The sequence below is a fragment of the Chanos chanos genome, chromosome 2 (genome assembly GCF_902362185.1).
Source record: "Chanos chanos chromosome 2, fChaCha1.1, whole genome shotgun sequence".
Taxonomy (NCBI): Eukaryota; Metazoa; Chordata; class Actinopteri; order Gonorynchiformes; family Chanidae; genus Chanos; species Chanos chanos.
The window spans coordinates 51,975,072-52,102,722 of NC_044496.1; the positions used below are offsets into that span (position 1 = coordinate 51,975,072).

The 127,651-nt window shown below is 41.5% G+C and overlaps 1 protein-coding gene and 2 pseudogenes across 1 annotated transcript; all 3 read left to right on the top strand.

Annotated features, from left to right (window-relative positions):
• The first annotated feature begins 19,874 nt into the window (after positions 1–19,874).
• LOC115805055 (copper-transporting ATPase 1-like) lies at positions 19,875–49,395 on the top strand. Its single transcript, XM_030765540.1, has 22 exons — positions 19,875–19,994; positions 21,655–22,135; positions 22,474–23,202; positions 23,862–24,104; positions 24,385–24,548; positions 24,646–24,807; positions 24,923–24,999; positions 25,104–25,326; positions 25,749–25,982; positions 26,262–26,353; positions 26,526–26,653; positions 26,849–27,003; positions 41,775–41,909; positions 42,177–42,371; positions 46,489–46,671; positions 46,866–47,076; positions 47,366–47,512; positions 47,830–47,972; positions 48,128–48,331; positions 48,547–48,664; positions 48,765–48,867; positions 49,113–49,395. Exons 1-22 carry the CDS (start codon positions 19,875–19,877, stop codon positions 49,393–49,395), a joined length of 4,530 nt encoding a protein of 1,509 aa, XP_030621400.1.
• Positions 49,396–61,292: 11,897 nt separating this feature from the next.
• Positions 61,293–101,309, top strand: LOC115805056 (uncharacterized; annotated as a pseudogene).
• Positions 85,086–96,382, top strand: LOC115806198 (copper-transporting ATPase 1-like; annotated as a pseudogene).
• Positions 101,310–127,651: the final 26,342 nt, after the last annotated feature.

Sequence of the window (127,651 nt, forward strand, 5' to 3'; positions counted from 1 at the left end):
GTTTAGTTCAGCGACTAATGGAATAACCTTTTCAGTATAACTAAAGCAATTAGTCCAGCATGGTCAGTATGGCACGGTGTGTTTTAGACTATCACCCAACTCTGCTGTGATCTAGAGTTAATCCTGCTTACTTGTTTTCTGATACTCAAAATCCTTGTAACAACTGAAATTAGTAACTTCAAAAGAGGCAATACTACAAATGAACAAGAAACAATTTATTATACACACAAGGATATGTGTGGGAGTTCTGCATACAGAAAAAGCTCAGTAGACAAATTTGACTCTTTCCCTTAAATACCCATCAAGAACAAAGAAATTACTGGCCAAATGGAAATTTGCAGGTAAAGTGAATTAACACATCTCAGGACCTTAGGAAGGAGATAAGATCCTGGAGCCGCCTTTTGAGTCTTCAGGCTGATGTAGCTCTCAGGTTTCTTGAACCTTATAAAAATCTATCCTATTGCTTCACCACTGGGACACTTGTACTCCTCACACTGAGACTATTAAAATGATACTAAACTCCAATGTGTTGACATTTTCCATTCATTAAATACATTTTTCCCCTAAACCCCAATATGCTGACATCCACAACTGTGACAGCAGGATGTCTTGTGTCCTGGAAACAGGGAGGGGGAATATCAAGCAAATGGTAGACAAACACCAGGAGACAGAGGTACATTTGAATATGCAATGACTTTTACTCAGGTAACACCAGATGTGTATTGCTCACTCCTACGGTTCAACCAGTTCTCAGGAACAAATGGCCTTACACTAACTCACAGCTCAAAATAGTTAGTTAGCTAGTTAGCATTTTAATACAACAGTTTGTGTTCATTTAGTGTATATTGTTGGGTGGCAACAGTTTTATTATTCTGTTTAACTGAGTTAAGAGGTAGTGCTATTGATGATGTATTTCTTAATGTTAGCACTTTGTGTGACGGCTAGTTTTCAGCATTTAGTCTGGTGCTGGGCGGCATGACCAAAAATTTGTATCACGGTATTTTTTAAGGTTCTGGTGATTTCACGGTATTTCATGTTTTTTTTTGTTTTTTGTTTTTTTGGCATGACTGGGCCTTTATATATGTTTGTGGTGGCTTGTTCTGCTGTCAGGAGTACATAGAATATCAAAACATTTTAGTTTCATCATGTATATAATCAAGGCTTTGATTACTATCAGGTTTGCCTGGCCCCAAAAATGATACAATCTACTAAGGAATCAGTATGCATGAAACAGTTGCAGAATGTAAACATTTTTTATTGTGCAAACTACAACATAGTAAAAACTAAGTTTAAAAATAAATAGATATGCCAACAAATTTAACATTGCATCCTTTTTAAAACAAAATATTTTAAGAGTGTTCTATAAACACTATAAACTGACCTAAAATACTCAAAATGTTCAAGTATTCAAGGAGATATTTCTCAAACGTTCTATTGCACAAGGAAGAAACAAGTTTAATATTAATTTACAATATGTTATCCTTCAAGCTAAGGCATTCAAGTATTAAGATGGATGTTGATCAGTCACAAGTCCCATACACGCAGTATGCTATTTGGCAGTGTACTTTTGTAAACATACAATTATTAGTGTCACAAATCATTTGTGTCACAAATTGTTTTTGCTGTGTTTTGCTCTGTTAAAGAGAGTAAGTTGTGGGTAATTAATTAGAATTAGGGATAGGTCATGATTTTTGAATTTTCTAATAGTCATAAAATGATCAAATAGTTTATGCGACTATCGTCTTGTCTTGAAAAAATATATTTAGGGCCAGAGCACCAAGTGGTGCGAAGGCCCTATTGGAACTGTAGTGTTTATTATTATTCTTCTTAGTCCAAATGAATCACATTTTTAAGGGGCTAAAGGTGCCCAAAAACTCATGAAACTTTGCACATGCATCAGACCTGGTGAAAATTTACGTATTATATGGGTCTTGTGCATGGGTGTGTCAAAATGGTTCGATGGAGCCCCCTACATAAAACAAAGGGTTACCATTGGCTTTATTTTCACCTACATCTATGAAATTCGGAAGGCACATGTAACATACCAAGAAGTATAAAAAAGTCTCTTGGGGCCCTATCCTAAACCTAACAGGAAATCTGCCATTTTGAATGAACAGCTCAATTTTGGCACAATTTTTGCCACTTCCAGGCCGTGTACTTCAACAAACTCCTCCTACATAATTGATCAGATTGACTTCAAAGTTGGACAGTGCAGTCTTAAGACATATGCGATGAAAAGTTATCAAACGTCTGCGGTTTCATTTCATGGCATGTCCGTGGCGGGCTGGTGAATTTTGATGTTTCGCCATGAACGAGGAAGTTGCTGTAACTCAAGCATACATTGTCGTATCTGCCCCAAACCTCACAGGTTTGACAAGTGTCCTTGCCTGAAGACATCTACAGGCCAATAGTCAGATATAGTTATAGCGTCACCTACTGGCAACAAGAAATGACATGTTTTATACTTTGATGCACTACTCCCAGCAGGTTGACCAGATCCACATCCAATTTGGTCAGAAAAGCCTTAAGACCTTGATGATGCATTATTGTGAAAATAGTGAGTTTTCATCAAACTGGGTTGCCATGGCAGCACAGTGAATTTCAATGATTCGCCATGGAACATTAGGTTGCTGTAACTCGAGTATACCTTGTCCAATCTGCCCCAAACTTTACATGATTTATAAAAGTCCTGGCCTGAAGACATCTACATGCAAATATTCAGTCTTAGATGTAGTGCCCCCTACTGGCAACAGGAAATGACATGTTTTATTTTGATGTACTCCTCCTCGTGAGTTGACATGATCCACTTCAGATTTGGTCAGAAAAGCCGTAAGACCTCAATATTTGTGTTTGTTTGCCAACACAAATATTATTTGGGTATATTACGTGGTTTTGTAGTTTTAAGCTCGAATTCTTTTAGCTGTTGCTATGACCATGTAATTTGGCACACATATCAGATGTGAGTGCATTGTTGGATGACTAAATGTACGGGTCGCGAATCATTGGAGGTGTGAGGGCCCATCATCGCCACTTGTGGCCATATTTTCACTTGTTTCTACCGTTGCCTGGTAGTAAGTAACGTGTTAATTATGTGGGAGAGACTGCCAGGTCAGGGCCACATGTGACCGAGTCCCAACAACACACTTTAAGCCTTTCTTCAATGTTACATCTTCAATAAAATTCTAAGTCCTAAAAACAGTCAAAGTCTTGATGAGTCTGATTCAGCGCAAGTTTATTGCATTCAGTAGTGAGCAGAATACATCAAACTGAGTCAGGTCCTAGGAGTGACTTAATCAAACCTCTAAGATCACCTACTTTTATCCTAATTTCTTGTCAGAGTACTTACTTACTTAATCCTCTTCATTCCCTGTGGAACATAAGGCTGCGATTATCTGTCTCCACCTAGTCCTATCCTGTGCAACATGTTGTGCCTCGCCCCAAGTTAAGTTAGCCGTTTTCAGTTCCAAAGTCACAGTTTTCCGCCAGGTTGTTTTTGGCCTCCCTGGTTTCCTCTTTCCAGGTGGGGTCCATCTTAGGGCTACTTTGGGAATGCGGTTGTGATCCATTCTAAGGACATGTCCAAGACATTGGAGCCATCGGTCTTTAATTTCCAGCACAACATTGTGACAGTTTGTGTTTTTACACAGGTCTTCATTGGATATCTTTTGTGGCCAGAAGATGCAACATATCTTCCGAAGGCATTGATTGTGGAATGCATTGATCTTTTTCATGTCATTCTCTACCACTTGCCAGCATTCTGAGCCATACAGCAAAACTGATTTGACATTACTGTTGTACAGTCAGATCTTGGTTTTTAGGCTGTACTGCTTTGACTTCCAGATAGTTGGGAGCCTTCCGAATGCACTGCGAGCTTTCCCGAGCCTTATACTGATGTCCTTGCTGCATGCATTGTCTTTACTTAGGAGACTTTCCAAATACGTAAACTCCTCAACATATTCAAGAGGGTTACCGTCCACAGTGATTGGTGCATGTGGTGTTGAGTTTATGCACATCACTTGAGTTTTGAAGATACTAATATTCAAACCCAGCTGTTTGGCAAATCTGTTAGTCCTGTCGGTTTTCTCTTGCAGGTAAGTGTGATTTGTGGAGAGAATAGTCAGGTCATCAGCATAATCAAGGTCTTCTAGGTAAAGAGAGTCCACTGGATGCCTCTGGGCTTGTCTGAAGTGGTCTTTCGCATGGTCCAGTCAATGGCAATCAGGAAGAGTATCGGGGAGATGATACATCCCTGGCACACACCAGATTCCACGGGGAACCAATCAGTAAGGTTGCCATTTACGATGACACTGCACTCAAATTGATTGTAAAACATATTCATCAATGTGATCATCTTTGGGGGAACTCCATATGATTGCACGATCTTCCACAGGGTGTCACGGTGTAAGCTGTCAAAAGCTTTCTGGAAGTCAATGAAGTTGATGAGTACTGGATTGTTCCACTCCAGGCATTGCTCAATGATGTTCCTTAGAGCAAAAATCTGGTCTGTGCACCCTCTTCTTCTCCTGAAGCTTGCCTGTTCCTGCCTCAGTTTGGTGTCAATTGCCATGTCAATTCTGCCCAGCAAAACTCTGCAAGAGACCTTGGATGGTATGGACAGCAATGTGATGCCTCGCCAGTTGTTGCAATTTTGTAGATTGCCTTTCTTTGGAATTTTGGCAATCAGACCTTTGGCCCAGTCAACAGGAATGATATTTCTGTCCCAGATGTTCCTGAACAGGTCTGTGAGAACCTTGACCGAGGTGTTGAGGTCAGCCTTCAGCATCTCAACATGAATGGAGTCAATGCCTGCAGCTTTTCCATTCATTGTTGCTTTAATGGCACTCTTGACTTCTGTTTCAGTTGGGGGGCTGGTGTTGATGTTGAGTATGTTATCTGCAGGTGTGGGGTTAGCAGGATGTTCTGGTTCAAGGCAGTTGAGGATTTCACAAAAGTGCTACGCCCATCTCGCTGCCTGTTCAACCTCTGTTAAGAGAGTCTTACCATCCTTATCTTTTACAGGAGCAGACTGGCTTGTGTTCTTGCCACAGAGCTGTTTGGTGAGTTTGTGTACAACGCTCATTTCGCCTTTAGCAGCGGCCTGTTCTGCTTTGCAGGCAAGCATCTCAACAAAGGCCATTTTGTCATTACTAGCACTCTTTTTGACCTGCTTATCTTTGGTCTTATAGGCTTCCTGGACTTGTTTCTGGAGCCTCAGTGACTTGGTGTTCAGCATCTTGCCCTTGAGTTGTTTTCTTTGTTCTATTTTCTGCCAAGTGCCAGGTGTCAGCCACTCCTTGTTCTTCTTTTCTCTGTAGCGCAGGACCTTGGTTGCTGTCTCAACATAGGTGTTCTTGATGGTTTCCCATTTGGTGTGAATATCAGGGGCCTCATCAGCTGAATCAGCCAAAGCACCAAGAGCACCAAAGCGATTTCTCAGCTCCAACACAAACTGTTTGCTGATATTCTGGCATTTCAGTTTGCTGATGTCAAGTTGTCTCCTGTGTTGACCCTGCTGTTTTGCTTTCCTGAGTTTCAGCTTAATGTTAGCTGTCACCAGATAGTGGTCACTGTTGACATCCGCACCACGACAAGCTCTAACATCTCGGAGAGACCTTCGCCACTTCCTGTTGATTAAGATGTGGTCAATCTGGTTAGTTGTAAGACCATCAGGTGACCTCCAAGTGAGTTTGTGGATGTTCTGTTGGAAGATGGTGCCACCAACTACGCAGTTATTTTCAAGGCAAAAGTCAACAAGACGCTCACCATTGTTGTTTCTCACACCACAGCCGTGGCTCCCTATAGCTCTGTCACAGTTGTCATTATTGGTTCCAACCTTGGCGTTCATGTCACCCATGATCAGCAACATATCGTGTTGAGGGACCTTGGAGACAGTTCGTTATAACTCCTCATACCAGTCATCCTTGTCCTCTTTCTCAGCTTCATTTGTTGGAGCACAGCATTGTATGATTGTCAGTTTACAATGTTTGGAACTGAAGTGAGCTCTGATCGTTGTGTCACTTACAGGTTCCCATTCTACAAAGGTTTTTGCCTTTTCTTTAGACTATAAGAGCCACGCCGTGTATGTGCTTGTCCTCATGCCCTGAGTCGAGGATAACTGATCCGTCACTGGTTGTTTGGCGTCCAGAACCAGTCCATCGGCATTCGCTAATTCCTAAAATATCCAGCCTGTACCTTTTCATCTCACTGATGACCTGGGCTAGTTTGGGCAGCCGTGGTCTAAAAGGTAGCGAACCGGGCTTGTGACTGGAGGGTTGCCGGTTCAATTCCCAGGCCCAACATCCACGGCTGTGTGCCCTTGAGCAAGGCACTTAACCCCAATGCTCCCCAGGTGCTCACCAAGGAAGGCTGCCCACTGCTCCTGCGTCTGGTGTGTGTTCACTACTGGTGTATTGGATGGGTTAAATGCAGAGGACAAATACACTGTGAACAGCGAGCAGTGAGTGTGTGCAATCACTGAAACTTAACTTAACTTTAGATGTCTCATACATGGTGTAGACATTCCATGTACCTAGGCGGATTTTCGTTTTGGGCCCTAGTAGACTGTCCATCACACTCCTGACTTCCAGGAGTGGTCATATTGCCAATGGCCATGGGTTGGCTTGAGTCTACTATGGGGCCCGTTGTTTTAGCATTTATCGCAGTTCCTGTAACATGATGGTATTTTACGGGGTGGAGTTGTTAGCCCCACGCCCAACCCCCAACCTGGAAACCTGCCCAACTTGGTTGGACCTGCTGGGGGTATGACCCCCACCGGTATAGCCTTCAGAGTCATCAAGGCATCCAAGCCTCCCCACAGCGGCAAGGTAACAACACAAGGGGAAAAGTACCAAAGGTAAACATCCAGTGAACATGTAGGATAATCATTAGCCACACCTTACATTCTTCACCCTCCTGGTCAGACACCATTATTTCCAGGACTTTCCAGAATTCGCTCTTTTATACACCAGTATTTCTCAGGTTTCGCCTTTCTTAACAATAAAAAATGACTTGACCTTGGCCTCAGCTTACCTGAGATAACTCATGTATGAAACACAGTTTTGCTTAAGCAATGGAGCCAGGCCATGCTAGGCCGATACTGGTGCATCCTAGTCAAGCCTGGTACATCCTGTTCATCATTACGTCTGTACTTTTTCCCTGCTACTACACAGAGGCCCATCTTTATTTCTCCAACACTTACCAATAAAACCAACAAAAACAAATATCACCAACTGGCAAAATTAGCAAGGGCATACTTGTGTGTACCCACAACATCTGGGCCATCAGAGAAGGTGTTTTTCACAGCAGGATGTATTGTAAACAGACTGCGCTCCCATTTTCATCCCGACCACGTGGACATGCTCATTTTACTAAACAGATATATAAAATAGGCCATAGGTGTCAGGACACAGGCAGGGACTCAAATGCAGATCCAGACAGTTTTCTCTGTAAACAGTGGTTTATTACAAAACACTAAACACAGAAGGCAAAAGGCCAAAATCAGGCAGAGGTCGTTACCAGGGTTCAATAAGGAGAAGGCAGACAATCCAAAGGGCAGACAGAGGCCAGATCCAAGAACAGGCAAAAAGTCAGAACACAGGTATAGGCAGTCAGGCAGGCAGAAAATCAGAAATCTATAGGGCAATAATCAGGGTCAAAAAGGTCAGGCAGGAGTCAAAAAACCACACAAAACAGAGCACTGGCAAGAACGAAACACAGAAAATGGTGAGACGAACTGACAAACACTAGAGAAAACCTGGCACACTTAAATAGGCAGAGGGCAATCAGGAAACATTGAACAGGTAAGGTAATGGGTATTAACTGAAGGGTGGAGTCAGGAGCACATGACAAAAATAAACAAACTGGACATGGTAAAGAAAACCAAAACAAACTTACAAGTGTCAACACTGGCAGACAGGGGGAGACAAAACACAAAGTTCATGAGGAAGTGCTGACAATAGGCCTGAACAGTTGCTCAGATTAGGGCCCTATTCTTTTTGCAAGGATTATTATTATTAGGGCCCGAGCACTGGAAGAGCTGCACCCTCCGGTGGACACTAGGGGAGTATTTCAGAAAGCGGGTTTAACAAACTCTGAGTTTAATCCTGAACTCTGAGTTGATGAACCCTGAGATGGGAAACTCTGAGTTTTCGGTTCCAGAAAAGCTGATCTGAGTTGGTTCGATCAACTCTGAGTATGTTAACTCCGAATTAAGCGTGTGCATGACAGTTATAAAAAGCCATCATCAATGGAGCTCCGATACTACGATTCACCATGGCAACTGGCGAAAACAAAAGTTGTTTTACTTCACCCCGCTGCAGTTAGAAATTCTGATACGTGTTTATGGCGAGTATGGGCACATTTTCCAAAAAAAAAGGGGGCGACACAACTGCATCAGCAAAGGCGAGACAATTGGCGTGGGAGAGAATTGCTGCCAATGCGTCAATGCGTAAGTTTGAATGCAGAAGTCTATTCATTTAACATGTAAGCACACTTTCATTTAATATTACAGGTGGAAGTGGTGGAATGTAATTGAATAAAATTCTATTTTCATTTAGGAGCAATCCCATGGGCACAAAGTGCACTTGGCAGCTGCTGAAAATGAAATATAAAAACAAACAGGTTCAAACAGGTAAGACATTTTGCTTAGGCCTATAGGCTCATGATTGTACCTCATTTTGGTTTTAATCATATTTGACATATTAAACAAAGTAAATGTCATTCAGTGGCTATTTCAACTTGGAGTAGCTTTAACCCCCAACAGAATGCTGTTTTAAGACACACAAATGTCCTCTCGCCTAATATCCTGCTTTCACATTTGGGCTGTAAATACTCCCAGAGATTTTGCCAATTATAGTAGTTTAAAGTATACTGAAACAGAAAGCTCTTCTTCATCACAGGATGATGATGAAGACACGTTGTCTGCTGCCACAGAGAGGGATTCAGAAAGGCCTACTGTGGTTTACATTAATATTATGCATGGCAGCTACTGATATTTCTCTCCTCATTCAAATGTTTTTACGTTCTTGTGTGGAATTTTGAGTTTAAAATGCACATTGAAGGGATGACACGTTCTTATCCTTTTTAACAGAGCATGACTGAGAATTACCAGGAGGAGAGTCCATCAACCTCCACAGCACAGATTGACACAGTGAGATGTTCAATAAATGCCAGGTTAATTCTGTAGATCTGTAGAATTTAATGTCATCCTTATGTTTTCTCAGTTATGAATTAAGGAGGAAAATGGCGAAAACTGACTGAAAAATGATGCACTTGCAGTGGCAGATTAAATGGCCTATCCTGAAATTCAATTACTGGAACACCAGTTAGAGGTGGGTGCATGGTCACAGGTGAATTGTTAATTGTTGGAGCAATCTAAATATAGTAATTGTTGCATTTATAGGAAATAAAGACCAAATAAAATGTGACAGATTTTTCTTTGACTGCTGGGGGTGGTGGTATCTTAATCTGTGAAATGTTTTTGGAAAATTCTTTCGGATGGCTCCTCCATCCAGGACATCTGCAGGGTGGATGGGATTGTCTTCCTCAGGATTGTTCATTTGTGCAGCAGGGTGCTGCTCTCCTCTAATTGTGGCAATATTATGGAGAACACCACATGGCAAAATAGTGTCACATGCCATCTCTGGGGTTACTCTGACTTTACGCAGACGCTGGAGCCGGGCTTTGAGCATGTCTATTGTCATCTCAACCCGGGCTCTAGTTCTGCAGTGGGCCACACCGGAACGTTGTTGGGGGCCCAGGTCAGGGTAAGGGCTCAACAGAGAGGGCTGGCATGGGTACTCTCTGTCACCAAGCAGGTGGCCATCAAACCCTCCTGTAATTATACAATGGATACATTTTAATGGTGTTAAGAGGGAGACAAGGCAATGATATTTGTGCAAAGCTTTACTTACCATGTGCAAATTTGTTGCTCAGGGTACATTAATGATACATTCGTATATCATGCACAGAGCCGGGCCACTTGGCTTCAACATTTGTGATCAAGTGCATTTGTGATCAGGCTTTGTTACTGTAAGACAATAGTCAGTGTACCTGCACATTAATGCTGTGGAAAGACTTCCTATTCACATATTCTACTTCATTAACTGAAGGAGCAGTGATAGGGATCTGTGTGCCATCGATGAAGCCCATGACACTGGGAAACCCTGCAACATAAAAACTAACGACTGATCCCAGTCTGAGGTTGCAGCAGAATGTCATGAACACAATATAATTTAAAATATCATTACCTTTAATTGAATGATTCTACATCAGTCACCTGCAATCCTATTTAATTCCTCCTCGATGGTCCTTAGAGGTCTGACACTACGAAAATGTTCAGTAGCTGTTTAAGTGCAAGGGACACTTTTTTACGGCTCTACAAACAGTTGCTTTCCCGATATACTCGGCATCGCCAGTGTTGTGAAGTGTAAGATTATAGTGACATCTGAACAAACATGGTTCATGATAGGAGAACTGTTTAACCTGATGGTCTTATTACCGTAGATACAAAGAAAGCTTCACACCTTTGGCGCCACGTTACTGTTTATAGCCAAGAGCAAGTGATTAAGGCAAAACACAACTGGTAATGAGCAAATGGCAGCCATCACAGACAAAAGGGGAATTTAGCATTAACACCTAGATTCTGATTTGCATCAAGCAACATTGTAAACCTATTGTCTGTCTGCTTCATGGTATAAAAGGCCGATCACAGTAACAGTTCTCTGAGTTAAGCTTTGCAGGCAGACACGCTGCCGGATTCCACTACCACCAAATAAAGCTTTTCTTCAAGCGCGCTTTTGCTCCGGTTCATTTACTTGTAAAATCACAAGAAAATCCAACAGAAGGAAACTCCCGTCGGCAAAAAAATGAAGAGCAAAGAATTTGCTCCGATCTGAGAGCAAGAAGTCCACGGTGTCCAATATTAGAGATGTAGGCTGGAGTTGTTGATAAATGATAGATTGTGATGAAAACGGTAACGCTCGATTACGTAATCAGGGAATGATAATACATTTAATTGGGGTTTCATAAACCTCTCCCGACATAAGGCTATGCGAATTAATTTGGCTTCAACACCGATCGGGTTAGCGACAAAAGGAGACGCCATGTTTGACAGCTGCTTCAGGTTCAGCCGGAGGGAGGAGCTAGGGAGAAACTCAGGGTTTGTTGAAGAAAACCTGCCAGCGAGCAGGTTAGGTTCACAGAGCCAGTTACCACGGTCACTGAGCCAGAGTTTGAGTTACCTCGCTTTCTGGAACGGAAAACCAAGAGTTTCCTTCATCTCAGGGTTAACAAACTCAGAGTTTTCACTAAACCTGCTTTCTGAAATACCCCCCAGAGGTGCAATGCCATAATGTTTTTGTGAGGATTATCAGGGCCGGAGCACCGGAGGTGCTGGGCCTCTGGTGTCCACTGAAGGGTGCATGCATCGGAGGTGCAAGGCTCCATTGCTTTCATTAGGGCCCGAGCACCGGAGGTTAGTGGGAAGGCCCGGGGTGAGGTGACGGAAAATCTCACTTATTTTGGAAGCCCAGTGTTGACAGGTATGGTTTTGACACGTGTTAAATTTTGACATACTCCTCCTAGATGGTTCATCGGATTCATGTCAGATTTGCCAAAAAGGCTGGATACAAGTTCAGGTCAGTGGATTATATATTTGCAGCCAGCATAACAAAAGAGTTTCAGACTTACAGAGTGAAGGTCTCAGCAAATAAGGCAAGTAGATAAAGCGGCATTACTTGGGGGTGAACTCCAAACAAAGCTAGACAAAGAAACAGGGGAAACCAAGAAGTATTTATACAAGATGAAATGAGGCAAAACTAATTGAAAACAGGTTGAGTCAATAATTGAATGGGACTGAACCAAAATACAGGAAGTTAGAGCTTAATCAAAACAAGACTCAACCAAGCAACCGGGAGGTAAAAAGACTCAAACCAACACTGACTACTAGAGGGGAGAAAAACTAGATAAACAAAGGACACAGGAGCAGAGAGGGATAGGAAAGAGCAGGGTATGACACAGATTTTCAGTTGCGAAGGGATTTTTGATATCTTGCAAGGTGTTGAAACGGCGAAAAAATGAATTTGTATTTCTCGCCACTCAAACAGGAACGTGTCATAAATTCTCCATGCCTTGCTTGATACGGCTCAAACTTCAAAGGTTATTGGTTATGATGGTTATGATGATATCCACATACCCAGAGTGACACCCTGGTATAGCACCACCATCTGGCAACAGAAAGAGTGGCTTTTTCAGCGATTTCGACTATAGTACCCCTGGACGGTTCATCAGATTCCTTTCAGATTTGGTGCACAGTTGTCCTGATTTTATATTGTGAATGGATTTTTGATATGTTGAACAGTGTAGCCATGGGGAAAGGATGAATTTGGGTACCACTGAACAGATTTTTGGGTTGTTTCACCAGTCTGATGAGTGACAGGATGTTAAACCAATCAAATGAATGAGTTGTAGCGTGGGAGTTGGTCTAGAGGTGCCTACATCATGACGTACCCCATGAGACACATTCGGATAAGTGTCACCACCATGTTTGTTTATATGTTTAAAGCATGCTAGCAGTGTTGCTAATTCACTGATGTCGGGAGGCATTCCGCATGCTCGGTACAAAACGAACTCTTTAATTGTGGTGTTGTGTTAACTTGGTGATTTAGTCAGGGATAACGGTTGACAAGCTGTCCCAATTTGAGAATACTGGACAAGACTTCGGCAAACTCACCTTCGGGTCGCGGTGTTGCGAACCCACTCATGTCGGTAGGCATTTCACATGCTCAGTACCAAACGAGCTCCAAATGACCTTTTAAAAGACACACACATCGTATTTTGTTGCCCCAGACAACTGTCGTGTTGTGCTAATTTGGTGATTGTCAGGGATGAAGGTTGAGGAACTGTTCTGATGTGGAAATATTGGATGTGGCGCAGGGAGATTCCGCTTCAAGTTGTGGAGTTTGCCCCGCCAATGCATTTGACTATGCATTTGAGCCTATGCTTTTACACCCGCGTGTGTACAAAAGAAGTGTTTCGGTTAATCTAAAAAAGCCCAGCTATTCGAGGTACCGCCTTTTGTCAGATTGCTTGGTTGACGTAAAAACGATTCTGTTGATAAGCCCGAATTCTGTTAATAAGCCCGAAGACCATGTAATTTGCCAAACACATCAGATGCGAGTGCACTGTCGGATGACGAAGCGTCGCGGGTTGTGAATCGCCGGAAGTGCGAGGGCCTGCCATCGCCACTTGTGGCTATATTTCGTTTTATAAGTAGCCAACCAAATGGGAGCTATACTGTGCAGATGAAACACATATCGTACATTTTTGGAATGTGTAACCGGAATGAGAATACACTGCATACCTGGTAATATTGTTTCTACTTGCATAAGAAAGCGTTCACCCGTGCACTCAAAGATTAGGTGGTACTTTTCTGCATTCCCTGAAAGCAGAGGTGGCTAAAGTAAAAGTAGAAGTACTCTTGCTTCTACTTCTACTTTTACTGTTGCCATGTCTGCCTGAAAGCTGCCGTACCGCATTCTTTTGACATGACGAAGTGACACGCACTAACATTCCAGATGACGCAAAAGCTCCTTTGTGTGTTGTCAGAACCATTGATACACCCTAACTGAAAGTAAGCATTCCTGTTTGCTATCATGCGCATGTGCACTCAAGAATGCAGTTTCACATAGTGAGTTTCGACAGTGCTGTCTTATGTTAGAGTCACACTTCCAGACCAGAAGCTGTCAGCCTCTTTCCAAAAGGTACTGTGAGAAATTGATGTTTTTTCTCTTAAAAGTCACATTTAGCCTTTGTCGATTTCGGTGATTTGTTAGTCATTTCTCTTTAAGAGTAGATTACCCAGTGGTCTGAAGAGCTGTATGTTCAAAGGGGCCAAGATCAAGTTGTCTGCAAACCACATCTTAACTACATCCATGGCTTCATTGGTCTGCCGCACTCATCGAAAATGTAAAAATGTATTTTGATAGCTTTTTGGAAGAAGTGTTAAGTAACAACGAGTGTGAATGAGGCAAGCGCATGACATAAATATTTGGTCATCTTGTGTATCACATGCCTATTGATGTATCAGCATACTTGGGTGGAGATTCGAGGTGGCTAGGAGATATAGCCTACTTGTAAGCAAAATTTTTGAGACTCGTTTTACCATTTTTTAGGGCCGAATATGTCAGTAGGTACTTCAACATTACGATTCGCTCGCAAGTGTACAGTGATTGTTTTATTTCATTGAATCTATATCTCCGATGCTCGGCATTAGCATATGAGACACAAAGCGGATTGTGATTGGTAAAAAAAGCCGGGCCTTGAACACTCCTGTTGCCGACGAAAGTTGGTTTGATGCTGACATATGGTCCTCGATGGAGTAGGCCTAAGTGTAGTTCTGCATCTGTAAGATGAACTGTGCAGAATAAGTGGTGTCTTTATATAAACTCACTTTGTACAACTTAAGATTGTCTGAGGCTCAGACAGATTTTCAAGTATCCTGAAAAAACTATTGGCACGTATATACAGATTGTGAAAGAGGCAAGATCAAGCATGCAAGGCACGTCTGACTGAGGTCCATGGTAATTATCTGCAGAATGTTCTGACCCATCAGATGGGACAGAGTAGTAATGAAAATGAGTACATTTTATGTAAAACTGCAGTGAAGTTGATTTCATTTTGGCCATATGTAAGAAAACCACAAAACATCTGTCTCGCTTCTGAATTACTTTGCTTTTGGGAAATACAGACGCTGTTTGATGTGCATCACACTTGAAGAAAGTGGGATTTCTTTTGTAATTTTCCTCACTCATAGCACAGATTGCAGTTCAAAATGTCAAGATCAAAACTTGATCCTGCTATTAATAGTTAGCTGTATAGCTGTATAGTTATAGTTAGCTGCTATTAATAGTTAGCTGTTTCTTAATGCATTGAACATGCAACAAAAGACACAGAACTGTGATCTCTCAGCAGATCAAGGATTTCAAACAGCTCATCAAGGCTCTGCACTGATAGGTGAACAAAACACTGCAAAGAGCAGCAAAGTATTACCAAAAGTGACACTGAGCCCTGAGCCTGAACATACATGCAAGTTTGGAGTGTCTTGTAACTCATTAGTCGTCTTTAAGTTTGATAGCTAGGGCCCGAGCACCGGAGGTGCTGCACCTCCGGTGTCAACCAGAGGGCATGTACACCGGAGGTGCAGGGCCCTTTCCTAAGGCTTATTGTTAGGGCCCAAGCACCAGAGGCCGCATGCACCAAAGGTGCAAGGCCATATTGCTTTCCAAAAGGATTATTAGTAGGGCCTGAGCACTGGAGGGCCTGAGCACCGCCCCCGTATGACATTGAGTCTTGTGACTGGTATATATTTTCACCTACACACACCAAATTTGGTAAGCATGTGGGTCTCCCCAAGACGAAGAAAAAAGCACTTACATTGTAATAGCCATGCCCAACAGGAGGTGACTCATTTTGACACGTTAGATTTTGACATACTCCTCCTAGACGGTTCCTTGGATTCATGTCAGATTTGCTATATATGATGTGAGGCGGTGTTGCTAATTCACCGCTGTCAGGAGGCATTCCGCATGCTCGGTACAAAACGAGCTTTTTAATTGTGGTGTGGTGTTAACTTGGTGATTTAGTCAGGAATAACAGTTGACAAGCTGTCCCGATTTGAAAATACTGGACAAGACTTCGGCAAACTCACCTTCGGGTCGCGGTGTTGCGAACCCACTCATGTCGTAGGCATTTCACATGCTCAGTAACAAACGAGCTCCAAATGACCTTTTAAAAGACACACATCGTATTTTTGTACCCTGGACAACTGTCGCGCTGTGCTAATTTGGTGATTGTCAGGGATGAAGGTTGAGGAACTGTTCTGATGTGGAAATACTGGATGTGGCGCAGGGAGATTCCGCTTCAAGTTGTGGAGTTTGCCCCGCCAATGCATTTGATTATGCATTTGAGCCTATGCTTTTACACCCGCGTGTGTACAAAAGAAGTGTTTCGGTTAATCTAAAAAAGCCCAGCTATTCGAGGTACTGCTTTTTGTCAGATTGCTTGGTTGACGTAAAAAAGACAGTTCAAGTCATGGAGTTTGCTACACCAATGCATTTCACTATGCGTTTAAGCCTACCCTTGCTGAAATTTCAGTTCAAATCCAACAGAAAATCCCAGTAGACATCCAGTTCAAATCCAGAAAACATTGAGTAGAACACCAGTAGAAAACCACTTTAAAATCAATAGAAATTTCAACTGGTTTCTTCACAATTTTCGTCGACGAAATTAACACTGGTATGAATAATCCTTTTAATAGCAAAGGAAAAGCTACCCTATGGGTTCTCTGAGAGGCCTGAGCGGAGGTAGCCATGGGTGTGGAAAGTGGTTCATTTAGCTCCTCCTGAAAGACAATAATGTGATTGCCAACTGACCAAAGCTTTGTTCTCTTGAAGGTTATTCTCATTCAACACATATATGACTGGAAATATCAGCTCATGACAATTTGCCATACATAGCCTAGTATTAGCCAATGTTAGTCACTGTTAAATAGACATAAAAGTGCAAGTGATGAAATGGATCAACCTGGATGTGTGTGTCAGACATGGCTGACTTGGTCTCCTCACCTAAGTCCTGAAAAAAATAAAGAAAGAAAATAAAGAGAACAGCTGTTGTGTCAACATATCAGCATTGATGAATCCACAGAAATCCTCAATTATTTCCACACTTACCTCTACCTGAGAATCAGATGAGGGGCATTCTGGTGGCTGGAGCAGATCAGTAGTATCCCCCTCAGCTGTACATAAGACAGACATGTGAACTACATAAAATTATTTGAAACTAGGAAATCAAAACAATTGATATGATATTACCCTGTACATAAAGGGTGGACATTGAGCTGCTACTGGGTCAGAACTGACTGCCCCCTCCATTATGGGTCCTCCTCTGTTGTTCGCCATAGCCAACTCCTCTGCCTGTGAAAATGTTGCAGGAGGTGGCCTTCCTTTTTTCTGTTTGCTGTGAACACATTAGTAGGCTATTACAAGTGTAACCCATATACCACATTTGTACTCAGTATTAATGATAAGAACCATTACCACTTACACTTACATTTCATCCTAACTTGTTGCCAGGTGCGCTTTCCACTGGGGTTGCACCTGAAATGGTTGCTAGAATTAAGTTATTCTTAACACAACAGTATTACACTCATACAGGTAGCCCTACAGCCTAGGTGCTTTAGGGAATAGATCTCAATTCATTAAGAGTGAGTAATGGATCAATTTCAGAGATGTGGCCCATGTGTAGGCTATAACTGAATTATCCTAATTGTTTTCACATATTTAGACAGACTATTTTACATGTCCTTACATCTCAATCATATTACAAATAAAAGAAGAGTCTGTGAGACAAAATAGAGAACATACAACAAGATCACTATTCTTACGAATTTACTCTGTCAACAATATGCTTCCAGCAAGCTTCCCTGGCTTTGTTGGCCACCACATTGTTAGATTTAGCCATTAATGTTTATTTAAACTCCTAACATTGTCAACGTGCATTCTTTCAGGGAAAAATACGGAGCACAAGCCATTATACAAAAACTCTACTTGCATTGCATCAATTCTCTTTCTGGCCCACTTCAGCTCTGATGGGGCCTCAGTCCTCTTTCTGTTCACTATAGTTCTTGCTGTTGTTACCTATGGAAGCCCTAAGATGCCATGAATTCCATTTTCTCATAAGAACATGTTATTTTTCTTTGTTTTCTTGAGATCTCGACTTATGCATGTCATTATCACGAAATAACGAAACTTTGTTTTCCCGTGATAATGACATACGTAGGAGCCTAAATGCAGTTTATTGATAAAATATAAATATTTTATTAATTAGTGTACAATAATTTAAGTTAATATGTAAGATAGTAGTCATTTATTTAGTTCATTGATTTAGTAGAAATTGGAAGGGCTATTTACAATATTTGCATTATTTACAAGCTGATTTATTTACATTTCATATTTACAGTAATCCAATAAGTTAATGGTTTGATTTTTTTGCACTTAAAAGGTATGTGATTGATTTAAAATGCACAAGACTTCATTTGTAATATTTGGGATTATAGGTGATATGTAGGTGTATACAGGGGACTGAACGTTTGTTCTGGTAATCACATGCAACTTTAATTGCCTCTTGTTATTCTCGTAAGAGGGGGGAGTCAGGCAAGAGTAGAGTGGAGCCACACAGTTTTTTGACCTCTCTCGCTCTCTCATTTATCTTGGTCTCTTTTCCTCATTAATTATGCTGTCTTGAATCTTGTCCATTGATTTGATAACTTTGGAATGAACAACATTCTGTATAAAATATTTTTTGTTTCGAAGTAAACAGTTAAACTTGACTGAGTGGTCCTGTGGATAATTTTCTGGATGTGCACTTGGATGAAGGGAGATGGTAGAGCATCAAACTAAGGCTTCATTCATTGGAACCTACAACATAATTAATTTGTTATCGTGGGAACAGTTGTTTTCTTGAGATCTCAAACTAATTATGTCGTTTCTTGAGAAAACTACATTTCATTATTCCGTGATAATGACATGAATAAGTCAAGATCTTGAGAAAACAAAGAAAAATAACACATTATCATGAGAAAATGTAATCTAAATTAAATGTAAATTCATGGCATCTTAGGGTTTCCATAGTTACCAGCGGTCATGGTCCCTCTGTGTTTTTGAGTGTCTCAGTGCAACTGCATGTTATCTGTCTATGGCAAACATAGAGGGCTAAAGTACAATGGTATAAGGCAAAGCGAACCTGAAGCGCTTTGGGTTCACAATGCACAGGTTAAGTGAACCGCAACGAGGACTTGAAGTGAACCAAACTGAGACCACCTCCTGCGCATGTGAATAAAAATAATTTAATAAATTAAATAAAAGTAGCAAGAAGTGTGTAGTCTAATGTAAAGGAGTTGTTAGGGGCCGAGAATACCGGACACCCAACTAGCACTTAACCCGGACGAATCAGCGCTCGTAGTCTAGGGACACAGAATGAGTAATCTAGTTAAGACCGGTCCCCTAACCTAATACCACCCTATGTGCTGCGTATAGCGTGGGAGTGTACCTGTACATGTGTGTATATTTAGCTAAAGAGATGCGTGGAGGGCTATACGGCCTAACCTGGGGGGGAGGCAGGTGGTGTCTCCACGAAGCGGTTCCAAGGTGCCGTGAGATCTGTGCGACGCTTGACGAGCACAAGCTGTTCCTGGGCAGTTCAGGTGTGGTGATGGCAATCTGACAAGTGAGTGTGAAAACGTAAAGACTTCCTCCAAGGAAAAGAAAACGTCCGGACGGGGGAATATCTCCAGCTGTAGCAAGACGCAGGGAACCCCAATATCCAGCCAGCCCGAGTTTGCGGCAAACCCATTTAAAGAGTTCTTGAGCTCCTCTCTCGCGAGAGCTCATCCAGTCCCCCTTAAAGAGAGCAAAACCCAGGCAGGCGGCACCCTCCAGCATCTCATGTGTATGTCAGTGCTTTCCCTACTCTATCACTACCATATCCTAACAGAGTAAAAGTACATTTTTAAATCGTAAATGTACTTGAGTAAGAGTGAAAAGTATTGTGCATTAAAACTACTCCTATAAGTACAGTTTATTGGAAAAAGTTACTTAAGTACATGTAACAGAGTAAACGTAACGCGTTACCCACCTCTGGTTGTCAAAGTGTTAAAAATACAAGCAAAACTTTTATAGCAGAGGTAATAGTAGCTGGTTTTTCTTGAGGTGATGCACATACATCACCTAGAGTCTGTAAAATCTTCCTCGGTGCTTGATATTTAGCGGGATTAAATACAGCTGTTGTCATTGTGTACTGATGATTATTCCAGAAGGACCATGGCACTGAAGACAAACCTATTTTCCGTTACTCTGAGTGTGGAGGGAATGACCTGTGGCTCCTGTGTCCAGTCAATAGAGCAGCGAATCGGTGGCTTCCCTGGAGTTGTCCGTATTAAGGTGAGTGATTGAGCAGTTCTCAGTGAAACTCCATTCTACTTTGACTGAAGAATTCACTCTCCGTGTCATTATAAGTACTAGTTAGCACACTATTGCTTCAGTGAATAGTTATAGCTCAGTTCTGCATTTATTTAGGCTCATACTTAGATTTAATGTTTTTCACCTCTGAAGACCTAAATAGAAAGACAAAGAAACAAACAGAAAACAACAAAGACCTTTCCCAGTTGCTCTTATACTACAAAGCGTAACACCCATGATTTTTTTTTATTTAGGATTTCACTATAGGGTGCATGACCCTGGGAGTACTTGTAAACCGATTTATCTGGATAAAATACAGAAGTTGTAAGGCCATAATTTAAATGGCCTTACAAAGATTATTTCTTCCATTTCAGACAACTGGTAATGAGATAAGGAATTGGGTCTGTCTATATTGCCGTCTGTTTAATGAGTCCCTGAGCAAGCCTGAAAAATAGGCTTTTAGTTGTTTGACTGTGGCTAAGAGGTAGTTGAGGAAAACCATCACATGTCAATGACTTTTAGCTATAGCCTAATCATTCATTTGTCCTGCCCCTTTCCTTATTGTTCAATTCCCCCTTTGGCACAGAGTGGAATGAGACATAATTAAATAATGTGTGTGTTGTAGATATTTGCCCTTTGTTAGGGTGAATCCAGATGTGTCACTGTGAATCTACGAGGCTGCTGCAGATGTATTAAATGCTATTACTGTCTCTGTAACTGCCATGTTACTCTTTAAGACTTCCTCTGAAATATCTGATGCTTGGTTTTGCATTAAAGCCTGATCCAGATATGAAAACAAACAAACAAAACAACAAAATTATGCTCATTCCACTATCTATAATTATATGCTTTCGTAGTTTTTTCTGCCAGCACATATAGACATAATACTGTGTTATGGGTTTGTGGCTCTGAGGGCAAAACACCTTGCGAATTTTGCACTGCAAAATTTTGCACTGGGGCCTGGTCAGAAAACAGCAAGCAAGTTACCCAGCTCAAAAGTTCGAGTGCTTAAAGGAAAGTCTACAGTGGCCTATTTGCCCCAACCAGAGCTGTTGAGAGAATTTTTTCTACCGCTCCAGCCCTTACCAAGTTCATGTAACATGTAAACAACAACCTGTGTTGATGTAGACACAGATGGTTACCCATACATCTTTTAATCATGTACATGTTTTCATGCTACATGTAGCCTTTAGCCTCTACCATCTTGGTCAGACTTTTTTTGTTACTGCCGCCTCTCTAGAGAGCGTCACTTACCAAACACATCACACACTGATCTGATTGGTTCTTGTGTGGCTCTCATTTGCATAAAGTTGAAAATTCACCATCTCAATTTCGCATGCTTCTGTGAATTCGCAACTTTTTCACAATGTCATTGCGAGTTTAGCACCAATTCGACCTGAATGAGAGCGATGCGAAATTTGCTGCTGTGGAAGTATACTGTTACAGTCAGGTGATGTAGTTGATGAATCACAAGTTACAACCTAGTGAAGGAGACCAGTGATTTGCTGCTAGTTTGCTGCATTCTCGGCTCCAATGCAAAGATTTTTTGTGTGCTTTATCAGTGCCTTAAACCCTTTAATGTTTGTCCTCTATAAATACACCAAAAAACAGTCATGTTTTACCACATTATTGTTTGTTTTAGGCTTCCCTGGAGCTGAAAAATGCCACTGTGGTGTTTGACCAAGCTCTTCAGAGCAAAGAATCCTTGGCTGAAGCTATTGAAGATATGGGGTTTGAATGCACCTTAACTGAGACTACCACGGCAACACCAGTCCCCTTAGAGACAAAGTTTTTCTCCACAACAGGCACAATCACAGAGCAGGCACTAAGCCGACTGTCTCAGCTACAGGGTGTCACAGCGACGCGGGAGAGCAGTGATAAAAGGGGTCTGTCGATCACGTACACTCCATCTTTGATCGGCGAGGAGCGGATTAGTGAGGAACTGAGCTGCCTGAACCCTGAGCCGTCGTCCAGCCCAGTTCACAGTCCCCAGGAGGGAACCACACGTAACCCCAGCGGGGTGGAGATGGTGAAAATGCGGGTTGATGGCATGGTCTGTCTGTCCTGCACCACCACCATTGAGGGAAAGATTGGGAAACTCAAGGGGATTGAGAAAATAAAAGGTGAGAGCTCCTTTTTTGGACTTATCAGTTACGTTCAAAAGAAAAAACTGAGCTATGTGCTGCTCTTTCACACACATACACACACACACACACACACACACACACACACACACACATCATCATGTGACCACTATTTGGTTTGAGACTATCGTGAAACTTATGGTAAATGCTGAACCAACTGACATTATACTGAATGTATATTGAAATACAGCTCTGACCTTTGTCTTGCAGTAGGCTTGTATTTGCCATCAGTATTTCTTATGACGACTTAAAGTTCCAAGGCAGCTAGTGCTACCTGAATGTTGATTGGTTACAGTTGTTCTTTCTGTGTTTTCTAGTTTCTCTAGAATCCCAGGAAGCCACAATACTGTACTTGCCTTACCTCATATCTGTGGATGAGATTGTTACCAAGATCGATGTGGCGGGTTTCAAGGCCTTTGTCAAATCGAAGCCTCGTCAGATACAGCTGTCGCCTGAGGTGGAGCGTTTGTTAAGCGCTCCGAATCAGACTTCCTCTTCACCAGTGGACAGCGCCTCAGGACAGACCGAAGACATCCCAGCTACGGCTTTATTTAAAGTGACAGGGATGCACTGTAATTCTTGTGTCGTTAACATCCAGGACAATACGGTCAAACTGCAGGGGGTGAGCTCAGTGGAGGTGTCTTTAGAGAAGGGTCAAGCTTCTGTAATGTACAACCTGAAACTTATCTCTACAGCAGAGCTACAGAAGGCTATTGAGGCCTTGCCACCCGGAAACTTTAGAGTTCAGCTGATCAGCCCAGACAGCCAAGCACAGATGGCTCATCTTACTACAGCCCTGTTCTCCCCAACCGAACCCACCTTCCTGCAGCCCCTGTCTGCTGTGGTGGACATCCATATTGAGGGTATGACCTGTGGCTCCTGTGTCCAGTCTATCGAAGGTGTCATCTCCCAACAGAAAGGCGTTAGATCAGCGCTGGTTTCACTCGCCAATCACAAAGGGACTTTTGAGTACGATCCTCTGGTCACCTCACCGGAAGAGCTTCGTAAAGCCATTGAGGAGATGGGCTTTGATGCCCTCTTGCCTGGTGAGCATTTTCTCTTAAGATCATCGCCTTTCGTTTCATCTTTAAAGCCCGTGGATTTGAGGCCGGCTTGTTGATTTCCTGTTATACTGTAAAAAGTAAAGTTTCATGCTCGACTCATTTTTTTTTATTGCATTCCACCTCAGAATACATTGGAGTTTTGTCTTTTTTATAGATAAGGTCACATTAGAAAATTCTGTCCATCTCTTGATAATTTGCCAAAAAATGTGTAAGGTTAAGGTCAAGATGACCTCACATTCCACAGAGGTTTGATTGTATATGTCAGGAAGTACAATGGCACAAGTGCGGTGAACTGAAGGATTTTAATGATAAATGAAACAAACAAAAGAAACTCAACACAAACAGGGTTAACAGGAGGCCAAAAGAAAGAGTACAAACGGGTTAAAAAATAGACTTGGAAACTTTGGCACACGAAGATGGCTCAGTAGACACTGGGAGAGTGTAGACTTCGCACTGACTGATCCGGCGGTGGGGTTTAAATAGAGAGATGTATAATCGAACTAAAGTGAGGGCACTCTAATGCGTCATACATTTTTTAATATTGTTCGAAGGTTTGACGCATGAATGAAGAACTGGCATTTGCCTATTAGGAGTGAAACTTAAGATAACGTACTCTTAAACTGATCCTGTTTTGTGTGCAGAAACGAATTCTTTAGTGCCACAGGCAGCGTGTAGACCTTTATCTGGGTGTTACTCTGTGACATCTTCCGTTTTGCCTGCTGCGAAAGACAAACAGCTGGAAGGTGACTTAGAACCAGGCTCTAACGGAGTCAGAGGAGATTCACAAGCCTCAGAGACACATTCCAAATGTTTTATCCAAATTGGAGGGATGACCTGTGTCTCTTGTGTTAACAACATTGAAAGAAATCTCAAAAACGAGAATGGTGAGTATTGCGTAATTCTTACATGACCTGCGGTCAGAGATCGCAGGCGTATTTTAACACATCACTCAAATCAAAACCACTCATAAAAAAAAGCATGCATGTGCACCAGTCATCCACTGCCTTTGTATCTGTGGCATAGAGATTTCGGAGATACTGTGGCTGTATTGAATGTTATTTTGTTTGGGGGAAAATGACTCTCACCATTTTTATCTCACTGAGTCACAGATTTGTTTTTGGCTGCCTTTGTTATTTTTTGTTCTTTTCTTCTTTTTAAATCCAGGGATATACTCAGTGTTGATTGCACTAATGGCTAGTAAAGCAGAAGTTCGTTACAATCCCAGTGTCATTGATCCATTGAGGATAGCAGAATGTATCAGAGAGCTTGGCTTCACCGCCACTGTCATGGAGAATCATGAAGGCTCCGATGGAAACCTGGAGCTTGTGGTGATGACCCTTACATTGGTTGTTACTTTTGTGGATTTAGAACAAATTTCATTTAGCTAAAATAAAAGATCTGTTTTAATGTTTCCTCACATAAAAGGTCAGGGGAATGACCTGTGCCTCCTGCGTTCACAAAATTGAATCTAACCTGACAAAACAGAAGGGGATCCTTTATACCTCTGTTGCCCTGGCAACCAGTAAAGCCCACATTAAATATGACCAAGATTTGATTGGCCATCGAGATATAATCAGACTGATTGAGGTAAGGTTTTTTTGGTGGTCTCTATGGTTACAAAATAGAAGTCACACAAGTGTTACTTGTGGATGGAAGGTTGTGAGACAGATTTTACAAAAATATTCCAATTTGTTACTGACAGAACATGGGTTTTGATGCAGCGCTTGTGAAGACAGATCACACTGGGAGTCATTTGGATCACAGTCGAGAAATTAAACAGTAAGTTAAAAAGGCCATCTGTCTCTGAGAATACAGTGTGTGTATGTGTGTGTGTATCCTTTGGAGAAAACTCTCTTGAAATTCTCTTGTGCCTTTGTTCTCAGGTGGCGGAAATCTTTCTTGATCAGCCTCCTGTTCTGCATACCGGTCATGGGAATGTCGATCTATATGATCATAGTGGATCACCAGATCAACATGGCCCACCACCACAACGCCACTGCCGAGGACAGAGAACAATACCACTCCACCATGTTTCTGGAGAAACAGCTCCTCCCTGGTCTGTCCATTATGAACCTCCTGTCCCTTGTCTTCTGTGTCCCTTTGCAGGTACTGCATAAAACTCCCCCATCACCAATACTCCCCAGTGTTGCTACTGTTCAGAGCGCACCAGCATTTTTCAGTTCCTTAGTTTCTGTTCTTCTCAAGTTTTGTCTGGTTTTAGTCTTTGTGGTTGTCATTTTCTTGGTTTTATTGAAGAGGAAATTCTGCATGAAGCAAATTTTCTGTTATTTTTTCTGTGAAAATTAATTAATTAAAGAGAAGCTATTAAAGAGGAATTATTAATGGTTTCAGCTTGGGAGATTTTTTTTGTTGTGTCATGCGATGTGTGGATACAGTTTCTCATTACAAGTGCAAAAGAATCTCGTGATAATTAAAACTGAGAATTCAGCAGAACTCACTCACTGTGCTGTGGAAGTTACATTTGCAGTCTATTCATGGAGATGATATTGTTTTTTTCCTCAATCCAGTTCATTGGAGGCCGACACTTCTACATTCAGGCGTACAAAGCCGTCAAGCACAGAACAGCCAACATGGATATGCTTATAGTTCTGGCAACCTCCACAGCTTTCACTTATTCTGTGGTAATTCTGATGGTTGACATGGTGGAGAAGGCAAAGGTTAATCCAGTCACCTTTTTTGATACACCTCCCATGCTCTTTGTCTTCATTGCCCTGGGCAGATGGCTGGAGCAGATAGCAAAGGTATGAGTCAAATCAACAGATCCAGTGCTGTTAGCCATTTCACATATATTACATGCCTGTGCATGTCAGTACATGTTTCTGCTTCTGAAAGGCTCAATGGCTGTGCTTAATTTAAAAGCACAATTCCATTTTTACACCTAATTTTGCCTCTTGAGGATAATATTGATCTAAATGTTCCCTTATACTTCATTATTACTGCGCATTTTAGACTCTCCACAATCTCCTGATAATATGTGTGTGTTTTGTCTCATTGATGTACACTTCTTTTGTCTGTTATAGAGTAAGACCTCAGAAGCCTTGTCCAAGCTGATGTCTCTACAGGCCACTGAAGCCACGATTGTAACACTGAATGATGACAAGTCCATTTTGAGGTAAATTTCTGTTCTATTACCATCTAGGCCTACTCGACAAATAGTGTTGCAGACTTAATGTGCCATGGTTATTGTTAAGACCTTACAAGATGGTCCCCTAAAACCCACTCTGTTTCCCTCTCCTCTCTCTCCCTCTCCCCTCCTCCTTTCTCCTTTCCTGCTGCCTTGTTAGTGAGGAGCAGGTGGATGTAGAGCTGGTACAGAGGGGTGATGTAGTGAAAGTGGTGCCAGGTGGCAAGTTCCCGGTGGATGGACGAGTTATCAAGGGCCACTCTATGGCAGATGAATCTCTCATCACGGGTATGCTTTGTTTTCCCTTACTCTCTTCTTGGTCAAATTCAGAAGTACGGTGGGTAGTAGGCTAATTGGTATTTTTATTGCATACCCAATGTACATATTGTCTATACCTTACCCTACAGTTCAAAGGACAGTAGTACTGAAGTATCCTTGGTTGAATTTTTAATTGTTAAAACATGAATCTCGTTTATCTGCTAGGTGAGTCCATGCCTGTTACTAAGAGGCCTGGCAACATGGTTATTGCCGGCTCCATCAACCAGAACGGCTCTTTGCTCATCAGTACCACCCATGTGGGTATGGACACCACCCTCTCTCAGATCATTAAACTGGTGGAGGAAGCTCAGACATCAAAGGTACTCTAAGCAGAATGTCATCCTTATTCCTGTGCCTGGCTTTTCTGTGATGTTTGATGGGAGATGGAGCGCTGTCCATTTCACTGTGTTGTTTACTGATAGCCCATCATCCATACTAATGAAATCTTTCATTTATTTGATATGATTCAATTTTGTTTAGGGCTGAGTATCGTTAAAAAATTTCAGTACCGGTATCAATACCTTGATTTTGATACTGGTTCCTGAACGACACTTTTTTTGATACCAATTTTATTAAATCCATTTTAACGAAAAGGAAATTACCTTACACATTATGGTACAAATCATTAGTTTTATTTTTCAGCTCCTTGGCATTTTTACAGCCTCAAAGCAGTTTCATAACATAGAATATAGCTGCAAGCAGCAATGCCGGGGCCAAGCAGCTAATAGGCACGGCATAGACAAGCAATCAGAACGACCCTGGAACAAGACACAAGTCACAGTGTGGGCAGGCTGACCCCCACTCTTAGAGCCTTAGCAGATGCAAAGAAAATCCACATAGCACTCCCACGGCCTGCCATAGAAAATCGGAGAAAAAAAGGATACCACCAAGATTGCTATAGAACAAAATACAACACAGAGGGTTCATAATTTCTCAACGAGGGTCCTTTAATGTGATAACTCACAAGAAGTTTGGCTGAAATATTGGCTTTTTGTCTTGGAGTTATGGGTATCTTAATACATTTTTACATGTTTGTCTGCTAACATGTAGCCAAATTTTATGAAACTCGGTGGGGACTGAGTACTCCCCGAGTCAATGTACTATACCAAGTTTGGCTTCAATCCTAGCAAAATTCTTTATACAACTTTTGGTCAGGATAGTCTGTAGATGGTGTATACCAAATTTGGTGGTGACTGGATCAACGGTCTAGTAGGTTTTTCGAAAAATTCAAAATAGCAGAAAATGTAGGTTGGCGGAAATTGACGCTAATGCGTGCATTCCACTCGCCATGACCCAAGGATTCAGAGACAAAAAAAGATCATGACTCTAGGTCAAGCGGTTCAAAAGTTATGAGCAAATATGTACAAAAAAAAGTTCTTTGATTTTTGGCCTGTTGGTGGCGCTACAGGGATGGATGGATGGATTGACCCCAAATTTGGTGCCTGGATACCTTGGACAGTCTTCTACCAATGTGCCAAATTTCACAAAAATCTACCAAGGGGTTCTAGGGGCTGCCATAGACCTGCATGTGACGAAGTATAATAATAATAGTGGAACTTACTAACAATTACAATAGGGTTCCAGCAGCTTCGCAGCTTGGCCCCTCAATATAAACCTATTTACCACAACTAGGAAGTTGTCTATTAACAAAATATCAATAACTAAAAATGTATGAAAGCCAGAATTGAACCGGTAACCTTCAGAGTACCAGACGACTGCTGTGCCTCCTTAACCACTGCCGCCCCAACAAAAAATATTAGGGTGCAACGGAATGAAATGTAAAAGATACAGTGAATCAGAGCAAATAGTTTTCAGTGCAAAACGGACAGTTGCAAGTCAGTGTCTATTGCTCACTGCTGCAGACTGTCAGAGTCTGTTTTATATAATAGCCCTATGGACTATACCGTGACACAAAACATATTTGCAAATATACTATGTAAACAGTTCTCAGTCTCCCTGTTGTCTCTCTTACCTCTTTGTCCACACAAAACACAGGTGGCAGAGAATGGTTCTCCTTGGGTGGGCCGTACCCATTCAGAAAAGTTTTCCCTTTTAGCCCAGTCCAAGTTGTACATTGTAAATTGTTTTTTCCTTTGATGCTGGTGGTTCATCCAATTTTGCTTTGTCATCCTCCTTGTCTGTCTCTCCCTCCAATTTCACAAAACCGAAAGATAAATATATAGTTTTTTCTTTTAATTTACAAAAAAAAGAAAGTAACGTTACCTTTAGCTAGCAACTGAACTCATGGTGGGGTTGTGGATGTGGGGGCTCACAGCAGACCTACATCCTGGGCCTACATCAAGCTAAGCTTTCTTATTTCTGCTACCAATCACATAAAAGTACATGGCCAGTCATCACTGTTCAAACAGCTGAAAAACAAGGCTAACACCAACCAGAGGGACCACAACTATGGTGAAGATATGGATGTAGCCACTTCTACAAAACGGAGAAGACAGCTGAGCCACCCATCAAATGATGTTATATCAGCCAAAAAACAGAAGGGAACACTGAAACCACCTAAACTAAACAAGTTTTAGCAGCTATCCAGAATCTCACTGTGCTAATGGAGGACTTTGAAACCCAGCTGAAACAGCACAACATGACGATAGCAAGCATCGCCAAGGCAGCTCAGTTTAACACTGCAGAAATTAAAGAAGAAAGGAGAAGACTACAGCATTGGGAGAAGCTCAGGAACTAAAAAAGGAGAATGTAGAGCTCAAAGAAAAAATACTAGACCTGAAAAGATATCAAAGGAGATAGAATCTCCATCTAAATGGGCTTCCTGAAAAAGGCGAAAATATATGACAGGTGGTGGCGGATTTTATTTCCAAAATGGTCCCAGAACGGTCACCTAAAATGGACATCATTCTGGATACGGTACACATACGGACTACGGACTGTGTAAATCCACAGTATCATCAGATTATACTGCAGCTCTCTACAAGAAACCACTGTGGTGCGCTAAGGAAGCAGGCGAAACATGCCGGAGTGTCTAGGTGTGCACGGAGCTGGGCATACGTTTCAAAGAGGATCTAACCAAGGAAGACTGGGAGGCTCGCAATGTGCTATGGCCTAAGATCAAGAGAGCCAGGCAGCAGGGCATGAAGGCATTCTTCAGAGGGCCCTTTGGCTACATCAACAGACAACACGTCGACAATGACGAGACGGAGACGAACTGGTAATCTTAGCTGACAACAAATGAACTGCTATGAAAATGGAGTAAAATGTTCACTGCTGAAGTTTGAAACTAACTGTTCCATCGGTGGTAGGTAACCTTATTAACAAGCCAGTTAGGATAGGTTTCTCCTTCTTTTTCTTTATTTTTCTGGTTTGATGTTGTTTCTGACTACAGAACTTTCATTTATTTCCTTAAACACAAGAGGACCCAAGGACAACACAAAAAGAAAAGCTTTATTTCTGTTTTGCAAAGGGAAGAAAAGTAACTTAACATTTCTATAGCAAACACATTCCAATAAGGAGGGCCAGAAGTTTTGAACTCAACAATGTGGAGAAAAGGTTTTTTTTAGTCATGGCACAGAGTGGTTGGAGGGGGGGGGGGGGCATTCTCCTGAATAATTGTCCTGGGAAACTGATGCATGTCAAGGTAGACGAAAATGGACATTGGCTTATTGTCGTGATGGACTTTCATGACTCAAGGTTCATTCTGATTAATGTTTATGGGTGCATCAAATGGACAGAAAAATAGAGACATGCTAGAGGACATCAACCATGAGTATTAGACTTAATTCTTCGAATTCAATACCTCTAGGTAAATACGTTACTATACTATATGAATACTATACTACTCACAAGGGACAAACAACTAACGGTAGACAATAAAAATATCCTCGTTACCTGAATTGGCTATGTATGAATGATCAACTACGCAAGTATGAGGCATTACTCATGAGTAGGCACGCTTAACCAAAAGAACTATCTAAGTAATGTTTTAGTGGAGTTACTAACACACAAAAGTGTAGTGAGGAAAGGAGAGAAAAGGGAGAAGAAGAAGAGGAAGAACAGGCACAGCCACTATCAGGTAAGAGATACCGGAGTTACCGAGATTAGCAATAGGAGACCGTGAGTAAGACTGTGTGTCGGCGCCGGGAGTCTTTCAGAGTCGCGGATCTTCCTAAGTGGTGGGGCTGGGCTGATTCTTGGCAGTGATGAGCAGGACTACGGTTGATACAATCAGAGCACAACTGACACTAAACCGAACAGTAGTGTAGCTGAGCTTGTTGCGTAGCCTAACTTAAGCGTAGCTCGACTGTATAGGATAGCAGGAGGTCTGGCATTTTATCTGACTTGCAGGCAGGCATGAGGGGGGGGGGGTATTAGGTTTACATAACCTTTTCCCGCTAAGGAATAGAAAAATTACATTAGTTCGCTTGTATCTGCCACATTTTATGCTTCCGAACAAGACCAAATATGGTTTCTTTGTCATTACGGCCAGCACAGTTTCACTGATGGCCAGAAAATGAGCTCCTTGTTACTTTTAAGTCTTGCTGCGCTTTTAGGAGTATAGGAACGGTTATGATTCGACATGCATAATTAATAGTTTCATTTTTCTTTTGTTCTACATAGTTTGTGTCCAAGTGGAGCAATGCCGATGGGGCCTGTAGCATGGTCTGAATTCCATTCTCACAGTCCTTTTCTCCCTCGAATTAATCGTTATCAACTTTTAACCAAATTGTATGGGGGTTGCTGCAGCCTGGTGTCTGTTAGGTGTTAAAGTGAGTGGTTTCTGCTTTGATGTGCATTGGTCCTGAATATGGGCGTAAGTTTGAAAAGTCCTGGGGATAACAACGAGTTCGACGTGTATGGCGATTTGCTGCCCATAGATGTAAACAGCATCCCTTTAAGGATCGCCATCATAAGCTGCTTGCACTTTTTATGTGTGTTAGAATGCTATACAGTGTTTTGAAAGTCATTTAGGGCTATACTCAGAATTTTATCAGTCGAATTGGAGTTGGCTGTTCAATACAAATATTAGAGTATTCGTTCCCTTTTTTCATATAGGCTAGACTATCTGGCAATCAGAAAATCCACTGGCATGAGTTTCAGTGATGATTTCGACCACATTAACACACTCAAATGATATAGAGTCATGGGGGCATATTGTTGAGCATTTAAAAATCGATAAAAGACAGCTGCATATGGTGCAAGATTTGAATTGCGGCCTATTTGATTTGCCGACTATAGGCCTAATGTCGGGCTATGGATTTGTCGGAATAATGAGATAGGCGGCATACATGTATTTCTGTTTAAATCAAGCGCTTGTAGCTTGTTTTCACAGTTTCTCTTTAAACATTAAAATAACATGTAGCCTCAATGAATAAACAAATGAAACAGTTTAAAATAAATTCACGGCATTGCCCGCTATGAAATAACTTCTTGTCTTCAACAGGATAGGCTTAGTAGGCTGTACTTCTCTTTCAACATAATGCATTAATCTTAAGTGTAAACAAATAAATAAACAAATTAAGCAATTGCAGTTTAAGATTTGAGATATTTAAGATGAAAAGCAAACATTTGTCTTCAGTCTGTTTTTCGATGGCTGCCTAGCTATGCAACTTACCCATTTCAAGTGGTTTGCCATGTTCAATGTTGTTGAATGATGAGTGAATTCTTGCATACAGAATTTGCATTTAATTTTGTTAGGGCTGTCCTTCAAAAGTTCCAAATGCCGCCATACTTTAGACTTCTTCTGAGACATGGTTAGTTTACCAACCACTCCACCTCAGGTTTCAGCTTCTGTCATCAGTTAACCAGCAGCACATGTTGTCACGTGGATTTTTTTTATAGCAAGAGCACCCTGCTAGAATATAAAAATATATTTATGATTCCCCTTATTCATTATTCCTCACTGACATGTTATACCTGTGTGTTTTTGTAAGCTTCTATCAGTTTTATCCTGTTATTGTAATGCACACTGACTGACACACACACACAAAAAAGACTGCTCGATTTGAAGAATCTCAGTCGACTGACGGGTCATGACTGATGATTTGACTCGTCGACTTTTAGAGGGCAGCCCTAAAGTCAATAAAAAGTTTTTTGATAGCCACATAACCGACATGTCTGAGTTAGCCTATGTCTGTTAAGGACCACCTATGCATGTTTTTCCAGATAATAAGACCGACCATGTTAGACCTATGGATTGCTACTCCAAGCCATAGGCTATTGCAGCACATTACTGACAATATAGCCTACCTGTGCACTGTGAGAATCTTGTTACGAAACACCACTTGAAGAAAACATTATCAGAAGAAATTAATATACAAAATCACGTTTACAGACTCTAAGAAAAATCAAATAGGCTTTGTGGTAACCAATCGAATCAACCTTTTTATGTTTTCTTTTAATTGCTAATTGGTAATTAACCAAAACAATGTCTGAATAAGTGCGTTTTAAGAATGCACGTGTCTTACATAGAAGAGTGCACAGCAGCTACGTGTTTCGATTTAGATTTACCGATCGGCAAGCATGTTGGGTCTCTCTCTTAATGGCATGATAGGCCTATGTATCAATGTATTTTATTCATTATTAAGCTGAACTAACTAAAGGCTTTCTAAAAGTGGTGGGGATGAAATGGGCCACGACAAAAAGTGGTGGGGACATGTTTTAAACAATTTTAAAGGGCTGCTCGTGCAAACTCCGTCACGCTCATGCATTCTTACTTAAATTCTTAACAGAAAACAGTTAAATTGACAATATTAACTTAAATAGTTTACAAATAATTTTCCATCTATATCTGGTTAGAGGTAAGTCTTAGCACTGAAGTACATTAGTAATTATAGTAATCAGCATTAGTAATTGCATAACAAATTAAATTCTATTTTCTATCAACATGATCAACATGACCGACAAGCAGTGGCGATTCTAGTTTGTATGGCACCATGAGTGAACCCCCCCTTCAGTGCCCCGCCCCGCCCCTCCCCCGCCCCGCCCCGACTGCCTGCCAACAAAAATTGTGTGTCTACCACCCCCCCCCCCCAACAGAAAAAAGAACCATTTTGCACTAACTGTAAATTTTATTTTGACTTTTGGAACAACACATAGAAATAATCATAACATTTAAAACTATAAATATAAAAACATAAGACTCTTAAATATCAAAAAGAAGTAACAAAGTCAAATATCCATTTGTGTTGATTTGGCATTTGAGCATCAATACATTACCCACTAAACTAATTCACCTTGGTGGTGTTCAGACCAGCGGCTCTAGAACGAGTTTCAAAGTGGGTGGGCAACAACACAGGGTAAACCCTGACCTGTAAGGGGATTGGGGGCATTTCTTAATTCCGGCAGGAAAATGCACCATTTTCCCGCAGTTTGATACAGAAACGGAAGACCTAAAGGCAGTAGCGTACCAGGATGTCATAGCATATGATACATTGCAACCTTGCAACTTCTAATTTGATGCAATCAAAACTGGAGCTGGAACACCGCAGCTGGAGAGCTGGAGCCTTCAAAGCACCAGCGGGGCAGGAACGTATTTTCAGCATCTAGGGTAGCCACGAGTCCTGCTCCTGGCGCCCTAGGTGCAGACTGCTTTTATATCATGCTTAACGATTTTGCACAAACAAGAAAAATGCAACAATATGTCTGTGAAACTATATTCACAGTATTATCAATTAATTGTAGTTTATTTGGTAGCATTTCGTAGCGTGACTTATTTTACTAATTGCATTAGTACTATACAAAGTTAGAGGTGCGCTATTTGATAGATTCCCCTGCTCCCCCTACCTCAGCCTTCCAGTGGGGAGACCTGAGGTCATCTGAACTCCACCCTCCTCCTCATCTTGTACTTCTGAGTGGGAGACCTTCCCAGGCAGTAGCCTACCTAGCTCACAAACTAGAATCAGGGCGCCCACTCTGACAAGGTTAAATGACATACAAATGAGCGATAGAAACCTGATCACGCGAATTTCACCATTACAATTTTTTTTTGTGTGGGTGCCCCATGCTGTCCCTAGCAAGATGCCGCCCTGGGCAGCTGCCCATGTTGGCCATGTCTAAAGGCTAATTTATACATATGTGCCGAATCTACATTGTAGGTACGCTCTAGGCTCTGCATAGCCGCATACCCTGTGCCGTAGGCTATCCGTAACCTCCCCAGAAATGTAACTGTACGTCGCTGCAGACCACAACAAATGAGATTGGTCCGCTTGGTCGCATCACCCTCCTTCTGCCTCAGTTGGTTCAATGGTCGTACACACCATCTCCTCCGATGTCTCCTCTCTTTTCTGTGTTGCAGTAATTTCAGTAAAAGTAACTGTTGTTCAACATTTATTATCTCCAACTCAAACATGATCCGCTCAGTTTCAGTCGCCACTGAAAATTTTCGGCAAAATTGCAAACTGAGTGATCGTTATTTTGAGAGCTCCGTTTGTTTGCCCCTCAAAGTTTAGGAACTAGTCCTTCTTTTGAACGCAAAACTTGTTTTACAGATATTGCTGTGCAAGGACTGAATTCTGACTTTTTATTTAACATTATTCTCGCAGTTGTTTGTAATGCACGAAGAAAATCAATACAGTGGCATAGAAATCCCACTGCAAACTAGAGTTTTGGCGATATAATTACAGAGCGACACAGACACACTACGCAGATGTATAAAACCTTCCAACAGCGTAGGCAACTCACATAGGCTACGGCGTAGGCTCCACGCAGAGATTACGCAGAAGTATATATCAGCCTTAAATCCGCCCCTGCCGACAAGGGATATGAGACGTTTATATTCAGATTATGTTTTTAATTCAACATGTTTGAAACTTAAGAATGATGATATTTACAGATTTGTAGGGATAAAATGTTACGCCTTTGTTGCATAAATTTATCAGTTATTTTCATAATCATACTAACTGGGATTCATGTCAATAAATATGAGTGGGCAGGAGGGTGAGCATGAGCAACCATACGTTTCACTTGTGACTGGTAGCCTATATTCCTTTTTTTGTTTCAATTCTAGCCTTGGTAATGAAGTAAAACTTTTTACCGAGTTGTCCACATTTACATAGCCTGCATGAAACAACATGGTGAGAGCACATGGGGCAAAGTATCCAAGATGCACTTTCAGTAGTCCATATTTGGAAGATTAGGCCCTTTTCAAGTAATGATGGCGGTCTCTCCAGTCTGAGCCAAGAGGAGGTATCTTTATTTCCGGTTAGCTTTCCTATTGCTTTCCGAAATATGTTTCTATGGGCAACCAGTTTTTGGAACTAGTTTTGGAATTTCTACAAATTTATTTTGATGATATGGTCACGTGAATATGACAAAGTGTCAGGGCCACATTGAGGGAAAAATTCTTCAACTTCAAGTATAAAGTTGTAATATTACGAGAATAAAGTCGTAGTTTAGAAATATTCATAATATTACAATAATAAAGTCAAAATTTAATGAAAGTAAAATTGTAATTTTATGAGTAAATGTTGTAATATTACGAGAATAAAGTTGTAATTTTGCGAGAAAAAACCCATAATTTCTAGGAAAATATTTTACCAGCAACCAACAAATGGGCAAGAGGACAGTCACTATCAGCCTGAGCCTGCCTCTGACAACTGCTGTTTGTCTCAGGCATGAGCCTGATACTTATGATAATGTGGTGCTGATGTCACAACCTGCACCGCCATTTTGGACTTTTAGTTGGACATGTCTTTGTGCTCCTGTTCTCTGTCTGTCTCCGCCCCTCACCTGTACCTGTTTGTCCAATTATTACCTTGTTAATTTTATCCAATCCTGTTTTTGCCCTTTTTAGTTCTCCCTCTATTTAAGTCCTAGTGTTTGCCTTGTCCATGGTCTATCGTTGTTTGTGTTTTTGCACACTGTTATGCTGCACCTTTTTGTTATCAGCTTTTGTTATTTGTTTGCACTGTATTATGGTCTTCATTTTAAGTAAAGCCTTCCGTTTTATCACCGTCAACCATCGTGCCTTGCACTTGGGTCCTGCACCACACCGCCAGCGTGACAGAACGATAGACCCAACAAGGACCCAGCAGACACTTCTGTCTCCCAGGCAGAGATGGCTTCAGCTCCTGACCTGGGTGCGGAGGGGCTCCCTCTCTCGGTAGGTTCTCCAGCCCCTAACCCGGGGGGGGAATTTTTTGGGGGGGGGCTCCCAGCCCTAGACCCAGGCACCACATGGACTGTGGTGCTGGGCCCAACCATCTCTAGGGCTGTGTCCGCTCCTGGGTCTCCTGTCTCTGCCACCCTGAATCCCCTTCAAGCAGTGACTCCGAAGGCTCCGTGGAGGGTGCGCTGCCCAGCGCGAGGAATGCGCTGCCTGGCGCACCATGGAGGGTGCGCTGCCCAGCGCGAGGAATGCGCTGCCTGGCGCACCATGGAGGATGCACTGCCCAGCGCGAGGAATGCGCTGCCTGGCGCACCATGGAGGATGCGCTGCCCAGCGCGAGGAATGCGCTGCCCGGCGCACCATGGAGAGTGTGCTGCCCAGCGCGAGGAATGCGCTGCCCGGCGCACCATGGAGAGTGCGCTGCCCAGCGCGAGGAATGCGCTGCCCGGCGCACCATGGAGAGTGCGCTGCCCAGCGCACCATGGAGAGTGCGCTGCCCAGCGCGAGGAATGCGCTGCCCGGCGCACCATGGAGAGTGCACTGCCCAGCGCGAGGAATGCGCTGCCCGCCGCACCATGGAGAGTGCGCTGCCCAGCGCGAGGAATGCGCTGCCCGGCGCACCATGGAGAGTGCGCTGCCCAGCGCGAGGAATGCGCTGCCCGGCGCACCCTGGAGGATGCGCTGCCCAGCGCGAGGAATGCGCTGCCCGGCGCACCCTGGAGGATGCGCTGTCCTGCCCTGTTCCCGAGGCCGCTTTCCCGGCCCAGGTCAGCTCCCATGCTGACGCCCTGTCCAGGTCAGCTCCCATGCTGACGCCCTGTCCAGGTCAGCTCCCATGCTGACGCCCTGTCCTGGTCAGCTCCCATGCTGACGCCCTGTCCTGGTCAGCTCCCATGCTGACGCCCTGTCCTGGTCAGCTCCCATGCTGACGCCCTGTCCTGGTCAGCTCCCATGCTGACACCCTGTCCTGGTCAGCTCCCATGCTGACGCCCTGTCCTGTTCCCGAGGCCCTTTCCCTGAACCAGCTCAGCCCTCTAGCCGACGTCGAGGCTGTTTTGAAGAGTTTGCTCCGTTCCTGTTCCTCTGCCGGTTTGGAAAATCTGTTCCAGCCAACCCCTCACCTGCTCGGCCGCAGAGGGGGCCCGTCGGCTGCAGCACCTTCGGTCATCCCTCTGTGCGCCCCCCCACCCACCCGGTCTGTTCTGGACTTTGTTTTTCTTTTGGGCCGTCTGGGAGCCGCCCCTTAAGGGGGGGGCTCTGTCACAACCTGCACCGCCATTTTGGACTTTTAGTTGGACATGTCTTTGTGCTCCTGTTCTCTGTCTCCGCCCCTCACCTGTACCTGTTTGTCCAATTATTACCTTGTTAATTTTATCCAATCCTGTTTTTGCCCTTTTTAGTTCTCCCTCTATTTAAGTCCTAGTGTTTGCCTTGTCCATGGTCTATCGTTGTTTGTGTTTTTGCACACTGTTATGCTGCACCTTTTTGTTATCAGCTTTTGTTATTTGTTTGCACTGTATTATGGTCTTCATTTTAAGTAAAGCCTTCCGTTTTATCACCGTCAACCATCGTGCCTTGCACTTGGGTCCTGCACCACACCGCCAGCGTGACAGCTGATGTGCCAAAAGATAAAGCACTGTATTTTGTTGTTATGTTTTGTTGTCCTCTGATATTTCCCCTCTGAAATAACACACAGCCTAAAATCACGATTTTATTTTCGAAATATTATGAATTTTTTCTTGTAAAACTATTACTTCATTCTTGTAAAATTACATCTTTACTCTCAAAATCTCAGCTTGCTAGTTTAAGATTCCTTACTGCTGCTTTAATGTATTCTTTGTTTAGCCCACACAGGAAGGTGCATTTGTTATTAACCCTGAGAGATGCACAAAAAACACCCAGGTCATACAGAGATCGTTACTGTTACTAGGAAGATGTCATCTATCAATCCCTAGTACTGCATGAAATCAGTGGCATTCGACACTAAACAAACGGGATGTGTTGTTCGTTTGTCGATTATTGGTGCATACTATGGACAGCATAATTTTGTTGACAAACCATAGCCATTTGTTGTGCGTCTTTTCAATATCATTTTAGCCAAAGCATCTCCTTCAACAGATTGATGCAAACAATTTATTCTGTGCTCTTGTTCCTTTTGCCCCCTAACAGATTCAGTGCACATCCATTTTGTGTGGCTCCTCATTCTTTTGAAGAGACCTGTAGCACCGTGTTCGTATAACGACACCAACGTCTACTATGTTGGACACTATACCCAAAAGAACATGCACATAACAAACGTGAATGAATATAAACTATCATGACATATAACAATGAACAGTTGGATAATTTCATTACACAACTTTATTGAAGTACGTTTACAAGCTGCTAGGTGGCTTGATCTAATGTTAGCCAACTCTGTAGCTAGCTGACATTACCTTCATATTTAAAGATAAACTGTCCATGGAACAGTTTATATCCACGATCCAGTTTGGATTGTTTTGTTTTGCAATATATACCTACCTTTTCAGCAACTTGTGAGAGCTGGATTATTGGTAGATTTGCCAAAGATCTGGAGAACATCAGAGAGACACACACATATTCACCGAAGGTCGACATTGTTGACCGGAAGTAACTTTACTCCTTGTTGCTTTCCAATATGGTGATGTGGAAAAGGCCTATTGTAGTAACCATGGAAAAACCATGTCAATAACATCCACCGTCACATAATTACATAACCTAGTGTAAGTGCAGTTGGATTCTCTGAGCACTGAGGTTGTCTCTTCCTAAGTCCTTATGAATTTTCCCTCCCATCTTTCCTTGACCTTGTGATGTTTTCCATTGAGGTGAAGGAAAAGTGGCTAGAAAAAGACAGCATGTCAGTTTTTTTGACTATTCGGATGCAGCCTAAGTCTTTGGGCATAACCAGAGCCGTTGAGAGAGAGGGTTGCGACACTGACTGATCTCGCCACCACGTGATCACGTGGTTCATGTACACCTTCAGTAGTTCCAAATTGTCCCTATGCTGTCAAGTTCTCTATAGGATAGACAGCAGTGAATGCGATATTAAACGGTAAATATTAGAATATGAAACTGTTTATGTGTATTTTTAACTGCCATTACATTTACTGCATAAATGTTAATGTCAGTTTGGTATGTGGAGTGGCGGAGTGACAACTTAATCAGTTTACCAGTTATTTATATCAGTTTTATTTTTGGATGGAAAGAATTCGTTCATGTTAACATGCATTATGTTAGCATAGATTACATAGCGCAAGATCCTGGTGAAGTTTGACTTAATTTTTTAGCATAAAAAAATTTCCCTCCCCTTTTCTTTCACTTTCCTGAGGATTTCTAATATTGAACGTTTTTGGCCAGACACTACGCATCAGCTATGATATTGGGTTCGTAAGATTTGCCTACACTGACTGAGCAGACACAAAAAAAGACACTACCCTACATCACTCACCTGCACTGTCAAAGATCTGTCAAACATTTTATGTTGGAATGTGTTAGTGAGTAGGTATTCAGTCTGTTGGTGTCCAGGTTTTTGATGAGACAAAGATGGCAAACCTAGCTCCACCACACATCCCTGATATTATTTTAAGACTTTCACATACAACTTAAGCATGTGTCATGACAAATATATTTCAAGAAATGCCAATAACTGTTCAAAATAAATAAGCAAGTTTGGTCAATAGTGCAAAATATACAAGGCAACCAACTGCTTTCAAGAAAACAATTATAACACATGTTACGGCCTAGCTGGTGAGACCACAACATAAAAGGGGAGGCTGACACAAATTTAGGTTTTTAAATAAATAAAAAAATTCATTCAATTTTTCACATTTATTAATTTACCCTCCCTGTTACCACCACAGCCTCTTCCACTGTAGGACTAGTGGTGGTGCTGGGGGTCTTAACACCTTCATCCCTAGAAGGGCTCCTTCATGGAGACCTAAAACAAAACAGAAAAAGACCTCCTGTGACCACTCCAGTCATACCCCACATCTTTCTAGTTCTCTGGATCCTTGCTTCTGATGATGAGAGAACACAGCTCATTATTTAAAGTGCATTGAATATGCGCACAGTGTTTTCAACTGCCCACCTGGTTAAACGAACGCTGATGGACTGGCCCCGTGCTCATCAAACGAAGGGTGAAGCCGAATAGTCAAAAAAAAAAATTACGTCCTAAGCCCTTTCCTAACCACTTTTCCTTGACTTCGATGGAAAACGTCATGAGGTTAAGAACAGGTGGGAAGGAGAATTCATAAGGACTTAGGTAAAGATAACCGCGGTGCTACCAATCACAAAAGTGAAACTTACTTTTAATCACAAATAGTTTGAAAATTGTTGGTAAATTATTTAAGTTCATATTGTGAATTTTAACTGTTTTCTGTTAAGAATTTAAGTAAGAATGCATGAGCACGACACGGTTTGCGTGAGAAGGCCTTTTATAGTCAGAAATCGTTCGAAACTTTTGAAGCTGTTAAATTTGAGAGCATAAACATCTTTTGACCCACACCATCACTTTGTTATGTTACTTTTATTTATTTTTTTGTTTTACTTGTATAGGATCAGAAAATCATTAAATGAGAAAACTTCAGCCAGATAATCTTTGTGTCGCATCAAGGATATGCTTGTCACTGTCCAATGGTTAGTGTTACATTCACATAATCGTTTGTTTCATCAATGGCCAAATACAAGGCATTTTTTGATACTCAGGAGTATCTAAACAACTCGATCGTGCCATAAAAATATTGAAGTTTGGTACCCAGCCCTACTTTTGTTAGAGTTGTACGATGAAAGTTATGATCATTTATAGCTGATACTTTAAATTCTATGAGCAATGAAATTATATGCTTCAGACTAAACAGGAACATTATTCAGCACTGGTTTAAATGGACTTAAGTGGAAGTCTCTTGCTTAGGAATAGGAAGAAAATATGATGGTTTATAACCTTTGAACTTTTGGTCTTTGAACTTTTGAGTAACTTGAGGTCTATCTGTTCCCCCCACACAGGCTCCTATCCAGCAGTTTGCAGATAAGATCAGTGGTTACTTTGTCCCATTCATCGTGGCAGTCTCTGTGCTCACTCTCATTGGATGGATGTCAGCTGGATTTGTAAACTTTCCACTGCTTCAGAAATACTTCCCTGTGAGTACTGTTTCTTTACTTCATCTTTACTGTAACAGTATGTTTATGGTATCCACTTAAGATTTCATCAGAATAATTCAGAAGTAATCTCTGATTTCTTTTGCTTTTATGGTGATTGAAAGAAACAAAATGTTCACCAGTATTTGATGCACATTATGAATGAATTGAGTTGCCTCATTTTTCACAGCTTTTTAAAATATTTTTTAGTGTATTTTATTATTATTTTTAGTCTAAATGCCAGTGTTTTAATAATGCTGCTCTTTGCAGAGGTATTATAAGAGCATCTCAAAGGCAGAGGCGGTCATTCGCTTTGCCCTCCAGGCCTCCATTACTGTTCTGTGCATTGCCTGCCCCTGCTCACTGGGCCTGGCAACCCCAACTGCTGTCATGGTAGGGACTGGAGTTGGTGCACAGAATGGCATCCTTATCAAAGGGGGAGGGCCTCTGGAGATGGCACACAAGGTAAAGAAATACATCTTAACAGTCTCTCCTGTTTAAACAAACTAACAAACAGGTTTTAAAAAATGTGAAGTTACAACTAGGGATTAAATGGTAAACGGTTTCATGGTAAGCCATGGTAAAATTACCATGGTTTATTACTGTTTCAAATTTTAATTATCATTAAAACCGTGGTTCATTACAACGGTTTGAAAAACTCACGTTAAATACTGTCCAGCATCAACCAAAGTTTGCAACAGTTTCCCAGACGCAGGCGCAGCATGCAACGTAGGTTTGTTTTGTGCCAACGAAAACATGGTGGAAGGCAGCGAGAGTGCTGTGGAGATTTTACAGCCTTCTACGTCCTTACTAAGCCGGGTAAATGTGAAAACGCAGATTTTATGTAAAAACGTATACACACTATTGTTTTCGTGCCGTTTTCCAGATGATCTACATCCACACCAAAACACTGAAATGCCTTAGTTATTATGCCACTGACTGCATTTCACCCGTCATGTTTGTTTTGGTCCCTTCCTGGAATCACAACCTTATTGTGGTGGAGGGATTTGTGAGCCCCTGTGATCCTGGGAGCTGTGCTGCCCGAAGCATGTATCTCCTGGTAGGGTCACCCAAGGCAGAGAGATCCCAGGTGAGGGGCCAGACAAAAAGTGATTCTTAAAGCCCTTATGAACAGTATCCACAGAAAAACAGGCACCTGGCCTGGAATAGGGAGACGGAGGCCCCCTCCTGGAGCCAGGCCTGCGAGGGGAGCTCGTAAGCGAGCGCCTGTTGGCCAGACCTGCCACGGGCTCAGCCCGAATGAGCCACATGGGGCCGCCCTCTTGTGGGACCCACCATCTGTCAGGGGAGAAATAGGGGCCGGGGATGGGGGCAATGCCACATTGGTGGCAGGTTGGGGCGAGGGCCCCGGTGGACTGGACTTACGGTACAGAAACTGACTTTTGGTACGTGGAATGTCACCTCTCTGGGGGGAAGTAGCCGGAAGGTGCGGGAGGTAGAGCAATACCAACTAGATATAGTTGGGTTCACTTCTACATACAGCCTTGACACTGGAACTAAACTCCTGGATGGGGGCTGGACTCTATCCTTCTCCGGAGTTGCCCAGGGTGAGAGGCGATGGGCAGGTGTGGAGTTACTAAGGCCCTGACTGAGCACCGCTGTGTTGGAGTTTGTCCTAGTTGCCTCAGTGTGACTTTGGGTTGTAGGGGGGGAAATCTCTGACTGTCGTGATGGTGTACGCACCGAATGGCAGCTCAGAGTACCCAGCCTTCCTAGAGACACTGGAAAGTGTCCTAGTGAAGACACCATCTGGGGACTTGGTAGCTCTACTGGGAGTTCAATGCTCATGTTGGCAATGATGGAGAGCCTCGGAGGGGAGTGATTGGGAGGAACGGCCTAACCAATCTGAACCCGAATGGTGCTTTGTTGTTGGACTTTCAGTTGGCCTCAAAGAGGTTCTGGCAAACCGTCAGGCGACTCAGGAGGGGCAGGCAGCGCCTTGTCCAGGCTGTTCGCAGCAGGGATGGGGAGGTTCTGACCTCAACTGAGGATGTGGTTGGACTATGGAAGGAACACTTTGAGGAGCTCCTAAACCCGACTGACACGCCCTCCACAGAGGAGGCAGGGCTGGAAGATTCAGGAGGGTAGTCACCCATCTCACTGGCAGAGGTCACTGAGGCAGTTAGGAAACTCTGCAGTGGCAAGGTGCCAGGAGTGGATGAGATCCGTCCTGAAATGCTGAAGGCTTTGGATGTTGTTGGGCTGTCATTGGTGACACACCTCCTCAAGGTTGCGTGGGAGTCAGGGACAGTGCCTGTGGAGTGGCAGATGGGGGTGGTGGTCCCGATTTTTAAAAAGGGGGACCACAGAGTGTGCTCCAATTATTGGGGTATCACACTGCTCAGCCTCCCTGGGCAAGCCTACTGCAGGGTACTGGAAAGGAGACTGCGGCCGATTGCCGAACCTCGGATCCAGGAGGAACAATGTGGATTCCGTCCTGGCCATGGAACAGCGGACCAGCTGTTCACCCTTGCACAGATACTGGAGGGATCATGGGAGTTTGCCAATCCAGTCTACATGTGTTTGGTGGATCTGGAGAAGGCTTACGATCGTGCTCCCCGGGGTGTCCTGTGGGAGGTACTGTGAGAGTATGGGGTGCCAGGTTCGCTGCTGCAAGCCATTCGGTCCCTGTATAACTGCAATGTGAGCTGTGTCCGTATACTTGGCGCGAAGTCAAACTCGTTCCCAGTGAGTGTTGGACTCCGTCAGGGCTGTACCTTGTCTCCAATCTTGTTCTTGATTTTCATGGACAGGATTTCAAGGCGCAGTCGGGGTGAGGAGGGTGTCCAGTACGGTGGCCTCAGGATTGCATCTCTGCTTTTTGCAGATAATGTGGTTCTGTTGGCCTCATCAAACTGTGACCTCCAGCATGCATTGGGACAGTTTGCAGCTGAGTGCAGAGCAGTCGGGATGAGGATCAGCACCTCCAAGTCCGAGGCCATGGTCATATGCCGAAAAAAGGTGGCTTGCCCCCTCTGAGTTAGGACTGAGTTACTGCCTCAAGTGGAGGAGTTCAAGTATCTCGGGGTCTTGTTCACGAGTGAGGGTAAAATGGAGCGGGAGATCGACAGGCAGATCAGGGTGGCGGTGGCAGTCATGCGGTCGTTGTACCAGACCGTCATGGTGAAGAAGGAGTTGAGTCAGAAGGTAAGGCTCTCAATTTACCAGTCAATCTTTGTTCCAACCCTCACCTATGGTCACAAGCTCTGGGTTGTGACCAAAAGATCGTGGATACAAGCGGCAGAAATGAGCTTCCTCTGCAGGGTGGCTGGGCACACCCTTAGGGATAGGGTGAGGAGCTCAGACACCCAGGAGGAGCTCTGAGTAGAGCCGCTGCTCCTCCACATTGAAAGGAGCCAGTTGAGGTGGTTCAGGCACCTAGTCAGGATGCCTCCTGGGTGCCTCCCTGTGGAGGTGTTCTGGGCACAACCAACTGGGAGGAGACCTCAGGGCAGACCCAGGACATGTTGGGAGAATTATATATCTCGGCGAGCCTGGGAACTCCTTGGGATCCCGCAGGAGGAGCTGGTGGATGTAGCCAGGGAAAGGGATGTCTGGGCTACCCTCCTCAATCTGCTGCCACCGTGACCCGATCCCGGATAAGCGGCAGAAAATGGACCGAGGGATGGATGTTTGTTTTGGTGTCTCCAGCACGAACTTTCACCAGTATGCATGGCAACCATACGTCATAGTTTCTGAAACTCTCCGTTTTCTCTGTCCACATAACACCGTGAACCAGGAGTTTTCAGATTTATGCACCTCAGTGAGCATTTTCAAAAATAATCATTTTCGGTGGTGGAAAATGTCGTTTCATTGTGGACGGAACGGCTAAACTGAGAAATAATTATGCGTTTTCAAGTTTACCTGGGTAAGTGTGGACAGGGCCTATACCGAAAATGTGTTGACATTGCATGCTTTCTATTCTAAGACTTATGATTATTATAAACTTTGCACTTGATTTGCGATGAAGAACGCATCTTTAGTGTCCTCACTCGGAAATTCATGGCTTCCTTACAAGCTCATTTAAGCAACTGGAGCCATGCACTGCAATGTTGGACCAGGTAGCTTAACTTTTGCACTTAAAAGCATGTATCTGCACTTCAGTTTAGTGAAGTGTTTTTGTAGCCTGAGAAAGTAATGTCAAATGTAAAAGACCTGGTAGACTATTGTATGTTAATTCATTTCAACGGACAGAATAGATGTTGGATAGCCAATCGCCTTCTTTTGATGTGGGTAATTTTATTTGTGGTTTTCAATATAAAACCTTGTGAAATGATTTCAGTTTGTGTATCAGTGCTTTCTGAACATTTTCAGCACATTTTAATAATACCACGATAATACTGATAACCGTGACAATTTTGGTCATCATAATCATGATATTAAATTTTCATACCATCTCCACTTATAACACCTAATTACAGTACTGGCAGATTTACAAAAGTTTGCAGTGTTTTTTTTTTTTAAACAATTTACAAGTTTTGTCATTAATTTTTTTTAGTTAATAATCAGTTTTATTATCTAAGTAGCATGTTATGGATCCAAAATATGGTTTTATACTTAGATTCAGTCCGTTGTGTTCGATAAAACTGGTACCATCACATACGGAGCTCCAAAAGTGGTTCAGGTGAAACTGGTTGTGGAAGGGAACCGTATTCCTCGCTCTAGACTTCTGGCCATAATCGGAACAGCAGAAAACAACAGTGAACACCCACTGGGTGTAGCCATCACCAAGTACTGTAAACAGGTCAGTATGTTTGCATCTGCTCAATGTTTCTGTGATAAACAAACAATTCTGACCTTTATTACTGGAGCATTAACATCGTGGTTATTCACATCATGGTCACTATTAGCTTGAGTTGTTTCTATGAGTGTACGTGTGCGGTTTGGTTTTATCCCCTAAATGTTTGTTGTTTTGTCTGGGGTTTTTTGTTGTTTCAGGAGTTGGCTACAGAGTCTTTGGGTGCCTGCAGTGATTTTCAGGCAGTACCTGGTTGTGGAATTAAGTGTCAGGTCAGTAACTTGGAGAACCTGGTGAGACATGAGGACAGCGACAGTGAGGAGAACCAGCGCAATGCCGTCCTGATCCAAATCAGCGATACCAGAACCAGCTCTAATTCCCACCCTCTCATAATGGATCCACAACCTCTCAGTAAGTGTCTGAACATCGAAATCTTCTCAAAATATCATGTTAGATCAGTTTACCATACTCTGTGAGTGTTGGGACTCACAGTAGTTACCATTCATTGTTTTTATACAACTTATTTGTAAAAGAAATGTAACTCGCTTTGTCTTTCAAATGAGACACCAGCTGAATCAGATGCTCTACTGTTGAACTTTGAAGTCTACAAGCACCATGGCCCTGGCTCTTTCCCATAATGTCGTCTGTATTTACTGAGGGGTCCGTAACAAAGCCACACGTTTAACCTGTGCTCTTTCAGGTCTGGTGCAGTCGGCGGCGTATACGATACTGATCGGGAACAGGGAGTGGATGAGGAGGAATGCAATACAGATCGGAGGGGATGTAGACGAGGCCATGGTGGAGCACGAACGCAGGGGGCGCACTGCTGTCTTGGTGGCTGTAGATGGTGAGTATTTGGAAATAAATGTTTTATTTAAAATAACTATACGCTCTGTCACAATTATAATCATCATGGCAGATACAGATGACTTTAGAAATGAATACATTTGAAAATAAATGTTATGTATAAAATTGAGATTTTAACGCATTGTGCATGATTGCTGTAGTCTTTGCCACATATTTTGCATGGTTATAATCTATTTGTATGGCATGTCACCGTCTGATGACATGTGGTCTGTTTTTTCCATAAGACAAATGGATCTGAATCAGGTATCCATGGTGAGATCCTAACCTAAGTGTGTGTGTGTACACGTGTCTCCACAGGCGTCCTGTGTGCCATGGTAGCTATCGCAGATTCAGTGAAACCAGAGGCTGAGCTGGCTGTCCACACTCTCAATGCTATGGGTCTAGAGGTTGTGCTTATGACGGGAGACAACAGTAAGACTGCTCGGGCCATTGCCGCACAGGTACCTTAGATCAGTCCCCTATAAGGCTATTATCAGTCTGGTACACCACTGTCTAATACAGAGCTATGGATCTGACACCCCCCGTGATTAACATAACAATTAAAGAAACTCCATGAGTATCAAAACTGCATTCCTTGTTTCCACTCCGTGTTTAGGTTGGCATTAGGGAGGTGTTTGCAGAGGTTCTGCCCTCACACAAGGTTGCCAAAGTGGAGCAGCTGCAAAAGGCTGGCAAATGTGTCGCCATGGTAGGCGATGGGGTGAACGACTCACCTGCGTTGGCCATGGCAGACATCGGCATTGCCGTCGGCACAGGCAGTGATGTTGCAATTGAGGCTGCAGATGTGGTTCTAATCAGGGTGAGGTACACAGATTAACTCTGCACAGTGTATTCAGCTGCATTTCAGTATTTTGGAGAGAAATCAAAATCGGACTAAAGAAGAGAATCGCTTTAGATAAGTGATTTGTTAGTTGACTCAGAACAATCCCCGCCTGTTTGTAGGAATATAACATAGACATTAACATAGTATGCAGTGTTTTCAGACTCCAAAATGAAGCCTTGCTCTCTTCACAGAATGATCTTCTGGATGTTGTTAGGAGCATTGGCCTGTCTAAAAAGACTGTGAAACGCATCCGTATAAACTTTGTGTTTGCGCTAATCTACAATCTCATCGGGATTCCAATAGCAGCTGGTAAGTACAAACTAAAGTAAGGCAAAGTACAGATGATCTGTTCAGTTTCACTGACTGTTTGGTCCTGAGTTATTGCACTGATGTCTGTTTGTTCTTACAGGTGTGTTCATGCCCATTGGACTGGTGCTACAGCCTTGGATGGGCTCTGCTGCTATGGCTCTGTCCTCTGTCTCAGTGGTGGTCTCCTCCCTCCTACTCAAATGGTGAGCCTCATTACCTACTCAAGGGTATCATATCCTTACCATTATCATTTCTTCCATCTAAATCTACACAGTGCTGGTTGAGTAGGCCTGGACCATACTGAATGTGTTTCCTGCAACTTTATACATGGTTTTATTTTTCTTGAAAAATCCTGTCATGATTGATCTGTAAACATGGCACATCAAAATGTACTGGGCTTGAAATTCAAGGAGTGTGTTGAACTTGCCTCTCTTTCTTGTTTCCATAGTTACACTAAACCCACTGCTGAGACACTAAAGTCAAAGCTCAGCAGGCAGAGGCGCCAGGGCAGCCTATCAGATGTCAGCGTCCAGATTGGAATGGGAGAACTGCAACGTAGCTCGCTCAGACTGAGCCATTTTGATCGCATTGTTGACTACATCCGAGCCTCTATCAGCTCCCTGTGCTCTGACAAGCATTCTCGCAACAGCATGGCACTTACTGAAGTGGATGAACACTTGCTGCTAGTTGGGGATGCACAAGGTGAAGAAGGAAATGGTATGACCGCATAACTCAAGCTATTTAATTTGGCTTCCTGCAGCAAATTTTGCAGATCCTTCATACACCATAGTGCCTCCTAGGTTGGGTATCTGTCATTAGACTCCAAATCTTTGGGTTTATCATTGCATTGTTTTGTTTTGTTTTGTTTTGTTTTATTTATTTAACCATCAGTGGCATTCTGTGGGGAAACTGCACTAATCAAGTTTTACGTGCTGTGAGGTTGTCCTCATTGGCCAGTTGTAAGAATGTGGGCGGGCCCTGTGTCTGTCACTCTGACTATCTGTTTGTTCCTATTGCGAGCATTTTGATACATTACTAAATAGGAGAGTCTGCATGAATTTTCGATGGGTGTATGCCAGTCTCTAAATATTTCCAAAAAACTAAATGTGTGACCCATGTTATTGTGAACACAGCTGGCCCTCCGTATCCGCAGGGCATTGATACCAGGACATCCCACAGATACCCTTATATAAAATAGCGTAGTATTTGCATATAACCTACGCACATCCTCCCGTCTACTTTACTTATAATACCTAATACAATGTAAATGCTATGTACATAGTTACTGTTGTATTATTTTGCAAATTATGACTTAGAAAAAAAAGTCTGTATGTGTTCAGTACAGACGCAACCATGGTAGGCCTAACTATGTAATACATGCACGTCAGCAACAACTTAACACGTTCTTCCTGTCAGCACTTACAGATTGCTTTCGTTTAATGACCTGAAAGAGAAATACATAGAATAAAACAGAGTATTTAAAACAGAAGTACATGTAGAAAATATAATTATAAATAGAGAAAATATAAATATTTTAAAAGATAAATAGTGAACAAATGAGACGCGAGGCGAACAATGCTCAAACAATGAGTGCTGGAGAGAGACTGAGAATCTCTGTGAAATTGCAGGAGGCTATGGCAGGGTATACCTACACATCATGGATTCAGCGTAGTGCACGGAGCGCAGCAAATTCAAGTTTCGCTTTCTGGAACTTTATGGATTGCCCCCCCCCCCCCCCCCCAAAAAAAAAAAAACTGAAGGTACCAGTCACACCTAAAGAATATGCTATTAACTTTGATGCAGTCCCCACAGGTTCTCTTCAGTTTTTAAAGAATTTTAATTTCACAGAAAGTAACATTATTAGCTCTAAGCACATTTTTATTGGACATATTGATATTCGGAATAAACTGTGCAGTGAGAGACACATCAGAATGCTTTGGACTGCGTCAAAGTTCTTTTGGTTTTCTATCATGGATGATTTACAGTGGAAAAAGGCTTGTTGTATTCCAAATAAATATTGTATTAATAATAAATGAAAGCAGTATCTTTCAAGATTTTACAATTCATTAACCGTGTTAAAGAAGTGTTGGAAAGATTTAAGCTAAATATAGACTATACCTGTGTATTTGCAATTCAGACAGAGAAATAATACTTCATCTACTTCTTCACTGTGAGGATTCAGATTTATTTTGGACAGATATGCAAAACTTTATAAATAGAAAGATGGATACCAGTGTACAGATTAATGTATTTGACGTGATGTTATATTTTGTGTTCAGTGGGTTGGATAGTAATATTAACTATATAATTCAGCTTCTAATCATTCTTGGTAAATTCCATATCCACAAATCCAAATGATCTCGTTCCAAACCCTGCTTTAATCAGTTTGCTGTTGAACTCAAACAGTATGGCACTTTAATCAAATATGCGAAGAAAAAAGCTACAAAGACTTTCAGCATTTTAAAGGATAGTCTGGCTAGTACAAAGTTTCTCCTTACTGTTTTACTTTTTTTGTATGATTGTTGTTATTATATGTCTTTGTTGTAAAGGGTTTTTTTTGGGGGGGGGGGGGTGTTTCAGTGCAACAACCACGTTGTGTTATAATTTAACATGATGAGAAGTTATGACAGTTGTGGAGTAAAAGCGTATCATGTATCAGGAGCGAAGAAACAGAAACAAATAACCAAACAATCTCATTTTTTGTGTCGACCTCCTTTTTTTTTGGCAAATCAGTTCATCTCTTTTTTCATCCGTTTTCTTTGATGTTCTGAGCAGAGAATGCGTTTGCTCACGAGAAAATCGACGTGCAACCAGAATGCATTGTAAATAGCGCACCGTAGCACACTCTGAAAGCATGCACATGGCCTATATGTGTGTATATATATATATATATGTAACGATCGACCTGGGAATTGAACCCGGAGCTCTGGCTTGAAAGCCCAGAGCCTTACCCTGGGGCCAAGTTCAAGACCCAATTGCAGAAAGCAACACAAAAGCTTGTGCAGAGCAAGTGATTCCTTTAATAGGTTAATCAGGGCAGAGGTATCCAGAGGGTCAGGCAAAAATCAGCAAACCAATCCAGGCAGAGGTCAAAAACCAGACGGCAGAGAAAATCAGTGTCAAAAACCAAGAAAAGCAGCAGGCAGAATCTTTGTCCAGTCAAACAGGTTCAGCAACAGGAGGCAGTCCAAGAAAACACAAAAAAAAAAACAGAGTTTACAAGAAGGCTTGATCTAGAATCGAACGCAGGGTAACAACTCAAGACTGAGCAAGGAACTGAAGAAAACAAGAAACTTAAATAGACAGGCAGAACAAGACACAGGTGAAAACAATACATCAATGATAAACTGAACAGGCACAAACAAGGACTGAGGACACCACATGGCCAAAACAAAAACTACACATCCCAAAAACATGACATATATATATATATATATATATATATATATATATATATAATTATATATATTTTTTAATCAATTAAGCTTTGCATAAAATAGAGCGCATGTTTGTCCTTTAGAGGAGTCTATGGTCATTGAAGGGTTGTCATATCAGGGAGACGTGCTCCCATGAAAGTCTGAAGTCTGAAATACAGAGAGGATTTAACACTTAAGTAACAGCTGTCATGTGCAACACATTTTTATCTGTTTTTACAGACTCATGGAAGCCACTTGTTCCAAATGTTGCTTGTAATACTAGTTAGCTAATTACTCGTGCTAACCAATCAGTATTCGCCAACTAGGCTAACCATTTGGGTAAAACTGGCTTCTGGTAGCTGCCCGCATCCAATTCAAGACACTGGTACTGGCCTACCAGGCCACGAGAGGCTCCACCCCATCATACCTTCAGTCCCTATTAACTCCGTATACCCCTACTAGTACCCTCCGGTCTACGACCTCTGGCCAGCTAACGGTCCCCCCACTTCGGGAACCCGGCAGCTGCTCCTCCCGACCACGCCTCTTCTCTGCCATTGCCCCGCAGTGGTGGAATGACTTGCCTCATACAGTTAGGACTGCGGAATCCCTTACCATCTTCCGCAAGAAACTGAAAACCCACCTATCCCCCAATGCCTAACCTCCTTTCCTAAAAAAAAAAACAAAAAAAAACCCCAAAAAAACTTTGTCTTGTTTCTATGTTTGTCAAAGAATTCCAGGGGCACAATACGAAGGAGTAAACTGACGCTCAGTCTTATTGCGATGTCTGCTTATGAGGTATTAGGAATCCGACCGATGCACTGTAAGTCGCTTTGGCTAAAAACGTCTGCCAAATGCTAAATTGTAAATCAACATAAAGAGGACAAGAGAGCTACATACTCTATCTCTACCTTGTTTGTAATGAACCTCCCTAACTCCCGACCTTCCTTGCACAATAAGTTAGAAAGAAAAGTCTTCCGGACCTCTACCTTCCCTACTCTGACTATCTAAACTGGCTAGCAAAAATAACAGACACTCACCACACTGCAGGGGTGCCATAATCAAAACAAAAAAAGAAAATACAATTACAAAAGGTAAAAAAAAAGAAGCAAAAACACAACCTACATGTTTAACAAAACTAAGGAAACAAAATTAGGAAGAACTTTCAGAGTGACATAGAAAGACAAACAAACAAACAGAAAGAGAACTCCACGCCAGCAAGCATACAAATAATGGGGTGGGGGTAGACATATTGTTCCAAAGTCACCAGTTACAGCAATGGTAAATAGAGTGTAAAGAAAAATAAAAATAAGTAAATAAATAAGATTACAATAGCAATATAGATAGATTTTGCGGGTATGTGTACAGACAATACATCTGTGAATCTGTGAGGGCCGGTGAGGCCTAGTTAGGTTGAGGACCCAATAGCAGACTCAGTGGACAAAAGGTGACTTAAGAGATGTTTAATGAAGTCCAAAAACCAAAAGGCAATATAACAACAATGGTACAGGCAGGGCTCAGGCAAAAGCAGTAGTTGAAAAACTGGCAGAGAATATAAGGCACAGAGAGGCGGAAAAACCAGGCAGAGGTATCATGGACCAGACAAAACTCACAATGTAAACAGGCTTGGGTCAGAAACAGGAAGGCAAAAGATCCAAGCAGAAGTTCCAAGAACACTAAGCAAAAAATCTCAATCCAAAAACAGGCTTAGGTCAAAAAGAACAATACTGAGGCGACAGATCCAGGCAGAGGTTTCAAAAACACAGGGCAAAAATCACAAATCCAGAGACAGGCTATGTCAAGAGCAAAAAAAAAGCAAGGTTAATAACATAATAATCATGAACTTGGCAAAATAATTTGGCAAGAGAGCAGAGATTTAGGCAGGGCTTAAATGCTGTGGCTGATGAGGTGAATAGCAGCAGGTCAGTGGGAAGCAGGCAGGGAACAGGGTAAAACATGGACCGGAGCAAACTGGAACAGACAGACAAGACATGCATGACAGGACACAAGGAAAACATGGACTAGGATTTAGAAGTACTGGGCTGGACCGTGACAGAATCTATTTGAATCTATTATTTGAATCCAACATACAAATGGTACATGTTTGTGTTTTTGCCAATGATAATAAAAGGTGCAGATGACTCATACAAGAGTTAACATTTTTTTACAGAACAGGCATTTAATGAACTAAAGGCCTGTCCAAACTGGATAAAGCTGACCATACAAGTATTATTTTGTCAACAATTGATATGGTGTCATTGCGTCTTCCTTTGACAAGGCTGATTGGGAGTGAGTAATTTTTTAAATCACCAGTTGCTTTCTTGACGTGAATCTTCACCCTCGATATCTGCCTTGACCGGGTAACATCCAGCCCCAAAAGCTGTGTTCTTCCAGGGGTTGAAGCAGGGATAAGAAGGTGGACACCTTTAGCAGAGAAATACTCTGGGAAATTGAACCCTCGGTCAGCCAAAACAATGTTCGCCTCCTCTAAGAGGTCAATGAGGGCAGATGACTGGGTCATGACTCTGTCGCTAGCTCTCCCACTCCATGCTTTAAACACAAAGGTAACTGCTCCTGTTGGACTTACAGCGATAACAAATTTGATGGTGTTGTGTGATTTGTTAATGCTGAGTACGTTAATGCTCTTGCACTGAGTGATGTGGGCTGGTCAATGAAGACTTCACAGCAGTCTATGATGCACCTCACAGAATTGAAAGGACGGCATCTGTATGTGGCTGGTAAGTTGTTTTGCACTTCCACCTTTGCAGGCCAGTGAATTAGGCATTTCAGATGGTGAGCCATTACATTCAGCCAATCCCAAAAGACAGTGGAAACTGTTCCAGATCTGTAGTGAGATCTATAAGATAGATCCAGCTGTGATAGCCAAAGTTATGAACATTATGAAAACTTAAGCGGTTCAGTTTAGGGGATAACTAGCCTACCTGTTATGAAATGGGTGCTTCAGATCTGCAAGTTGCTTGTAGGTATCCAGCCATCGCGTTTGACAGCAGAAATCCAAGTATCGTGCTGTCATTTTTCTTTCGGGAAATGGAAAATCTTCATTTAGGATAATAAATTTGTCCCTGGAACACCCAACCACAGAGCAACATAGCCCTCGTTTTATTCTTCACATTTCAGAGATCAGTCATGTTATAGTCCAATACACTTTTGTTACAACATATACTCTTTGCCTTTGTTTTGAACATAAAACCGGAAACTTTCTAGGAACAGATGATTTCATTTGCTCATACATATTCGTTGAAACGGGCTGTAGTTGCCTAGAAAGTGCTTTACTGATGTTTTTTGTGTCAGCTTGCAAAGTTGGATTAAGTTCATGCACATTTATGAGTTCCGTATGATAACCAGAGTTGGTAAGGGTAATCCCGCAAACTACCATAACCATAGTTATCCTGTTAAAAAGTAAAAAAAAAATCCAGGAATTTACATTGACTTGGATTGGAGCTGCGTTCATTGACAACAGTGCAGTTGAACTGGTGCCTTTGACTTTAAGTGAATTATTCAGCTTGTCTACCATTTATGTGTTGAATTATGTGCAAGGCCCTGTTGCTATCCTAAGGATTATTATGGCCTGAGCATCGGAGGTGCTAAAGCCCTATTGTTTTTGGAATGTTTTTATTGGGGGCCAAGCAGCAAAGCTGGGTAGGCACCCATTGTATCTCAACCTTTTCGCCATCTTCTTCTTTTAGCTAGGGTGTCTGTGGTAGCCCCTAGGCTTCACAAAAAGTTGTGAAATTTGGCACACTGACGGGGGACAGCCCCCTGATTTGTTTCATCAAGTTTCATTACTGCACCTTGAACACTCTAGCACCACCAGTTGGATTCCTTCGATCAAGACTTCAATGCAGCCTTGATGTCATTATTGGATTTTCTGCCATACTGGATTTTAATTAAAAAGTTTGAAAAATTTTCACAGGCCACAAAGTTTGTCCAATCTTCCCCAAAAGTGTCACAAAAGTTATAAGATGGACCTTCCAGTTTTGAAAGCGAAATTGATATTGGCAGCGAAGTTGCCAAAACAGAAGTGAGCTCAATATTTAGCAACGCTTTGATGTATCTGCACCGGTGGACTGACTCAAGTCTCCGCCAAAAGGGAGTCCACAAAAAATTGCCCCATTTTACCACTCGGGGGTGCTATTGTAAGTTTTTGCTCATTACTCTTCTAATTTTTGGTCTAAAATCATGATTGTCATTTGAAGTCATGCTTTCTTTGATCCTGACATCTGGACATGCTGCCATTTCCTGGTCTGCAATCGTATTCGACAGTGAAGTTGCCAAATAGGAAGTGAGGTCATAACTCAGTGATGGTTTGATGTATCGAAACTAGACTTGGTACATGAACTCCGGACCCCATTCTGAGGAAGCATAAAAAATTCTGCATTAGCATTTTGGCTAATAACTTGTTGATATGTTTGCCTTAAATAACTGATTCATGTCACTTGTGTAGCCACGGGTGTGCCCAGATGTGCCTGTGGGACCTAAATCTAAAACTGGCACACCCAGCATAATCATAAAAAATGTGTGAGTTAACTGCAAATTAAAAAAGAATCTTAATATTGTTGTTTAATATTGTTAATATCGTTGACCTCCAACCACTTTCAATGAAAGTTCAAAGTTCAAATGAGTGTGGGCTGGCCTTGGCGCAGGCGCTTCCTTTATGCTACTCAGTTGGCGGTCAGTAACACATGCATGTTCAGTGCTGCAAGTGTTCAGTGAGTAGACCATTGCAGTAGCCACAACTCCAGGTCTGACATTGCTTTCATGCAACAGTTGTGCTGCAATGTCATTGAGGAAGTCATTGCAGCATTAAATGAAGAAATAATGTTGTAGCTCGCCTCCGACATTCCAAAATGCTTAGCGTGAAAAAGCTTAACGTGGCTTAATGTTCCAAAACTGCGATCAATGATCACCAAATTTCTCTCAGACATCTCTTGTCAAAAACACTCCCTCCTGTCAAAAAATCAAAACCGAAATCCGAGGAGTATGGTTATCTCACGTTAAGCATTTTAAGCATTTTCTCTCCATTGACACCCACTGTAAGGAAACAGTTCTCTTGAGCTCACTCCCATCTTAAAAAAATCTAATTTAAGTGCATAAGGTGATCATTGGATGCTATTTTTTTTATAGTAAGTGTTTCCGAATGTCCCTTATTTCTTGAAACTATCACATGTGGCTAAGCAACAGTAAACAAAATCAGTAGCCTGCTATGGATACAATGTATAAAACTGATAGTAGGCAAATACTCTGAATAATATTTGAATGAGATCTTAAAATAAGAGTAAAAAATCTTATGGTTGAGCTACAGATCACTTTTTGCTTTGGTTCTTGCACACCTTATATCCCACAGGCCCACCTAAATTAATATTTCTGGCTACGCTACTGATTCATGTCTCTGATGATACCGTGGGAGGTCCCATGGCTTAGACATGGCAACTTGGCATGTCAACCTAATTGATGCGGCTGCTATATTGGATTTTATCAAAATGTTTCAACATTTTTCACAGGCCACAAATTTTGCCCAGTCTTCCCTAAACTTGGCACAGATCATCTTCAGACCAACACTCCAAGTTCTCTGATGCATTTTTGATCTTCAAAAGCATACATCCATTACAGCCGAATGAAAGGAAATGACCCAAACAGGGCGTGAGCTCATATCTCAGTTACACCCAATCTTTGGTCAATTGACATAAAACATGCTATCACTGCTTACAGCTATGCTTTTAACATGGTCAGATGTAGTTGCCATGGCAACTCTGCCCTGCTGGACTGCTTGGCTCTCTCATTGTTGCTTGCACCTATATTTGTTGTTATTATTATTTTTAGCACATTCACTCATTTTTATGTCATTTTTGATGCCTGAAAACTAAAGACATTTGGCACACATATCATAGTTGTGAAAAATCAAAAATCAAAAACGCAGGGCATTGCCTTAGGCGTGGTCGAGGAGCTCCGTAGCGCCCCTGAACGCGGGCAATGGTCGGGATGAAGTCACTCGGATGTGCACAAGATTTGGTATGGTTATTGCTCTCATCCTTTCAGATAAAGTTCACTTGGTTATATCTGACTCCACCCAACAGGAAGTTAGCCATTTTGGATGGAATACAGGATTTTCAAGTTTTCACGCCATGTTCTGAGGGGCTTACAATGGCTGAAAAGTCATGAAACTTGAATGAATGATGCTAAGTCAAACAGGAAGTGAGAATAACTCTCTGCTGCTTTGGACTATGGGCCTCAAACTTCAAGTAGTTACTCAATAGCCGCCCCTGATCAGACCCATTTGGCTTACATGGAAATTATTTATTGTCCCACCTATGTTGAAAAGGTGCACTGCGCTTTGACCTACTAGTAGAAGGTTTGTTCAATTTGTCTAAAATCTGCTTACATGAATGCCCATTAGGCTACTATTTCGCAAAGGTATAGTTGATCTCTCAAATAGGATTGCCATGGCATACACCTGAAGGCAAATTTAACTGAAAGGGTAAATAACACATTGATGCTTTGAAAGACAATCCACAAACTTGTAGTTACTCAATCCACTGCTGGTCACACACATTTGCTTTAATGAAGTATAGTTATAAAATCATTGACATTTCATTTGATGTGACATTAACTCAGCAATGCTTGTTTGGCCAGCCTCTTACAGAAAACACATTCAGCTACAACACTTGAATGTGTTGGGTGTTGCATTTCGTTCTTCTTGTGTTTGTATGGTCATGCACACCAGTAGAAAGTCATATGTGTTTGTGGGTATATTATGTTGATGTCAGGTTTCAGATGGGAATAAGTTGCAGGAAAAGCTTTACTATGACAACAATAATGCTCTTTAATATATTCCTGCCCACCCAAGCATTTCATTTCCCTAGCTTTACTGGTACATTAACATTAAGTGCTCTTGAGGTACTTCAGGTCACACACATGCATTTTAATGAGGTGTAGTTATATAACCATTCGCATTTCATCTGAGGTGACATTAATTCATCAATGCTTGTTTGGTCAGTGTTACACTAAAAATACATGTAGCTACAACAAATCAGCACAGTCGTTTGGTGTTACATTTGGTTGAGTCTAAGAGGAGCAATTGTGTGAATGTGTGTATGCGTGTGTGCACGTGTGTTTATGTGTGTGTCAACAAGCGTCTCTCTGTGTGTTTTTGTAGATACAGAACTTGTACAGTCATGTACACTAATAGAAAGCCTTGTGTATGTAAGTATGTGAGGACAGGACATTTATGTGAGGATGTAACAGATGGGAGTAAGTTAGTGGCTTTGCTGTGCTATAACAACAGTACTGCTCTGTGATGCAGTCCTGCAAACATTTGATTTCCCTAGCTTCAGTTGTACTTTAACCACTTCAAACAACTTTAAATAACTTGTTATTTGAATGTTTGGTCATAAACAAACATACGCCATAAAATTAAGCAGGGTTACCACAAGGAGTTGAACCCTACAGGTGTATGTATTTATGTATTTTTGTTTTAAGCTTTTTATATTTGTGTTGTGTTGCTGTGGGCAGGACCAGACTATACAGTAACTGCATAGTCTGGTACTGGTTTAACAAGGCGTCAGACCTGCTTACAGCCAACTCCCTGTTCAGCCATGGCCACGCTCTGAGTCACCTGAGTTTTAACCACAGGTGCAGCAAATTCACCTGATCACCACTCAGGTTTTAAGGGCTGCAGTTACAAGGAATTCTTTGCGAGGTATTGAGCTAGCTCTACTGAACGTTTCATTGGTGATTCTACTTGTTATACTTGTTATACCCGTTTTTTGACCTGTTTGGGTGTCTTTTAACCCTGCTCATTGTCTTGCAATTTTGGATTGTTTCCTGTTTTGCTCTCCATTCGATTTTGACCCTGGCTTGTGTTTAATTGACTATTCCTGAAGACTCTGATTTGGATTTGTGGAGCTGATTTATTAAAGTACTAGAGCTCTGCTCGTGGGTCTTCTGACACTATTATTACACAAGGATCCAGAGGCACAGTTAAACACGATGTTCATGGTCCTTGTCTCCTACACCAAGTAGTCAGACGTTTGTTTGCATTTACAAAGAAAATTGATGTCAAACTAGTAGTACAGATCTTAATATAAATATTTAGGATGATGTTTTGAGTATTATATGTTTTATGTTGTTGTGGACGGGACATATTTGTGTTGTGTTGGTGTGGGCAGAACACAGCAACTGTATAGTCTGGTACTGATTTAACAAGGATCCAGAAGCACAGTTTAACACTATGTTCATGGTCCTTGTCTCTTTCACCAAGCAATCAGACATTTGTTTGCATTTACAAAGAAAATTGATGTCAAACTAGTAGTACAGATCTTAATATAAATATTTAGGATGATGTTCTGAGTATTATATGTTTTATGTTGTTGTGGACAAGACACAGCAGCAACAAGGTCTGATAGTGGCTTAATATGCATCCTCAAGCTCAGTTTAAACTAAAGCTAAAATTAAGTGTATAGTTCTTGTTTTTGTTACCAAATAGCCTGATACAAGTAATGTCATTTTATTTCAAAGCAATTAGGCTGAAAAGTTTTTCATGATTTATTTTTTCATAATTTATTTATTGCACATTTGTATTGTTTTGTATATATAGTAGTAATTAAGATGTTAATAACTCCTATTTTACATATAAAATTTGTACCGATTAATACATAATTTCATTCAAGAATCAAGACCAAGACCAGGCCAGTCCAAGTCCCACACTGCATGACACATTTACTATAAAATATGGAACATGCAAACCATAGACACTTCTCAAATTGATCTGAGAGATCCACATTCCCATAAAAACAACAACATACAAACAAACACTAAGAGCTGAAATCAACTTAACTATCTTTATTCAACACTTCTTTTCCATGTTTTACCACCCAGCTAACGCAATACAATTTTCTGTGCAGGATGTTTTCTGACTTCACATGTTTTCTAATTTCACAAATTTCTGACATCTTTCATAAGTGTATTTATGTGTTTATTTTATCATTGCTAGAGTGTTATTGACATATAAGATGAACTGACATGTCTACACCCTTTGGTTCATAACCAGGACTAGGCCTGACATTTGAGATTGATCCCTAAAAGCACTTTTCTGACATATAATCCGTTTTCACAAATTTCTGAGAAGTTTCACAACTGTATTTTCATGTTTATTTCATCAATACTTGGGTATTCACTTTCCAATTCGCTTTTTGACTTGGATCATGCCGGAGAGCACTGCCACTCCTGCTGCCCTCTCCTCTGCCTTTGCCTTGTCCCACACCCCCAGACCTTCAGGGAGGGGTGGAGGAACTGGCTTCCTGATCTCCCCCCATGGAGCTTCCGAGTCACCTCTCTCCCTTCCATCTCCCCCACATCTTTTGAATTTCATGCTGTTTCTGTGTCTTCCCCTTGTAAACTGCACATGGCTGTTCTCTATCATCCACCAGGCGCTCTGCAGTCATTCCTGGATGAACTGAACACCCTCCTCAGCTCCTCCCCTGAGGACGGCACTCCCATCCGGCTGCTCGGGGACTTCAATCTTCTGCAGAACTCTACTCAGTCTGCTGGCCTCCTCTCCCTCCTCCAGTCCTTCCACTTGAGTCCCCTGCAACGCACAAGGCTGGCAACCAGCTGGACCTTGTCTTCACAAGAGGTTGTCCTGTTCCTGATCTCACAGTCACATCTCTCTATGCCTTGAATCACTTCTTCCTGTCCTTCTGCCTCTTGATCTCACCCTCCCTGAAATTCTCTGCTTCTACCCAGTCAGTCTCTGCTAGACGTAACCTTCGCACCCTCTCTTCTTGTGCCTTCTTCTCCACTGTCTGCTCTTCTCTCCCTTCTGCAGAATCCTTCTCACTTCTTTCTGTGGAGGAGAAATCCTCTATTGTCCTTTCTGCACTTGCTTCCTCACTGGACACCCTCTGTCCCCCCGTTACCTAACCGACTCGTCTCTCCGCTTCCAGTCCCTGGCTGACCAACAGTATTCGTGCTGATAGAGCCTGATAGAACTTCACGTGGCTGAAAGGAGATGGAGAAAATTGAAATCTCCAGACAACCTATCCCACTACCACGCTCTTCTTTCTTCTTTCTCCTCTACCCCATCCTCTGTCAAGTCTGCCTTCTTCCACTCCGGGATCCACTCTGCCTCTTTTAACCCTCGCAAACTCTTCTCTACTTTCCCTCCTCTCCCCTCCTCCTACTCCTCCCCCCTCCTCCCTTTCTGCTGATGTCTTTGTCTCCTTCTTTGAGAAGAAGGTTAAAGACATCTGCGACTCCTTCCCCTCATCCCCTCCCACCCTGGATCCTGCGTCCCTCCATCCCTCCCACTACCTTTTCCGCCTTATCCCTTCTAACTGACTCTGAAGTTCTTCTACTAATAAAATGCCACTGTACTACTACCTGTCCTCTTGATCCCATCCCCTCCTCTCTCTTTCAGTCCATCTCTGAGGATATTCTGCCCTTCATTTCATCCTTGATCAACAGTTCCCTGTCTACTGGCACAGTTCCCTCTGCCCTGAAGAGGGCACGGGTCAAGCCACTGCTTAAAGTTTAGTTTATACTCACTGTTGCCACCCCTGCGCATGGTGATGTGCGCCAAAAATGACATCAAAATGACATCAAGGTGGTGCGATTTGGTGTTGTTTCGGCTGGTCGTGCACCTCTCAGTTTTTGTAACCTGGTGCATACGGCGCATAGCAAAATGGCAAGAGTCTGTGAGCAGGTCTGTCTTTACAGGCATCTCTACGGTCGAAAAATTTATTTTCGGACAGACCTTGGCAAAAGTGAGCAGGCACAACTTTCACAGTCCATCACTAGCCTACACATTACAACCTACTGCTGAATGGAATGACAGACCCCTTGTATCGCAACTTTAGTGTACTCCAAGTTTTCGTTCTTTGTTTGCGTATAAATGGAGTATGTAATAAACCACAAAATACAGCCGCATTTCTATTCATCAAGCACACTTTAACGCATGCCCTGTGACAACATACGCACAATAAAATGCTGTCACAACACTAGCCAAATTTCCATCCAACTATTTAATGCAAATTAACACTTAAACTTCACATCAAATCTTCGCATAAGAAATGTATTCGCTGGAAAGAAGTGATTAGGGTAAAATGATACTGGTTGATGGAAACAGGTTTTAGTTGCATCAATAAGGGGTTTGTTGTGATTTTATCAGGTATTTTAGTGAACAATCAACCTTCTTTTGCATTCTTTTACCTCTTTTTACTGCTATTTCAGCAGTGTATTTTTCTCAGCAGCGACACCTATCGTTTAGGAGAAGACTGCAGCCAGTCAAGCTTCTCTTTTTTCCTTCTAAGAGCTCCCCAACAATCGACGCTTCGATTACCATTGAAGGTTCTGTTGTGTCCCCCTCCAGAGCAGCCAAAAACCTTGGTGTGAACCTGGATGACCAGCTGAACTTCTCAAGCCACATCGTGGCGGTCACCTGATCCTGTAGATTCTCCCTCTTCAACATCAGGAGGATCCGCCCCTTCCACACGCAGCAAGCAACCCAGCTCTTGGTTCAAGCATTTGTAATCTCCTGCCTCGACTACTGCAATGCCTTACTGGCTGGCTTACTGGCCTGCGCTATCAGGCCGCTTCAGCTTGTTCAGAATGCTGCTGCATGCCTAGTGTACAACCTCCTAAAACACTTTGCTTTTTACCACACTCCACTGGCTTCTGGTAGCAGCCCGCATCCAGTTCAAGACACTGGTGCTGGCTTAGCAGGCCACAACAGGCTCCGCCCCACCCTACCTTCAGTCTCTGATAACTCCTTACATCCCAGCCAGAGCTCTCCACTCAACCACCTCTGGTTAGCTGGCGGGCCCCTCACTTTGGTAACCTGACAGCCGTTCCTCTCGACCACACCTCTTCTCTGCAATTGTTCTGCAGTGGTGGAATGACCTTCCTCACTCAGTCAGGACTGCAGAATCTCATGCCATCTTCCACAGGAAACTGAAAACCCACCCTTTCAGAACTCGCTTGTCCCCCACTGCCTAACCTCCCTGTCACAAAAAAAAAAAATGTTATACTAACCTTGTCCCTGTGTCGCAGGTCTTGTTTATTTGTTTATCGTTTACTGTCACAGAATTCCAGGAGCATGTGAAATATTATAAATATTATAAGGTGCAAACTGTTGCATGGTATTGATACATTCTTGAATGTTGTTTTTGCAATAAATTGTCAGCAAAATTATCAGCAAAATCTTGAATAACCATCCTTCTTAAAGTCTTGACTTAAAGTGACATATGCCTGTCTGGATGCAAAAATCTTTCTGAGTGATACAACTGCTTGACATTTAATCCTTGCACTTTATGTACAGTGCATGCTCATGCCAACTTTAAAGGTACCTGTTTACGCAACCCATCCTTGCTGTTAACTCACTCTTCCTCTAAAGTAATTGGAGTGGATTTCATGATGTGTCTAGGTGGTAGGGTACGCCTTCAAGTGGTATTCCTAACTTCATCATCATCAAACTGAACAAATACTACATTCATGGATGTGTTGTTCGCATTATGGGCCATGTCTGCTACAGTACCACAGACACCATTTACAAGCCCATCAGCGACATCAATATTTTTAATCAACATGACTTGTGCACCTTTTCCTAATAAAAACTTTTCTGGTGAACATGATTTAAAGACTTTAGAAAAGTGTCCTTTTTTAAGCTGCATTTGTCCAGTTTGTTGATTTTTCTCATATTCGTGAGCCTCTACACAGATGTGGTCAGGGCAACATGCAATTATTTGTCTGACATTATGCTCCTCCACTTGTGCATTGGTTGGGAAATGTGTAGAGCAGTAGATGTTTCCCCAGCTCCCCTATGTTTAAGCGTATTTAAATCATCAAGGGACAGGAGTGAGCTCATGTGACGTGTATGTAATCTATTCATTATTTCAGCAAAAGCAGTCTTTCTGTCTAACAATGGTTGTTAATTCACACAGTGAAAATGTGCCATTCCACAAATCTAAAGGAGTATTTTGCAAATACAATGGTTTTCCTTTTACAGGTGGCAACTGGAAAAAATGCCATTATTGACACATTGACCATTAAGACCATTAAACAAAAAAAGATGACATGTTGGAAAACTAAGTGGTTTTAAGTCAGCATTGTTATGATAAGGTAGGAATAATTGCTCAATGCTCTGATAGTACTTTTCTGGTCGGAATCAGCAGAGAATCGTGCATATCTAATTGCAACTGGCTTTGAGTTAGGTCTTTGAAAACCTAAATTGTTTTTCAGTGGAATTCTGTTTGAACATTTCTCTGCTTTACCAACAACACGATATTGAGATACAAATGTAGCTATACACATGTCTGGAAAAGGGTCAGAATCAGGCCTAGCTTTATAAGGATCTACATGACTAGTCATCCACATATCTTGATCAGTGAGATCATGTGAATGTGCTTTCTGCTGAAGAACTTTCAGTGGCAAGCTAAGTCAAACGTAATTATCTATTGTTGGGATAAACTCAACATTTCGTGAACATTCCTTCAGATGCATATTTGTTAGTCTACATACTGCTTCTTGTGTGCTTATTTCCCGGTTGTGTAAATACACACTGCCTAATTTTCGTGTCTCTTTTGCTTCAACATTACCATGCTTTGTAGCCTCACAGTGAGCACTACTTTAACAACAATCCCATCTCCTTTTCAGCCTTTCATATATAAGAAATTATATATACAATGCATGCATAGGCATCTACTATATATTGAATACCCACGATAGCATTCCAAGCCCTGAATAATATTTTATTATATGGATTTACCCACAAATCTGTAATTTCGTGTTTCAAAACGACTTGTTTTTTTTTGTTGTTTTTTTTTTTTACCTTTAATGTTATATGCCAGTTCAATTTTCTGTTGGTCAATACCAATGCTGGTAAACAACTCGGACACTGTACTCCAAATAATTGTGTCAGTAGATATTGCTGTTTTCACCTTAGACGATATTTTTGTTGCCTCTTAGTTACTCATTGCATTGGTTGAATCCTCATTTCTAAAAGATCATTGACACGAATCTGTAGTTCAATTACAAGTTCTGCTTGAAGTATGTGATTTCGTTTTTCTGGAAATTAAAGTTTTACTAATAGTTGGTCGTGGAAAATTGAAACAACATACAGTGTTACGCTTGCTACATGTTTTGGAATGCCTCTAACTGTACATTTGAACTGTTGAAACAATTTCAAGGAGTTAATCATTATTATTTGGGACTTCACATGTAATATGTTTGTCTATAAATTTAACAACACTGTCATCATCATCCATATCAATTTGTAGAGCGCTGTCCACCCAAAACATTGCATGACCATGGCGACTGCCTCTTTGTTGAAATTCAACATGATAGAAATAATGTAGTATTTTACCTGTTTGCCTTGTAATTTGAGTTATGCCCTTTGCGCATTGCTCTGGATATACTGGATGATACTTGTTCGGGGTAATATCATATCAATTGTTTTGACTGTCCAGTTTAAAATAGCTTTATGTAGTTCACATATCTGTCTTATGTACAGTTTAGAGGGATACTACTGATCTGCTCCAGCCACAAGCATGCCCCTCATCTGACTCTTAGGCAGAGGTAAGTGTGGAAATAATTGAGGAGTTCTATAGATTTATCAATGCTGAAATGTTGATACAACTTAATAGCTTTTCTCTTTTTTTTTTTCAGGAGGACTTGGGTGAGGAAACAATGTCAGCCATGTCTGACACACACATCCAGGCTGACCCATTTCATCACTTGTATTTTTATGTCTATTTAACAGTAACTAACATAGGCTAATACTAGGCTGTGTATGGCAAATTGTCATGAGCTGATATTTCCAGTCAGACATGTGTTGAATGAGAATAACCTTCAAGAGAACAAAACTTTGGTCAGTTGGCAATCACATTATTGTGTTTCAGGAGGAGCTAAATCAACCACTCTCCCCACCCATGGCTACCTCCTCTCAGGCCTGTAAGAGAACCCAAAAGGTGGCTTTTCCTTTGCTATTAAAAGGATTATTCATACTGACCATATGTAGCACTAATGATGCTGAATCCTGCATGCAATGTTCATTCTCTCAATGTGTTTTGCTGTGCAGGCTGGATCTGACAATGTGTGGTCGCTCTATAAGCGTATGCTTGAGCTGGACTGCCAGAAAAAATGCTAAAAAAAAAAAAAAAAAAAAAAAAATTAAACTGGAAATAGAAAAGGTGGAATATGACAAAAATGTTTTGCTATACATTATGTCTCTACCATCTGCAACTTTTTTTCTTTTAATTTTTAGAAAAGGAAGAATGCCAAGAAATAAATACATATTTCAAAAAAGAATAATTTCATGTGTCTTTTATTGGTTGAAAAATTGATTTGTGATGGCTTCTCTGATGGCTCTTCCTGTTCAGAGATCCAGCATCACTGAGTCCATTACATGTTATGGCATCAGCAGTTGCCTTGGTGCTCTCTCTTTTTAATAGTGGCAATGTTATGGAGTACCACATATGCTGCCACCATTTCACATGCCTGCTCCGGACACACCAGCAAGCCTTGCATACAAGCTTGCTTTGATGACCCCAAATATCATCTCTATCGTGACCCTTGTGTCCTTGTTTTTGGGTCAGTATATGGGGTCACCAGGTAACGCAGACACTAGTAGTCTCTGTCCCCCAAGCAGCAGGCCATCAAAACACCCTTTAAACAATAGAAAGAAGTTGTCACAATACAGCATGATGTGTGATATATAGGGTGGTTGTTGTATCTTGCTCAAATCTCTGACCAAGAGTGGATTCCCGTAAAATGCGTGAATCACACATCGACCCAGGCCACCTAGCCTCCAGACTGGTCATGTCATCTCATTACATGTCATCTGAAAACGGATTTCAGGCCATTTTAACATACTATCAATGTGAGAAAATCACCACCTAATGTGTCTTTAATTATCTTAAATATGAGTAGAAGTTTTAGGACAAAATAATGTAGGCTAGCCTCCATGTCAGATCAAATACAATATGATAAAATACCTGAACACTGATGCTGTGATGCTGTGAAATCTTCAAAACGCTTAAATGGCCAGGGAACACAACAAATGCATCCAGCGGTTTAGTTACAGCAAGTACCACCTTGCAAACTGCATGGCATACAGCATTATCAGTGGTTAGAGGACTCTGTGGATCTCTAAACACCCTTGCCTTGCAGGATGAGGCTCTCACAATCCATGCACTAATGTCGATTTGGTCCTCCAAATGTACCGGGATTGTCTCGACAAGATTGTGGGTGGAGGGGCAGTGCTTACATAGGCTAACATCGAGTTAACCATGAAGTTAAACTGCTCAGAGCAGTTTAGAAACACACCATAAATTGCCATGACAGCATACCTCAGGTTGAACTTACCTACCTTTCGTAGTACGGGTTAATCGGGAAGTTACACCCGACGTCACAAAGTTAGTCCTGAAGTTACCTGGATAAGCCAGTTACCTCGCTTCGTAGTACAGCCCTCTGGTATCTGTCTGCTGTTTGGACTGTCTGCCTGCCACGGATAGCTCTCTTGGTTATAAACTCAACACAACTTTGACTTTTGCCTCCTGTTTTTGACTGTTTGTCAATAAACTACCTTTTGCTGAGAGACCTGTCTAGATCTGCGACCGAGTCCCTACCTGTGTCCTGACAGGTAAGGCCATTATCCGGAAAACAACCACTACATACTTGTATGAGAACTGTCTGCAGACAAAAATAACATCTCAGGTGAAGTGGCTCCAGCAGCAGAAAACAATATTCCAGTGCACCTTGCTTCGACAAGCAATTCAAACTGAAATCACTAGTTTTATAACGGCTGTACTGTTTCCAAGCACATTTTGACCACGCCCATGCCACACTCTGAATCTCAGTGACACACCCTGAATCTTACTGCCATCATAGACATATCTGCACACACTTGTGAAGATATTTCCAATAAAACAACAACAACAACAACAACAAAAACATAAAGAAAAACTAACAAACACAATATACCATGACTTAAACTGCTTGTAAAATAACAATAATCTTACATGCTCTTTTAGCATAGCCAACATGTCATCATCACACAACAGCATGCAAGTCTTCTTGTGGAACAAAATTATGTGACTTTTGCCACATGTTACACTCTCCACAAGGACTTGTTTTAACTAGTAAATGCCTAGCATCTGCTGTGCGATTATAAATAGTCACAGGCTGATGAACAAAGTCTAAGGCTACATCAAGTCTATTTTTGAAACAGCTCAATGTCCCTTTTCCAACCAAAGTCTATCTTTCAACTATGCTTAGGCCTATGGGCTGCACTAACAACTCATTCTACGTTGCATATTGCAAACTTGTTTAAAATAACAAAATATCATTTAGAACAACAAACCTACTCATAGACCTAACAAACCCAAACTGACATATGGTCCTAATGCAACTAATAACAAACATGCACTTTTCAAACTAACCGGTGCTTAGTTTATGTGAACCCCTACCTGAACACGTTTTTTGTCCGAAAGCCTGACAGGGATTAATTTAATTTACCAAGAATACAGTTAATAGAACACAATAAAAGACACACTCCCCAAACAAAACTATGCAACCCTTTAGAAATCCTTTGTGCCGATGTGTTATGTATCAGACTGCTGTTTACAACACAGGACAACATATTTAGATGCATACGGTGCCAAACAAAACTTAAGCCTTCTTATGGGCCTGCGTAAGTGATGTACCCTGTGTAACATCAGTTCCAATATCCAATTCAAGGAATACTGTTTACGTAACGCGCGCCCACTTCTGAGTAGCGGTATTCATAGAACCATCATCACCATTTCAAAATGAAATCTTATGTTGGATCAGGCACAGTGCACATGCAGGTAGTGATGTAACGCTCATTAATCAAGAATATAGCTTGGTGGTACTTGGTTTGATCAGCCTCAAATCATGCAATGTGGCAATTATGAGTCACAGATATAGCGCCACCTATACTGAAACTGCACTTTGAGGTAGAGTTTATGGACTTACCATGTCGATTTATCTAGGTTTACCAGAGAGTTTGCTTGATTTGCCTCAGATGTAGTCACCAAAGCCTAGACATTAAGCTGCAAGATTAAGCTGAATACAGTCAGTTGATGTGTTATTGAGGATTGCTGTGGCGATGAATGACGCTATGGCAAACAGGGAATGGGAATAACTGTGTGCTGCTTTGGACAATGGGCCTCAAACTTACCCCACCACACTTTTCCCCAAAACCATTCATATCCAACCTCTCCTCTGACAAGTTTTGCAGTCTGCCCCAGCTACCCCTTGCACTGTACAATGAGGGCCCTATGTCCTCCTGTGACAGGGCGATCCCTCGTTATTATTCTTTTTGATTCAGTGCTTGGCCATTTTTGAGGTGCTTCCCATTGGCAAAAATTCATGAAGTTTGGTACACACATCAGTGCTTGTGACAGTTACTCAGGGACAGAGGCTTGGCCCCGGGTGTGGCCCAGGGACTCCATAGCGTCCCCATATGACACTGAGTCCTGTGCCCGGCATATATTTTCACCTACATATTTGGTAGACATGTGGGTCTCCCCAAGATGAACAAATTTGCAATTACATTTTATTAGCCATGCCCAACACGAGGTGACTCATTTTGGATTTTGTGCGTTTTGACACGTGTTCCATTTTGACATACTCCACCTAGACAGTTCATCGGATGTCAGATTTGCTAAATATGATGACAAGGTGTTGCAGATTTTAAATTGTGAAGGCATTTTTGATATCTTGCAAGATGTTGAAATGGCAAGATGATGAATTTATGTCTCATCACTCAAACAGGAATTTGTCAAATTCGCCATGCACTGCTTGATACAGCTCAAACCTCACGTTATTGGTTATGATAGTTACAATGATATCCAATGCCCAGAGTGACACCCTGGTATAGCGCCACCATCTGGCAACAGAAAGAGTGGCTTTTTTACCCATCTCAGCTGTAATGCTCCTATACTGATTCGGAAAAATTTGGGTACCTCCGAACAGATTTTTGGGTTGTTTCACCAGTCTGATGAGTGACAGGATGTTTAAGCAATCAAATGAATGAGTTGTAGTGTGGGGGATGGTCTAGAGGTGCCTACGTCATGACTTATCCCTTGAGACACATTTAGGACAAGGGTCACCGCCATGTTTGCATATGTGTTAAGAGCACGTTAGCGGTGTTGCTAATTCACCGTTGCTGGGAGGCATTTTGAGTGCTTAGTAAAAAATGAACTGTTTTATTTGTGTTGTCATGTTAATCTGGTGATTAAGTCAGGGAAAACGGTTGACAAGCTATCCCGATATGAAAATACTGGACAAGACGTAGGCAAACTCACCTTTGAGTCACAGTGTTGCAACCTCCCCCATGTCGGGAGGCATTTCGCTTGCTTAGTAACAAACGAACTTCAAAAGAGAAGCAGACATTGTATTTTGTTATCTTGGTCAGTTGTGGTGTTGTGTTAATTCGCTGATTATCAGGGATAAACGTTGACGAGCTGTCCTGATACAGAAATATTGGACGTGGCACCGGGAAATTCCACTTCAAGTCATGGAGCCTGCTCCGCCTATTCATTTCACTTTGCATTTAAGCCTATTTATGCCTGCATGTGTACAAAGGAAATGTTACTGTTAATAAAAAAAAATCCTACCTGTTTGAGGTACTACTTTTGGCAGATTGCTTGTTTCCTGTAGAAATTGTTCTGTTGATAAGTCCAAATCCTTTTAGCTGTTGCTATGACCATATATCTGTCATACACATCAGATGTGAATGGATGACGAAGTGTCACATGTTGCACATCACCGGAGCTGTGAGGGCCTACCTTTGCCAATTGTGGCTATATTTCATACTATCAGTAGTCAACGAAATAATGAGAACTATACTGTGTAGATGAAGTAAACATGCCATAATTTTACAGAATATGTAACTGGAATGAGAAGACACTGCATAGCTGATAATATAGTTTCTACTTGAATAAGAGAGCGCTCACCTGTGCACTCAAAGGCTAGGTGGTACTTTCCTGCATTCCTTGAAAGCCACCTTACCGCATTGTTTTCACGCAACACTGCGACATGCACTAACATTCCAGATAACACAACAGCTCCTTTGTGTGATGTCCCAGAACTATTAATAACTAACTGAAAGAACTAACTGAAAGTAAGCATTCCTGTTTGCTATCGTGCGCATGTGCGCTCAAGAAGTGGTTTCACATGGTAAGTTTTGACAGTGCTGTCATATGTTCAAGTCGCACTTCCAGACCAGAAGCTGTCAGCCTCTTTCCAAAAGGTAGCGTGAAAAATTTATATTTTTTCTTTTAAGATTCACATTTAGCCTATGTCGATTTCGGTGATTTGTTAGTTTGTCATTGTTAGTTTGTTAGTTTACCCAGTGGTCTGAAGAGCTGTATTTTCAAAGGGGCCAAGATCAAGTTGTCTGCAAACCACATCTTAACTACATCCATGGCTTCATTGGTCTGCCGCACTCATCGACAATGTATTGTATTGTATTCAATGTATTTTGATAGCTCTTTGGAAGAAGTGTTAAATGTGAATAAGTGTGAATGAGGCAAACACATGACATACACTACCAGTCAAAAGTTTTAGAACACCTCCATTTTTCCAGTTTTTATTGAAATTTACATAGTTTAATGTCTCAGTGCACTCTGAAATTAAAGCGTAGTATAAAATACAGTTGGAATTAAAAAAGACGTGATTGAATTGTTCTGTTTAACACAATTAATCTAAATTTTTGACTCATCAAAGTAGCCACCTTTTGCAGATATAACAGCTGAACACACTCGTGGCATTCTTTTGACAATGGAACTCAAATATTGTTCTGAAAGTTCTTTCCAACACTGTTGCAGAAGTTTCCACAAATGTGTTGCACTTGTTGGTTGCTTTGCCTTCACCCTTCTGTCCACTTCATCCCAAACCAGCTCGATTGGGTTTAAGTCTGGAGACTTTGCTGGCCATTCCATGATTTGAAGCTTACCGTCTTGTTCTTTTCCTCTAAGGTAGTTCTGACATAGGGTGGAAGTATGTTTCGGGTCATTATCTTGTTGTAGGATGAACCCCTGACCAACTAGGCGTAGACCAGAGGGTATTGCATGGCGCTAAAAAATGCTGTGGTAGCCCTTTTGGTTCAAGGTGCCAGTCACTGTGCAAGTCACCAACCCTGGATCCAGCAAAAGAGCCCCAAACCATCACACTTCCTCCTCCATGGTTGACAGTCGGTGTCACACACTGAGGAACCAGCCTTTCACCTACTCGACGACGTACAAAAACCGTACGTGATAGTTCAAAAATTTCAAATTTCGATTCATCGGTCCATAAGACCTTCCAGTCTTCAACAGCCCAGTGCTGGTGTTTCAGGGCCCAGGCAAGCCTCTTCTTCTTATTTTGCCATTTTAGCAATGGCTTTCTTACTGCCACACAACCTCTCAAAGCTGCAGCTTGAAGTCTTCTCTTAACAGTTGAAACTGATATTTGCTTACTTCGACACACGAACAGCACATATCATCCCAAACCCAGCAGTACAATGATACTCTGGTCCTCACCAACATTCACAATGATTCTCTCTATCCACATCGCAAATGTGCTCCTAACTTTATAATATTAAACACTGCATGTAGTGAGATGCAGCACACAAGAGTGGTGTGGTAGTTCATCACACGCTTACTCATGAAGGTTAAACTGCACAAAATGTTTAGAATTTGAGCATTATGACGTAAATGCCAAAACTGTGTCCTTATACTCGATACACAAAAAACTGATACTGTACTTCCAATGTTTAAAACTTGAGTATTTTTTAGCATACACATGTAAAGTAAAGGAAATGTCTGAAAATGAGATATTACATGCAATTCAGCATCTTACATGGGGATAAAAAAAAAGTGAGATGCATATTTACACAGCACACAAAAGGAGTCGTGGTACAGTTACAGGTTATGAGACCAGGTGTTGTGTAAAGTTGTCTTAGTGTATGCAGTCATTGAGCATATTGACATTTACATGTCAAAAGGTTTTCTCTGTTTTTGTAGCTTGATCAATATTTAAAATATTTCCCTTCTGACTACATTCTCAAACTTTTGGATATAGTTAGTGCTGAAGGTCAGTTATGATCTTGGAAGACTTGTCATTTTAGGCATGTCTTTGCCTGTTGAGCGGATTCCACAATATATGCACAAAGAAAACACATAATCGATATTTACATTATTTCTTCAAGCTTTTGGACATATTTAGTCTACTTGTCATATTTGGTACCTTAAAATGTGTTAAGCGTTTTTCATGTTAAGCGTCATTGGGCATTTTAGATCGTCCCTGAGGAAAGCACATAATGAATAATGAAGTTCGGTTGCGTGAACAAACCCCAAGCGTGCTCCCTCCCTTGCTCATAAACAGCCTATCATATCCCTTGATAATGGAGCATGCTAGGAGTGACACACATACGGCCAATCACTTAACAGGTGTATGGTTTTGTTGCACCATCGACATGTGACACAACAAGAACAGCAAGGAGTGAGGAAAAAATGAGTGCAGACGGTGAGGTAATTGTTGATGAAAAAGTACAGGTCAGCTCGCCAGTATGGCAATTTCTGACCGATATCAGAACACTGTTGTGTGTAAACTGCAGTAAAATCGCTCCGACCAAGAGTGGGAATACAACAAACTTATTTTGTTTACTGAGTTTTAGAGGTTTATATATATATATATATATATATATATATATATATATATATATATATATATATATATATATATATATATTTTTTTTTTTTTTTTCTTATAGATACATAAAAACATACATACCAACCTACAACACAAAACATATAACAAAATAATATAATATTATAATATATAATATATAATAATAATAATAATAATAATAATAATAATAATAATGATGATCATCGTCGTCATCATCTGTATAGTTATGATAGTGAATAATACTCGTAAAATATCTACATCAATAATAAAAAGAAATTAATAATAATAATAAATATAGCAGCAAGCGGTGATCAGCAGGGTCCGAGCAGTTAAGATATAAAGATCAAAGAGATCAAACGTTAAGACCTACTAAATATGCATGATTTTCACTACATTCTACCCAGTCGTGCAAAGTTTCATGATATGTTAAAGCAAAGCTAGTTGAAGGGCATCTGAAAGTTGATTGGCACATGGCAGGCATCTGTTTTTAGTTATGGTCTTGTCCACGTAGCCTTTATTTCTACTTTTTACCAAGACAGAGTTGAGGAATGAGGACCATTTCTTTGCTACAGTGCCACCTATGGATGTATTTACAGAAAAATTTTGTAGGTTTAAGTCTCATGGCCTATAGATGGAGCCATTATTGAGACTTTTGACCAAGACACAGCACCCAAAATTTGAACTTGATCAGGCAAGAGGGTTAGGAGTTATAATCATTTTTTTGCTGTGGCGCCAGCTATTGACAAATTTACACCAAATTTTGTAGGCGTAAGATTCATGACCTACAGATGCCGTATCTCAAGTTTTTTGATGACTGGACATTGCATTCAGGAGTTACAACCCATTATATCAGTTGAGGCCACACCCACAAAATTAATTTGTTTAACTGTGGCCACGTTTTGTAACACAGCAACTTTCTTCATATAACTTTTAAAATTAATGGTCCGAAGATGCTGTGTACCATGTTTTGTGCAAATAGGACAAACCGTCTAGGAGGAGATACATTTTAAAGGTTTTACAAAAAAAAAAAGAAAATCCAATATGGCAGAGCACAGTGGTCCAGTTTTCTATTCAACAGGGGCCAGGGAATGTGGGTAAAAAAGAATTTTGAGTCTAGGCCAAAGCATTCAAGAGTTACAGCCCAAAACATGTTTGGCTTGTTGTAGCACCACTATGTGGCCAATTGGGGTAAGTTTTCTAACCTGAGTAGTGGGTGACCATAGCAACCTGGGTGCAAAGTTTGGTGGCTCTAACATGTACAGTTTTTGCTGTGCAAACAGTTTTAGGGCAGAAAAATAATAAAAATCAGAACAAACACAACAGGGTAATAATGACGTAGTATAGCAGATGAGTAATGGGAATAGACGACAAAACAAAAAATGAATAAATAAGCAACTAGATTTAAAAAAAAGGAAGGAAGGAAAGGAAGCCAACGGGGTCAATTTGTTGGAAAGTTGAGAGCTACAAGGATGGGTTCCCAGGTATAACTGAATTCTTTGGTCTGCTTTGTTTTTAGCTGTGATTCATTCCAATAAGAGATAGTCCATTAACAGATTAAGCCATTGTGACATTGAAAGTTTTTGCCTGTATTTCCAGCCAAGCAGTATTTTTTTTGGGCTACAGTTAAGGTGACAAGTATGATTTTGTGATATTTGTAACTATGACTGATGAGTGTGAGATCTCCAAGGAGGCAAAGAGATGGGAACAATGAAATGCTGTGACCCAGAAATTTGGAGAATTCAACTATTACAGTTTGCCAGAAAATTTGGGTTGGTGTGCATTGCCAGAAAGAGTGATAATAACAATCTATTGTGTTGAGGGTGCATTGTGAACAGATATCTGTATTGGTGAAGCCCATGAGGTGCATTCTGCGATTAGTGAGGTGTGTTCTGTGCATAACCTTGTGCTGGATTTGCTGTAGTTGAGAGTTGTCCGTCATGCAGATATTGCTACATATTTGTCTCCAGAAATTGAGAGCAGTCTTGATTGTTAAATCTTTTTCCCAGTCTGTAATTGGGATGGGTAGTGTTTTTTCTTTTGGTGATGATACGAGTTTGTATAGTTTAGATAAAGGTTTCTTAGATGTTGAAATGGATGCTATCTTTTCTATTAATGGCGGTGGTTGAAAAATATTGTTGGAAGGTTGTGTTTTATTTTTCATTGCATTCTTACACTGGAGATACTGTATAAAACTTTCTTGGGTGATGCCATATTTCTGTGTTAGTTCATGGATGGTTAAGAATTTATCATTTTCAAATAGGTGCTGTATATGGGTGATTCCTTTACTTTTCCATGAATTAAATGTGAAAGTAGCCTTATTGATTGAGAAATCTGGGTTGTTCCAAATTGGTATGAGTTTACAGGGGTTGAATGGGTGGTTGGTGATCTTATTGGTTTTACACCAAGCTTCTAGAGCTGTTGAAATGGCGATGAATCATGTTTTTTGATTGATTGGGACAAGAATGGTAGGTCTTTAATGGAGAGTTCTTCACATACTGACAGTTCAGTTTCAAGCCGAGGATCTTGTTGCATGTCTGAATAGGTCCATTTCATTATGTACTGTAAATGATGAGCTAAGAAAAAAGTAATGAATATAATAAAAAAAAGTTTGGGGCATTTAAGCCACCAAGCAGCTTGCTTTCCTGAAGTATTGAGAGTTTAATTCTTGGCTGTTTACCTTTCCAGTAAAATTTTGTGATTATTGAATTTAGAGTGGAGAATGAGTTGGATTTTGGGAAGACAAGAGTCATTGAAAAAAAGATTCTTGGTAAGATTGACATTTTCACTGCAGTTGTGCGGCCAGCAAGTGAGAGGCGTAAGTTATTCCAATGGTTTAAATGATTTTCAGTGGTTTTAAGAATCAGCAAGAAGTTAAGTTCAAACAAGTCTGAAAGGTTGGGGGAAATATAAATGAGATATTTCGACTCAATATCAATGAGATATCAAATGTTACCTGTAGGGATGTTAGGTGAGAGATTGGGGATCACAACATTCCACTAGTCCTGGTTAACTGGGAGAATAATCGATTTTGATCAGTTGAGTATTCTGAAAATGGCTTGAAGTGATGTTAAAGGATTGTGTATATAGTAATAAGTCATCTGCATATAGACTGACCTTATAGATTGTGTTCAGAGTGGTAATACCAGTGATTTGGGTGTCTTGGCAGATGGCAGCTGCTAGGGGTTCAATAAACAGGGCAAATAGTACGGGTGAGAATGAGCATCCTTGTCTCGTACCCCTGTGAAGTGTAAACATTGTGCAATTATACCATTTGTGATTAGTGATGCCCTAGGTGAGTTTTACAATTTTGATCCATTGAATAAATGACACCCCAAAACCAAATCTTTCTAATGTAGAAAATAGAAATGTCCAATTAACCCGGTCAAATGCTTTTTTGGCTTCTAATGACAAGAAGGCTGTATTTTTTTTGTTTGTTTGTTTGTTTTTGGCTGTACTGATTAGATTGAACAGGCAGAGCATGTTTTTTGATGAATGACTGCCTTTAATGAAGCCTGTTTGATCAGGGTGTATTAGAGAAGGGGTGACTGTTTCTGATCTCATAGCTACTGCCTTATTGATGATTTTGAAGTCTGTGTTAATGAGAGATAATGGGCGACAGCTTGAGCAGAGAGTTGTGTTTATTAGGTTTAAGGTGATATAACTGCTGTGTTCATATGGGATGGAATGACAGAAGAATGTCTAATTTCCGCAGTCATATTAATAGAAGTGTAAAGAGGTGTCATTATCTGTATCTGTTCAACGAACAAATTATCTGTCTCTGTATTCGGATGGCAGACCAGAAGTGGGCATGTTTTACACCGGAAGTCACGTTAAATCATTGATCAACAGCTCCCTATCTACTGGCACGGTTCCTTCTGCCCTGAAGAGAGCACGGGTCAAGCCACTGCTCAAAAAGCCCACTCTAGACCCTGCTGATGTCAGTAGCTACCGTCCAGTCTCTCTCCTACCGTTTCTCTCCAAAACCTTGGAACGTGCAGTTTATAACCAACTCTCTCCATATCTTCTGCAGTACAATCTACTGGATCAGAATCAATCCGGATTCAAAGCCGGCCACTCCACCGAGACGGCCCTCCTTGCTGTCACGGAGGAGCTCCACCTGGCCAGAGCGAAGTCTCTCAGCTCTGTCCTCATACTCCTAGACCTCTCCACAGCATTCGACACGGTCAACCACCAAATCCTCCTCTCATCCCTTTCTGGGCTGGGCTTCGCGGGTTCTGCACTCGCATGGTTCAAGTCCTATCTGTCTGACCGTTCCTACCAGATCTCTTGGGGGGAATCGGTCTCCTCCACCCGCCCTTTACTCACAGGAGTCCAACAAGGTTCTGTACTTGGTCCACTCCTCTTCTCTCGCTACACCAGATCACTCGGTCAAGTTATCTCCACCCATGGCCTCTCTTACCACTGCTACGCTGATGACACACAGCTGTTCTTCTCCTTCCCCCCCTCTGACTCCCAGGTTCAACCTCGCATCGCAGCCTGCTTAGCAGACATTGCCTCATGGATGTCTGCTAACCATCTCAAACTGAACCCAGAGAAAACGGAGCTCCTGTTTTTTTCCTGCTAAGAACTCCCCAGCGATCGACACTGCAATCACCATCGAGGGATCTGTGGTATTCCCCACCACAGCAGCCAAAAACCTTGGCTTAACCCTGGACAACCAGCTGACCTACTCCGATCACATCGCGGCAGTCACTCGATCCTGCAGATTCTCCCTGTACAACATCAGGAGAATCCGCCCATTCCTAACACAACAGGCGACCCAGCTCCTGGTCCAAGCGCTTGTCATCTCCTGCCTGGACTACTGCAACGTGCTACTGGCTGGCTTGCGCCATCAGGCCGCTCCAGCTCGTGCAGAACGCTGCTGCACGCCTGGTATTAAACCTCCCTATGACGTCTGGACAACTGACGGTCCCCTCACTTCGGGAACCTGGCAGCCGCTCCTCCCGACCATGCCTCTTCTCCGCCATTACCCCGAGGTGGTGGAATGACCTCCCCCATGCAGTCAAGACTGCGGAATCTCTTACCATCTTCCGCATGAAACTGAAAACCCACCTCTTTAGAACCCACCTGTCCCCCAATGCCTAACCTCCCTTCCTTAAAAAAAAAAATAAAAATAACCTTTGTCTTGTATCTGCGTTTGTCAAAGTATTCCAGGGGCGCAATACGAAGGGGCAATTTTACGCTCGGTCTTATTGTGATCTCTGCTCACAAGGTATTAGAAATCTGACTCTGACTGATGCACTGATTGTAAGTCGCTTTGGTAAAAAGCGTCTGCCAAATAACTAAATTGTAAATTGTAAATTGTAAATCAGGCAAATGTTGTATTTTCTAACCTAATATTCATTGGCAATGCAATTTTTGTGCCTTCAAAGAATCGAATTGATTTATTATTGGCAAATAATTAATCATGAAATATATGTCCACATCCTCATACTGTACTTTTCATCTGTCTCTCTCTTTTTTTTTTATTGTTATTGTTAACTACGTTTTATGAACTGTCTGCACCCCACCACACCGCCCCCTTTAACTGGGGGACCGTGAACAATCTGAAACTTAAAAATGTTTTTTAAATCAAAAGATTCTGTTTTGCATTGGAAATAGAAACTATTTACAGTAAACATATATAGAAAAATTTAATTCAGTTGAAAGGGATTATCTTACATTCCAATGATGCTGCGTTCGCAATTCTTGATGAGTTAACGTTACGACGGTTTGCTAAAGGTGAATTACTATTTTACAACAGTAGGTTGCGCTGACTTGGTGGGGGCTACTACAGGATATATCAATCATTTTTCTTTAAGTGTTTGGTTATAAAACCAAAATGGACCTACTTTTCCTTCATCTTGTGTTTATGTTTACATCTTTATACCTAATGTTTCATCTTGCATTCGTCTTCCCTATAAAAACCAATAGAAACCAGTTAAAATTGCTATTGGTTTTTAAATGGTTTTCTACTGGTGTTCTACTGGATATCTAATGGATTTCAACTGGATTTCTACTGGGATTTTCTATTGGATTTCAGCTGGAATTGTCACTAGGGTATGAGCCATTAGAGGAACATAGATAAATAGCTCCATTGTGCTCAATTGCTCTATGCACCTCAACTCTGTTTTTGATTATGTAATTGTAATTGCAGAATTAATGGTTGTATAGCTTTATTCAATGGAGACGATAACCTGTGAAGGCTATTCCAAGTGAAATTTTGAAAATGATAGTTGTAGTTGTGATGGTGTCAGAATGAAAGAATAATTGTGATTAAAAAAACGAATGAACAAAATGAAACGTGATGTGTTAAAATATGCATTTTGATTGTCAAAGGAAAATTATTCCATTGGTACAAAGTAGTGCAGGGCTAGGGAGGCGTGTATGAGTGACGCGTAAAAACTCCCACTAAAGGAAAGACGCAACGGAAAAGGGGAATTGTGGTGCGAAATTTGAAATTGAAGCCTAGAACGCCCAGGGAAAAAGAAGAACAGGAAAAATAACAAAGCGAGAAAAGGAGTCGGTCGCCTTGTAGAAGCAGAGTGTAGATTATAAGGGAACCCAAAAAGGACAATGTACGGTGGTCTCATCTCCGATTTATGGGAGTCGACGAATTTGCCACTAATCGGGTGAGAGCATTCTTTTTGTCTCTCTTTTTCGTGTGCTTGGTTTTTCTGGGTTTTTCGTTTTTAGGGAGGAAAAGGAAGATTCTTCTTGTTTGACTAGCCATACGATTTTTTCCAATCAAATTGCCGCTTGCAAGATTACACATTGAATTGACAAAGGACTAAAACTGCTGGTACGTCGATGAATGAAGATTTGTTTTTGAGTTTTGTTTTTCCCCATGGGGAAAACAAAACTCAAAAACAAATCTGAACAATATAACAATATATAAAAACAATATAATTCGCAAGAATAGTGGTTTTCTAGATATCTAGAAAACCACTATTCTTGCAAATTATATTGTTTATTGTTTGAACCATACAGAGAGTTTGGCGTTATTTCAGTCTAATTGCTGTGTAGCACAAAAGGATCTCGAAAAGAACCCGGTGTTATTCTTTATAATGCCAGATAGTTATTGAAACTGTCTGATCGTTATATAGCTCATATGTTTTACTGACTTGGTGCTAGTTCGGATAATGATAATCACCCTGGCAAGGTCACTTGTTGCATAATATGGCATACCACTTATCAGAGGAGTTACAGACCATGACAGTGAGAATATTTTTCTTTTCACCTTTCATGTGTCCCTTCATTTTGGTGATGACACATGGCTTTAGGAAAAGATCTGAGGTCCTCCTTGTCAGTATGTCTATGTATGTTTTGTTTGTTGTTGTTCTTATTGTGGTTTTGTTTTGTTTGTTTCTTACATCTCATCAAAGGCCACACACAGGGTACTACAAAATGGAGGTCTGGTTTATCAATCCTACAGTATTTCTGATTTCTTTGGCAGATGTCAACACAGATGTAACAAGCCAAGTCTGTCTACCTGTAACATTAAAGGGCTTGGGGATCTTATAAAAAGACGTAAGGTTCTTAATTTTCTGAAATCTAAACAATATGATATTGTCTTTAGGCCCATCTAACCTCACATGAATCCAAGAAACTCTGTAGAGACTGGGTGGGACACATTTTCTACAGTACTGGGTTTAGTGGGAGTAGGGGTGTGGCAACTCTAATTAGTAAATTCATACAATTCAGATGTTTAAAGGAAATGTCTGATGATGAACGTAGAATGGTCATTATCCAGGCCAACGTTTGAGGACAAAACCTAACGGTGGTAAACATTTATGCACATTTATGGTGATAACCCTACTTTTTTTTAATTAACCTGGAGAGTAAACTACATAACATATGCAATCTCCCCATAATTCTTGGTGGAGACTTCAATGTTACTTTAGACAATACTGTTGATTGTATGAACAGCTAAAAACTACAGGTTGCGGGGGTAAACCAGCCACACCAGGCTTTTGTTTGACTCAGTGGGGGCGACTACAGAATATAGCGATCACTTTTCAACAATGAATGAAACGACTAGTTAGGCTAGTGAAATAAAAGTCCTATGTTGGAAACAGAATGGGCATTTTTGTCTTGTGCCCATCCACAATTATGTGACTCGATTTGAAGAAACATAATGGCTGACGCACAGACATGTCAGTCATGTTGTTTTCCGAATAATAACAAGCAACCTCGGATAGAAGAAATATCTGTTTCCATTGCATTATTTGTGCTTTCCCGAACAACGTATTCGGATTTGGGTACATCCTTACATTGTAATGAATAATGGTGGTGTTGTTGGCCAGAAATGTTTATAAAATTCTGCTTGGAAACCATCAGTTCCGGGCGCTTTATATTTGGCATTGAAAACAGTGCTTTTTTTAAGTCGTCGGATGAAAGTTGTCTTTCTAGATTTAAATAAATTATATTTAAATAAATAATATTACTTGATTTTCATTTAGCCTGGGGAGTTTGATACTGTCAAAAAGGATTGAATTGCAGAAGGATCACATGTACAGTTTGGTTTGTAAAGGTTATTATAAAAGGACTGGAATGTTGCTTAGATATCATTTTGGGTGGACATGGTTTTCCCTTCGGAGTTTTTAATGACTGGTATAATTGTTTTGTTCTGTTGTCTTTTCAGTTGATTTGCCAGGTACTGTCCAGATTTGTCCTCCTGACATGGGTGAGTTCGCAATACCACGACTCGTCCAATATTTTCATACCGGGACAACTCATCAACCGTTATCCCTGACTTTATCACCAGATTAAAAGAGTTCGTTTTTCACTAAGTATGCGAAATGCCTCCCGACATCGGTGAATTAGCTTCCTCACCCGGGTGGACTGTGTTTTCTATGACACTAGAGATTGAAAAACGCGCCTCAGTGAGCGACCGACAACACCGTCATGGCTGATCTCACCCGCGATTGCATGAGATTCTCAGAGTTTGCATATGCTCTCTTGGCCCGGTTTGCTAAATCTTACAGATGTTAGGTTGATCTACCTCAAAGTTTACTTTGGTTTTTTACGTTATCAAAACAGTTTTGCACACATTTTGTAACATTTTATTCAGTAAGTTCAAGAATTTCTTTAATGTTTGTTTATTTGCATTTTATTGATGTTTGGTCAGTTTACCTCAAAGTTGATTTTACTTGCTCTCGTTATTTCATGTGTATCAAGGTGAGATCATTCCTTTATCCTTATACTGTATATGCTTATTTATTTCTGTAAATTTATTTGTGTGTGTTTTTCATTGTTGTGTTAACATTAAAATTATTACCTTATTACCTAAGTACCTGTGTAAATTAAGTGGTTAAATTCAAAGTAAGGTTGTTAAATTCAGAATAAACTGGTTAAATTCAACCTTTTTTCTCCTTGTAATTATTACAAATAGGTCATTGAAAATGATCAGTAATTTTCAATATCGACTGAAATAAAACATTTTATCGTGATACATTTTTCAGCTATATCGCCCAGCCCTAAGTGCAAATATAAAATTTTAAGGCCGTGCAGATATCGGACATTCTGTAAACTTATTACCTCAAGGTCTCTTTGAAAGGGTGGGCAGCATTCTTATAAGTCTTTGTCACCTGCACAGTATGGACTACCTTGGTTTATGTGGAAATTCATCTGTTCCTGAAAGTGTCAGTCTTTCTCTTGAAGAGGAGAGATTTTATTAAACCACTTGAACTCAAAGATATGAGTAAGAAGCATACGTGCATACAAGGGACTGAACAAATGAATAGTTCACTGTATCAGTTGCCATCTGTGGCTCAAAAAAACTGAAGGAACAGAACACTGCACAACACACTTGTATACCCAAGAGGATAGTACAAACACTGAGATTGAGTAACTGTTAGTTTATGCAAATGTACCAAACTCAGGAGTGATTCTACCAGCCAGTGTCTTGTCTCTTAGCCTCTTTCATAGGAGTTACATATCATCATGTTAAAGTAAACTCCACAGAGAATGTGTATACTTCCAGCACATAGGCTTGAACATTACTGATCACTGATCTGTACCTAAAATTACACGATGTTAGCGCCTGAGGTACCCTATTGGCCCATATTTTCTCCCTATTACCCCCTTCCTTTTTTTTTTCTTGTGTTGTCAAAGTGTTAAAAATGCTTAATTTTGTTCCTCAAGCAATACTTTTATCGCAGAGGTAATAGTAGCTGGCTTTTGAGCTGATGCACATACATCACCCAGAGTCTGTGAAATCTTCCTCAAAGTTTGATATCTAGAGGGGTTTATTACAGCTGTTGTCATTGTGTATTGATGATTATTCCAGAAGGACCATGGCACTGAAGACAAACCTATTTTCCGTTACTCTGAGTGTGGAGGGCATGACCTATGGCTCCTGTGTCCAGTCAATAGAGCAGCGAATCGGTGGCTTCCCTGGAGTTGTCCGTATTAAGGTGAGTGATTGAGCAGTTCTCAGTGAAACTACATTCTACTTTGACTGAAGAATTCATTCCCCGTGTCACTGATCAGCACTGGTTAGCACACCATTGCTTCTGTGAGTAGTTATCAATATAGCTCAGTTTTGCATTCATTTTAATGTTTTTCACCTCGGAAGACCCAAATAGAAAGACAAAGAAACAAACAGAACACAACAAAGACCTTTCCGGGCTGCTTTTATATGACAAAGCATAAAACCCATGATGTTTTTTTTTTTTTTAATTTTTTTTTTAATTTAGGTTTTGACTATAGGGTACGTGTCCCTGGGAGTCAGTGTAAACCGATTTATCTGGATAAAATGCAGAAGTTGTAAGGTCATAATTTAAATGGCTGAGTGGATCATTTCTTCCATTTCCGAGAACTGGTAATGAGATAAGGAATTGGGTCCGTTTATATGGCCGTCTGTTTAATCAGTCCCTGAAAAACGGGCTTTTAGCTTTCTGCCTGTGGCTAAGAGGTAACTGAGAAAAACCATCACATGTCAATGACTTTTAGCTGTAGCCTAATCATTCATTTGTCCTGGCCTTTTCCTTATTGTTTCATTCCCCCTTAGGCAGAGGGTGGTCTGAGAGATAATTAAATAATGAGTGTGTTGTAGATATTTGCCCTTTGTTTGGGTGAAACCAGATGTGTCACTCTGAATCTACAAGGCTGCTGCAGATGTATTAAATGCTATTACTGTCTCTGTTGTGAGACTTTTAAGCACCATGTGACTCTTTAAGACTGAAATATCTGATACATGGTCTTGCATTAAAGCCTGATCCAGATATGAAAAAAACCCCAAACTAAATTATACGCTCATTCCGCTTTTTCTAATTATATGCTTTCTTAGTTTGTTCTGCCAGCACATATAGACATAATACTGTGTTGTGGGTTTGTGGCTCTGAGGCTTAAGAGTCAGGTGATGTCGTTGATGAATCACAAGTTACAACCCAGTGAAGGAGACCAGTGAGTTCATTGTTCAGTTAAAACTAGTTTGTCACCTTCTTGGCTCCAGTGCAAACATCTTTGAAGAGTGTTGTGTCATCAGTTCTTGTTTTAACTGCATTGTTTAAAGCAGAGATGTAGTAAGTGTCTCAACACATGCTCTATGTGTCACAAGACAAATGAATGTCATTTTGCGTCTTTTATCTGCACTCATTTGTACAGTGCATTAATCCCCTTAATGTTTGTCCTTTACAAATACACCAAAAAAAAAAAAACAGTCATGTTTTACCAGATTATCGTTTATTTTAGGTTTCCCTGGAGCTGAAAAATGCCACTGTGGTGTTTGACCAAGCTCTTCAGAGCAAAGAATCCTTGGCTGAAGCTATTGAAGATATGGGGTTTGAATGCACCTTAACTGAGACTACCACGGCAACACCAGTCCCCTTAGAGACAAAGTTTTTCTCCACAACAGGCGCAATCACAGAGCAGGCACTAAGCCGACTGTCTCAGCTACAGGGTGTCACAGCGACGCGGGAGAGCAGTGATAAAAGGGGTCTGTCGATCACGTACGCTCCGTCTTTGATCGGCGAGGAGCGGATTAGTGAGGAACTGAGCTGCCTGAACCCTGAGCTGTCGTCCAGCCCAGTTCACAGTCCCCAGGAGGGATCCACACGTACCCCAGCGGGGTGGAGATGGTGAAAATGCGGGTTGATGGCATGGTCTGTCTGTCCTGCACCACCACCATTGAGGGAAAGATTGGTAAACTCAAGGGGATTGAGAAAATAAAAGGTGAGAGCTCCTTTTTTGGACTTATCAGTTACGTTCAAAAGAACAAACTCAGCTACGTGCTACTCTTTCACACACACGCACCCACACACTCATCGTCATGTGACCACTATTTGGTTTGAGACTATTGTGAAACCTATTGTAAATGCTGAACCGACTGACATTGTACTTCATGTATATTGAAATACAGCTCTGACCTTTGTCTTGCAGGAGCCTTGTATTTGCCATCAGTATTTCTTATGATAACTTAAAGTTCCAAGGCAGCTAGTGCTACCTGAATATTGACTGGTTGCGGTTGTTCTTTCTGTGTTTTCTAGTTTCTCTAGAATCCCAGGAAGCCACAATACTGTACTTGCCTTACCTCATATCTGTGGATGAGATTGTTACCCAGATCGGTGTGGCGGGTTTCAAGGCCTTTGTCAAATCGAAGCCTCGTCAGATACAGCTGTCGGCCGAGGTGGAGCGTTTGTTAAGCGCTCCGAAACAGACTTCCCCTTCGCCAGTGGACAGCGCCTCAGGACAGACCGAAGACATCCCAGCTACGGCTTTATTTAAAGTGACGGGGATGCACTGTAATTCTTGTGTCGTTAACATCCAGGACAATACGGTCAAACTGCGAGGGGTGAACTCAGTGGAGGTGTCTTTAGAGAAGGGTCAAGCTTCTGTGACGTACACCCCGAAACTTATCTCTACGGCAGAGCTACAGAGGGCTATTGAGGCCTTGCCACCCGGAAACTTTAGAGTTCAGCTGGTCAGCCCGGACAGCCAGCCACAGATGGCTCATCTTACTCCAGCCCCATTCACCCCAACAGAACCCACCTTCCTGCAGCCCCTGTCTGCTGTGGTGGACATCCATATTGAGGGTATGACCTGTGGCTCCTGTGTCCAGTCTATCGAGGGTGTCATCTCCCAACGGAAAGGCGTTAGATCAGCGCAGGTCTCACTTGCCAATCACAAAGGGACTTTTGAGTACGATCCTTTGGTCACCTCACCGGAAGAGCTTCGTGAAGCCATTGAGGAGATGGGCTTTGATGCCTTCTTGCCTGGTGAGCATTTTCTCTTAAGATCGTCGCCTTTCGTTTCATCTTTAATGCCCGTGGATTTGAGGCCGGCTTGTCAGTTTGTTGTTATACTGTAAAAAGTAAAGTTTTATGCTCGACTCATTTTTTTTTTATTGCATTCCACCTCAGAATACATTGGAGTTTTGTCTTTTTTATAGGTGAGGTCACATTAAAAATTCTGTCCATCTCTTGATAGTTTTTCCAAAAAATGTGTAAGGTTAAGGTCAAGATGACCTCACATTCCACAGAGGTCTGATTGCATAATTGTATAACACAGTGGTGACCTCTGGGTAATAACAGAGCAAGAGACCAGTTTCTCCTGTAATCTGCTTTCTGTTCAAAACAAAAAATATCCATGCCAACTCTAATGGGTTATAAATTTTTTAATATTGTTCGAAGGTTTGACGCATGAATGAAGAACTGGCATTTGTCTATTAGGAGTGAAACTTAAAATAACGCACTCTTAAACTGATCCTGTTTTGTGTGCAGAAACGAATTCCTTGGTGCCACAGGCAGCGTGTAGTCCTTCATCCGGGCGTAACTCTGTGGCGTCTTCAGTTTTGCCTGCTGCAAAAGACAAACAGCTGGAAGGTGACTTAGAACCAGGCTCTAACGGAGTCAGAGGAGATTCACAAGCCTCAGAGACACATTCCAAATGTTTTATCCAAATTGGAGGGATGACCTGTGTCTCTTGTGTTAACAACATTGAAAGAAATCTCAAAAACGAGAATGGTGAGTATTGCTCAGAGATCTCAGGCGTATTTTAACACATCACTCAAATCAAAACCACTCATAGAAAAAGCATGCATGTGCACCAGTCATCCACTGCCTTTGTATCTGTGGCATAGAGATTTCTGAGATACTGTGGCTGTATTGAATGTTATTTTGTTTGGGGGAAAATGGCACAGATTTGTCACAGATTTGTTTTTGGCTGCCTTTGTTATTATTATTTTTTTTTTTTTTTTTAAATCCAGGGATATACTCTGTGTTGATTGCGCTAATGGCTAGTAAAGCAGAAGTTCGTTACAATCCCAGTGTCATTGATCCACTGCGGATAGCAGAATGTATCAGAGAGCTTGGCTTCACCGCCACTGTCATGGAGAATCACGAAGGCTCCGATGGAAACCTGGAGCTTGTGGTGAGGACCCTTACGTCGGTCGTTACATTTGTGGATTTAGAACAAATTTCATTTAGCTAAAATAAAAGATCTGTTTTAATGTTTCCTCACATAAAAGGTCAGGGGAATGACCTGTGCGTCCTGCGTTCACAAAATTGAATCTAACCTGACAAAACAGAAGGGGATCCTTTATACCTCTGTTGCCCTGGCAACCAATAAAGCCCACATCAAATATGACCCAGAGTTGATTGGCCCTCGAGATATAATCAGACTGATTGAGGTAAGGTTTTTTTTTTTTTTTGGGCTGTCTCTATGGTTACAAAATAGAAGTCACACAAGTGTTACTTGTGGATGGAAGGTTGTGAATTTTATAAAAATGTTCCAATCTGTTACTGACAGAATATGGGTTTTGATGCAGCGCTTGTGAAGAAGGATCGCACTGGGAGTCACTTGGATCACAGTCGAGAAATTGAACAGTAAGTTCAAAAGGTCAATTGTTTCCTGTCTCTGAGGATGACGTACAAACAGTGCGTGTGTGTATCCTTTGGGGAAAACATTTGTTTTGAACATTTCTTGTGCTTTTGTTCTCAGGTGGCGGAAATCTTTCTATATCAGTCTGCTGTTCTGCATACCGGTCATGGGAATGATGATGTATATGATCATAGTGGATCACCAGATCAACATGTCCCACCACCACAACGCCACTGCCGAGGACAGAGAACGATACCACTCCACCATGTTTCTGGAGAAACAGCTCCTCCCTGGTCTCTCCATTATGAACCTCCTGTCCTTCGTCTTCTGTGTCTCTGTACAGGTACTGCATAAAACTCCCCTGCCACCTGCGTGCCCCACTGTTACAACTGTTAAGAGCACACTGGCATTTTTCAGTTCCTTAGTTTCTGTTCTTCTCAAGTTTTGTAGGGTCTTTGTGGTTGTCATTTTCCTGGTTTTATTGAGGAGGAAATTCTGCGTGAAGCAAGCTTTCTGTTATTTTTTTCTGTGAAGAGAATTAATAAATGAGAAGTAATTAAAGAGGAATTATTAATGGTACCTGGGGAGATTTTTTTGTTGTTGTCTCATGCGATGTGTGGATGCAGTTTGTCGTCACATGTGCAAAAGCGTCTCGTGATAATTAAAACTGAGAATTCAGCAGAACTCACTCACTGTTCTGGGGAAGTTACAAATGCAGTCTAACCATGCAGATGATTTTGGGGGTTTTTTTCCCCTTCTTTCCAGTTCATCGGAGGCCGATACTTCTACATTCAGGCGTACAAAGCTCTCAAGCACAGAACAGCCAACATGGATGTGCGTATAGTCCTGGCGACCTCCATAGCTTTCACCTATTCTCTGGTGATTCTGATAGTTGCCATGGTGGAGAAGGCAAAGGTTAACCCAATCACCTTTTTTGATACACCTCCCATGCTCTTTGTCTTCATTGCCCTGGGCAGATGGCTGGAGCAAATAGCAAAGGTATGAGTCCAATCGATAGGCCCAATGCTGTTAGTCACTTTACATTTATTACATGCCTGTGCATGTCAGTACATGTCTCTGCTTCTGAAAGGTTCAATGGCTGTTTTTCATTTAGAAGCAAAATTCCATTTTTACACCTAATTTTGCCTCTTGAGGACAACATAGATCTCAAAGTTCCCTTATATTTCATTATTACTGCACATTTTAGACTCTCCACAATCTTCCGATAATGTAAGTGTCTGTTTTGTTGCTATTTCAGTGATGCACTCTTCTTTTGTCTGTCACAGAGTAAGACCTCAGAAGCCTTGTCCAAGCTGATGTCTCTACAGGCCACTGAGGCCACGATTGTAATACTGAATGATGACAAGTCCATTCTGAGGTGATTTTCTGTTCTATCACTGCATAGACCTCTCTACAGTGCTGCAGACCAAAATGTACTTTGGTAATTGTTAAGACCTTACAAGATGGTCCCCTAAAAGCCATCCTATTTTTCTCTCTTCTCTCTCTCTCTCTCTCTCTCCCCCTCTCCTTTCCTCCTTTCTCCTTTCCTGCTGCCTTGTCAGTGAGGAGCAGGTGGATGTAGAGCTGGTACAGAGGGGTGACATTGTGAAAGTGGTGCCAAGAGGCAAGTTCCCGGTGGACGGACGAGTTATCGAGGGCCACTCTATGGCAGACGAATCTCTTATCACAGGTATACTTTGGCTACCCCTACTCTCCTCTTGCTTGGATACACGAGTACGGTGGATGGTAATTGGTCTTTTTATTGCATATCCAATGTACACATTGCCTTTCCTGAATCACCCTATAGTACAAAGGACAGGTTCATTCATTGCATGTACACAGTGACGCTGAGAAGTATCCTCGGTTGACTTTTCAAATGTTGAGACATGAATCTCGTTTATCTGCCAGGTGAGTCCATGCCTGTCACTAAGAAGCCAGGCAGCATGGTTATCGCCGGCTCCATCAACCAGAACGGCTCTTTGCTCATCAGTGCCACCCACGTGGGTATGGACACCACCCTCTCTCAGATCGTTAAACTGGTGGAGGAAGCTCAGACATCAAAGGTACTCTAAACAGAATGTTATCCTTATTCATGTGACCAGCTTTTCTGTGATGTTTGATGGGAGAAGGAGCGCTGTCCATTTTGCTGTGTTGTTTACTGATAACCCATCATTCATACCAGTGAAATCTTTCATTTACTTAATATGATTTGCTTTCGTTAGAGTTGAATGATGAAAGTTAGGATCATTTACAGCTGCTACTTTAATCTCAATGAGCCATGAAATTATATACTTCAGACTAAATAGGAACCTTATTCAGCACTGGTTTCAGTGGACTTGAGTGGAAGTCTCTGGCTAAGGAATAGGAAGAGAATATGGTGGTTTGTAACCTTCTGTCTTTGAACTTTTGAGTGACTGAAAGTATGTTTTGTTTTGTTTTTTTCCACACAGGCTCCTATCCAGCAGTTTGCAGATAAGATCAGTGGTTACTTCGTCCCATTCATCGTGGCAGTCTCCGTACTCACTCTCATTGGATGGATATTAACTGGATTTGTAAACTTTCCGCTGGTTGAGAAATACTTTCCTGTGAGTACTGTTTCTTTACTAACATCTTTACTACAACAGTACGTGTGTGGTATCCACTTCAGATTTCATCAGAATGATTCAGAGGGCATCGATTACTGCAATGTTCTTTATTCTGGCTTGCCTGCCTCTAGTACCAATAGTGTTCAGCTGGTCCAGAATGCTGCTGCTAGAATTCTGACCAGAACGAAGAAGTTTGATCACATTAGCCCTGTCCTGGCTTTCCTTCATTGGCTCCCAGTTCATGCAAGGGCAGATTTTAAGGTCCTCTTATTAACATAAAATTTTACATGGGCTTGCACCTTCCTACCTGTCTGACTTAATAACACCCTATAACCCACCTCGCACCCTGTGCTCTCAAGATTATGGCCTATTAGTCATTCCAAGAGTTAAAAATAAGTTCGCTGGCAACCGAGCCTTTTCCTACCGCTCTCCCTTCCTCTTGAATGGTTTACCTACAGAAGTTAGGGAGGCAAAGTCTCTCAATACCTTTAAAACAAAACTAAAGACTTACCTATTTTCTCAAACTTATGCATAATATGATTTTGATTTGACTCTGTTATAGACATGTAAAGCCCTTTGAGACTATAAATTGTGATATTGGGCTCTAAATAAACGTATTATTATTATTATTATTATTATTAGCTTTTATGGTGATCAAAAGAAACAAAATGTTCACCAGTATTTGATTCACATTATGAATGAATTGAATTGCCTTATTTCACAGTTTTTTTTTTCATATTTTTTAGTGTTTTTTTTTATTGTTATTTTTAGTGTAAATGCCAGTGTTCTAATATTGCTGCTCTTTGCAGGGGTATGATAAGAGCATCTCAAAGGCAGAGGCAGTCATTCGCTTTGCCTTCCAGGCCTCCATTACTGTTCTGTGCATTGCCTGCCCCTGCTCACTGGGCCTGGCAACCCCAACTGCTGTCATGGTAGGCACTGGAGTTGGTGCACAGAATGGCATCCTCATCAAAGGGGGAGAGCCTCTGGAGATGGCACACAAGGTAAAGGAATACTTTCCTGTTAAAGAAACAAACAAAACAGGATTTCAAAGTGTGAACTTACAACTCATAATTAAAGTACTGACAAATTTACAAAAGACTGCAGTGTTTTGTTTTGGGTTTTTTTTCAAACAATTTCACAAGTTTTGTCATTAGTTTTTTGTTTAATTGATAATCAGTTTTATTATCTGTTAAGTAACATGTAATAGACACAAAATATATTTTTATTCTTAGATTCAGTCTGTTGTATTTGACAAAACTGGTACCATCACATACGGAGCTCCAAAAGTGGTTCAGGTGAAACTGGTTGTGGAAGGGAACCATATTCCTCGCTCTAGACTTCTGGCCATAATCGGAACAGCAGAAAACAACAGTGAACACCCACTAGGTGCAGCCATCACCAAGTACTGTAAACAGGTCAGTATGTTTGCATCTGCTTAATGTTTCTATGATAAACAAACAATTCTGACCTTTATTGCTGGAGCATTAACATCGTGGTTATTCACATCATGGTCACTATTAGCTTGAGTTGTTTCTATGAGTGTACGTGTGCGGTTTGGTTTTATCCCCTAAATGTTTGTTGTTTTGTCTGGGGTTTTTTGTTGTTTCAGGAGTTGGCTACAGAGTCTTTGGGTGCCTGCAGTGATTTTCAGGCAGTACCTGGTTGTGGAATTAAGTGTCAGGTCAGTAACTTGGAGAGCCTGGTGAGACGTGAGGACAGCGACAGTGAGGAGAACCAGCGCAATGCCGTCCTGATCCAAATCAGCAATACCAGAACCAGCTCTAATTCCCACCCTCTCATAATGGATCCACAACCTCTCAGTAAGTGTCTGAACATCGAAATCTTCTCAAAATATCATGTTAGATCAGTTTACCATACTCTGTGAGTGTTGGGACTCACAGTAGTTACCATTCATTGTTTTTATACAACTTATTTGTAAAAGAAATGTTTCGCTTTGTCTTTCAAATGAGACACCAGCTGAATCAGATGCTCTACTGTTGAACTTTGAAGTCTACAAGCACCATGGCCCTGGCTCTTTCCCATAATGTCGTCTGTATTTACTGAGGGGTCCGTAACAAAGCCACACGTTTAACCTGTGCTCTTTCAGGTCTGGTGCAGTCGGCGGCGTATACGGTACTGATCGGGAACAGGGAGTGGATGAGGAGGAACGGGCTAGAGATCGGAGGGGATGTAGATGAGGCCATGGTGGAGCATGAACGCAGGGGGCGCACCGCTGTCTTGGTGGCTGTGGATGGTGAGTGAGGATTATTACATATGGAAATAAATGTTTTATTTAAAATATCTATACACTTTGTCACAATTATCATAATCATAGCAGAAACAGATGACTTTTGAAATGAATACATTTGAAAATAAATAGTATGAATAAAAGTGACAGTTTAAGGCATAGTCCATGTTTGATGTAGTCTTAACCATCCAAATTATGGTTATGGTATCAGTTAAAATCTATTTGTATTGCTAGTCACCATCTGATGACATATTATCTGTGTTTTTCCATAAAGACAAATGGATCTGGATCAGGTTTTCATGGTGACATCCTAACCTGTGTGTGTGTGTGTTGCGCGTGTGTCCACAGGCGTTCTGTGTGCCATGGTAGCTATCGCAGATACAGTGAAACCAGAGGCTGAGCTGGCTGTCCAGACTCTCAATGCTATGGGTCTAGAGGTGGTGCTTATGACGGGAGACAACAGTAAGACTGCTCGGGCCATTGCCGCACAGGTACCTTAGATCAGTCCCCTGTAAGGCTATTATCAGTCTGGTACACCACTGCACTACGCTGTCTAATACAGAGCTATGGATCTGACACACCCAATGATTAACGTAACGGTTAAAGAAACTCCATCAAAACCACATTCCTTGTTTCCCCCTCCATGTTTAGGTTGGCATTAGGAAGGTGTTTGCAGAGGTTCTGCCCTCACACAAGGTTGCCAAAGTGGAGCAGCTGCAAAAGGCTGGCAAACATGTCGCCATGGTAGGCGACGGGGTGAACGACTCGCCTGCGCTGGCCATGGCAGACATCGGCATCGCCATTGGCACAGGCACTGATGTTGCGATCGAGGCTGCAGACGTGGTTCTAATCAGGGTAAGGCACAGAGATGGACTCTGCGCTGTCTTCAGCTGTGCTTCAGTATTTAGATAAGAAGTCAAAACCAAACTAAAGAAGAGAATCGCTTTAGAAAAACGATTTGCTAGTTGACTCAGAACAATCCCTGACTGGTCGTAGGGATAAAACATAGACGTTAACATAGTGTGCTGTGTTTTCAGACTCCAAAATGAAGCCTTGTTCTCTTCCCAGAATGATCTTCTGGATGTTGTTGGGAGCATTGACCTGTCTAAAAAGACTGTGAAACGCATCCGTATAAACTTCGTGTTTGCGCTAATCTACAATCTCGTCGGGATTCCAATAGCAGCTGGTAAGTACAAACCAAAGCAAAGCAAGACACAGGTGATCCCTTCAGTTTCACTGACTAATTTGTCGCTGAGTTATTGCATTGACACCTGTTTGTCCATGCAGGTGTGTTCATGCCTGTCGGGCTGGTGCTGCAGCCTTGGATGGGCTCTGCTGCTATGGCTCTGTCCTCTGTTTCAGTGGTGGTCTCCTCCCTCCTACTCAAATGGTGAGTCTCGTCACCCACTCAAGGGTATCACATCCTTACCATGTTCATTTCTTCTGTCTAAGCACTTGAGTAGGCCTGGACCATACTGAATGTGTTTCCTGCAAGTTTACACATGGTCTTATTTCTCTGGAAAAATCCTGTTCTGATTGTTCAGTAAACATAGCACGTCAAAAATGTACTGGACTTGAAATTCAAGGAGTGTGTTGAACTTGTCTCTCTTTCTTGTTTCCATAGTTACACTAAACCCACTGCTGAGAAGCTGGAGTCCAAGCTCGGCGGGCACAGGCGCCAGGGCAGCCTATCAGACGTCAGCGTCCAGATTGGAATGGGAGAACTGCGACGTAGCTCTCCCAAACTGAGCCTGTTAGGCCGCATTGTCAACTATAGCCGAGCCTCTATCAACTCACTGCGCTCTGACAAGCATTCTCTCAACAGCATGGCACTTACCGAACCGGATAAACACTCGCTGCTAGTTGGGGACGCTCAAGGTGAAGAAGAAATGGTGTGACAGCCTAACTCAAGCTATTCCATTTGGCTTCCTGCGGCAAACTTTGCGGATCCTTCTCACACCGTAGTGCCTCCTTGGGTGGGTATCTGTTGTTAGATTCCAAATCTTGGGGTTTGTCATTGCATTGTTTGTTTGAACCATCAATTTAACCATCAGTGGCACTGTGAGAGGAAGTCGTGCTAATTAGGCTTTACCTGCTGTGAGGTTGTCCTCATTGGCCAGTTGTAAGAATGTGGGTGGGTCCCGTGTCTGTCATTTTGGCAACCTGTTTGTTCCTGTTGCGAGCATTTTGAGACATTACTAAATGGGAAAGTCCACATGGATTTTTGATGGGCGTATGCCAGTTTTGAAGTGTCTAAATATTTCCAAAGAACTAAATGTTTGCCCCATGTAATCGCGAATATACTGTCGACCCTTTTTTTTTTCATAAACAGTAAGAATTCAAGTGTAATAGTGTGTTGTAAGATTGTTATACAAGGTATATTTGGGTGATCTTTCAGTGGAGGGCTCTTTTTACCATCTTAACTTTCGATTAATAAAATTACGAATATTTTTGTTTTAATTATGTCAAGACAATGCTTATATTCTTTGAGGTAAATATAGCATCCCCAGCTGATTGATGGTCCTGGTCTTAAACTGGTGGTTTATAAATATTGCTTTATTAAGAATTTGATCTTTAAAAATGCACTGTAAGAGCTGAAGGAAGGAAACAAAGAAAATACAATTCAACATTTACAATTCAACATTTGCGATAATACAGTAAGAAAATATAACAGAAGGCTACACAGTCAGGGCCACACTGGTACCTATCTTGAGACAAAAGAATAGAAGTCAAATTTTAAGTCCAATGCAGTGTAAGTTTATTGTACAGTTTAAAGACCATACAGCAAACTGAGTCAGGTCCTGGGAGTGACTGAAGCAATCTTAATAAAGCTTCGGTTCTTATACATCTTCTTACCGACTTCCCAAAAAAGGAGATGCATTACCTCATCTCTTTGAAGTTGGGTGCCCCTGCAGTACCAGCCTCGCAGAGTCCCCGTCCACTCTACAATACGTCATTTGTCATGTCCTTCCTTTACAACAAGCATTAGTTGTCACCAATATTTACTGCCTCTCCATAGTGGAATAAGACATACCATGTTTCACGTCTGCATGCTTGGTCAACGCCCTTACCATACAACGGCAGAGGCCCCTACCGTATCTCACATGCAGCAGCTAAAGGGCCTTACAGGCCTCTTCTTTTTGAACACAGATTCACTAACCTTGTACCCTTCAGCCAGGTGCTAAACAATAGGATAAAAAATACATTTCAATATAGCTTTCCGAAACCTCCAACACTTTGTCCATAGCCGTGTCCGAAATGACATACTACATGCTACTCGTATACTGATCTTGATGAAAAAGTGGTAAGTAGTATGCAGTACACGAAAAATAAAAATTTTGCAGTACACGACAGTTACCTGGATGATTATTTAAGGATGAAAGGAGCTGCCCCAAACAAGGCCGCACCCTGTGGAAACTTAGCGAAGAGAAGCAGTTGGGCACTTGTCTGAAGTGCAGCGGAGTGTTTGCTGAAAATGGAGAGGATGCACAGGGCAAAGGGCTCTTCAATAAACAGACTATAAACAGTCTCATATCTGACAGTATGGCTCAAAACCCCCCTGATATAGTGGAAGCCTGTTGCTCAGACTTGGCCATCACGTTCAGCGGAATGTCGGCCACCCAAATGCAGGTCATGATGTATGGTGTATACAGGCTTAGGCCGTACGGACACAACTTCCACGATTCCTTGGAATTTCTGCCACCGAAGAACTCAAGCAATGATTGATGTCACATCTTTGCATCAAAAATGACTCTATCAATGATTACTGTTTCTGTGATGTAAACTTAGACTAAACTGAGCATATGCTACCCTGTTGAAGTCTATGTGCATACTTCCAAAAGAACTTATTTTCAATAAATGTACTTTGTGTGTACCTAGGGTCAGATCTACAAAGCGGTTTTACTGGTTTAAATCCAAATATGTTTTATAAACTTCATCATTTTGAGTTTTATGTCTTTTATGAAAAAAACCCAACATTTTCACAAGTTAGCCAAGCTTTGTAAATCTGAGCGGAACAATTTCAGTGCTGTTTAATTACATTTTTTGTACAGTATTGAATTTCACTGTGCAGAGGAACCAGTGTTAGCTCAGTTTAGCATCATGATGGGCTATTTGGCACATCGAGGGAGGTGAATGAGTTTTTCACTTTGTGTGTGTGTTATATTTTACTGAGTTTGTGCTGACTGCACTGTATTGCAGGTGACACTGTTAAGAGGGTCATTTGTTCTAAATGGGTAAACTTGCACCAAGACAGTGGGTGTATCATCTTAAATGTATATAAAAAAAACTTGCTTTTGACATTGAATGAAGGGATACGAAATGATATCTAAGTGATAATCAGTGAATGAGGCATTTAACTTTGCACTTGAGCTATATGTTGTTAACTGAATATCACACCATATATTTTATGAAGTGACAACACAAGTAATCCAGAGTAAGCTAAGCCCTTGATTTGTGTGGTCCATCCAGTTAGTATCAGATGTAATTGTGATAAAAGGTCACATCAGTGTTGCAGAGATGGTGTTTTACAGTCCTCATTGAGTATACTAACTAGCAATCCTTTTTGAAATTTATAGTTTTGAAAATACAGAAACATGATACAGAGGTTTTCCTTTTGGCCCCTCTGGTGGTTGGGTTTGGTATTAAAGGTCTGTACTATGGGAAAGATATGGTTTTATCTCAACAGGATCACATCTACTATCTGTAAAAGCTTGGTTTTGGTTTTTCATATTGAAAGTGAGAATAATGTTATTTGCGAATGATAACGGTGATACAGTCAAATGGGATATTGTGGTGTTTTACTTTCTGAAGGACATATATAGAATCTCTGGGAATCAATGAAGATAATTAAAGGTTTTTTTGGCAAAAACTTGCAGTATACAATCAGAGCTCAATTCTTTGGGTACTGCATCCCATGATGCAACGCTGTGATTTCAAACTGCCAAAATTTTTTTAAAAAAACATGGCAGACTGCGCCAAAAGCAGCTCCAACTTCAACTCCAGCTGCAGTTTCGAATATAAATGTATCAGTTGTATGTTTTGGTGTAATAAGTCTTCATATGCTTTCTTATAGGGCTACTTTTGATAGATGTTTGTTGTAGTCATGTGTTGTTCGTTTTTAACAGAACCAATAGCCCAACCAATAACAAATGTGTAGTAGACTACACGAAAGTTCACTTGCATACCATACTGTATACTGGGGTGGGGAATAGTGTACAGTACACAGTGTACACTGGGCCAGTACGCAGTACACTAGTATGCCATTTCAGACACAGCCCGTGATTAACTTTTCCGCCACTACAGTCAAGAACTGCGCATGAGCACTAGATGGTGCAATCAAATTTCAACCTAAAAGTGCCAAAATAACAATATAACTCAATTAAAGGTTATTCACAGTAAAGACCTAATGATGGCCAGAACTGAGCTTAAATCGAATTAAAATATTTTATAGTTATTTGTAAAGTGGTGCACCAAAACATCATTCCCATTGCAACATCACTGTCATCACATCACTTCCCATTGCAAACACTGTCTTTACCATAAAAGGAGAACAGATCATTTGAACTCATTTATGTTGTAAACATTGTTAATCATAAAAAACAACATTGAACACATCACATATTTCACATTTTTTAACATTGAACACATCACATATTTCCTCACGTTTTCACCGTCAAATCATTATTTTCTGTGTTCAACAATGCACACTTTTGTTTAAAATTGTGTGGAAAATTCTTTTTTAGGGCACAAGCACTGGAGGTGCTGCGCCTCTGGTGTCCACCGGAGGGCTCATGCACCAGAGGTGCAAGGCCCTATTGTTTTCGTTAGGATTATTAGGGCATGAGCACCAGAGCTGCTGTGCTTCCGGGGTCCCCCGGAGGAAGCATGTACTGAAGGTAGGCACCCATTGTGTTTCTATCTTTTCTCCATCATCTTCTTTTTCTTCATTTTAGAGCCTGAGCACCAGAGTTGCAGGCCAAGGGTGGCCTACACCTGGGGTGCTAAAGCTCTATTGTTTTTGGCATGTTTTTTACCCAAACTTTTGCTTCCACGACCGCCACAGCTGCAGCTCTTTTGGCCTCCCAATACCTCTCAGGCAATTCCGGAGTCCCCTGAGCTAGCTAAGCCTGGAAGGCCTCTTTCTTCAGCCTGACGGCGTCCCTCAGCGATAGCGTCCACCACTGGGTCCTTTGGTTGCCAACAGGCACCAACGACCATCTGGCCACAGCTCAAAGCTGCTGCTTCAACAGTGGAGGCTTCAAACAAGGTCCATTTGGGATCCATGTCCCCAACCTCCCTTGGGATCAGAGAGAAGCTCCTCTGGAGCTGTGAGTTGAAGACCTTCTGGACAGGGTCCTCAGCCAGATGTTCCCAGTTCACCCTCACTACGCGCTCTCCCGCCTGGACTACTGCAACGTCCTATTGGCTGGCTTACCGACCTGCGCCATCAAGCCGCTCCAGCTCGTGCAGAACACCGCTGCACGCCTGGTCTTCAACCTCCCTAAGCACTCTCATGTCACTCCACTGCTTACTGCGCTCCACTGGCTTCCGGTAGCAGCCCGCATCCAATTCAAGACACTGGTACAAGCCTACCAGGCAACAAGAGGCTCCGCCTCATCATACCTTCAGTCCCTAATAACTCCGTATACCACTACTAGAACCCTCCGCTCTACGACATCTGGTCAGCTGACAGTCCCCTCACTTCGGGAACCCGGCAGCCGCTCCTCCGACCACGCCTCTTCTCCGCCATTGCCCCTCGGTGGTGGAACGACCTCCCTCATACAGTTAGGACTGCGGAATCCCTCACCATCTTCCGCAAGAAACTGAAAACCCACTTTTTCAGAACCCACCTATCCCCCTAAGCCTATCCCCCCTTCCCTAATAATAATAATAAAAAAAAACAAAAAAACAAAAAAAACTTGTCTTGTATCTATGTTTGTCCAAGAATTCCAGGGCGCAATACGAAGGAGTAAATTGATGCTCAGTCTTTTTAGCGATGTATGCTTATGAGGTATTAGCTTTGGCTAAAAGCGTCTGCTAAATGCTAAATTGTAAATTGTGTTTACCAGGTCTGTCCGGCAGCCTCCCTCTCCATCTGATCCAACTCACCACCAGGTGGTGAACAGTTGATAGCTCTGCCCCTCTCTTCGCCTGAGTGTCCAAAACATACAGCCGCAGGTCTGATGAGACGACTACAAAGTCGTTAATCGACCATTAGCCTAAGGAGCTCTTGTACCAGGTACACATGTAAGCTGCCTTATGCTTGAACATGGTGTTCGTTATGGACAATCCATGACTTCCACAAAAGTCTAACAACAAAGCACCACTCAGGTTCAGATCAGGTAGGCCGTTTCTCCCAATCACCCCCTCCAAGTTTCTCCATCATTGCCAATGTGAGCATCGAAGTCTCTCAGTAGAACTACAGAGTCCCAAGATGGTGTCTTCACTAGGACACTTTCCAGTGCCTCTAGGAAGGCTGGGTATTCCAAGCTGCTGTTTGGCGTGTACGCCATCATGACAATCAGAGATTTCCCCCTTGTAACCTGAAGTCACAGTGAGGTGACCCTCTTTTTCACCGGGACAAACTCCAACACAGTGGCACTCAGTCGGGGGCTAACATGTAACCCCACACCTGCCCCCCGCCTCTCACCCCAGGCAACTCTAGAGAAGGACAGAGTCCAGCCGCCGTTCAGGAGTTTGGTTCCAGAGCCAAGGCTGTGCGTAGAAGTGAGCCCAACTATATCTAGTTGGTATCACTCGTCCACCTCCACATGCTCCGGCTCCCTCCCCCCAGAGAGGTGACATTCCACATGCCAAAAACCAGCTTCTGCACCGTAAGTCCAGTCCACCGGGGCCTCCAACCCAACCCGACACCTGTGTGGCATCACACCCAGCCCCTATTTCTCCCAGCCCCTTGGCCCACAGGAGGACAGCCCCATGTGGCTTTTTCGGGCTGAGCCCGGCCGGACTCCGCGTCAGGTCCAGCCACGAGGCACTTGTCTACGAGCTCCCCTCAGGCTTGGCTCTAGGAGGGGGCTCCGGTATCCCTATTCCAGGCGAGGACTATTCATAGGGGCTTCATTAATCGCTTTTTGTCTGGCCACTCATCTGAGACCCTCTGCCTCTGGGTGACCCTACCAGGAGCTACATGCTCTAGACAGCACAGCTCCCAAGTGTCACACCAACCCCTCCACCAAGATAAGGTTGCTGTTCCAGGGGGGGCAGTTCAAAATGAATAACATAATTTAGTTGGAAGTAATGTTAGCTGGTTACCTAGCTATGTTCTGTGTGGCACATACAGTAGGAAACTGTTACCCCATTGAAAAGTTGTTTAGTAGTTAAGATTTCTAAGTCGACAAAAAGATGAGTGTTACATAATGAATTGAAAAAGTATATATTCTATTGTCTATTCTATTCTTTTGTCTCAAAGTTGTCACATGGCACTGACAAGTCTGATTATTAAGCAGTATTTAAACAGGTATCCAGGTAATATATTCATCTTTATAGTAATAACCTAACTACTGCTGTCTTTTACAATTTAATACACATGGCTCTTACACACGGTGCTTCTCAGCACACAGGGGATGAAGACAACACAGTGGACATGGATACATGTTGGTTCCACTTTTAGGACTTTGCTCTTACACAAGTCTTACACAAGTTTTACCTTTTGGGATTATAAAGAGGTCACTGCAACCTTAAGGTAAATTATATGTGCTACATCTATACAATTAGCCACGTTTGCTTTGTTCGACAATTCTTATGTGTTCCTCATGGCATGCCTGGTGCTATAGCCATGCGTTGGGGTGGATTGGTCACGTATCAGCCAATGCTTGAGTTTTTACAGACCTACAGAATTATCTCTGTGCTGTCTGTACCTGTTTTTGTATATAGTTTCTCCTCCCCACCCCCTCCTCAACCAAGGGGGTGTCCATATTAGTCAATAGGAAATTTCCTTTTGTTGGGCAGACACTGCGCAGCTTTCAGAAAGAAAAGGACATTTCTTAACCTTAAGTGTTCCTTAGTAATTAAAGTTGCAGTTGTGTAAACTTTTTCACCCTTCTTTATCTATTTCTATCACTCTCACTCTGCCTCTCTATCCTTATCCCTTTTGATCCCAGTTCTCTCTTATGGCCCAGGCCTCCCTGCGTGTAGGACCAATGCATACCAAAGCAGAAACCACTCGTGGTAACACCTAACAGACGGCAAGCTCGATGTTTTAGCGCAGCAACCCCCAGACACTTTGGTCAAATGCTGATAACGTTTAATTGTGAGAGAGACTAGATCACCTCTAGCTCTTTTCCACTAGGACGGTGCTGGTGCCCATGCCCGTGCCGGTGCGGAGCCAGTGCTGCCTTGGTGCCTTTTGAGAACCGGCCCGCATTTCCACTGGTTTGGGAACCAAAATTTACATAGCGAAAGTTTGGGTAATTTCCGTGGGGAAAAAATAATGTCGGACAGAACGCATCTGCTTGCTTTTTATAAATTTACTTTTACGCTAGGCTTCCACACAGCGAAACACTGTGACCTAGCTCAGAAGTTGAAACGAGTGTTTAAATGAAGGTCTGCAGTGGTTTATTTGCACCAGCCAGAGCCGAGAGAGGGAGAGTGTCTTTTTCTACAGCCCGTATTGATGTAGACACAAATTGTTGCTCATACATCTTTTAATCATATACATATTTTCATGCTACAAATATCCTTTAGCCTACCGCTACTTGGTCAGACGTTTTTTGTTACTCCCGCCTCTCTAGAGAATGTCACGTACCAAACACATCAAACGCTGAACTGATTGGTTCTCGCGTGGTTTTTATTTGCATAGCTTCTGACGTCAGCGGTTCCAACTTTTGGGACCAGCAATTCTGTAGTGCCGTGCCGGTGCCAGCTTTTCGGCACCGGCACCAGTATTTTGTCAGTGGAAAAGCGCGGCCCCGGTGCTCGATTAGGCACCGGCACCGGGGCAGTGGAAAAGGGGTATTCGGGAGGTTAGTTTCCCTGTGAGAATGGAATTCAGACCATGTCACAGGCCCCATCTGCATTGCTCCACTCAGGAACAAACTATGTAGAACAAAAGAAAAATTAAACTAACCATATGATATTATCAGTTAAATACGCATATTGAGTCATAACTGTTCGTATAGTCATAAATGCACGGTAAAACTTAAAAGTAGCCAGGAGCCAAGTCATGAGCAGCTAATTATATGACCATTGTTGTAAGTGTGCTGTTTTTAATGGTAAAAAAACCATATTTGGTCTTGTTCGGGAGCATAAAATGCGGTAGATTCGAGTACGCAGATGTAATTTTACTATTCTTTAATGGGAAAAAGTTATGTAACATGATTTCAACCAAGCTCAAATGAATACTTTCCAAATTCCAAGGAGTGTCTCCTCCCTTCAGGCAGAGACACCCCCAAAAGGATAGTGGCACCCTCCTGTCTGCAAATCAGATACAATGCCAGACTCTCTGTTATCCTACAGTTCAATTCAGTTGCGCTAAGGTTCAGCTCCAACTGAGCTCCGGTTGTATCAGCCGTAATGTAAGTCCGTCCGTTTTGTCCTGCTCGTCTCCACGAAGAATCGGCCCAGGCTCACCGCTACGGAAGATCCGCGACACTAAAAGACCTTCCCGGCACCGACACGAAGTCTAGCTCACGGTCTCCCTCTGCCAACCTCGGTAACTCCGGTCTCTCATACCTGAACGTGGCTGGGCCTGCTCTTCTTCTTCCTCATCCCTTTTCTCTCCCTTCCTCACAACCCCTTTTTGTGTGTAAGTAACTCCACTAGAACATCACTCAGGTAGTTCTTTTGGTTAAGCGTGCCTTCTCGTGAGTAATACCTCATTCTCGCGTAGTTGTTCATTCATACATACTTTAGGTAACGAGGATATTGTTATTGTCTACCGTTAGTTGTTTGTCTTTTTGTTAGTAGTTTAGATGCTGTTGTATGTGTGTATAGCGGATGTGCCTTAATTCCACCTGATTTCCAATTTATTCAACGTTAGATTCATTCTGTACCGTTTGAATTTGATCGTTGTAATAAATGTGTACGTCTGTAGTCCTGCTCTTTGAGTATGTGATAAATTATTTCCAAGTTACTGAATGTGGTGATCCAGGAACTTAGTTAGCTAGAAGTACTGAATTCGAAGAGTATTACTGTACCTGCTACATTAATGCTGTTACAGTGGTGGAATGTAACAAAGTACAAGTACTTCGTTACTGTACTTAAGTACATTTTTCATGTATCTGTACTTTACTTAAGTAGATTTAGTTGTGGGTACTTTTGACTTTTACTCCACCACATTTTACAGCAAGTATCTATACTTTCTACTCCACTACATTTCTACAATGCGTTGCGTTACACGTTACAGTCACATTGCGTTTTTTTGTTTGTTTGTTAGTTTTAAAGTAATCAATGGGGAGAGGGGAATTGGTCCACTGAACCAATCAAAGCGGGCAGGTAATGTTAGACCCTCCTTCAACAAGAGCGGGGCACGCCCACAGCAGCAGCATCAGCAGCAGCACTAACCAGTGATAAAACACCCAAAATAGACTCGAGAGAGGCCACCACGGAGATTTAGCCATTAGACATGCGCCACCCATGGCCTTATTTAAAAGAGTTGTTTGAGATAACTGGTTCCAAAAATGATTCACGGAGATTCTGGTGCCATCATTGTCTCCTTCGAAAACACGAGATACTAGCTTTCAAAAATTCGCCGTCAAATTTTGAAGAAACATATTGAGGTAAATTAGGTTGCTTAATGCTACCTGACTTTTGCATGTTAAATTAATTTAGGTTAGTGAAGTCTTATGTAACCTTAGCAAGCCTTGTAGTTCAAATGCACCACTACCAACAAGTAAACACGATTAAATTATTATAATCTAGCGTTAACTGGCAAGAAACACATGCATGTCGCTAACGCAATGTAGTCTTGGTCCTGGGTGTTTGCTTGGACGCTAGATCCCGGGAACAGCGGTGGTTATGTTGCTTGTGTGGCTAGGGGCTCTTTAGCCCTGTGCTCCTTCAGAGTTTAAAATTAGTTGGTATTATAGAATGACAGGATTAACATGTCAAAGTATTCCAGGGGCGCAATGCGAAGGGGCAATTTGACGCTCAGTTTTATTGTGATCTCTGCTCACAAGGTGTTAGAAATCCGACTGATGCACTGATTGTAAGTCGCTTTGGTAAAAAGCGTCTGCCAAATAACTAAATTGTAAATTGTAAACATCGTAGTAATTACCTTTGTCTTAATTACACTAAAATGGAATTTAAAAGTCAGACTGTCAACCCTACTTGGCATGCTTATATTGAGCCAAACCAAATTTCCATCTCCTGTAAGAACAGTCTGGCAAAAGTATAAATTTTGTAATAGATAATATGTTGAAATCCTGTGTTAGGATCAGTGCCTGTCTAATGCCCCTTTTTTTAGGCAGACAACTTTGACTTGAATGTGTTTACTGCAGTCAATATAATACAATGGTTTTGCATTGTGTTATATTGTGTTTGGTTTTATTTACAGTTAAATAAAAACTTTCAAAGGTATAATCAGTTCTCTTTCTAATTTTGCTTAATGGCATTTAACTCTGCAGGTCACCCCTGAAATTCTGATTCACAGAATCGTAAGTCCAAGTGTGAACTGTGTCACAGAGGGTAAACACAATAAAAACAATAACCTTTCAAATAATTGATAAGAGATTGTTTGTACATACAGTAGGCACACTAAATGATATTGTAGACCATTGCATTAGGGAATACATTCAGCAAGTACTTTTACTTTTAATACTTTAAGTATATTTAAAAGCAAGTACTTACTTACTTTTACTCAAGTTAAAAGGTTAATGTGGTACTTTTACTTTTACTAGAGTACATTTTTGTCTGTTTATTTGTACTTTTACTTAAGTACAGTGTTTGAGTACTTCCTCCACCACTGGTTATTTATTATATGTACGGCTAATGAAGAGGTATTCAGAATAATTTCTAGGTTCAGTGTTCAGAGCGCTGAGCTATAAATAGAGTTTTTCAGAATATCTGTAATTTCACTGGGTTCACGTTCCAAAATAAGGTTATGGTTACAGCTAAGTGATATTAGTATTAAGTCTAATATTCACGGAGAACCATTAACCAGATTTTCGTCATACCATTTTTACGACACTTTAAACATCAAGGACACGGGGAACAACGAAAATGGAAGGCTCACCTTCATTAATGGCAATATACTCAGTCATAAACTAGCATTCATATCCATATACTGCACGGACGAGTGAGGAGACAAAGACTTTTTTACCTATATTAGCAATACGTTATTAGAACTAACAGACTGTGCCCTAGTAGTGGGAGATGATTTCAATGCTGCCCTTAACCCCATGCTTGATAAATCTAACTAAGATGCAACATCTTATCTTTCATCCAACTTGTTGTATACGCTTATCAAAGACCTTAATCTAATTGACCTTTGGCGTGCACAGGATACCACCACTAGAGATTACATATTTTATTCCAGTAGACATAAGACATTTTCCAAGGTAGGTTATATTTTTGTTAGCCCAGCTCTAATTTCAGGAAATGCATCCATTACTATATTGCCTATTCTGTTATCTGACCACTGCATTATTATGCCACATTGAACTTCCTAAGACAAAGACAAAGGTCCCCAGATGGCGGCTGAACACACATCCCTATTAACTAACTCTGAATTTCTTAACTCGCTCAAAAACCAACTACAAGATTTCCTAGACATCAATGCAAGTGAATGCCCTACTCAACAAGTACTGTGAGAGACAACCAAATGTTTCATTCGTGATTTTTGTATTTCATTTTCTTCAACCCTAGCTAAAACAAAAGTTTACCAGATCACAAATCTAGAAAACAAAATAAAATCACTACGAAACTTACAAAGATCATCAGTCTTCTTCAGAGAAGAATGTACCACACTAGCCCTATCAAAGGCAGAGAACCAGATGGAAGTACTACTTGGAATCAGAGCATGCTCATCTGCTGGCACTTATGCTTAAAGAATGTGAGACCAAGGCACATAGCAATAAAAAAGCTGATGATAAGATTACAATGAATCCTCAGACCATCAATGACACATTCACAACATTTCTTGAAAACTTATATAAATCTGAGATTGATTTCAATGATTCCATTTGCAAAATTTTTTGGATAAATTACATCTATCCTGTATCTCGCAGATGGACCAAGATTATTTGGAAGCCCCTCTGGAGCTGGATGAGCTGCACAGAGCTCTAAAATGTCTAAACAAAAGCAAATCACCTGGCTTAGATGGCCTTCCACCCGAGCTATATTCAGAACTTTGGGACTTGGTCGGTACACTTATGCTAAACTCTTTTAACTTTGCAGTCAAGACCGGGACCTTTCATAGAGATCAAAAAACAACACTGATTACTCTGCTCTTAGAAAAAGGAAAGGATCCCCTTGAATGCTCCAGTTTCAGGCCAATATCCTGAACTTAAGGTATATGCCAAAGCTCTTGCTCTACGTCTTGAAAGTGTTATTCATACATCAAACAGGCTTTATCAAGAGTTGCCTTGCATCTGATAACATGCGAAGGTTGGAGCATGTAATAGATGCCGCAGACACTCACCCTCTCACTTGACACGGAGAAAGCCTTTGATAGGCTAGAGTGGAGATATAGGTGGGCAGTATTACAACGTTTTAGATTTGGACATAATTTTCTCACAATGTTCAAGACACTATATCACTCACCTTTTGCAAGTGTTTTCACAGGTGACATTATCTCTTCCCCCTTTCCTTTGCAACATGGAACAAGACAGGGATGTCCACTTTCATCACTATTGTTTTGTCTATCCCTTGAACCTCTAGCACAAGCCATTAGGCAATCTACAGTTTCCCCCATTAAAACTGGCGATCATAATCATATTATATCATATCATTGTATGCTGATGATATTATATCATTTTTAGACAAATTTGACACCTCCATTTACCCAATAATCAAGGAATTTGATCACTTTAGTGACCTATTGGGCTACAAAATAAATTGGACGAAGTCAGCTCTGATGCCCCATAATAGCATCAGTATAAATATTCCTATCCCCTTGTTTATTCAGGTTAAAAACGCATTTAACTACCTTGGTATTATCATTCATAAAAATATAAATATAAATATAAATAAAATAAGTGGAGACAACTTCAACATTACTCTGAACAAGATAAAAACCGACTTTCAAAGATGGAGCAATCTAAAGACATCTCTTTAGGGCAGAATTAATACAGTTAAAATGAACATATTGCCTCGTTTTAATTTTCTTTTCTTTATGTTACCACTCTGTCCGCCTCCAAATTACTTTAAAGACATTCACCCTATGGTTTCCAAATTCATTTGGGATGGCAGACAACCCAGGATTTGTTTGGCTACACTACAGCAGCCCAAAATGTTGGGTGGTTTGGTGGTACCAAATTTTGAATTGTATTATTGGTCGTTTCAAATTGGAGCTCTCAGTACATGGGTTGACCCAGAGTCTACAACTGCATGGAAAATGATTGAATCTGCTAAGGTGACACTGCACAAGCTGCAAGACATTCTGTTTTGTAGTATAACGCACAGAACAATTAACAATAAATTCGGACCCATCATTGAAAACTCTCTACAGGTGTGAACGACGGTTGAACATTGGATGGGCGGCCCATTAAATTTTATCACAACGAACCATTATGGCATAACTTAAATTTATTGTGGAGTAGCTGACCATTTATTCAACCGTCCTGGACTTCTCTTGGAATAAACACGTGTGGTGACGTTTACAATGATGCAGGTCTTCACTCCATTCAGGACCTCCGAACAAGGTTCTCCCTTCCTGCATCTTCATATTTCTTATACTTTCAGCCAAGATCAGCCTTAAAAGCATATGGAGTTCCCTTGAACTCTCCTCTCCCCTCACACCCCATGTTGGACTGGATTGTACCACAATATATCCCAAAATCTGTGCCTACGATATATAGCAAATTAATTCATTACAGTTCTAAGCCTCTACCGGCTGAATCCATTTGGAATAGGGAGTTGTGAACTTTGAATATAAATCTAAACTGGAGTAGGGAGTGGTCCAATCTGAATATGTCTGCTAAGAATCTAGCACACCAACTAATTCATTTTAAAACCATTCACCAAGTGTACACAACACCCTATAAGAGGTTCCAGGTGAAGCTTGTTGGAGAAAAAATGTTTCTTGGCCTGAGAAAAAACACTGTAACAGCTATATAGCCATTTATATTAAAATAAATGTGTGAAGTTCTTTTATAACAATGCGATCTGTGAATGGAGGGATAGAAAAGTTCATTTTAGTTTGTCTCTGTGCAGAGAGTGCTGACGGTCAAACACTCAAGGTTACATGGTGTGAGCCTTTTTGGAGAAAATGAGAAGACTGACTGTTAGAATATAGCCAAGGGCTCTATGATCAGATGAAACAGTGCTCTTCGTTATTCTCTGTATTTCCAACAGTATTCTCATTTATTCTTAGTTGAGACCAAGCAGGTGTGAATCAAGTATGTAATGATGTTTACATTTATTCTCTGTATGCCCATTCATCCTTTATCATCACAAGTGATAGCATGAAACACAGTCTTCACTTATTCTTTGTATTTTCTAACGAGTGCTCATTAATTTTTGTATTTTATAATTGCAGGTGTCAGTGTGAGACACTAATCCTTGTATTCACCTTTGTTCATTTATCAATGCAGGTGCTAATGTAAGACAGTATCCTCACTTATTTTTGAGCTAGGTCAAGGTGTCAGTTCCTGACTACGTCATTAGGAAATTATGGTGTCTAGCAAGATAGGCAAAGAAGGCGGGAAGTCCTCTGATGACTGCCTTGACTACCACTGGATAATCTTTGATATGATTTTTGTATAAACATAGGTGATGTGTGCTGGTTAGTCAAGTCACTCCCGGGACATGACTCAGTTTGTTGTAAGCTGCTTCCAAGTGGTTGCAATAAACTTATACTGCACCAGACTTTTGAAGACTTCAATTGCTTTTTTGAAACTTAGCATCAGAAGAGAGGCACATAGTGTCGCGGTGGGACTCAGTCATATCTGGCCCTGACTTGGCAGTCTCCCCCACAAACTACAACCTACTTATGACTGTCACATATGCAACTCTACCTCACCTGGAACCTTTCTCCATATGTTTTGGAACTTTCCAATTATTTTTTATTTTTGGACCCATGTGAACTCTGTTTTGTCTAATTTTTTTTTAACTTTGTTTATTGAGTTTTTAAAGGGAATTACAATTTGAAAAAGGTAATTTTCAAATACAAAGTGAACTGGTAACACCCCGCAAAAAAAGAACATGTATAGAGAGGATAAAATTGTATCAACTACAGTTGTGCCCCCCCCCCCACCCATTTACAATGATATAAGGAGCAACTCAGCCTGGAATTTCTGTAAAGGAAGTGCGTCTAACATTGTTTTGTCTGATTTACTTGAAATTTCATATGATCCTCATCCAGGTTTGTTAATGATAATTCTGATCTCAATTTAAAGCAAAAAAATTGCTGGTTGCTGGTTTTACATCTGCAAAAAAAGCAATAATAAAACATTGGTTTACACCTGATATATGCATGAAATCATTCTGGATCCACAGCCTTGTCAGCATTGTAAACCTTGAACATACTACTGCACGACTCAGTAAGGCTTAATCAGCAACTGTGGAAACCTGAAAATCCTTTTAGTGAAACATAATTTCCTGGACAAGGGACAATAACTGAATGCTTGTAGAACACTATGTATTGCACTGTGTATACACATGTCAATTCCATCTGTATTATCACTGTTGCAATAATAGGGATTATTATTCTCTCTTCTTACTTTTCCTACCACTGTCCATATGTATGCCCCCCCGCCGTTCCCCATTGTTTTTCGATCACAAAAAAAATCTTATAAATGATAGAAATTCTTGTAATTTGAATTCTATAATATTATACAACCGTAGAACTGAAGAAAATACAATAAACAATCGTAGTACCCCTGGGAAGTGCGTTGCTTTTATTTTTTAATACCATTGTATACAATGGGAGAATATGTTAAAGGTGTATTTGCAGTGTTTTAGTTGACATGTTTGCAAGTGTTTTCATTTCATAAGTGCTCATTATGATGTCAGTAATACTGTAAGAGTTATTCATTGGGGGGTAAAGTGTAATAATGCTGTTAAAATTAGTTCATTGGGAAGAGAGTGTGGAAATGAAACATGATTGGTTAATACCAGCCCATCGTATGATCGTGGCAATTTACATTACGTGTCTAGGTAATGAGGGTTCGAGAAAGTGGAGAGTGAATGTTCCAGAGCAGAACGAGAATGTTTAAGAGTGTAGAAGGAATGTTTGAGTTGTGCTGATAAAAAGAAAGTTTACCGGAGTTAAGCGGAAGTTTGACAGCGAAGGACCAAGTGCGTGCTGTGTGTATCGTTTTTAATTTTGGTCTTCACTTTTTTGGGACTCTTCACTTTCTCAGATGTACTCTGTAGTGGCAAAGCCATTAGAGTTCATGCACACAACTGCCATTTTGTGGATTAGCAGCTATCTACACTGGACATTAGCCACTTCTCAATGTGCATTCTTCTCTGCACTTGCGTTCTTGTGAACTTGTGAAACGTCATCAGTCATGGCCGAAGTACTGTTCCAACTCAAAGTTCACATCTAGCCAAGAGCAGATCAAATACCTGGATGTGTTCTCGATTCTTGGGTTTTATCAAGGATGCATCAGGAGGTGACTTGTGTAAACTTGGGGAGTCAAGTTTCTCAGAATGCATTTCACCCAAATTTCACAAAAGTGGCCGCAATGGCAGCAGATGAGCAACCACATAACTATATCATTCATACTATGACTGTTGTTATGTTACCAAATGTAGTTTTTAAGATTTTGCAGGTGAGAAATTAATATTTCAGAATTTGAATATGGGCTGATAGTGCCCCTTGAAAGTCATAAATGCTGAGAGATGTGAGAAATGTGACATCTACTAGCAGACAAGCTCGCTAGCTCTAGCCAGCAAGAACGCTACCGTTTCAAATGCAGTTTGAGCATACTGCATCCTCCCGCATGATCAGGAGTCCAGACTCCGAGTTGAACTTGGTAGTCCAAACTGCCAAGAATGAGAGTCCGTACTTGATGTACTTCGTGTTGAGAAATGGCTATTGAGTTTTCTCAGACCATCTTGAGTGACGACTCCACATTGATATTGCTCCAAGGACAACGCTTCGAAGATGGCGTACTTCACTCTTCAGACCGTGGATGTTCTGCGATACCTCCCTTGTGCAGAGACAAACAGTTCTGTGAATACAAAAAACATGCCTTTGTCCACTATTATGAGCTCCAACATGCGCGCCAACTAAAGGGTGCCCCAGACTGTATGTGTGTGTGTGTTTAAAACCTGGGTATTTTTTTTTATTTGACACTGTCTGTACTTTTGTCGCGGAAGTATTTAAGTGTGTGTTTATTACACTGTCAGCGATAGTCCTGTTTGGTTAAATGAATGTTGGCTTCTGCAGATAAACGTAACAGATGCATATGAGTTTGATGTAAATGAGCATTAAGTTATCCCTGAGAGGGTAAGCTGGTTTAGAGGTGTTGTAATTTAAGTCTATTTGTTTGTCATTGTGGGATGCAGCATTTACCATTCATTCTCTGAGGTGCAACTCACACTTTTATTATTAGTTAATGCAAGGGAGGTCAATTATCCAGCATTTAACAACAGCCATTGTCATAGGCTATCCCAGGCCTCTTAGACACCCTTTGCAAGACTGTAACCCTGGACATATATCCTGCCTGGTACATTCCACTCAAGCTCCTCCCCTGTTGTATATCATTCAAGTGTTCATGGTAGTGGGCCACAATAATAGACGTGCTGAAAAAGTCAGCTTAGTGGGAGGGCTACACAATTATTTTGCACAAACATGTCAGGGTTTTAAGAACAAATTTCTTCTTAAGAACAGTTGGTGAATGAGGCCCATTGTCCTCACCATGTCAGACATATTTCCCATTGGCTTGTGTTAGCTCTGCCCAACACAAACCTTTTCGAAATTTTTGCATTTTTCACAGAATTTGTACAAACTCTTTTGAACTCCGTCTACACAGTTCATTAGATTCTCTTGAAATTTAGTTGGTATAAACTCCAGACATATGTGATGATAAAGAAATAGTGGATACCTCAAATGAGGATGTAATGGCGGACAAATGATTTGCTTGAGACGCAACATTAACCCAGATGCAAGGGTCTTTATGGTCAGGACACAGTTGCTTTGACATTCATTAAATTTGGCATAAGCATGGCTGTCATCATTTCAGAAATTTTTAACATTGGTTTGAGTGGCTCCGCCCCACAGGAAGTTGGCCATTTTGGAATTTGTGCATTTTTCACATATGTTGTGAGGAACCCTTTTGAGCTCCTACTAGAGTTCATTGGATTTCCCTGAAATTCAGTTGGAATAAACTTCAGACATATGTGATGATAGGCAATGATAAATTGTGAAGGAATATTGGATACCTGAAGTGCGGAAATAATGGCAGGAAACTGATTTGCCTGAGACGCCACACCAACACAAGAAGTGGATATAACTTGGTGATACTTGGTTTGATCAGCATAAAATCGTGCATGACCACTATTGGGCCACTCTTGATTACACCAATGTGGCAATTATGAGTCATAGTAGTAGTGCCACCTACACCGAAATAGTTATATTGCACTTTGAGGTAGGGTTTGTATGGGTTTGCCATTTGAATTTATCTGGGTTTACCATTTACCAGAGTGTTTATTCGATTTGCCTCAAATGTAATCACCAAAGCCTACAAATTAAGGTGCAAAAAGCTGAACAGGGCCAGTTGATGTGTTATCCAGGGTTGCCGTGGCGATGAATGATGCCAAGCCAAACAGGAAGTGGGAATAACTCTGCTGCTTTGCATGATGGGCCTGAAACTTATCTACACTTTACCCCAAAACCATATCCATATTCATATCCAGCCCCTCTTCTGATCCATTTTGTGGTCTGCCCCAGTTACCCCTTGCAACGTAGCACAAGGGCCCTACCATCACCGCTTGTGGCTATATTTCTTCTTCTGGCTAGGGTGTCTATGGCAGCCCCTAAAACCATGTGGTAAAAAGTTGTGAAATTCGGCATGCTGATTGTGGACAGTCCCCTGATTCTTCTCACTAAGTTTCTTGTCTGTGTCTCGAGCACTCTAGCTCCATCAATAGGACAAAGTTGGAGGTTCATGTATGAATGCAACTTTTGAACCGTATGCCCGATTTTCAAAAATGGGATACCATAGGATGCCTTGGATCAACACACCACATGACGTCAATATCCACCATATTGGATCTTATGAAAAAGTTTAAAAAATTTTCACAGGCCACAAATTCTGTCCAATCTACCCTAAACTTGGCACAGATGATCTTCAGAACAAGTCACATAAGAGGAGTGTAACAATTCATCGTAGCACGATACATCGCGGTGCAAAAATGTGATGGTACGCATCATATAAATTCATCAGTGGTAGTAAATAAATACATAAAATCAAAGTAGTCACCTCTATCATTATTTGTGTTACCAGTGCACAAAGTCAAATGTTACGCTTCTGGCATTCTGATCGAGGCCTCATGTTTTCCATGTTTCAATCATAGACAGAAGAAAGAGGTTTCAGTAACAGACTAGCAGCATCAGCGTGAAATGTAATGAGTGTGGCTGGAGCTGAGACTGAAATCAAGGATCCGTCTTTAAATCAGAAGTGTGGCAACATTTTGGTTTTCTGATTACTCAACAGGAGAATGGCGACAAATTAACTGACAAAACGAAGATGGTATATACACACTGTAGAAAATCAGCTACATGACTAGTAATACCACAAATATGATGCAGCATCTACAACGCCACCACAGTGACAAAATTTGGTCAGGGGATGTGAGAAAGAAACTGCTTAAAGGCCAAATTTCTCTTGAAAAAAGTTTTGCATCCCTGTTGCCTCACAAGTCCAAGAGCACAAGATATCATTAGATCCATAGGAGAATTTATCACTAAAGACTTGAGACCATTCTCTGTAGTCAACAACGAAGGATTTCGCCTGCTACTTTCCCAAATACAACATCCCGTCACGCTCGCACTTTAGTCAGTCTGCTATACCAGCCTTACACAACAAAGCAAAAACCAAAGTGGCAGAGATTATGAAAAGTGCAGAGGGGGGTTGGGTGATGACAATAGATGGGTGGGTGTCCAGGGCTGTTCAGAGCTAGGCTATATTATAATAATGGCGCATGTTATCAATAGTGAGTGGGTACTGAAAAGTTTTGTGCTCCAGACTCGTCCGCTTTTTGAGACACATACAGGAACAAACACAGCTGAAGTTTTAAAATCAGCAGTATCAGTAGTGTTTGTGACAGTATCATTAACTTGTGTCTAAATTTGAATGTTGTGTGCTGTGGTGCAATTTTCATGATTTCGTATTAATGTAATACAGACAGACTCATTCAATTTAAAATTATTTTATGCTTGAAGACTATTTATTTTTGCCTTGCTTTCAAAGAATTCCTCCCGGGTTAAGCTGTCATCACTTTTGGTTTAATGGTACAAAAAGACAACAATAATTCAGCATTGTTAATGCATCAAAAATAAATCCGTTGTTCTCATTCCAGTGTCCATTGATTTTCTTAAAAATATTGTGGAAAAAATCGAACCATAAACAAAGTATTGTGAATCGAATCGAACAGTGAGCTGAGTATATCATTACATCCCTGCCTCATAAACATTATTTGTAAGCCTTTCGATTTGCGAAAGTGTTTACCCATTACAGCCAATCAAAATCAACGGTGAGTCTGCCGAACAGGAACTGAGGTAGTATCTCAACAAATCTTTGACGTGTTTGACACAAAAGGTATATGGACTCGGGACCCCTTCCTGAGGTTATGCAAAAAAAAATTGTGTCATTTGACCATTGTGGGGTGCTGCAATAAGCAAAAAATGCAGTTTTCCCATTAACTTTTGATGTGTTTGCCTTAAAAAAGTTATTCTTGTGTGTGGTTGTATATTGGGAGATCCTGAGACAGAGGCAAAAGCATTCGTCCATTACATTCAATTGAAAATGGCAGCAAAGCCACCAAACAGGAAGTGAGGTTATAACTCTACAATGGTTTGACGCATCAAAACCAAACTGAGCACATGGACTCGGGACCCCTTTCTGAGGCGACAATGCCCTGCTGGACTGCTTAGCCCCCTCATCGCTGCTTCCAGTGTGGGAAAAATATCTCTTTGCTTTATAGCTGTAACTTGTAGAAAGTAAAAGTGCCTCATGACAATTGTCAATAATATGATAGGGATCTGTGCTTGCTTATTTACTATATGCTGTAAGAATGTATCTGTATGTTAAAGCAATTACTATATTCTACAAGAATGCGTTTGTGTGTTAGAGCAGAGAGCATGTATCATGTAGAAGACAAGGCCTGAGTAAAAGTGTTTAGTCTGTACCACTCAGGGAATGGTAAACTGGGTGTCTGTACCACTTGGGGAGCAAACATCAATTATCCTGTGCTCTCTGAAAGGTCATCTTGGAATCTCCACATATGCCCTAAGACGCCTGTCTTAACATATAAAAAACTTTGCATTGCTTAGCCTCAGTGAGAACTGTGCTTCAGCTCTGAGGTGTGCTTCTCCAGTGCACGTACAATAAGGAAGAAATGATTCATCACAACTGAAGTTTGTAGTCTCTGAGACTTAGCAACTCTGCACACAGAAGACTTCAAATTTCCCTTACACCTGCTATATTTATTCCTCTTCCTCTTTTTGGGTTAACACTTGGCCATTTTTGAGGTGGTTCCCATTGGCGAAAACTCATGAAGTTTGGTACACACACAGTGCTTGTGACAGTTACTCAGAGATGAAGGCTTGGCCCCGAGTGTGGCCCGGGGACTCCATAGTGCCCCCATATGGCATCAAGTCTTGTGTCCAGCATGTAGTTTCACCTACACACACCAAATTTTGTAGGCATGTGGGTTTCCCCAAGACGAACAAATTTGCAGTTACATTGTATTAGCCATTCCCAACAGGAAGTGAGTTATTCTGGATTTTGTGTGTGTTGACACGCATTACATTTTGACATACTCCTCCTAGTCAGTTCAGTGGATTCATGTCAGATTTGCTATGTATGCTGTCAAGATATGGCAGATTTTAAGTTGCCGAGGGATTTTTGACATCTTGCAAGGTGTTGAAATGGTGAAATGATGAATTTATGTTTGTTTAAGTGTTTTAAGCACGTTAGCCGTGTTGCTAATTTACCCATGTCGGTAGACATTTTGCATGCTTAGTAAAAAATGAACTCTTTTAGTTGTTGTGTTAATTTGGTGATTACATCAGGGATAAGGGCAGATGAGCTGTCCCGGGATGAAAATTTTGGAGGAGTCGTAGGCGAACTCAGCTTCGAGTTGTGGTGTTGCCAAGTCACCAGTGTCGGAAGGCATTTCGCATGCTTACTAAGAAACAAGCTCCAAGTTGCCTTTTAAGAGAAGCATACTGTTACGTCCTTGGACGTATTTTTTTTACCGCTTGGGTGTTCCCTCTGTCTCTATCTCTCCCTCTTGCTCCCTGCCCCATTTTTCTTTTCAGGTTTGCTGGCGGGTCACGATTGGCTGGGGAACATCCGAGGGAAGTTTAAAAGACGACGGCTGCACAGGACACATCTGGGCGCGGAACTTCGTGCTGAACTCCTGCTGCCGCGTCTCTAAGTTTTGAAATTCTTGTGACAATGATGTGGACTCGTGAGTCCACATCCAGTGAAATGTGTAAATAGGTGTAAATAGTGCATTTTTCATGTTGGTTTCTTTTGTGTTTGCTTTTTTATAGTCAGCACACGTAGGGGGTGGGTACCATTCCGTTTAAACGTATTTTCTCCTGTTTATGTTAGTTAGGGAGGAAAGTTGAGTTTGTCTTTATTTTGGTATTCTTTTGTAGGTTATTCCCTTTTTCCTATTAGTTAGATGTGTTTTGTTTATTGTTTTGGCCTGGCTCACCCCCGAAGTCTTTTGTGCTTGTAAATAGTTATATATATAGTAATAAAGCAAAAGCTGACTATTTTATATCGGTTTCGGTATTGGTGTTTTTTCGGGTTCACTCGGGTGGCAGGAGAAGGGGGTTTCTCCCACTCATTTATGTTCACCCCACCCTAGACGGGGTAGTAACACATACATTGTATATTGTTAAGTCGGAGAAATAATATGTTCCCTTAAGATAATCATGATAAACACTGTAACAATTATGCAATCATTTTTATAGGGGTGAATCAGTGTAAGCATTTGCATCGAAAGTTGTAACTATACAGTCCTTTGTATTACGAGAAATATCAAGTTCTTTGTGTTCAAAAAGAAGAGGTCTGTGACGCCCTTAAGGGGCTGCATGTGAGATAAGGAGGTGACCTCTGCCGGTGCGTTGTGGTCATCAACAAAGCATGCAGATGGTGAAACATTCAAGGTTACATGTTATGTCTTATTCCACCATTGAGAGGGGCAGTAAATATTGGTGACAGCTTATGCTTGTTGTAAAGGGAAAATATGAAATAATGACGTATTGCAGAGTGGATGGGGAATCTGCGAGGCTGGGCCGGCAGGGGCACCCAACCGAAAAGAGAGGCAATGCACATCCTTTTTGGGGGAATTGATAAGAATATGTATAAGAATCGGCGCTTTGTTAGTATTGCTTCAGTCATTCCCCGGGACCTGACTCGGTTTACTGTATGCTCTTTGAACTGAACAATAAACTTATACTGCATCAGACTAAACATTGGACTTCTATTGTTTTTTCTCAGGACAGGTACCAGTGTTTTGTTGGGACTCAGTCACAGCTGGCCCTGACTTTGTAGTCTCTTCCTCGGTTAATTGTGGTGTTGTGTTAATTTCGTGATTGGGATGAAGGTTGACGAACTGTTGAAATATTGGTCATGGTGCAGGGAAATTCCTCAAGTCGTGGAATTAGCTCTGCCAGTGCATTTCACTATACATTTAAGCCTATGCATTTACGCCTGCGTGCGTACAAAGGAAATGTTACGGTTAATCTATAAAAGCCCATCTGTTCATGGTACTACTTTTGGCAGATGTCATAATCCACAACACTCGTCGGTTTAACATAGTTCTATACGAAACACTGCTGTCTCAAATGCACACGATATGATACCGATTGTACATACTAAATATAATTCAGTGTTTCCCTTATATGCCTTCAACATATCTGATCTGTCATCCATCAAAATGCTTAGTAGTCTATGACATGTCGCCAAGTTTATTTGTGTGACAGTCCTAAACAAAACACTTCGACATCCCCGTTTCATTTGGTGCAGCATCCAATGAACTTCCCAATATTACGTTCGCACCCCATCACTTCAACAAACACTAGCCTACACTAGCGGATTCTTTTTAAAGTGACAGTGCACCATTGATCAGAGCACATCATTGTACAGATCAGTAGTTTTCTTTTCAACTGAACATAGAAAAACACTTATAGTGCACAGTAGGCCTAGACACATTAACTGAGGATGATGTTAAATGTCACTTATGTGTATGTATTAGCCTATTTATTATTTCTGTTAAGTAAAGAAATTTAGTAGGCTGATATATTAAATTTAATATGAATACAAACTATAGGATTCTAAACTATTTTTAATGTTGCAAGTATTTTAATGATGATAATAATTTTCAAAAAAGCACTGAGGGTCCAGCATTGTTGGCTCATGGCCATGTGCAAAACAGAACCACTGTTGAATGAAATCCTAGGGGAGACACTGCAATCGATGGGCTAGCCTTGACATAATCAACTAGTAACAAGTCTAAATACATCTCAACAACTCATCTATGTTTCAGGTGTCTTGTAAATCTCCGAAGACCCAAATTGCCTGGTGTCTCCCAAGGTCTGACCACTGGTGGGAAGAATTTGCCTGCAATTACACTGATGCAGAATGGGTGCAAAACTTCCATCTTTCCAAACCGACTTTCAATTACATCTGTCGGTCAGTATTTCATATGATAAGAAGGGAAGACACCACATTTAGAACATGTGTCGCGGTTAAAAAAAGAGTGTTAGCTGGCCCCGAGCCCAAGAATTTCATTACCGATAGTGATGTCCACACTTGTCTAGTAAATGACAATAAAACTTGAGACTTGAAACTTGAAACTAATGTTGACTAGCCCCTCACTAGCTCTGTGGACGATGACCCTTGATCTGTTTTGGGACAGTGTCGAGTTAGATATTTACTACTTTCTATGCCTATCAAATACAATGATTTAGAGGGCACATTCTCCCATATCATGCTTATTTTTTTACTCTAACATGTAATGGATTGGACACATATAATTCATATTTCAGTCACAAGCGGGCGATAGCGGATTGTTATATATTTGCGTAGGCTAGTCGTTGCACCCTCATTGCAGTAAGAACTGCAAGAGTTTCTAGCTACCTTGACATGGAGTTGAGGTGACCACATCATGCTCCACTGTGTCCCAGTCAATGGTACTGTCAAAAGCATCTGTGAGACAGGTACGCATTTTTAATAGTATATTGATGTAAATACTGTCTGCATTGTTTTGATGTCGCTTTTAAATTTGACTGAAACAATCTAGTTGCAACAACCCGGAAAGTTGAATCAGTTCATCTGGACACAAAATTGAGTGGGAGAAACGTGTCATCACCCATCTAAATGACTTAGTCAGTCTCAGCTACCGTGTAAACAGCACAGTTGCATAGATCGAAACCACCGGCAATCGGCTTCATATGCAAATTGCCGTGAACATTAATTACAATGGCCATGTTTATTTTCCGCAGATTGGAGAATAGCTGCAATCATGGCATTTTAAGATAGTGAAACGCAACATTATGCAATTGTGCTGTTCATAAGGTGGGGATACTTGGAGTCAGTCTAGTTGGTCCTGTCTCCCTGGATACTTTGGAGCTGATGACCCAGATCATTTGATCTGTTGCAGGTTCAATCAGTTCCCAGAAAAAAGAACTTGTTTAGACTCTCAAGTGCTAACATCTACCAGGTCGCAAGGGGCACTGCGGTGGACAGCCGGAACATAGTTGAGTTGAGCCCGAGAGATGAGGAAAGCATTACCACTGGGGGCAACAGAGAGAATGGTTCCCCTCAAGGACCTCCTCCATTTCCAGCGCAGAGAATTTAAGGTACACGGGGGACAATTCAGAGACCAGAGTTCCGACCTCAGCTATAACTGCATCAGTAAACAAATTGATGAGGGAGTAAAAGAGGGCTTTGCAGAGACAGATGTAGTTAGGGGCGTGTTGAGGATTATTAAACCAGGCACCTTTAAGGATATGTTAGCAAATAAAGATGAGATAACTGTTCCTGAACTCAAGGGCTTCCTCAGGTCACACCTTGGGGAGAAGGCAAGTACCGAGATATTTCAGGAGTTGATGTGTGCGAGGCAATTCGAACAGGAGTCACCCCAGCAGTTCCTGTATCGCATGATTGGACTCAAACAGAAACTTCTTCTCCAGGAGGTTTTTCACCACACTATCTACCAGGGCCTTGGGCTGAAACTCAGCCTTGGGCTGAGACCCCTCATCTTGAACAACCAAGTCACCGAGGAGGAAATCTTTGGCCAAGTAGTGAAAATGATAAGTGATGAGAATGAGCACCAGCGCAGACTTGGTCAGGTCCCCCATCAAAAGACAACACATGCACATAGTGCTAAGGTGGAAACAGGAGATTGGCAGAGTAGTGACAGGCCAAGAGACACAGCTGCAGGCAATAAGAACCTCCAGACCATACAGCAGCTTAGTGCCCAGGTGGAGACCCTGACACACATGGTGGCCACTTTGACCAACAGGTAGCAAATGCCCAGGTGGTCCACTCACTGACATTGCCAGCCCAAATACCACACCGCCCCCTGTCACGCCTCTCCTCTCAGTCACCCCCCAACGAGCTTCCCCAAGCCCCACTGAGACAAGTCTCCACCCAAGCAATGGGAAAGACAGCTCGTTGTCAAAAGTGCACAGAACAGAACCCGCAGGAGTGTAACCACTGCTTTGCGTGTGGAGAGGCAGGACATCAGGCAGTGGGATGTTTGAAGCAGATCAAGTTCCAGGGAAACAGGAACCGGTCTCTGCCGAGGGACAGTCAGAGGCCGGTGCACAGTCCCAGTCCCAGCCAGTAAGTCCCATTCCTGAGCAGCTGCCAAAACGACCCAAACACAGCACACAACAGTCACCCACACTTACCTGTCAGAGTACCACAAGATACCAAGCACCCTTAGTCGGAAAGAAAAGCCAGCTTAAATTTTTGATAAGTGGGTACCCTGTAACAGTTCTATTTGACACTGGCTCACAAGTGAGCATAATTGACCGAGAATGGGCCGACACTCACATTTCCAACTATGCAGTGAGACCCCTACAGGAGCTTCTTGAGGAAAACCTCAATGTTTATGCAGTAAATGGCCAAGCCATCCCCTACGATGGATAGGTTGAGCTCACTGTCAGCCTGGCAGGGAATGATGACCCCAATCTCATTATACAGGCCCCCTTCCTGGTCAGCCAGCTGTCACTACCCCAGCCTTTAGTAGAAGCCAATGTACTGAAAAAGATTATCAGGAGACAAGAATCCTCTGGTGATGCCATTACCACAGTTATTAGCCTTCTGCGCAGCACCTTTGGAATAGAAGAAGAACAAGTGGTGGCCATGGTTAATTCCATCCAGGTCCCACAGCGGACATACTGTGACCCGGTCACAGTAAGAGTGGGTAAGAATAATGTTATCATTCCAGCTGGAAGAACAGTACATGTGTGGTGCCAGGTACCTTCAAACTTTGACATGTCTGATTCCCTTGTGCTGTATGAACCCACAGAAGAGAACATGTTTTAGGACAGCTGAGTGTAGGAGAAGGCCTCCTGAATATCAATAACACTCGACACTTATGTTAAGGTGCCCGTCTCCAACCACTCAAAGTGTGAGATCTCCCTACCAAAGAGAACCCCCCTTGGGACAGTCCAACATATCACCAAGGTCCTTGAGACAGATGCGCTGGGGTCACGACAGGCTGATCCCGCACCAACAAAAGGGTCAATAGCTGGGGTTAACAGCATCACCTCTCCCAGTGGTCACCTCACTGAGCCCTGGCTACTGCCTGTTGATATCAGCCACCTGAGTCCTGAACAACAGCGAGTAGTGGAGGAAGTACTTTACGAGGAGTCGGGGGTGCTTGCTCGTCACAGTGGTGACATCAGTTGTATTCCCTCTCTGCAGATAGAGATCAGGCTTAAGGATGACACTCCAGTGCAAAAGGCATATGCATCTAACCCAAAACCACTTTACAGGGAGGTTAAAGAGCACATTCAGGAGCTGTTGTGGATCATTAAGTCCCAGTCACCCCGTGGGGGCTGTATGAGTGGGTCAGAATCCCATTTGGACTATCCAACGCACCAGCAGCATTCCAGAGGAGCATGGAGGAGATGCTCAACAGGCTTAGAGATGAATACTGTATCCCCTACCTGGATGATGTACGTTGTTTTTCCAAGTCCTTTGATGAGCATGTACAAGTGTTGCACAGAGTCCTTCAAGACCTTGGGACCCGTAACAAATGCTGCATCCATCAGGTAAAGGAGCATAAGTTGTTCAACACTGTCATCCCCGTGTCCATTTCTGGGAACATAAATCAGCTGTTTACTGTGTCATGCCTGCTTGTGAACTACCAGAATGGGCCACTTGTCAAGGCATGGAGCCACTCAGTCTAAACAATCTTATTCTTGTCTATGTGCCATTTTTTTTATGTGCTATTTGAAGTTGCACATTCAAATATTGTAAATATGTATTATGGTTTGTACTTTTTTCTTCTTTTTTTGAGCGAATACAAAGTGTTTTGATACCAGTATATTCTAGTTTTGGATGACCAGCCCCATGTGGTAGCGAATACAGAGGTGCGTTCAAATTCGGCAAATTGAGGCGAACGTGCCAGGCGAGCAGGTTTTCTTTTAACTTCTATATTTGAGCGTTTTTTAGGTCAGTTTACTCCGACGACATTAATCCTCAAGGTTACTAATAACAACCAAGGTATCATTTCAAAACTGAAACACTTTTAGCTGTATGAGATGTATACAAGTTAGCTAAGGACCACAGAGAGCAATACAGTCGTTAACTAACGCTAAGGATTGATAAGGACAGCATACAAAAAGAGGCTTTCAGAAAAAGTATCAACGTAACTGACAGTTAGGCAATTTGACCACCTTAATTATTGTAAGATTAAAGAAAATCGAACACTTACGTACATTCTCTGGTGAAACTCCCACCGTACGCTGTACCCTCTCGACACTACATTTCAGACACTGCTCTACCGGAGCTTTACAAGAAGGCATTGTTATTTTGTAAAATAAAAAACAAATAAATAAGGAACGCCTTCGCCGCGAGCAATTTTTTCTTAATGCATTTGCAATTCAGTTGTCAAGCGCATATTTGATTTTAATAACTTTGAAATGTAGTTTGGTATCGACAGATACTCAATATTAAATTACTCGGATCAGGGGCAAAAAACTTTTTTGTAGTTGTATTTAGAATCATGACACTGATGTCTATTGTCTAAGGACACATATGAACATTAAATTAACAGTAAAATTTGTGTAATCCATGTAACCTGGCACACACGTCAGATGTGAGTGCATTGCTGGATGACGAAATGTCACGGGTCGCGAACTGCCAGAGGTGCGAGGGCCCACCATCGCCGCTTGCGGCTATATTGCTGCGTTGAGTTCAGTGGCAAGTAGTTCAGTAGCAAGTAGTTGTTATGTGGCTTGACTGTCCGCGTTGTGTGACAAACTGTGCATCTCTGACTATTAGTAAGTGTTGACACAAAACGAAAGTTAATTTAAGTTCATTGTCTCGAGGGGGTAAACTGCGAGTTTACAGCGCTAGCTAAACGGACATTACTGGCCATACGTATGCGTTGAATTGTACGTTTGGTTAACGTTATGACAGATGCGCGCAGAAGGGAAACCGAAGTTTTGAAGAATCTTCAGGAATCGCGAGCGAGCTCGACAGTTACCAAATGAAGTTATGTTAGCGGTCAGACCCAGAGATGAAAAGGTAATGTAACTTTTATTTTCACTGTCCTCTAAAAAATAACAAAAATAAATGACGATTTGGGTAGACTTGGCTATCAAACTAGTTAACCGGTGTTCTACCTTATTCACCAAAGTCTGTTTTTCCTTCTAACTTAGCTTTGGATAGCTTCAGCTAACCAAATGTTTAAGTAGCTTACCAAAGGTTTAAAATAATCGTTTCTCCCTTTTCAGGTAAATTACCATATGCGAACCATAACCAAGACAACAAATAGGCGCAAATGTGTAATTTCAGAGAAAACGTCTTATTAAGACAACGACTTTAAGAAATACGATAGTTATCGTACATCTGGCAACGCTGGTTAGCTTTCTAGCTACTCTGGTTAGCTGGCTAACTATCTAACGTTATGTGAGAATGCTAGCTAAGGCTAATTAACATGCTGACCGAGGTATCCTAATATTGTTGTTTCTTTTTCTATTTTAGGCAGGGGGAAAGTAACATGGAAGAGTACGTCACTTATAGCTCACCGAAGACTGTCAAAGTCTAAGGTGGCATATAATTATTTATAAATAAAATGTAATAACTTATCGTGTTGTTGTTTTGATTTTTATTTTACCAACAAATAACCACAATGATAGACTGCTGTTCATATACATGAAGAAAACCTGGTAGTAGTTTGTATCATCAAATTAAAGGATCAAGAAGGAATACATGAGAATCCTGGATACTCATTCATTTTTAACACTAACCAAATCCCTTAATTTCTTAAAAAATGCCTGTTTTAAAGATTTAAGGATGTTAAGTCTTAAATTACACCTTAATTAATCAATTAATTAAAATTATGGTAAAAATTTAGTAGTTTTACCCCTTAATCAGTCGAGAATCATGCACTTTTCTGCTTAAAAACTACTTAAACAAGGAAATTAAGGTCAAAGTAAAGCATTTTAAGGGGTGAATTTAAGGGGTTTGGTTTCCTAGTGACCCTTATTCATGTTGGATATGCGAAGAGTGTTTGTGTGGAATATGAGTATGGTTTGAGTTTTAGGAGCTGTTTTGTGCAATATCCACTGTGATTTGTTGCCTCATATTATGGGCAATATCAGATAAATAAAAGGCTCAAAGGAATACTGCTTCGTGAGTGTTCTAACAAT

What these genes read in the sequence shown, in the direction of transcription:
- LOC115805055 (XM_030765540.1), top strand. Translation starts at nt 19,875, where the DNA reads ATGGCACTGAAGACAAACCTATTTTCCGTTACTCTGAGTGTGGAGGGA. An exon ending in CTGGAGTTGTCCGTATTAAG is followed by an intron (nt 19,995 to 21,654) that starts GTGAGTGATTGA and finishes TGTTTGTTTTAG; the next exon opens with GCTTCCCTGGAGCTGAAAAA. An exon ending in GGGGATTGAGAAAATAAAAG is followed by an intron (nt 22,136 to 22,473) that starts GTGAGAGCTCCT and finishes TGTGTTTTCTAG; the next exon opens with TTTCTCTAGAATCCCAGGAA.